Genomic DNA, 144179 nt, shown 5'->3' with positions numbered 1-144179 from the left:
GGGGTCGCGGCACTCACGGGGCCTCAGGTGCAGCCAACACCGGCGGTACGACTTAGTGGGGACGCCAGGGAGCCGCCTGCCGCCCGGCATGTCCCACTCACGACAATGGCTACAACCATTGTACGGCGGGACTTGTCTGCTGTCTGATCTTGTTCATATTTGCTTATTCTGCCCTATTGCTCTTCTTTAGAAATGTTTATTCCCGCTATACTTGACCTATGTGTCTTATGCTTTGTAGCTGTGTATATATATGTATGTATTTATTCATGTATTCTGATTTAAACAAAGTACTTGAGGGCTGCGAGGGGATGGAGCATCTGACGGGCTGTCTGATGAGGATTGGGGAGTACCTTATCTGACAGACCCGCTGATGTCCTCCCTTCCTTCCAGTCGCTCGCCGACGTCGCACGGTCGCACGTGGCTGCCGCCAGTGCTGGCGAAATTCTTCGCCTCAAACTGATGTCCAGGCTGCCAGAGATGTTGAAGACTATAATAACAACACCAATGTGAAAGATATAGTCAATAAATAGTGAAATTTAAAAAGATGTGTGATTACGTATAATTTAAATAATATGCAAACATAACCCTGTTCATAGAATACGCAACGAAACCTTAGTCTAACTTAGAAAATGAAGAATGTGAACCCTCTTGCATTCCCCTTCAACTTGACATTGAAGTGACTATGATTTCGTAAACTTTAAAACTTGCCTTTAGCAATTTAAAATTTTCTCCCCATCTAGTCATCTCCGTAGCATAGGCTTAGCCTCTGTAACTTCGGGCCATAAGCGTACATAGGGCTTTTAAAATTTCCAAGTCAGCTTCAAAGCAGTGCAAGCGTTCGCTTCCTAACGTTTTGATTTACGGCGGACAGTATATAATCTTTACTATTTCCACTAAGGCCATGTAGAATAGGCAACTTTTGCCTCTGTCAAAAGTATATTTATTGAAATGTAACTTAGACTGTAGAGCGGGTAAGACAGTGATTGCTGTTTGTTTTTGTAAAAGTGAGACTGTGCCAGGGACAGGCTTTAATCTTGTGAATTTTGGAGAGTAGTCTCGTTTTTAATTGTGTTAGGTAAAGACGCTATTTGATTGTCGTAAACTTTGGAGGAGTAATTGAATGAAGCAGTAGTGTTCTTGTGCAATTTGTAACACGGGAGCTTCAAGCTCATTCTGTTAAATCGTTGCTGTCTGACTATTCCTAGCATTACTAAGATTGTTTCTCTAGCTCACGAGCTAATCTATACTATCCCATTTCTTATTGCTTAACATGGTGTATAGTCTGAAAAGAAAAAAAAAGACATTGAAAGAAATAAAATTGTGAATTTTAGAGTTTTAAGTTAATAAATCTCTTCTCTATCGGCCAAATTATTCTGCACCTTCTTATACCTCAGATAATCCCAGGAACAAGTGGTAGCAGAGCGTGGTTGAATGGGATGGATAAAGTGCCTTTTGACGGCTGTTCGTAGAATTTGAAATCGAACTCAAAATTCCTGTTTCTGGAATTTTCAAAATTGTGTCACTTTTCCTTCACTATGTCTGGTCCTAGAGATGTACTTGCACTGTGGTATCTACGGAAGAAGGGAGTAATTTACGAACTTTTAATTTAAAATGTCCACTCTGGTGGTACGGTTGCCATTGACGCATCTAAACTTAAGAGTCGTTGGAATTCCCCATCTGTATTCCGGTGTATGGGGATAAGGAATTTGATGAGGCTCTGACCACCATCACAGCCAATATGACTGAGCTGGCCTCTGTTTTGACTTTCTTTGAAATCTTCTGGAAATCAGCTAAAGCGCTTTCAAACTAAATTGTTCCATTTTTATAATACGGTTAGGGACCTATTGTCTCTGAAACTGAAGGACGATTATGCTAGTATAGCTAATACTCTATTTGAACACATTTCTGAGTTTTCATATAAGGTTAACCAATAAATTGTTGTCTGCGGCTGCTAGTGCAAAGGGTGATTATCTTCCTCCAGTGATTGTACAAACTGACGAGGACCCTGCTAAGTCTTCTGAGAGTAAGGAATCTGTTGACCAAGAACAAATGTCTTCCCCATCTGAACAAGTAATTGTCCACAACAACTTCCAGTCTTCATCATCAGTAATGCAGCTTTTGAATCCCCTCAACCTCCAATGCCGTCTCCGATTACTTGACCGGGTTTCGGTAGCTTACCTCACCCTTTAGCCATGTCGTTTAAGGGCATTTCTAAATTTTCTGTAAATTCAACTAACGATGTGATCATCTTCCTGAGGATTCTGGTAGAATTTCAGAATCATGCTTTAGTGTTTTCTCTGTCTCATTCTCAAATTCTCTAAATCACTTACGCATAATCTGTTGGCGCTCTCTCTGTCAAAATTGTAAAGCTCTATAGAAGATTTTCATTCTCATTTTTTAGCTAATTTCATTCCTGCAAGAGCTATGTCCTCGTTGATACAAAAGTACTATTTTCGAGTCCAAAGGCTGGTTGAAAATTTAGCCGACGTCATTCAAGATATAAAGTTTTATACAAGGGTGTTCGCTCTGCATTATTCAGAAGATCAGAATGTACAGACTATTGTCGAAGGGATTTCCCCATCATACAAGTCTTATTTATGTTTCGCTTCTCGACCTCAGACAATTTCTGAACTGGGGACTATGTCAGTGTCAGTGGAAGGAGTTAGCTATGCACACAACATACGGATCGCTAGGGAGCCTCTTCCGTCATCCAGTAGCTCTCGGGCTACCCCTCGTCGAACCTTCTCCCCACGCAAGTGTTATGCGTGCGGATCAGCGGACCACCTGCGAAAAAGTGTCACTTGGTGAAATCTAGTGGAACTAGGAATGGAGCAGGGTCATCTCAGGGATGTTTTACGTGTGGAGCACTTTCACATCTTGTCAAAAACTGTACTTCACCTAACAGCACACCTGCCTGTTTCACTCCTGGTGCTGCCTTCACTAAATTAGGCGATAGGAAGTGACTAGCGCGCCCGGGTTAGTCACCAAATTCTTGAGGCTCAGCCCAGATTAAGTCGGGCACTAAAATCTCTGAGCAAGAAAATCTCTCTAATTTATCCTTTGAAGGCACAAGGGAATGTCTTAACATTGCCTTTGAGACCCCAGGATATGTGCACTTTCTCAAAATTGAGAAAACAAATGGACCAGTCGCGGAGCTGTTAATCTCAGGAAGTTTTAGCTCTATTATTTATGAGGGGTAGTATTCTAAAGTGAAAGCTTGCTGTAAATTTCCTGATTATCGTTTTACTTCTGTCAAATGTGTTTCGGTGAATTCTTCACCCTTAGAAAATTTCGGACATATACATGCTAAAATTCGCATTTCTAAGTTTACTTGCAAATTCAAGTTGTTCGTTGCCAAACAGTTGTCCTGCTCTGTGATATTAGGTGCAGATCTCATGTCGCATTCTGGTCTCGTGCTCGATCTTCAGAGCAAGTTTTGCACATTCAAGTTTGAAAGTAATTTACATCTTCCTCTTTTAAAATGTAATTGTGCTTCATCGTCGTCAATTTCGCCTACCCAGAGTGAGATGTCGTTAGACCTTAGACATCTACCTGAGGACCAGGCTGATAGTATTCGGAAATAATATCAGTCTTTTTCCTATGTATTTTCGGAAACCCTTGGTGTTACTGACCTAATAGAATATAAGATTGAGGTACTGACTCCATCCCAGTAAGGTTTCCTCCATATAGGCTGTCTCCACGTAAAATGAAGGCTCTTAAGGTGATTATTGATGGAATGTTGAAGGATGGCATTATTCGACCTTCAAAGTCGGCGTATTCATCGCCTATTTCCCTTGTACCAAAACCTGAAGGTAGTTTCAGGCCCGTCATTGATTCATCTTCTTCTTTTTCTACCCCTTTTACCACAACTGTGGGGTCGCGGATGTGAACTGTGTCACACATGTATGTATGTATGTATGTATGTATGTATGTATGTATGTATGTATGTATGTATGTATGTATATGTATGTATGTATCTATATATATATAGATATATATATATATATATATATATATATATGGATTTGGCCATGTTTTACGGCCGGATGCCCTTCCTGACGCAACCTTATATGGAGGGATGTAATCACTATTGCGTGTTTCTGTGATGGTTGGTAGTGTAGTGTGTTGTGTGAATATGAAAGGCCCGTCATTGATTAGAGGGCGTTAAACCGTAAGGTGGTATTGCAATCAATGTCCCTTCCTGATTTTCATTCATGTTTCTCTTGGTTTTGTAAAGCTAAGTTCTTCACCATATTAGATCTTAACCAAGCGTATAAGAGGCCTCTGGTGGAAGAATCGAAACATCTGACTGCTTTTGCCGCATTTTGGAACTTGTGCCAATATAACCGCGTGCCTTTCGTGATCCATACAGGCGCGGCTGTTCTTACTGGACTGATAGGGTCTTCTCCAACATCAAATTCGAATATCTTTTCCATTACCTTGACTGTGGTGGTTTTCCCTGAAACCTTCGAAGAACACATAGACCATCTTTAGGAAGTCCTTAATCGCCTACGTAAGGCAGGATTAACAGCAAAGTTATCTAAGGTAGCTTTTGCCAAGTCTTGTATGTCCTTCTTAGGGCACATTGTGTCACCCGATGCAGTTTCAATCGACCATTCTAGGACTCAAGCAATTTGTGACTTTAAGCCTCCTAAAGATGTTTAAGAAATTGCTAGATTCATCGGCATGGTCAATTTATTCCGGAAATTCATTCCCCACCTTGCTAAAAAGGCGGCGTCCCTAAATCTACTCCGCAGGAAAGATGTCAATTTCGGATAGGGGTCATCGCAGCAAGCTGCGTTCGAAGACCTGAAGTTAGCTCTCTGTAATGCCCCAGTCTCAGCTATGCCAAATTTCTATAAGAAGTTCATTGTACAAACAGATCTTCTGCAGTTGCTGCTATCCTTTAATAAACCGAATTCGGAAGGCAGCCTTTTGCCTACGCGTCTAAGGCCTTATCGGCTCAAGAAGCCAAGTACTCCATCCATGAAGTAGAAGGACTTGCTGTCGTTCTTGCCTTGGAGAAGTTCCGCTTGTATCTCGAACATGTTAAGTTCGAATGGGAAACCGAAAATCAGGCTCCAAGTTGTGCTTTAGCTAGGCCCCGTCGTACAGGATGTATCGTCCGTTGGGTTATTCTAATCTCGGCATTTCAATTTGACGTGCGACTCATTCGGGAATCAGAGAATGTGGTCGCCAATGGGTTAAGCCGAAGGTTTTGTAGAGATGTTGATTCCAATGAGTCGGAAGAAAGTTCTTCTCCTACTTCCATACCTTCTGGTGTTGGTGCTATTTTGACCGATGCTCTATGTTATGCCGTGACATTGAAAAGTATCAACGGGATGTACCAGTGACTGCTCCTGTTATGGAATCCCTTTCTTCTGGGGAACATGTTGTCCCTCATGTTCTGAGGAATGGGGTTCTGTGTTGCCCTTCGAGGCATTATCAAAAGATGAAAGTTGTAGTTCCAGCTGTTCTTGTGTACATGATATTTAAGTATTAGGGGGGTATTTATGCATCTTCAGAACTAGAAAATTAGAGAAATGTTCCTATACAAGATTATGGACGGTGAAATTAGGGAAACGGTTAAAGCTTGTAAATTTTGCATGCTTAGTAAGCCCACTTTGTCCACTAAAGTAGGGTTGTTATCATCTCATCAGACATCTCGCCCTATGGAGCGATTATACCGGGTGGTACAGCTGCCCCTATTCACGCAGTTTTATGCAACCCGCAGATTATAGTCGAACCTAAAAATATTGACCTTGACTACTCACTACAATGTCTGTTCTTACAACGCTTTCCATAATTCGTTTATTCGTGTCAAGCAAATCAGCATTAATGATACCGATTGATGGTAAAGAATCGTGAAAATTATGTGTCGCAGAAACGTCCTGTACAGAGAATATTATTGGTGAATGACTAGAAGTAGCAGCAACACAACAGCGCTAAACAACAACTCGTGATAGCCGAGCTTGCTAAACGTTAGAGGAGAGTACCGGTGTTTGTTAGTAGGCGGTTCGAGTCCTGTGTACGACGAATATTTTTATTGCGTTGTTGATGTTCGTGAGAGTCGTGTTGTTGACGACAAATCTAAATCATGATCAGTTCTCATATTGCAGGTACTCAGCTATGTTTGTTTTTTAAGGAGCTCTTAAAAGAGCTATTTGCAATAAAGTGAGATTGTACCGACAGCGGTGCGATGGGCTTATGCATGGCCATTCGATTAATGAAGCAATTGTTCAAAATGACCACCTGCTTCGTTAATGCACATCTGAGCACGGTGGAGGAGAGACATTCTTGCTTGCTGCAACATATGTGGTGAAATCTGCCTGCAGGCATCCGTGATGAGCCGCCGTAAATGATTCGGGCTCTCAGTCTCCTGCTCATAGACTCTTTCCTTTAAATAACCCCAGAGGAAAAAGGCGAGTGGAGTAAGGTCAGGTGATCTAGCCGGCCATGTGACCGGACCCCCTCGTCCAATCCATCGTCCAGGATATGTCCTATGCAAGTGGTTCCGTACTGCCAACGACCAGTGTGGGGAAGCTCCATCCTGCTGGAACCACATCCGTAACCGTGTCATAAGGGGCACATCCTCCGATAAGAGTGAGAGGTACTCACGAAGAAACTCTAGATAGCGTCGTCCCGTGAGGTTTCCTTCGAAGAAATATGGTCCAATTATCTTGTCACCTAGTATCCCGCACCACACGTTGACGCCCCATTGTACCTGAAATCGAGCTCCCCTGATCCAGTGAGGATTTTCAACGCTCCAGTAATGGACGTTGTGACGATTAACAGTTCCGTTGTTGTGAAATCTGGATTCATCACTAAAGAGAATGTCCATTAAGAAATTCGCATCAGCTTCAACTCTTTGTAATATCCATTGCGAAAATTCTATCCGTTTTGGAAAGTCATCTCCGTGAAGTTCCTGGTGCAGCTATTGACGGAAAGGGTGGAATTTATGGCGGTGCAATATTTGCAGTACAGGTACATGACTGATGTTCAGTCATTTCCTATGGCCCGTGAGCTTGTGTGTGGGTTGTATGCAATTGCATTTTGAACAGCTTCGTCGTTATTTCCAGACGTCACTGGAGCATCCCGAACGGGGGGTAATGTACGAAATGACCCCGTTGCACGCAACCGTCTTTCAACACGTCGAAATGTATCTGCAGTTGGCAGCCTTCGTCCAGGAAATCGTTCTTGATAGAAGCGTCTGGCTTCCCGTGCATTTTGCCTTGCTTCTCCATAACGTAGTACCATATTCACATAATCATCCCGTGAATACATAATGTTTGCTTTCGTGCTAACCGTACAGTACGTGCTCACACGTTGCTGCTAGGATTACGATATGCTGTTTCATGTGCCCTGCGTATGAAGTGTAGACCGCTGTTAGTTGGTCTTCGAGTCGAACGTGCGCAGTTGTTTGGTTGAATGGGTGGGTCAGAATGTTGACAACACGTGCACTGCGCTTCATTCCCCGTAGTCGTTTGGCATATGTAAGTCGCATGTTATTATTCCTTTCGTATGTATGCTTTCTTTGTAAAGGTGGCAAATTAATTTTTGAGACTTAAGAACGTTAAATATTTATTACGAATGGCCTTACAAGTATAATATAAAAATAAAATTGAAAAGCTCGTAACTAGATTCGAACTCTAAATGCCTGCTAACATATCGTATGCTCGCTGCGATTGGTGCCATGTAGCCACTGCAGGCGACAAAGAATTGGTCTCGTAGCTCTGTACTAATGGAATTACCTAGGCTATCGCTTCGATACTGATCGTTGATGTTAAAAGTTCTGAACTCGAATGTGCAAACACCACAGTGAACTAAAGAATCGCGTCTCTCTTACGCCCAGATAGTTGCAACCATTTTCTACGCGTTACTTGGTTGAATGAGTCCAGCGTTATGTTTCAGGTGGTATTCACAATCGGTGCGTATGTGGCTATATTTATGATACCTGTTTATTATAACTTCCGTTGAAGAATATCGGAGACTTCAGAAAGGTCTTCGTAAACGATGCCTAGGCGAATACGAAATGACATTAAAAAATGCATGACTCAAGAATGGTTGGAACCCTTCCTGCTTCAAGTAACCTATCGCGGTACGTCTTCCATAAGTAATTCCGCGCAGCTATTTGCAACGTACAAGCGCCATCCTTGCAACTCTGTATTCACGAGGAGAGCGGAAGTTCCCGCTTTGACAAGTTACTGATGAGTTAAAGCCTTATGGTCCCGTTTTATGCCTTTTTTGATCGCTCTAACGGAAGTAATTACATGGCGTAAGCTATCACATCTGCTGTACAGCATTTGCGTGCCACAGATTATAAACTACAGTGCAAATCACGTTTCTATCAATTTCGATGTGATGAGCCTGTACAAAATGGTGGTGCATTGACATGTCTGTAATTGGTCTTACCCTATCACGTTTTCTATGATACCACGACCGCCCTTTCTATCAAAAGAAAATGGCCTCTTGGACCAATCAGGTGCGCAATTCTCTACCGACAGCTATAGGCGTGTTTATGGTTTGTACAGTATAGTAACATTTCGTAAAAATTAGTAGAGTATTGGACACCGCTCTACATAAAATGGTACAGTGTTTTTGAGATGGACCTCACTTACTGCCTCTTGTACCATTTTTCCATTGTGCGGAGAAGTCTACATCGGGTTAACTGCACATAACATTCCTGTAAGGTGTTGCGCAAGATGGGACTAAGAGGCATTTACGTCCTAGCTGGTTGCATATATTCGGAAAAAAATAGGGGCAGCTGTACCACCCGGTATATTGATTATGTCGAACCCTTGCCTCAATCTAGTGGGAAGTGGAACAAATTTATTCTTGTATGTGTAGATGGTTTCACACGGTTTTCATGGCTATTTCCGACCAATCTGGCCACCGCTCTTGCCTTGATACTCTTTTTGCTTCTTTTGGTCCATGCCTATATATATTCTCTGATAATGCCTCTAATTTATTCCACAAATTTTGTTTTGACCCATCCATCTCAAATGTAACAACATCTGGCTATTACCCCCAGCCATCTCTTGCTGAGCGGGTTAACCGTAATCTTCGATCTGCCTTGACCGTGTTTCATTATGAACACCATTCTAGGTGGGATAGTTCACTGCATTGGTTATCTTTTGAATTCAACTCGGGTGTTCACGAGTCACACAAGTTTACACTTGCATCTCTCAAGTTAGTTCCTAAAACGCCGTTGTCTATTCTATGGTAAATCAATGAGATTTTGTCAAAGACAATAGATCCCGATAATGTCAGGGATCTGTGGAGAAAGGTTAAAAGTAACCTTAAGGCTTCTCATGAGAAAGTTAAAGAAAGATATGATGGTGGACGGAGACCCACTAATTTAAAGGTCGGAGACCAAGTGATGGTAAAAATTTTTGTTCCTGCAGGCAAACTTGCCCTCAAATTTCATGGACCGTGCATTATTCTGGATTTCTTAACGCCGGTCATCCTCTTGGTGAGCAATCCAGATTCCGAAAGGATTTTCAGGGTTCATCTGTACCAAGTAAAGCCTGTATGACATCTCTGTTTTTCTGTATAGGTCACCAAGTAATGGCGTTGCAAATATAATTTTGTTTCTCTCCTTAGCAATTAGAATATTAAGGTTAAAAGTGTAGGCCTTCTGCCACTGTTAACTGTGAAACGTTTTAAATGAAATTCTGTTTTTTTTTGTGTTTCTTTTTTCTTAAACCTTCCCTTCAGTAAAATTTACTTTTCTTGTCTCCACCTGTCTGCCATTACCTTGCCCCTGCCTCCAAACCTGAGCCCGGATTCCACTCTCTCATCCTCTATGCCTCCCGCCTTAACTACACCACTGACTAAAAAACAAGCTCTTTCCATATCGAAAAAAACAGTCACTGTTGCCCAGGAAATTATTGTTACAGTGCCCTAATACCATCTGAGGCCGTTTGACAACAAAGCGAGAGGTGCCGGCGCGGTTACATCACTCTGGTCCAGTCTACTTCAATACGGCAAACTTGAGTACCATCACTAGTGGCAAGGACTGAGATGCGGTTCCAAAACGCACACTTCATCATTGGGCAGAACTTCATTATTAGTTCCGTGGCGACCGTCACCATGGCTACCCTTCTCAAGGTAGCGGGAGAGTTGTATCTGAGGGTACTTTGGAGGTTCGGGGTACCCCACTGCATCTGAACTTCGACACCATTACAAATTACATCGAGAATTATTTGCTTCAAAGTAACTTGTCAACGAACTCTCCATGAAGAAATTTTGACTTCGATCTCCAATTTTCCAAATTTCGATAATGCTATATTTCAAACCTGTGTCAACCGTGGAAGGACTTTAGGGGTTGAGGTTTGTACCGGAGGTACACTAACTCCGTATATTCAAACTAAGCGACTTTTAGAAAGCTATCTATAATACGAACGGTGAACTTTCTTATGGAAGAAGTTTGAACGTTTTTCGTCAGACATCTCAACTATCGACTTATGTCTCCCCTCTTGTTGGAGGATAGACAATTAATTTTCAAGAGAATTTTTGTATTCATTGGTTTCCAAAACTGGATTGTTTGTAGATTGTTCGTGGTGTTCTAAGGTTACTAGCGCTTTTATCTCTTCCCGCCTGCTCAAAATTTAGCAAATCAGGAATTCTTGATATAGACCCAACCAATAGAATCTCTGTGTGTGTGAAGGGGTTCGGCCCAGAAAATTCTGGAACCTTCCTCTCCGCTATAAATTCTGAAACCTTTTCGGCCATGTTGTCTTTCGATCGCTCCAGTCAAGAGGTTTAGGGTGTGTTCATAGAGGAGGCAGGGGATTTGCCTCGTCCATCTCCGGAAGGGCCACCAGCTCAAGGTAATGGCAAACATCGTTTAATCATGTAATTGTCTCACAAGGCTAACTCGAGGGGAAATTTTCTAAATACTTTCTTTAAAGTAATCTTTCAATTTAACTTTTCAGTCAGGTCTAAGGACCTTAGTCTAAGTTAGGGAATGAAGAGTGTGAACCCTCTTGTATTCACCTTCAATTTGGTATTGAAGTGACTAGGATTTCTTAAACTTTAAAACTTGCCTTTTGTAATTTAAAACTTCCTCCCCATCTAGCCAACTCCGTAGCAAAGACTTAGACTCTGTAACTTTGGGCCCTACGCGTACATAGGGTTTTTCGAATTTTCAAGTGAACTTCAAAGGAGTGCAAGTGTTTGCCTCCTAACATTTTGGTTTACGGCCGACAATATATAATCTTTTCGCTTTCCACTAAGGCCTCCGTCAAAGGTTTATCTATTTAAATGTAACTTAGACTGCTGAACAGATAAGACAGAAACTGCTGGTTTCTTTTTTTTTTTTTTTTTGTAAAAGTTAGACTGTGCCTGGTAGAGGCTTGAATCTTATGAAATTTGGAGAATGGTCTCCTGTTGAATTTTGTAGGGCATAGATGCTCTTTGAATGCAGTAAATTTTGGAGGATTAATTGAATGGAGCAGTGGTGTTCTTGTAAAATTTGTAACTAGGGAGCTTTTGTATTAATATTTGATCTCTTCTATATCCAACTATTCATGCACGCACCTTCTTACACCTCTACATTCCACAGAACACTCACAAATCTGCCCTCTTTCATACAAGATTAAAACCAAGAGCAACTATCAGCTCACTCACTGAAGAGCTTCTGTGATATTCCGCACAGTTTCTTAATATTAGTGGCTCACACAACAACACGAACTATGTATCGATTACTTAAATCATTTACGAAGAATACCCTACTACCAAGCAGCTTAGGCCAGGCATCGTCAATCAAGATCGAAATGCCATCGGAGCCAGTTTGCTCCCCGCTCTCCAGGAACGAGAGCAGCTTAGCGAGCAAGTAGGGGAAGAAGTAGGGGAAGTGCATGACTTAGTATGTACTGAAGGCCAGTGGTGCAAACATAGTACGGCCTCGGTATGCAACCCGCCTGTCCGCTGCTCTCTTGTCACGTGACAAACACCCGTCCCGAGCGGAGCAAGTAACACCGGCTCCCTAGAGCAACTACATGATGACGTCTGGCTTAGGCAATATTCAACACAATGTTCATCCATAAAATAATTTAATACCATCTGTGGAACGATACAATGATCTCGGAAACCGAGCTGCCATGATTGACTCCCGGCATCGACACACATGACGAGCAAGTGGCTACGTCGTTTAGACCACGTAGCTACCAACCTGCGCTCGGGAGATAGTGGGTTCTTACCCCAAAATCGGCAGCCCTGGAGGTGTTATTCCGTGGTTTCCCATTTTACACCAGGAATGTAGCTTAATTAAGGCAACGTACACTTTCTTCTCAAACTTAAACCTTACTTCCCAGTATATAAATAAAAAAATATGTCATAGTACGCACCCCGTCTATCTGAAATAAAAAGGAAAATTTCGAGAAAATGAAAAAGTTTATTATTTTTTAACGCTCTATTTAAATCAATTTGTTTGTTGTTGATACCTATATTAGTTGTCATGGTTTGCGCTTTTGAAAATGATGATGTAAGATATATCTTGTCAGTAGAACGGAAAGCAAGTAACAACATGTAAAAAAAAAAAAAAGCTCCATTACATAGAAATGTACACAAAATTTGCAGGATATAGTAAACTTTTCCCGAGAGCATCATATATTTTTCGGACAGTACAGCCTAAATGAATGGAGGGATGCGGAATTGAGAGTTGTGGAACACGTAACTGAAATACTTCAGAAATTATCACAAAAAAGAGTAATAATAATTATACATGAAAATGTATAATGTGTATAGAGCAAGAAGCTGAAAATTTATACAGCGTCAGATGTTTTACCTGCCAGTGTGTAGTTTCCCTTTTCCACTCCAAGCGAGATACCAGTGTCGACACCTTGGCTATTTCCACACGCTCCTTCTTCGTGCACATAACAGATGGCAGAGCTATGAATACACTGATTTATAGCATGAGATTTCGATTTCAAGTATAGAATGATAAGTGTAATAAAATGGCTGTCAAGGAATGGCACGGCTAAGAAAAATGCATTTCCAGAGCACTGACTTTTTGTATATTCAGAATAGAATTCATTACGCCCTCTCTCTAACTTTTTAGACTTGTGAGATAGTTGGACGTGATAGCTGACTGACTTTCTCACTAGTTTCTCACCTATGTAATCGTGATTTTAATCTCGATCAATGCTGGTGAATTTGTTGAAAGCTGAGCGCACGAAGTCGTACTTCAGATTACATAATACAACCGAGTAAGCGATTCGTGTCGCGTAGCTGCGAACTTGTACTTGGGAGGTGGGTTCAAATCCCTCCGTCGGCAGTTCTGAAGGTGGTTTCCCATTTTCACAGCATCCAAATACTGGGAGAGTAATTCAATTAAGACCACGGCTACTACCTTCCGCATTCCCCTTTCCAGTCATTGTGTCATCGAAAACCACGATGTGTTAGTGACACATTTAACCTCAGAAAAAGATGAAATATTAGTTCTTATAACTTCCAAATTAATAGGATGTAAACTAAGGTTAGAGATCCAAAAGTGAATAAAAGTGTAATTTTAAAATCTATTTAAATCAATATTGATTTCTTTTTGATACCTCTATTAGATGTCATTAGTTGTCGGTCTTTTAAAAATGATGCTCTAAGATGAACTGGGATTTTAAAAACCTACCTGAAAAGTAACACGTTTATCCTTATCTCTGATCTTCCAACATTTAAATGCTACAGGGCCATTTTCCCTGGAGGTATGAGTTTCTTTAACACGTACATTTCAACAGGAGTTCTTTCATAGCTGTACATAAACCTGAACTGAAATTAGTAGTGGGATAAAAATTTATCACACACAAAATACTAAATTACACAATCAAATTGCATTATTTTCAAAATACACTTTTTAGAAATCATCTTCTTAGATTTGAAGATTCCATTATTTAACAATTTTTTCTCGATTTCAGCCGTTTTGTTGTCTAATGCACTTATGTACGGGCTGACAAAATTTCGGATATCTTGTAGTATTTCAGTCAAGTTGACTAAGGTACCCCTACTCTGTCCGAGATAATCGGTCTCCCCAGGAAGCTAAAATCAACTACGGAGATATTTTTTTCGACGGGTTGGCAGCGAAGCCAGCAATACCACGTAGTTGTCAACGCAACTACACCACATCCGGTATCCTGTTATTTCTAAGAAGAAAGAGCAGGCAGGATTGGAAATAAGTGCTGCCTAGGAAGTATCGACCTGTCCCCACGTTCAGCATGCTACCAGGCAGCTAAGGTGATGAGTATAATGGTGTTGGATGTAGGATATAAGTGTCTGGTAAAACCCTAAGTAAAACTTGGCATTTCGTACACAGCACATGCAAGGATGTGGGCTAGATATTCCGTAGGTAAAATTAGTAACAATTAGGAACAATGTATCATGCACAAATCATTTCAGTACCACGATATGATGTTTGTTTCAGTAGATCAGTCCATCTCGGTACTGATGTGGTTAATGCAGGTCTTTCTGGCTGCCAAAACTTACCGCAAGAGCACTCCCAACTTGCGACACGGCCTGATTTCCATCGGCTTCCTAGTAACGAGTCTCTAATACCGGAGGATGAGACCACACCCACCAACGCCGGTCCTAAATGTGGTAGTGGGCAGATGGCGGCGAGGTTCCTTCATCTCTTCCCGTGTAATGGCCCGGTAGACAGGGCAACTGCGAGGAGAAGTCATGTGGCTTTCACAAAGATGGTGCACACCGGCACCTTTGGAAGTGCCGAGCAACGTATGTGGTAGTAGTCACCAGAATAGCGGGTGCATTCGTCCTCGATCCCACAGAAAACATGAAGATAACCCCGTCTCACACAGGGAAAACACTGCTAGAGCTGCTAAGGGGAATGGGGTTCTTTCTCAGTTGATTCCTGCTACTGATTCTTGCTGGGGTTCTCTTGTAGTTGACTCCTCGTTTTCTGTGTGCAGTTGTAAGGCGTTGCTAAGGGGGTCCTCTCCTGGCGGACTAACTCTTTCGCCTTCCTGGTGCGGAGGTGCCGTCTTCCTTCTGTTCGACGGGGTTGACACCTCGTCCTGGAAGTTGTCAACGGCACGTCACAGAGCCTCGAGGGTACGGGCTGCTCCACCGTAGCTCCGTCTTCCACTTCTTTCTGGCTGGTTGTGGTTATAGGCGCCGAAGACCAGGTGTGGCCCCGATCCTCTTGAGCACAGTCAGGCGTCATGGAGGTGGTGCTGGCAGGCACCCTCCTGTATCGTGGACTAGTGGTAGGCCCCTACTGCTTGGCCCGTACAGGAGGATGACGTTCATGCAGGCGGCTTTGAGCGTCTACGACCACTTCACGAAGCAGAGTGCATGACCCGTTTGGCACCACCGCCACGCTAGGATGCATTGTCATCATCTTCGGTGCTTTCGCCGAGGCTAAGGAACATGAGTCAGTTGAGATTCAGCCTGCAGTACAGTAAACCCGCAGCGTGGGCAACACTAGGTCAGTGCAGCCCTTGATAAACTAGAAGACTTCAGGTGGCTCTCACCCGACCCTGAAGAATACTTAGTTGTTGAACACATCCTTCATCGCTGTAGCCCCCTTTGAATAAAACTCTGAAAGAGAATGGGATAAATACTACTAAAAATGTCCCTTATTTTACCTAAAATTACAATGACGAATTTGTTCCTGGTGAAGCATCTGTCTCCTTCAATGTCTGGTTTGCCACCTTACGAAGGTGACCACAGCTCTTTCTCCCGGCGGTCAACTAACGAACCCTCAAGATACTGCACGGGAATGTCCCAGCTGACCATCAAGTGAGAGGTGCAGTATGTTTTAAATTCTTCAAGATTCACACTCGGGGCTTGCAGTGACTGGAGAGAGGACAGGCTCTATATGGTGTGGCATAGTGACCAACTTGATTTAGCTTCCTGTAGAGACTGATTACCTCGGATAATGTAGGGGGTATATTACACACCTTGGCAGAGATAACTACAATGCATTCGAAATTTCGGCCACCTGTATAAAAGGTACATAGAACAATAACACCCGGGTAAATAAATTTGGACAAATCATTCTAGATCACGATATTGCTCCCTAAACTTACGGATACACAAATAATAATTAAGGTTGTTTCATAGTTAATGAATAGTACGTAATGAATTTAACACCTCAAGAACCATAGTTAACCCTTACATCCTTAATTTTTATTTTAAATTGAAGTAACTACCATGTTTAACATTTAGTGTCTGTGAAGCAAAAGGAAAAAGAAAAGTTAAAAGTTAAAAATATAATGCATGGTTTATTTTTAAGCAGCTCATAAGCTACATCATACAGTTACCACTTATGGCCTAACAGAATTTTGTAAACGGGCATATTGACTCATGCAAACGCTTTCTCATTACGCACATATCAAGAAAGTTTTGCATCAACCATGCGTGTCATTCATGTGTGTTGGTATTTTGCCTGTCCTATACAGAACGGATATATGACCCTTACTGAAGTTTATAAGAATAATCACAATCGCACGTACCCTAACCCACAGACAGAACGCCACCCTCAAATGGGAGGCAGTATTTCAGATAAAGTTGTAGTGAGCTTCTTGGATGACACAACATGCAATGTCGACATCTGAACATGTACCCAAAATCACATTATATCAAGAGGACGGTCAACAAGGGCAGTATGTTGACTTGTGAACCGTATTAAAAGTGATGGGTTCGAACATGGAAGCGACATAGGGAGGCACTATGTACCACCCCCTGCCAACTCTCACAATTTTCTCAGCCTCAGTCTGGGAGGGAGAACTTACTGCCCGTCAGGACAGTCGTGCAGCCTGCGGAAACTACCACCTCCCCATCTCCGACAACAATAATGACCCGGAAGAGTATGTTAACGGCCTCCCCGCCAACAGAGGAAATGTCGACGTAAAATACCCCCAACCCCCAACCTGTTCAGGTCACTAACATGTATCAAATCTACAATACCCTCCCTGAGGGAGTCATGACCGGGCAAATTACCGCCCCTGCGCCACGCCCTCCCCCTACCAGCTCAGACGCCTCCTCTGGCACCAGATATAGAACCCCCTCACCCACTCAGGGTCCTGATGAGAACCAGTGCTCCCGTCGTATTAATGTCCCACCAGCGTACGTCCGGGAAATCAAGGACATTAACGTTCTAACCAAGCGCTTCAAAGAACGTACTCTGCACTACACTATCAAGACAAACTCGCTCAGTCGAGCATTACGAGTCTCTGAAGGACATAGTAAGGACTCACAATGGCCAATATCAATCTAGGCCATTAACCTGAAATAAACCCACGAAGATCGTCATCCACGGGCTGCATGCTACCCAGGATCCAGATGAAATAAAGCAGGAGCTCATCAAGTTTAGCTTCAACGTCAGCTCCGCGGCCCAGATGACGTCACAGAGGGCTAGGAAGAAAATCCCTCTTTTTCTCGTGACGTATAAAAAGGTAACGGGAAAAACATCTTTGACGTCAACTTCCTCGTACGTACGGCGGTCAAGAATGAGAGACACCACTCTCCTGAAGGCCCAGTCCAGTGTTTTATGTGCCAAAGGTTCGACCACACATCTGGAGGGTATTTTTACCTTTCTAGGCGTGTGCTGTGCGGCATCCTACACTCTATTCAAGACTCCCCCATTAAGGGGATCAATAACAATAGGCCTAAATGTGTGAACTGTAATGAAGCCCATACGGCCAATTACAGGAAGTGCAATGCCTATCGTAAGCTGATAGAAAAATAATCATCTCGGCTCCCTTCTGTTAAGAAGGGGGCTGTGGGTCCCCCCACCTCCAGACTGAGGACTAACGTCACGTTCACCTCTGCAGCCAGCCCCAGTGATCCCGAACAGACCAAAGACTTTTCGGTACCCCCTGCCCCCTTTCTCTGATGATGCTTTAACCCCGCTGCTATTGACAGCGAACCCATGTCCCCAGCTGCAGTAGACCCTGCTTTTCTCCACCCCGCCCACTCTTGACAACCCCCCCCCCACCACCACCACCTTCGCCTCTCTCAAAACTGAGTTCTTCAAGTTTTTTTAGATCCTGCCCTACGTGGGACTCTCACTTTAATCAAGTCCACCCCCCTCCAGCTTTTAATTGCCCCCACCAAGGAGCAGGAAATGGAAATAATTCCTAACGCTCTATCTCCTGGCTGCAGAATGGTGATTAGGAACTCTATATGCCATAATAACTTGAGAGTTCTCTACTAGAACGCAGAAAGCATGAGACAGGATCATGTTGAGTTTGGGGAGATCCTCTTCGATGAGAGTATCGATATTGCGCTCATCAGTGAGACCTTCTTAAAGCCCAAACTCACGTTCTCCTTACCTAACTTCGTTGTCTACCGTTACGACCGCCCGCATCGTCATGGAGGCGGCACGGCCGTCTTCATAAGGAACACCTTACCTCACACCCGTGTTCCTACCCCTGCCGACCTTACGGGTATTGAAGCAACGACCGTACAAGTCACCACGTGTAAAGGACCTCCAAACCTCACGGCATGGTACTTCCTCCCAGGCGCCTATTTCGATTCAGCAGACTTAGACCGTCTTCTGCTGAATGCTGTCCCCACGATCATGGCAGGCAACTACAATGATAAGTACCAGCGTTGGAATAGTCACCACACCAACCCGCGAAGAAAGCAACTAGAAAGGTACCTGGATCAGTGCAAGCTTACCTGACACGCTCCAGATCGCCAAACCTACTACACACATAACCCCGTTGTCTTCAATATTACTCTTAATATAGAGAGCGATAAGATATTGTGGATCATGAAGTTCAGTCGCAATCTTGTATCCCGGAATTTTACCCCTATTAGACAGCTGAAAATCATATTCTGCGATGGTTTATTTCAGTGCCAATACATCTACTGATTGTTCCTCGAGTATCTTGGATAGATATTCCCACTGCAAGGCTTCGTGGCTTTAATCTACCTCGGACAGTCTGGTCAAGATTAAACAGGATTCGATGTGGTGCTGGTCGAACTGGTGCAGCCCTATATTAATGGAGTTGGATAAATTCTCCCCAGTGTGATTGCGGTTTTGAATTGGAAACCATCAAGCATGTTGTGCAGCATATCCAGAAGGAATTAGATGGATTGCAAGCCTTTCTATCCATCTATATATATATATATATATATATATATGTGTTTTTTTTTGCAAGTTGCTTTACGTCGCACCGACATAGATAGGTCTTATGGCAACGATGGGATGGGAAAGGTCTAGTAATGGGAAGGAAGCGGCCGTGGCCTTATTTAAGGTACGGTCCCAGTATTTGTCTAGTGTGAAAATTGGAAACCACGGAAAACCATCTTCAGGGCTGCCGACAGTGGGATTCGAACCCACTATCTCCCGGATGCAAGCTCACAGCCGTGTGCCCCTGACCGCATGGCCAACTCGCCCGGTATATCCATATTTTAAAAGTGGTCCTAGTGCTGTAAATTGCATATATGTAACAATATAATTTAATAAAATTCTTATTGTCTTGTAAGCATCATACGCTAAATAATAATAATAATAACCACATGTGAGACATGACTTGCTGGATATTGCCGTCTCCCGCAATGTCAACCTGCTTCTAAAAGTAGCTACCCTCGACGCCCTCGATTCTGACCACCGCCCTGCACTATTGCAGGTCGGTTCCTCTCCCGACTACACTCCCATCCGTATACCCATCCACCACCGCAGTATAGATTGGAAATACTTCCAGGAATCCATTTCCAGCTCCATAAACAGCAATACCAGCGTTAGATCCAAAGAGGATAATGACCCCCTGCCGGCAAAATTCTCGGCAGCCATAGTCAATGCCGCTAAATCTTCAACCGTGGGACCTAAATTTCTGACTAGAAAGAGGGCCATCCTCTCCAGGGAAATCCTCCTTCAAATCAAGATCAAAAAATGATTCGTAGGTTGTGGCACGAAAACATTGACCCTTACCTAAAGGCTCAACTGAAGCGACAAATAAGGAACTTAGGCATCCTTATCAGGAACCACAATGCCGAGGCCTGGCGGTCTAGGCTTGCTGAATTAAAAACCTCCGACGGCTCACTCCACAAGACTGCACGGAAATTTCTTAAGACTAGCACTGGCATACCCTCCTTACATGGGCGGCATGGAATGGCCCATACTGAAAAGGAGAATGCTAACGCTATGGCTGACACGTTGGAGAATACGTGCCAAGCCTCATGACAATCCCTCCGATGAGGACTTTGTTGAGTATGTGGAGAGGAAACTTGACCGGCTAGACAACCCCGGTCCCTCTCCCGATCTTCAGCTCTTTAAGCCCTCCGAACTGCTCGCCGATATTAAGAAACTTAAGAACAGGTAGAAAGAACCCTGGCTTGGACGGCGTGTCAGCGACCTTCCTTAAGAACCTCCCCAGAAAGGCGCTGACATGTCTCACTAAATTGTTTAATGTGATCGCGAAACAGGGGGATTTTCCCTTTTCCTGGAAAAATGCCAAGGTCATTATGATCCTTAAACCTCTAGCTATCCAGCTTTTCCGCAGAATTATAGCCTATTTCACTTTTATCAATAATCTGTAAATTATTCGAGGCCCTTCTCCACTCCAGACATTATCAATTTATAAATGAAAAGAATCTTACCATCGACGAGCAGTTTGGTTTCAGGGAGGGCCATTTCATTGCTCTCTGATTCCCGCCCCCTCGCGGCCGGAGTGTCCCAGGGCGATGTACTGTCCCATACCCTATTCAATCTCTTCATGACAGGTATGCCTAAACCGGCGCGCGCGAAAGTCTACCTTTATGCGGACGATACGGCTACCCCTCTGTCTCATGGCAGCCCGCTCGAGTGTAGGCCAACCTTCAAGACTCGCTCTCCACCCTTGAACCTTGGTTCGAGATGTGGAGAGTTAAAATGAATGTTAAGGAAAGTTCAGCCACTCTCTTCTCCTAGAGAACCGCAAGCGACCCTGACCCCATGAACTTCTTCTGGGAGGTTATCAGGTGGTCAGACGCTACCAAGTACCTAGGGGTTACATTAGACAGGGAACTTATCTATCGTCAACATGTCAATATCACTGCAGCAACAGCAGGCCGCCGACTTTCTAAATGATTTCCACACATGAGAACCGAAAATGGGCTCACACGAGAAAACAGCCTCCTGTTGTACAAGACTACAATACGTCCGACGCTAGAGTATGGCAGTCCTATCTGGGGCTGCGCAGCTAAGACGCACCTGGCATGGGTGCAGCGCATTCGGAATAGGGCGCTGCGCTTCATCTCAGGGGCGCCTCGGTTCACTCGAAACTCAGATCTACATAGAGACAATAACGTACCGCCCATTACCAAGCACAGTATGAAGCAAGGCAGGAAGCTCTATGCCAGACTCGGTAACATGCAGAACCCCCTCATTAGGAATCTTGGGAACTATGAAACCGAAGATCTCCTTCACAAGAGGCCTAAGGTCTTAGCCTCATAAACGCCCACCCTGACATAAGCCTCCCCCCGCCTGCCATTAGACACCAGGTCACATTCTGACCATTCAATGATTTCTTATTTTTTATTATTTTTATGCTAGTTGCTTTACGTCGCACCGACACAGATAGGTCTTATGGCGAAGAAGGGACAGGAAAGGTCTAGGAATGGGAAGGAACCGGCCATGGCCTTAATTAAGGTACAGCCCCAGCATTTGCCTCCTGGTGTGAAATTGGGAGACCACGGTAAACCATCATCAGGACTGCCGACAGTGGTGTTCGAACCCAGTATCTCCCGGATGCGAGCTCACAGCTGTGCGCTCCTAACCGCACGGCCAACTCTCCCGGTCAATGATTTCTTACAAAACCGGCCACACAACCTCAAAGTAATCCATTCACTAGCAAATTCTTCAGGCAATAGCACTCAAGGCCTCATTAGGCCCTGCCTGCACCAACGAGACTGTCCCTGCTGCTGTGCTGTCTTTTCCATCGCTCCAGGCACGAGGTGTAGAATGCATAGGTAGTGGAGGCAGGGAGTAAGCCTTTCCCGTCATTGGAAGGCCCACCAACTCAAGGTAATGGCAGACATCTTTTAATTATGTGAGAGTTTCAGAAAGCTGACTTGAGAGGAAGGTTTAAAAAATTCCTTCTTAATGTAAAATCCTTAAACATATTTTAATGTAAATTCTCAAGCAAGTCTTAGGACTTAATCCAAGTCCCTGGGGGGGGGGGGAAGGGGGTGATCAAAATGAGTGTCCACCCTCAATTCCCATTCAACTTGGTATTGGGGTGACTACGATTTGGTAAAACATTAAAATCTCTCGATTATTATGGAACTTAATATTTTTTTTACATCTAGTCACCCTCCGTGGTATAGGCTTAGCCTCTGTAACTTAGGGCCATAAGCCCAGATAGGTTTTTAAGTGTTTCAAGTGTATTTTCAAAGGAGTGTAAGTTTTCGCCTCCTAGCATTTTGTTTACGGCCGATTTCTTGAACCTTTCCTTTGTGATTTCTAAGGCCATGTAGAATGGGCACTCATTGCCTCTGTTAAGTGTTAACTATCCATATTCAAGTGTAAATCAAACTGTCGGGTGGGTAAGACAGTAAATCTGTTGTGTAATGATCTAGTGTAAAATTTAGATTGTGCCTTAGAGAGGCCTGACTGTATTAAGTTTTGGAGAGTAGTCTTCTAGAGTATTCATTGAATGGAGCAATGGGGCTCTCTTGAATATGTAACGTATGAGCTACAAGCTCATTTCTACTACTTGCTGCGTACCTGAACTTTGTTCTTTCTTGTTATTTGAGCCAACAGGCTCCTGATTTTGTTGTCTGCCAAAGTCTGAAAGGAAGAAAAAAGGAAAGAAATAACATTTCAAATTATTTTTACTAGTGGCCTTACGTCGCACCGACACAGATAGGCCTTACGGCGACAATGGGATAGGAAAGGCCTAGGAGTTTGAAGGAAGCGGCCGTGGCCTTAATTAAGGTACACCCCCAGCATTAGCCTGGTGTGAAAATGGGAAACTACGGAAAACCATCTTCAGGGCTGCCGACAGTGGGACTCGAACTCACTATCTCCCGGATGCAGCCTCACAGCCGCGCGCCTCTAACCGCACGGACAAGTCGCCCGGTATTTCAAATTTTAGAGTTTTAAATTATACTGTGATCGTTTATCTGTCCACCCATTCACGCCCGCAGCTTATTGCACCTCTGTGCTCCAGGGAATCCCCTAACACAAGTAATAACGTTTTCAGATGATCAAGCCATTCTAGCTGGATGCCCATCTACACTACTACTCGGAAATTTATGAACACCTCTAACTCTCAGGATTTATTACAATTGTTATCAAAGTTTGTACTGATTTATAAAGAATACGAATAAGAATACGTTCTAGATTTTAATCTCTTCAAAGCGACATCCCGTTGTTTCTGTCGCCGCTTTATTCAATCTTTATATCAAATGTACCAATGTTTCTTTGAATAATTCCCTCCATTCTATCTGCAATTAGCTCTGATGTACAGTACATATACATCTCCACGGTGCATTTACATCAGTTAAAGGTCCTGTTTTGACCTCTCTATGCGAACGATCCATGAAAGTCTCAATCGGGCTTCAGTCGGAGCTTCCTGGGGACAATGCCATGCTTCTTCATTCCTTCCTCGCTTCTAATACTGTTCAACATATGGTACTTACTGCATAGCAAAGACGAATATTTAGTATCATTATTTTGTTGTTGTATGAAACTCCTGCAATGAAACGTATCCCAGACGGTTTTTTATGGCGTTGTACAATGTTATTATAATATTCCTTATACATATCTTTCTCAATATTGGCAATATCACCTGTCATACTGTAGCCAAAGTAACTCCATATCATCACTGAACCACTGAGGTGTTATGTGTTCCCCTTCTATACAATGAACACACAGCTTTTCTTGCCATAAGCTTGAATTTCTATTCAAGCTAAATAACACATTTTGAAAAACGGAATAACTGGATGCAATTTCCATTTATTCACAGCCCTCAGTGGGCCTTTATTTGTCACAGGAAATTATTTAAGATTTTTCCGACTCGTTGGTTGAACGGTCAGAGTACTGGCCTTCGGTTCGAGTGTCCCGGGTTCGATTCCCGGCCGGGTCGGGGATTTTAACCTTAATTGGTTAATTCTAATGGCACGGGGGCTGGGTGTATGTGTTGTCTTCATCATTATTTAATTCTCATCAAGACGCGCAGGTCGCCTACGGGAGTGAAATAGAAAGACCTGCACCTGGCGAGCCGAACCCGTCCTGGGATATCCCGGCACTAAAAGCCATATGACATTTCATTTCATTTAAGATTTGCATCCAAATGTCGTCTATTCAAAGAAGAAACACTTAAAGATTACTGATTAAATTCACCTGTCAGAAACGATGCTGTTTTGAAGTGATCATTTTTAATAGTCACTCCCAGGAAATTACGTTGATTTTTTGACTTCATATTAGGCCTTCCCTTGCGGTGACAATCGTCATTACTATGAGCGGACACATATCTCCTGACAGTAGAATGCACAGTTCCCAGGAGCACATGTTATTGCTTGGTTATTTCTTCCATAGTGTGATCTGATGTGTGTCAAGTAACTACTTCAGCACGCTTCTCTGTTGAAAGTTCACTTCTTTTGCCCATTTTGATAACTACATTTTGCACAAAACAATGTCTACCTTACGCTTACCCGTGAAGCACTAACCTGCATTAGCTGTCAATACCTAAGTTATTTAATCTTATGAGAGCATCGCCTGGTGACTTACAAACATATTCTGTACTCTAAAACAACATTAAGGTAAATCTTTATTTAAGGGCCATCAACGTCTCACATTAAAATGGAAATACAAATAAGAAATGGACAGATTGCAAATTGAGGCGGTCAGTGTAACTGTCGTCTAAGCCAAAATTTTAAGGAGTATAGAAACAGCAAGTTGAAGTTACTGACTTTATTGTCTGATATTCCTTTTTATTCCCCTCCCACACTTCATTCCATCCTATTAACGTTCCTTGTCCGTGATTTACACTTATAGTCCTTCCACTATCACTATCACTCGTAATGTACAAATTATTTTAACACTCGTAGTATTAGTAGCACCATGAACGTTAGCCTTCCTTGTTGTTACCTATATAAATAAAATCGTAACGACGGTGTGTCTGAACATTGACTATTTTGACGATATTTTCGTACAGCTATCCGCTTAAAGGGTAATAATGATCATCTACATATTTCTTAGCTTTAGTTTCCTGCAATTCCTAATTTTTACCCCCTTCCCACAAAATCAAGATTCCGGCACAATCTGCGAGACGAGCTAGAAAATTGAAATTTGGCAAAATTATACGTTTTAGCCTGTAACCGACGGAAAACTTCCAAGATATTTAAATTTTCACTTTTTATCCTCGAAGAATATCTAAATATCGAGGCAATTCTAATGATGGTGCAGACCTTCGTTTCGAGGTATTTCGTGGCTAAATGGTAAGTCCTATCACAAAACGGGTGGCACAATCTTGGTTCAAACTGGAGAGATCTACAACTTTGGACCATGACCTTTCGTCTCTATCACTTATATGTTAGATTTGCCCCTATTCCTCATTTGTAAGTCAATTTTGCACTTTTTACGCCTAAAATTTATACTTTTAGGAAAGATATAATTATCAAATTCTACACGGTCATTGGCCCACACAGTAGCCATATGTGAGCCAAATGCTATGTCATTAGCTGTCACGTGATTATGCGAAAAGTAATGCACTGCGAGACAATTTTACTCAAATTTCACACTGTTCAACGTTTCTACATCCGACACATGAATAGATGAGATAGGAGAAAATGTCACAGGACCAGCCATTTATACCGCTAAATACGACGCATTATGGTACAATATGTTTGTCGATATGACGTAACGTTTAGCAGTAGGCAATCTGTAAATGAAGGTCAGTGATATTTTAAACATGCATATACATTCGTATGTCGATATATATATATATTGATGTTGATTTGTAGCTATACGAAGGGAGGGGGGTTGTCTGCTATTGTAATAAGTACTCCCCACATCGAATTTGACTGGCAGTAGGCATGGAGTCCTTTTCCAGCTCCTGGGTGTCATTAGTAAGAAGGGCTCACCATTGTAAAGAATAATTCCTTTCTCGACTTCACTTGCAGGAGGCAAAGGAGCATGCAATTTTGTTCAAAACTCTTCTACCCGATTTTTTTTGGCTGTGGACCAGGGTGCCCGCCATTATGAATAAATGTACCCATCTAAAATGTGACTGGCATTAGGCATAGTGGCCTGCTATTTTAATGGAAACTTACCAACTCGGTGTGACTGGCGAGTAAGCTGGCTGGCATTAGAAAAACGGGCTTGGCATTATACATTAATGATAAAAGCACAACTCAATTTTGACTGGGAGCAAGGAAGTTGCCAGCCATTATAATAAAATCTCCTCAACTGTAATTTGTCTGGAAGGAGGAAAGGGATTGTAACGAAAACTTTCCAAAACAATTGCGACCCCGCATTAGGCATTGGGGCCTGCCATTATTACGTAAACTTTCCAACTCGATTGTGAATGGCTGTAGGCAAGTGAGCCTGCCGTTATCACCACAACTCCGAAATTCACACTGTACATTGGAAACAACGTATGGGGACCTCCCCATGCTGTTTCACGGATAACGCTAAGAGACATGCAATTTAAAAAATATCTTATTCACTGCCTGTACAGTAATTTACTTCGATATCCATATACAATGTAGAATACCGTAGCGAAGCACGGTTACATTTGCTAGTTGTTCATATGTTTGACGCGACGTAAATTCAGGCTTCTCGTTGGTTGTTAGGGTGTTAAACCAATGTTGTATAGCAAAGGGGAAAATGTTATGTTAGGGGAATAAATCATTGACTTCAGAATGTTAATGGGCTCAATCCACTATGTAGTAAAATAGTGCTCGTCGAAGTGAACACTTAGCATCAGTATCTACGTTATCCGCCTCCGTAGCGTAACCGTTAGTGTTATTAGCTGTCGGCCTCGGGGGCCCGGTGCGATTCCCAGTACTGCCAGAAATTTAGGAATGGCCCGAGGGATTGTATGTGGCTGAAATGGTAAATACCGCTCACCTCCATTGGGGTTGTACCTGAAAAAGCTGCACCACCTCAGGATGAGGACACGAGTTTGCATTTGCAGTATCCCCATTGGCGTACTGGAGAAGGTTAGAATTTGTTTTTTGCAGTGACCCCTTCAATTTAACTGACGTACTGTATCTGTTGCCTATATAGTAGCAATTCGCCACGGAAATAGGAATCATTTCATTGCAGATCAAACTTTGAAAGTCATGTCTAGTCGACGGAAAATGTAGGCTACACCATTTTACAAGCTGCCTCTGTGGATCCGTGGTAGAGTGTCGGCCTCCGGATCCCAAGATAGCGGGTTCAAACCCGGCCAAGGTAGTCGGATTTTTGAAGGGCGGAAAAAAGTCCAATCGACACTCCATGTCGTACGATGTCGGCATGTAAAAGATCTCTGGTGATACATTTGGTGTTTACCCGACAAAAGTAATCAAATCTCAGCCATAGACGCCCAAGATAGATCCGGTTTACTCTAGGTCCGCTAGATGGCACGTCGGAACGTCGAAATTGACGAGCAGACAGCCAGATGGCGTCAAATCGAAATGTCTGCAAAGGGTAGCTGAGGCCATACGATTATTATTATTACCATTTCACAGGAAAGTACGTAGTAATTACTAGTACAGGGTGACTCCAACACGAATTTCAACTACAAGTAGTTAAAAAGCAATGGAGGATTCGCGTACGTTCTTCGAGAAGCTGGTGAAAACAGATCAACATATGGACCTAATGCCGTGACTACTTGTTCAGTAACTGTCACGTTTCAAGAGTCACTTTGCCGAGGTTTAGGTTTACCAACTTGTGCTCATGTGCGCAGTCTGTTGGTGTGACTACTACTGATGAAAGAACTGCCCAGCTAGTGGCTCCGTGATTTGTGTCACGTACTTGTCAGTTTGCATTCGAGAGATAGTGGGTTCGAGCCCAACTGTCGGCAGCCCTGAAGATGGTTTACCGTGGTTTCCCATTTTCACACCTGGCAAATGCCGGGGCTGTACCTTATTTAAGGCCACGGCTGCTTCCTTCCACTTCCTACGCCTCTCCTATCCCATCGTCGCCATAAGACCTAAAGCAAAGAGCAATGGACCTATCTGTGTCAGCACGACGTAAAGAAAAAAGAAACAATCATATACTTAAGTTGCTATTAGACCCGTTTCATGTTTTCTGGATAATAAAACACGGAATATCACATTTTTTGATTCACCGTCTTAAATAGAATGAAGTAAGGTCTCTGAACAGAGTCTCTCATGAAACACTTACCAATATATATTTATTAAAAGAATCAACGACTTCCCGCAATTACGGTTTGTCACAATGGAAAAAGTAAAGCGTATCAGGTTATAGAATGTTTTGTCGTATAGAAATATAGCGGTAATATGGATTTGTTAACTTATGGAGATACGAACAAACGATATCTTAGGATGTAGACAGATCCACGTATGGTGGCGGTAACTATTGTTCCAATGCTCGAACTTCTTCCAGAATTCTATGAACAAGGCAGGTATTGTGCCACGAGCACCAGCTATTAGGTCGATAATCTCTACTTCATTCAGTTAGTATTTATTTTTGTAGAACGGTATGGTGGGCGCGTAAATGTTCTGCCTTTCAAGGTGGACTTCAGTAGGCTGGCCGACATGGTGGTCGAATCGGATGGTCGGATCGATAATGAAGCCTTCCTTGTCGTTATCTTAAAGGCAGTTATGTCAGTTAGTCTGTACTCCATGTCTGAGACAAACCGTGGACTTTTCATGTACACGGAATTTTTTTACTGCAGAGTTCTTCTTCAGTCAGTGATCTTATATTGTATTGACGTGAATTTCTCAGCATTTCTCCGTAGGGGCATGAACCCAGAACTAAATTACAGTACTAATCCTTTCAATGAAGACTGGTAGACTTTGCTGCACTGGTTGGTACTTAACTGCAGAGTGATGTCGCTTCTATTTCTTCTTTGTTGATAAACATGAATATGTAATTGTACAACTATAGGTTTTCTAGTCAAAACGGTGCCAACACTTATAGAAATGAATAATTTGTTACACACAAGTATTTCCATTAAAAATGTTCGTCTGTGCGATGAACTCATGCCACGTGTATGAAACTAATTTCTGCTTTGCTATCTCACTTTAACTAGACACACATTTCGCTCTCATCCACGACCTCAAGCTCAAAGCCAATTCATCAAAGGAAATTTACTTACTTCGTTAACTACTTGACTAAGTCTTTATACGGGCAAAACTCATTTAACGTTAGAACTCCTTAATATAAATTATCCACTTTCGTTTGCTAAGCGTAGCTATTTGTGTTAATATTAAACTCTGTTCCCTATGATTTCCTTCAGCGTCCGTATAATTTCAACTTCAATAATTTGAAATTTTCAAATTTCTGTAGACAAAAATTGTGTTCAGATGCAACGTCTTCTGTAAAATTCATGACTGATTTTATAAATTACAAGCAGGTACAAGGTTGTTGTTGTTTGAGTCATCAGTCCATAGACTGGTTTGATGCAGCTCTCCATGCCACCCTATCCTGCGCTAACCTTTTCATTTCTACGTAACTATTGCATCCTACATCTGCTCTAATCGTCTTGTCATATTCATTCCTTGGTCTACCCCTACCGTTCTTATCACCTACACTTCCTTAAAAAACCAACTGAAATAGTCCTGGGTGCCTTAAGATGTGTCCTGTCATTCTATCACTTCTTCTCGTCATTTTTAGCCAATTCGATTCAGTATCCCTTCATTCGGGATTCGATCTATCCATCTCACCTTCTGCATTCTTCTGTAACACCACATTTCAAAAGCTTCTATTCTCTTTCTTTCTGAGCTATTTATCGTCCATGTTTCACTTCCATACAATGCCACGCTCCACACGAAAGTCTTCAAAAACATCCTTCTAATTCCGATATCAATGTTTGAAGTGAGCAAATTTCTTTTCTTAAGAAAGCTCTTCCTTGCTTTGCTAGTCTGCATTTTATGTCCTCCTTACTTCTGCCATCACTAGTTATTTTACTACCCAAGTAAAAATATTCATCTACTTCCTTTAAGAATTCATTTCCTAATCTAGTATTTCCTACACCACCTGCCTTCGTTCGACTGCACTCCATTACTTTTGTTTTTGACTTATTTATTTTCATCTTGTACTCCTTATCCAAGACTTCGTCCATACCATTCAGCAACTTTTCGAGATCTTCTGAAGTCTCAGATAAAATAACAATATCATCAGCTAATCTCAAGGTTTTGATTTCCTCTCCTTGGACTGTGATTCCCTTTCCAAATTTCTCTTTGATTTCCTTTACTGCCTGGGACGAACTGCAGACTTGCCTCACTCCTTTCTGGATTGCTGCTTCTGTTTTAAAGCCCTCGATTCTTATCACTGCAGACTGATTTTTATACAGATTGTAGATAATTCTTCGTTCTCGGTATCTGATCCCTATCATCTTCAGAATCTTAAATAGCTAGGTCCAATCAACATTATCGAATTCCTTTTCTAGATCTATGAATGCCATGTACGTGGGATTGTCCTTCTTGATTCGATCCTCTAAGATCGGACGTAAAGTCAGGATTGCTTCACGTATTCCTACATTTCTTCTGAAGCCAAATTGATCTTCTCCCAACTCAGCTTCAACTTGTTTCTCCATTCTTCTGTAGGTAATACGTGTTAAAATTTTGCAGGGATGAGATTCTAAACTAATGGTGCGGTAGTTTTCACACCTGTTAGCACCGTCTTTCTTGGGAATAGGTATAACAACATTCTGCCGAAAATCGGGTGGGACTTCTCCTGTCTCATACATCTTGCACACTAAGTGAAATAACCTTGCCATGCTGGTTTCTCCTAAGGCAGTCAGTAATTCAGAGGGAATGCCATCAATTTCAGGTGCCTTGTTCCTATTTGGGTCACTCACAGCTCTGTCAAACTCTGACCTCAAAATTGGGTCTCCCATTTCATCAGCATCAACAGCCTCTTCATGTTCCAGAACCAAATTCTCTACATCTTCACCTTGATATAACCATTGGATATGCTCCTGCCATCCTTCTGCTTTGTCTTCTTTCCCTAGAAGTGGCTTTCCATCTGAGCTCTTAATATTCATAGACCTAAGATTTCCTTTCTCCAAAGGTTTCCTTGATTTTCCTGTATGCAGCATCTACCTTTCCCAGGGCCATACAACCTTCGACATCCTTGCACTTCTCCTTCAGCCATTCTTCCTTAGCTACCATGCACTTTCTATCCACTTCATTCTTTAATCGCCTATATTCTTTTCTGCCCTCTTCATTTCTAGCATTGTTGTATTTTCATCGTTCATGAATCAGGTCTAGTATCTCCTGAGTTATCCACTGATTCTTAATTGATCTTCTCTTCCTTCCTAACATTTCTTCAGCAGCCCTAATGACTTCATTTTTCATGAATATCCACTCTTCCTCTATAGTGTTTCCTTCAGCCTTTTCATTTAGTCCTTCTGCAACATGTTCCTTAAAACAATCCCTCACACTCTTTACTTTCAACTTGTCTAGATCCCACCTTTTTGCATTCTTTCCTTTCTTCAATTTCTTCAACTTCAGATGGCATTTCATGACCAACAAGTTGTGGTCAGAGTCCACGTCTCCTCGTGGGAAAGTTTTGCAATTCATCACCTCGTTTCTGAATCTCTGCCTAATCATAATGAAGTCTATTTGATACCTTCCAGTGTCTCCAGGTCTCGTCCACGTATACAGCCGTCATGTGTCGTGTTTGAACCAAGTATTGGCAAGGACTAAATCATGATCATTTCAGAATTCAAACATACGACTTCCTCTTTCGTTCCTTTGTGCCAATCCGAATTCTCCTACTGTACTACCTTCTCTTCCTTGGCCTACCACTGCATTCCAGTCTCCCATCACAATTAGATTCTCGTCACCTTTTACATATTGTATTAAATCTTCCATCGCTTCGTATATTCTTTCCACTTCCTTATCATCCGCTCAGCTTGTAGGCATATAGACCTGCACTATTGTGGTGGGCATTGGTTTGGTGTCTATCTTCACTAGAATAATTCTTTCACTATTCTAGTCGTAGTAGCTTACCCGCTGCCCTATTTTCTTGTTCATTATTAAACCAACCCCTGCATTTCCCCTGTTTGATTTTGCGTTGATAATTCGGTAGTCGCTTGACCAAAAACCCTGTTCTTCCTGCCAACGTACTTCACTTGTACCAACTACATCTAAATTTAGTCTATCCATCTCCCTTTTCAGATTCTCTAACCTACCACAACGATTCAAACTTCTAACATTCCACGCTCCAACTCGCAGAATGTCAGTATCCATCTTTCTGATGATCGCCCCCTCTCGTGTAGTCCCCACCAGGAGATCCGAATGGGGGACTAGTTTACCTCCGGAATATTTTACCCGAGAGGAAGCCATCATCAGTACATCATTCATACAGAGAGAGCTGCATGTCCTCGGGAGGTGGTTACGGCTGTAGTTTCCCGTTGCTTTCAGCCGTGTAGCAGTATCAACACAGCTAAGCCATGTTGAGTATTATTGCAAGGCCGTATCGGTCAATCATCTAGACTGCCGCCCTTGCAACTACCGAAAGGCTGCTATCCCCCTTTCGATGAACCATTCGTTAGTCTGGTCTCTCAACAGATACCCATCCGATATGGTTGCACCTGCGGCTCGGCTATCTGCTTCATTAGGACACGCAAGCCTCCCCACCGCGGCAAGGTCACATGGTTCGCAGAGGTACAAGGTAAGCTGGTAAATATAAGTCGAGACAAAGGACTTTATTCCAGTTTGCGCACGGCTCCTTTATTCTCGACAAAATCACAAACGTTAAGTGCAGGATTAGTCTCACTTTCCTACATTTTGCATGTCGGCAAACAAGAGCGTAGTCGCTATCACATTGTTCTCTTACGCTCGTCGAAAACCCACAAACTTCGAACAATGGATAAACTGATGGTATGAAATAAGACTTAAAAACAGTAAAATTAACTCTTTACAGTGTAACTGTTTATTTGATTTTTATTTAGACTGGGGTACAATTACACGAGTTGTGAGAAGGTTACTAGTATAGTCCTAAATGTAATATTTCATTAATAAAGTGGAGAATCAACCAACCATCTCCGTGGTATGTTTAGTAATTGCCATGAAATATTCCCAGAATTCGCAGATTGTGACTGTATCCTAAATATGCTGTGCATTGAGATGATACCGTGGATGATGCAAGTACAAATTGAGTTTAAGCAGGAAAATTGGCTCTACTGAGAATAGATAAAGATCCTTCTTATACAATGATATATTTGTATATTAACCATTCATGATACCAGACAATAATAGCAAAAATATTTTAGAATGTCTTCATTGAATATTATGTACAGAAGACTTACAATAATTGAAAAGAGTAAGAGGAACTTTTACAAAGTATATCAAATGGGTTCTTTGTAAGTCATATTTAAAATGAAGATTATATAAAAATAGAGTAAACGCTAACAACAACACTATAAGGACGAATTTTTCCAAGACCATTAACAAGTTTTCGAATAGTACTATTTCGAAATGTATGAGAAGATACATTTTTACAACAAAACAACATGCCTGTTGACTTTGTCAATCAATTTCCATATTTGTACGATTATATTACAATGGAGAAGAGATATCACTAACTGAACAAAATATTAGAAGTGACCAAAGCAATAAACAGACAAAATTAAAAAGTACCTACACATTGCATAATCAAGTCCAGTGATGAAAACGATAAAAACAGCCAGTTATAAAACACAAACTGTTCAGCACTCGCAAATTAGACAGAATATTGTCCATGGTTGCTTCAAGTTCCCTTTACATCATCATGTGGAGAAAAATGTGGATGAAAGCCCCAAATTCAAAGATCAAACCCAAACTGGGAGAATTAATGGTAGGTGCCACACTCCAGCCTGAAACTATGATGATCGTGGACTGTTTTCACAAGTCCAAACAAGGGTTATTTTACTCCCATTCATGCAAGCGGTAAGAGGAGAGTACACAGTCTGAAATATACTAAAATGCTGTGACGTACGTCGATAATGACGTAACGGACTGAGCGTTCCGACGGCACTGGAAACATTCTGAGTGGAGTAGCTTGAAGATAGTCGTATGACAAGCTGACGGAGGTCCATGGAGCTGATATACCGAAAGTTGATGGGGTAGGATGAACTTGTTACAACAGTAAGTGCTGAAAATACTCTCCCTCAGACTGTAGACTAACGCTGAAGCGTTTGATTAAATTCCTGTTCACTCTCAACAATTCAGCCTCATGAATCTTCAAAATTGATTTCTTTAGTCCTTCTATAGTACGGGAGCTACTTCTATACACTCTGCCTTTCAAACTACTCCATAAAAAGACGTCACAAGCCCTTACACAGGGAGATCGTGCTGGACACAAACGTTTTTTGCTTTTGCTAGTTGCTTTACGTCGCACCGACACAAATTGGTCTTACGGCAACGACGGGATAAGAAACGCCTAGGAGTAGGAAGGAAGCGACCGTGGCGTTAATTAAGGTACATCCCCGGTATTTGCCTGGTCTGAAAATGGGAAACCACGGAAAACCATCTTCAGGAGTGCCGACAGTGGGGTTCGAACCCACTACCTCCCGGACGCAAACTTACAGCCGCGCGCCCCTAACGGCATGGCCAACTCTTCCGGTAGGACATAAACCCGCACTAATGAATCACTGCATTCATTGAATAACTAATGGTATGTACTGCAGCCGCGAATCGCTGTAAAATCTCAGTGACATTTGAGTGTCATTTGAGGAAAAACTCATCCAGTATCGATTCTATTCATCAGTCAGAATGTCCGGCTCCATGGCTAAATGGTTAGCGTGCTGGTCTTTAGTCACGGGGATCACGAGTTCGATTCCCGGCAGGGTCGGGAATTTTAACCATAATTGGATAATTATCCTGGCACGGGGACTGGGTGTACTTGTCATCTTCGTCATCATTTCATCCTCATCACGACGCGCAGGTGGCCTGCAGGCTTTGCCCAGCCAGTTCTCTTTAACATTTTAGGTGAGTTTGCTCAAGTCTTTTACAAATATCCACCGGACGAGTTGGCCGTGCGCGTAGAGGCGCGCGGCTGTGAGCTTGCATCCGGGAGATAGTAGGTTCGAATCCCACTATAGGCAGCCCTGAAAATGGTTTTCCGTGGTTTCCCATTTTCACACCAGGCAAATGCTGGGGCTGTACCTTAATTAAGGCCACGGCCGCTTCCTTCCAACTCCTAGGCCTTTCCTATCCCATCGTCGCCATAAGACCTATCTGTGTCGGTGCGACGTAAAGCCCCTAGTAAAAAAAAATTACAAATATCCATAATTTTTTCGTCTGTTAAGACAGCTGGTTCTCTTATTTAGCACTGAATCACCCGGTTTGGAATTGATTCACAATTTTCTTAATTCCACGTTGCACTGTCACTCTCGTTCCAGGTCTCGCAGAATTCTCTTCTCAAACTCCCAGCAGAGTCGTAGTTTTAAAATCTACAACGCAACAAAATCCCTATTCAACTCTTAATTCAGAAGCCATGAAATGCACTAAACCGAGCAATTACTTCTATATAAGGGACAATCATGCAGTACGCTGTACGGAGTTTTATCGCACACTAGTTGAGACTATGACATCTCTGGGAGAGTTATATAATTCAGGCGACCCTTGCATCATCCTCTCGCCCAGACAAAGCACAGGGATTTTTTTTTTTTTTTTGCTGGTGGCTTTACGTCGCACCGACACAGATAGGTCATATGGCGACGATGGGATAGGAAATGCCTAGGAGTTTGAAGGAAGCAGCCATGGCCTTAATTAAGGTAAGGGAAACCACGGAAAACCATCTTCAGGGCTGCTGACAGTGGGATTCGAACTCACTATCTCCTGGATGTAAGCTCACAGTCACGCGGCCCTAACCGCATGGCCAGCTCGCCCGATGCACAGAGAATAACCGGCAACTCGACTGAGACTCGCACTGTATTCTTTGAAGAGTAAGATACATTATTTTCATTCCTTGACAACAGAAAGTTGTGTCCTTCTTGTCAATTTCTTCTTTTACAGTTGGTTTTAAGCCGCACCAACACAAATAAGTCTTATGGCGACGATGGGATAGGAAAGACCTAGGAGGGGGAAGTAAAATGCCGTGGCCTTAATTAAGGTACAACACCAGAATTTTCCTTGTGTGAAAATGGGGAAACTACGGAAAACCATCTTCAGGGCTGCCGACAGTAGGGCTCGATCACACTGTCTCCCGGATGCAAGCTCACAGAAGTGCGCCCCTAACCGCACGGCAAACACACCCGGTTTTGTCTAAATCATTAACGTATTCAGCTCAGCATCGCTGTTCCACCACATCAGTTATGAAACGTATTACCGATCCATCTGATGTTTTTCCTTAGTAGCCATTCGACCCTCTTTAAATCTACGGTATCAGTTCCACGCTTGTAGGGCAGCCATCACTTGCTCACGCTATGAACTCATTGTTTCTACGCTCCGTGATTGTGCTATGCTACGAATAGAATCGTTCGTGATATACTGTTTGAACGGTTAATCCTCACGAAACTCAAAATTGCGTCAGAATCCCAGCAGTTAGAAGGTGGTGGTGATTCCGGTGTACGACTGTAATGGCGTTGTCTTTGCACATATCACAGGCGTCAGAGAGCAGTATTACTGTTACCTTTGAAACATAACCTGCGACCAACGCTGTACATAAAGCGACGACACTTCTTGCAAATGCCACCCATCGTTTTTCATATGGCTGATTTATACGCTTGATGAGCCTGAGGAAAACTCTATCATCCGACATTCATCCTGGACATAAGCACCTCTGATTTTGATTGGATATTATCTAATATGTAAGAACCGCTGCTCTCGAAGTTATGCATGAGATAGACCGTTCCTTTTGTACCCTCCAGGGAACAGGTGCTGTTACCGGGTAGCTGCGAGTTCCACATCGCTGGCAACTGTCTCTACACAATGCTGGGAACTACACTCAAGGAGTGTAGACGTTTAATTAATGTACAGTATCTCTTTCGTATAGGTTGTATTTAGTAGTTGTCAGTAATAAAGGAACAGCCATCTTATATTGGCAGGCAAGTTCTTATCGTATAGGTTCCAGATAATACCCCGACAAACTCACTCGTTTCATGATTCCCAGATGAATGTGAGGTTTCTCAAGTAAAAACAGAAATGTTATTCATTTGTATCACGTATTTTAATTTGTTCATAGACTTGTCATATGTGTATTTCTCAAATTTTTAGAAATGCTGATTCAGTTTAATTACTTTTAAAATTTAATCATAAATGCTAGTATATAGCAACGTGAAGAATAAATACACAACTGGTAGGATTCACTATAGGATTTCTTAAGTAGCACTAATTGTTTACACAACTATACAGGCACACAATCACGCTAGTTCATGCTCTCTCTCTCTCTCTCTCTCTCTCTCTCTCTCTCTCTCTCTGTTCTGTTTAGTCACACTAATTATTCTCTCTGACACTTACAAGATAAAACAATTTCACTACACACACTTCTGCAACTGGCACTCGAACCGTAGGGAAGTTCATGATTAAACTCACTGTGCAACCACAGCGGCAGGACTATTCACTACGTGCGCATGCGCAACACAGTCTTACAAGTCAGTACGTGGTACACAGTCGGTAACATCATGGCGATCTCCGTGCATTGTCCTCCGTCGCTTAATTGAACTCTTGTCTCTCATCACCGCTAGGACGTACACACGAAGGGCATTGAGTCGACGCTGCCTACTGGCTGATCTAGTATTCCACATCAGCACTTCCAGTGCTCCACAGCAGTGCACTCAGATCATTTTCTCTCTGACGGAATCACTAGCAGAACTAAGCCAAATCTGAACCGTCTCGAGTTCATCCGGCCTGCCTTATATAGGAAGGCCGGCCCGTCCATACACTTAGAGAGAAAACAAGTCCTTGGAAACCTCTGGAATCAGGAAGCTTTTGGTTCCACTCACGCCGCTAGGGATGTTTGCCATGAGATCACCGAGCGACGACAATAATTATGGCGCGCTTGGCTCTGACTAGTTGCTGGAGTGGCGAGAGGGTGGAGACCTAACCCGATGATGTCTCTCGCAGCTGAAGATAGGCTAGCTTGCTCCTCCTCCCAAGGTCTTACATTAAGATGGCAGACACCATCAAAAGGTTGTTTTTGTTATTTTAACTATTAGTACTATTATTATTATTCCATTTATTAATATTGTTCCTATTTCTGGTAATTTCTACAAACATATTATATCATTGTTGTATTTATGAAGGAGTATATAATTTCATTTTTTGTACCTTATGTGGTACATTGCACATTTTATGTATAGGCTAATTAGTTCAGTGCAGTAGTGCAGGAATTAGGTTCAGATTTTAAGTCAGTAGCGTATTAACAGTACCGTTTAATTGAAAGACAGGGACAAGTTTCCCTAAATCTGCCAGGTAAAATAAATTGTCATCTATCTGTATACTATATTCGTCTACCTATCTATCCGCCGGCGGTGTCTGAGCTGGTGCCTCCGATTATTCCATAACGACTATAGTTTCCGCAAAATGAACGATAACCCGTTTGTGCCACATTTTATTCCCATTTTAGCTTTATTTACTCTTTACCTCAGTCCAAGCTATCACATCGTTGAAGATAGTGAAACAAAGAATAGAGATATGTAGCACTCCTTAGTGGATTGGTAGAAGCTCTGTGTGCTTCGGTTAAATTTGACTCTGATAACAGTACCATCACAATATGGACAGATAATATTTACGATTTTTGGTATGCTAATTGTAAGCAATGTTTCCTGCGAAATCTATCAAAGGTGCTTTTGAAATCGACGAATACCGCGACATTTTTGCTACCGCTATGGGGGCCACGTAATATGACAATGTAAATTTCGAATGAATATTCTCGAAGACAAAGCATTAGGAAAGAAAGGTAAAGGTAGACCTCTAAAGGAGAAAATTGATGTGACATAGTCTACAATTTGCCAGAATTACCAGCAAATGAAGAGGCAAGCACAAAGGAAAGAAGATTGGTTGTAATGACAAGGCAGTGCCTTTATAGGGTGATAATGATGTTATTTACAGAACTCCACGCATTCAGCTTCTCTGGTGAATTCCATTGCTTGTTTCTTTGCATGAACACTGAGTTTTAATTCGTTTTTATGATTACTTCTTTCAAACAGAAGCAACCTTAATTATTTTACCATTTTTTTGGCGTCGCAGAGACTTAGACAGGCTTTATTGTGACGATAGGATAGTAAAGGGTTAGGAGAGGGAAAGAAGCTAGTGTGGCCTGTATTAAGGTACATACATATCGCCTTATATATTCATATTGCAACTCCATGTATTAACTCGTATGATTTTTCCTGGTTTGAAAATGAAAAACAACAACAGAAAATCATCTTCATGGTCGCCGAGGATGGTTTTCGAACCCACTATCTCACGAATGCATGTTGACCGGCTGCGTGACCAAAAATGCGTAGCTAACTCATTATGTGGATTTAAGCAGGACGCCTTTTGTACACATGATGGTGGATACAGTGAACACTGAAGGATATGCTTGGGGCCTCATCGTCTCCGCATTTACATATCGGTTTCGATACAGCTCCACCTTGCCAAACTGATCTTATTCCTGACTTCAGCCCGTACAGAAATTGCCATAGTAGTTCTCACAATGCCTAGTTGGGTGAGTTTTCGACTTCTCTCTTCCATGCACTAACGTGCAGAATCTCTGCTTTCCATAGATGTAACCTAGCCTTTGGCTGGGACTGTGAGTTCTGTAGTTGATAACCCTAATGGAATAACTTGCTAAGAGTTTCAGCTCATGTATTCAATTACTGCGTAACAGAGCGTAATACAAAATGTAACTATTACTACTACACCACCTACCTACCTACCTACTTACTCTGGATCGGTCGAAACTGGCTAGAAACTGCCAGGAGCTGAATTAGGGCCTCCTAGACTAGAGAAACAAAGTGTAAAAGGCATGTACCCAAAGCAGAGAGACAATAACGTAGATCAGAGGTCAATTAAAACGAACAAGGTATATTAACATAAGCTTAGCAACATGATATTAATATATTGGCATAGAACTAGCAAAATGGGGAAACACAGGGAGTCGAATACTCACATACATAGTTTGTGAAGATTTATCAATCGAAATCGAGTCGTTCGACTCATCAAATTGGATTTCATGAAATTTTACACTGTTGCAACAGAGGTATCATGAAAAGTGATACATTTATATTCAATTATTACCAGACAGTGGTAATTAAAACGTGATCCAAAGTATTTCTTTCCTAGGGACCAGATGTCATAAAGGGGTGAAAGTTGTAGCTTTCACACAAGAAAAATATTATCACGGCTCCCCAGATAAAGTCAAGGCTTTCATAAATAGAAACATGCCTCCCAACATCTCCATAGATTCTGTATCCCCAGAAATCGAAAACGCTAGTGGAGCAATGCTGTCAGAAGAGAAAATTAATATGGAGCACAAGGAGTTTGAAAAGGTGCTGCCATAGTTACGGAAAGAAATAAACATGAGTCAAATGAACAAGTAAACTGAGAGCAAAATCCCGAATTAAGCATGTAAATTGGCTGAGCAAGCCGAAAACAATAGCGAGATAAAATAAGAATGATAAAAGCAAACATCCATAAGAAACTGAAAAATAACACAGGTCCGATAACCATACTACACCCCCCCCCCCACACACACATACACACACGCAAAGACCAAATATGCGAAGCAGAATGAACAGATAATATCATATCAAGACACGTTACGATAAGAATCGTAACAGCATGAGAAGAATCAGTCGATGGCTCCTGAGCTTGATCTGAGAGCACAGCACAGACATCTGAGTTGCCGCAAATAGGCTTGGCTCACCAAAATAACCAAAATAACTTACACGCCGCGTTACACGCATTCATATCGCACATCAAGGCGAACATGAATCGTACAGCAACAGCATTAAACCATATTAAAGAGCATAAACTCAAGCCAGACATCGAAGCCGAAGATGAATAAAAGGTCTCCAGTCAAAACCCACAAACAGACTTATACACACACGAAACAATAGGATCAGTCATACCTTTAGGTCAACGTAGGAACGGTAACATAAAGAGTAGACACGAAGAAAAAGCAAGGACACTGAAATAAGTGTGCAGCAAATAAATAAAATAATAATCCACGTAACAGGGATGTCGCAGTAAACAAAAACAGCATAACTATTGCAAGCGAAGGAAGGATAAATAGGATAAATACCTGGAGAATGAAGAACTAAATTTCATTGATTCTAAGTAAGCACGCTCATTGACTCTGAACTGAGAGAGCCATACAAAGTAAGAATCTTTGTGAGATACCTATTATATGAGATGAAAATCATCTCGAAGACTTACATCTCCATATTTTTTATCCAAACCATTATTATCCCCAGATCAGAGATCACACGAATCAAAGATAAGCTACAAAGAAATGCTTTGGTAATCCTCCGTTACATGAGGTGCCGTATGTCTAATCGGTATGAACTACATGTCAAGTTAGGCGTAGAGAATACTAACGAGTCAAAACTGACTGATATATGACATCATAAGAAATGCGATATCAGTAAAGTAAGATATGAAGATATAAGATATAATTTAAGGCGTTACTCTTTTCAAGTGGTAAGATCTCAGCATTTATAGTAGGTTAACTGAATACATTTTTTACCTTAGTACTTCTAGTATTGGACTGACTTGTTTTGCTATTTAGCCCATAAACATTCTAATATTTAAACTTCGTAGGTTCAAAATGTCTCCCACCTAACAATAGTGCTAAATCGGCAACTAGCTCTGTATGTACAATACATATTGAAATGACTTTCTAATCACCATTAGTTTTATGTTTAACAGAGTTCACCAACTGAAAGCTCGACAAGCAGCATTAATTTATTCTCCCGCAGTCGACAATTACATTTTAAAAATTCACGGAGTACACAAGTTTTAACTGGTACTAAACTATTCTGTATTCGGAGGTGATCTATACATATATTCCGTAAGTTAACAAGCACGACGCGTGTTGTAGTGATGAAGGTACCACGAGTTTGCTCTCTAGAATCTTGGCCTATTTCTGTTTCAGAATCGTGTGCCATCAACTAACGGTCAACGGTCATTGGATCACACAATATAGTAAACTCTGGGCACTTGATCGTAGTCGTTTAGTGTCGAGTGGTGTCCTGAGTGAGCGTCATCATCAGCTGATTCTCTCTCATTCCGAAACCAGTAACAGCTCTCAGTACGGCTTAAACACCGTTCACAAAATACTTGCTATTTTATTTGTTGTATATCAGTAAATTTTCACCAAGTTTGAAGCAAACATTTCAGGTAAGTTCGGCATTTCAATCTTTTGTTTCAACTTCACAAAACACGCACAATAATTTGCCACTCAGAACAACACAATAAAATGGCTAAACGAGATAATTAGTTACAATAATCAGGCTCTCATCAACGTCAGAGCCACACAGACGAAATGTTACGAATTCATTCCTACTACAACATTCAGTTGGCATAGGATTGGAAGTGTTACGGAATTTCTATAACTGGGAGTATAGGTGATGGAAGCATGTGAAACTATATTTTGCATTAGTCCCATGGGGACCTCTATAGGTGGAGGTATAAACAATATATTGAAATTAAATCCTTCCTATAATCAGAAGCGTCCAAATGGTTTGACCGCCTGAAGGCTTTTAACTTGGGGAATTTAGTACTGTGACCAAAGGGTTATGCTTGAGTCTGACATTGCAGTATTCGCTGCCAGCCTCTACACTCTCTTCTTCGTTTTACGACTTCCGTTAATAATTTCTTGTTCTCTTCCGACCTCGATGATGTTAGTTTTGTGAGTCCTATGGAGTACACAATTGAGGACATGGGTGTACTAACGACTTAAGCCGGCTTAAGTCGTTAGTCCACCCGTTATGAATTCAGAATCCCCGATGTCTGTTTTAATATCCATTAAAATAGTTTGTCTCATACGATCCTAGATGGAACTACTTCAATATGGTGTTTAAGTTGTTAATCTAGAGGACGTGGCATTTGGTATCAAAGCTCTTTGTCATGGCCAACCATGATGTTCCCTTGCAGGCGACATTCGGTTGTTAATCATGTGAACCTTACAGTGGACCTAGCTCGATAGTTGTAGTCGCTTAAGTTCGGCCAGTATCCAGTATTCGGGAGATAGTAGATTCGAAACCCACTGTCGGCAGCCCTGAATGGTTTACCGTGGTTTCCCATTTTCACACCAGGCAAACGCTGGGGCTGTACCTTCCACGGATGCTTCCTTTCCACTCCTAGCCCTTTCCTGTCCCATCGTCGCCATAAGACGTATCTGTGTCGGTGCGACGTAAAGCAACTAGCAAACGTACAGTGGCTTATTATCACGACCGTTTAATGTTTTCTCAAAGAAAAGAACTCTTATTGAACGTAAAGAGGATTTAAAGAAATTGTTGCCTCCTGGACTGAAATTAGTAAAAAGGAATGACATTTTGTCCCTGCTCAAGTTTATGACTCCAGAAAATTTAGAGTGATTGAGGAAAGTTGTAGATGGTGTGCCTTCCGATGATTTTATTGATTTAGAAGAATATGTAAGTGACAGTGGAGGAAATGTATCAAATTTGTATTGAACACTACATATGTATGATCTATTATTTACCAACACATGTCTCTATACTGTTTAAAAATCAATTTTAGTGATTCGGTTTTTTCATGCACTGAACAATTAAGTAAATATTGATTTTTCGTGAATGTCCTACTGCAGAAATGTATTTTGTTATGATTTAAACATTTTTTAGATAAAATATGCAGTTACCATTTCGAGCAAATACTCATTCACTCAGAAACTTTGATATTTTTCTTCTCAGAACTTCATTTTCTGACTTAATTCGTTAGTCCACTCATGTTCTCAATTATCACGCCCTTCGTAAAACTTTCCTTCTTCTGTTAATATCTTCATTATTCAAATTATTTGAACTCATTCATTGTCTGATTAGTATTACCAAGTTATCTTGTTCTACTACTCTTTTAAACAATATACACCACGACCCTAGGGTACTCACGGGACAGCACTGAAATGAACTCCGCCTCCCTGTTGATTATCAAATATTTTGTTTCATTTTCATATTTTTCATTCAATACTGCGTGCTGATGACCTGATCATTGCTCTACATATGTATAAAAGCAGCTATCGCGCGACGGAGTTTTCTTGTCATAGGGGAGTCTGTTTTTTTCCGTAACTACGCCAAACCATTGTATGCAATAGTCTACCTACCTAAGCATGTCTATCATTGATTACGTGGAATCTCTCACAGGATATGGTATTTCAGGACGGTCCGTTTTTATTACACACTCTTTGTACAAGTTACTTGGAATAAAACGATCAATATTCAGAAGAATTAAACTTAGAATATATAGCGCCTGGAACAACATCCTTTTTTGAAGCATCTCCATTACCATTTCCCCACGACTCTTACATGAAATACCGACAAAATCTACAGCACAACATATTATTTTCTTTAAGAGTATAGTTTGAGACTAGACTGTAAAAACCGACCACGATTTGGCCACCCAATCCACGGTAGTCATAAATTTAATTTCGCTCCATACCATGACCTCTTTGAGCTCTTGTCACGTTTCCACTGTCCATATAACCAAAGATAACTTTCAAGATATCAGCTGTCTGCTGCAATAGAAACGTAGCACTTCACTCTCTGTGTGGCCCTTTCTCCATTCATGTGTACCTTACCATCGCTGCAGACATCTCGCCTTACATATTCATATTGCAATTCCACGTATTGCCTTGTATGCTTTTTACTGCAAAGAAAGAACTCGTCGTAAAATTCACTATACACCAGGTAGCCGATCAGCGCCGTGCATTCTACTTGTAAATACCCCGCTTACAATAGTGATGAATGGGATGCCTAACATCTGATTTTCACTGGGGTATTACTGCCTGCAGGAACATACGTCAGAATACGAAGAGAATATACCGGACGACCGCTCGTTGCATGTTCTTCAGCACTACTCGTCTAATGCGCCCGCTAGTGTTAATAATCCTCGTTTTCGAACGCATGGTAGTAAGCTGGTATTTGTTATAGCAGCATTACGTATAATGTTAACATATCAACCATGGATGGTGTGTTCAGCAACGATCAATACACATACATCATCTTAATTTATGGAGAATCTGGTCGGAATGCAGTCGAAACGCGCAGAAGAAGTGCGCAAGGGTTTCTAAATAGTCGCCTGCCTCGTATACAGGTATTTAGTCAAAACAGAGTTGGAGTTAAAAGCTAATGGATTGTACAAGGTGCATACCACATACATTAATTAGTAATTTAACTTTATTTTCTGCATCTTTGGCGTATGTACAAATGCACCCTGTAACAGAACGTGTATAGTAAAATCACTGCTATTTTGCAGGTTATAGCGCTCCTTTTTAAACCAGCTATTATGCATCCCATTCATCGTTAATACATACGGAACACTTATAAGTTGAAAGTACGAGGCATGAGGCTTTCCTCGTATATTGTCTTTTCCTCTCTGAAAGTAACTCTTTAGATGGGATTCTAAAATACCTTTCCCCATAATTCATTTTTTAATTCAACCTATAGTAGTGAAATCTCCGAAAAACTTGCACGTTCATTTATTTATTTATTTATTTATTTACAAAGCACAAGACACAGCTACATTGAACACTCCATGTGTACTTTCAACAATGAATTAGCGAACATAAAATTCCACAATAAAGTGTAACAATCAAAAAAGTCGAGTAAAACGATCATCTAACCCAGGCGTCGTCAATCGAGAGCGAAATGCCTTCGGAGCCAGTTTGCTCCCCGTTCTCGAGGAACGAGAGCAGCTTAGCGAGCAAGTAGGGGAAGAAATAGGAGAAGCGCATGATGCAGTACGGACTGCAGGTTAGTGGCGCAAAGGTATAGCACATCTTCCTAGACAGGCTATATTGCGACACGATATGCGAGAACTCATGAGATGTAATATTGTGTTTCCGTCTTTATCCTCACACGACACGACGTTCAACTCTAGTCGGTTAATGTTGCATTTACAATGGAAGAAATTTCAATACAGCGTAGGTCATCGATGCCGACAAGTTTCAAACCTTCTTGGGAAGAAGAGTATTTAATACAAATACAAAGTTACCTCCGTACAGGCTATGAAGGCCCTTGGAGGAGTGGAAGGTAGAGGCTTCCACCATTGCTAACCGCGGCACGTGATGGGGTAGAGCGGTTAGCTCTACGTCCGGCCGCCTTTGCCCCCAGGAATTAACCTGGTACAATTTTTGGTGTAGGCTGAGTGAACCTCAGGGCCATATGCACCTCCGGAAATGGAAATCTCGTTTCTTTAAGTTTATGACTTCCTGACGGGGGGATCGAACCCACGTCCTTCCGGGCGAACCTCGGCCAGGCAGCCCCTGAAGAGTATTTAATAGTTCAAGAAAATAACACAGCAAAATCTGTAATATGTAATAAAATAAGGAATCATATTAAAAAGGCATTAGAAGAATATAGAGAGGTTTTAATGTCAGTATGAGAGTAGGTTTCACGATATTCAAGCATTAGAAAAGGATCTGCAGGTGTTTGGTATTCCCTTCTGAGTGGGTGTGCACACTGTTAGACCAGAACTGACCGGGCGAGTTGGCCGTGCGCGTAGAGGCGTGCGGCTGTGACCTTGCATCCGGGAGATAGTAGGTTCGAATCCCACTATCGGCAGCGCTGAAGATGGTTTTCCGTGGTTTCCCATTTTCACACCAGGCAAATGCTGGGGCTGTACCTTAATTAAGGCCACGGCCGCTTCCTTCCAACTCCTAGGCCTTTCCTATCCCATCGTCGCCGTAAGACCTATCTGTGTCGGTGCGACGTAAATCCCCTAGCAAAAAAAAAAAAAGACCAGAACTGCAGCTAGAACTGATTGACTTACAGTGCGATACAAATGAAAGATAGATTTGCAAACACAAACAGTTTGAACTGAATTTTATGTTCGTTTTCCATGGGAGAGATTTCATAGAGTGTACACATTTAATTCTCATATTGCAAGTATATTCGGATCAACTTATATATGTGAACATGTGTTTTCATTAATGAAGATTTGTAAATCTAGACACAGAAGTAGGCTCACCGATGAAAACTCGAAATGTGTTTTGCGACTTGCCAATACGTAAACGATAGTACGAAACATTAACACACTACTATCTAAACGAGCTCAAAGGTCCCGTGAAGGAGTACACCACTGATATGCTTCAGTTCGTGTCTTTAATATGTTGTCATAATCATAAATGGCATACAAATATTGAAATGTGTGTTAATGAAAGTGCAAGGAATATGTACAAATCACATAAATTGTATTTTCTTTCGGTAAATGTACGTGACCCAAAGATTCAGTTAATCGTGAAAGTGTGTTTATTCAGAAAATATTGCACACTGCTGTATACTTCCTTTGTCAATTAATAATTTTCTTGTCCTGTTATACACAATAATCTGTGTCCTGTTCGTCTTATATGATTAATGCTGCACATTATTATTATTATTATTATTATTATTATTATTATTATTATTATTATTATTATTATTATTATTATTATTATTATTATAAAAGCTGTTGTTCATAGGGTAACATTTCCGTGGTTTCCCATTTTCACACCAGGCAAATGCTGGGGCTTTACCTTAATTAAGGCCACGGTCGCTTCCTTCCAACCCCTAGGCCTTTCCTCTCCCATCGTCGCCATGAGACCTATCTGTGCGACGTAAAGCCCCTAGCCAAAAAAAACTTTAATCAGTTTGTGGTATTCATGCCTTGATCTATTCTTGACGCTGTTACCGCCTAGACTTCATTCAAATCCCGGATGTGAAAAATTGTCATATCTCTTCTTCTGGTCAGATTAAGCCAAATCGTTCTCAACAATTCGATTCAGGATCATTCATGATTCGATCTACCAATATCAACTTCAGCATTCTTCTGTAACACCATATTTCGAAATCTTTTCTTCTTAGCTAGTTACTGGCCATGTTTCTTTTCTCTAAATCTGACGAAACACTTCAATGTTTGAAGTGATCAAATTTATTCTGTAAAGGAGAGCTTTCATTGCTCGTTCTAGTCTGGAATTTATGGCTTCCTTACTTCTGCCATCGTTAGTTATTTTATTACGTAAGTAATAATTTTCATCCACTTCATTCAAGAGTTAATTTCCTAATCTAATATTTCCTGCATCACCGGACTACGTTTGACTTCTGTTCATTACTATTGTGTAGAATTGATTAATTTTTTATCTTGCACTCTCTCTACAAGAAGCTATCCTTACCATTCAGCAATGTCTTTAGATCTTCTCCAGACTCAGATAAAATAACAGTATCATCGGCAAATCATAGAGTTCTTATTTTCTTACCATGTAATGTGATCCATTTTCCAAACTCCTCTCTAAATTACTCTACCGTCTTTTCTATATAAACATTAAAAACTATTAGGAATGAAATTCAGCCTTGAGTCACTCTTTTCTGGATTACTGCTTCTTTTTCATAGCCCTCGATTCCTAGCAGTCCAGACTGCCTTTCGTACAGGTTCTAGACTGATCATTCTTTCTCAGTGTTTGATCTCTATCACCTTCAGGAATTCAGAAAATTTGGTCCAATTAACGTTATCGAATGCCATTTCTAAATCTACGAATACCATACACGTGGATTTATCCTTCTTAAATTCGATTCTAAAAGATTCTAAAGTCTTCTTCACGTGCTTCTGTATTTCTTTTGAAACCAAACTGGTCTTCTGCCAACGCAGTTTGAAATAGTCTTTTCATTCTTCTGTAGGTAATACGTGTTAAACGTTTTGTACCTCTAATATACTGATCTCATTCTCACCATCTGCTTTTCTGGGAATAGCCATAACATCTTTCGTTTTAAATCAGATGGCACCTCTCCTGTATTATAAATCTTTTATACTAAATGGAATAACATCGCTATACTTATTTCTGCTAAGGCACTCAGTAATTCTCAGGATATGGCATTAATTCCACGTGCCTTGTTCCTATTTAAGTCTCTTAATGCTCTGTCGAATTCAGATCTCAAAATTGTGTCTCACACTCCTCAAAGATAATATGATTTGAGAAACATGAAAATGGACTGGATGAAATATGGTGTTGTGTGCTGAATAATTATTCTATTTCAGATTCGGCATTCTAAAATGTATTCCGCCGAATGGAAAGTTTTCACATTCTGAATATATTGTTCTAGAACACAAAATATAAATCACAAAAGGTTTTTAGCTTTCTGTGTATTACTTTTGACAGACTAGAAGACAAAAATATTATTATATAAAAAACTAAGCTGATATACCTACCTTTGGTAGAAGTAAGTGCTGACAAAACTAATATGATTTGGAAATAATTGAAGTGCAAATAATCTTTATCAATTTTTATCAAACTATATCGCGTAATATGGAATTTTCCGGCAAATAAAGAATATTGAAGTGCTATCATCAGTAATTTGGAAAGACTGGTAGTAATGGAATATTCTTTACTTACCAGCAACATTGCTCCTCGCTCATATAACAAATTCATTGCTTATGATAATGGTACTACACGATGATCTTAAGAGTACTGAATGTGTTAGCGCAAAAGAGAACCAAGCTAAATTAACTTGCCTTCTAGGAAAACTGAGGAATGTTTGGCAGATTTCAACAACCTGTTTTCTTCTGTATAAATCCGTTGTATGTTTGTGGTTGTAGAGGAAGCATATGCATACCTTATAAGCACAACTTAACTAGTGGAGGACTTTTCTAATAATTTCTATTTATTACTATTTTATTAATAACCTTGAATTTCAGTAGTTCAATAGCATAATTTTTACGTAATACGATAAAATAGATAATCCAACACTTTTGAATAAATAATGTACATTAATATGCCAATATTTGACGTTATTGTAAGAGTTCCACACTGATTTCGTAGTTCTATAAATCCAAATGATAATACAAATGATTACTGATCAAAGAAAACAGGAACGGAATAATTCTTATCATTACTGAAATATGTTTTGTAATGTTATTGAACAGGTTAAAGTAAACTTTCCTCCATCGCTGTAGATTAATCTACGTGAGAGTGGTTGTAATCTTCTGTCTGTAATTGACTTCCTTCTGTTGGAGTACGTATACCGCATCGTTCGCTTTTTAAATTTTTATGTTTTACTATTTGTTTAGGTCGCACCAACACGGAGAGATCTTACGACGACGATGGGATATAAAAGGGCTAAGAGGGAGAAAGAGGTGGCCATGGTCTTAATTAAGGTATAGCCCCAGCCTGGTGTGAAGATGAGAAACAACGGAAAACTATCTTCAGGGCTGCCGACACTGGGGTTCGAATCAACTGTCTCCCGAATGCAAGCTCACAGCTGTGCGACCCAGCCCGCACGGCTACTTGCTCGGTACCATCGTCTCCATGGCAGAAGAAAGCTTTAAGCTTTCCTTCGGTGTCATTAACTCCTGTGTATAAAAAAATGACAATTGATGCAATTTGACATAAAACCATCCATTTTCAAGCATTAAGATTATAGTAATTGAAATTGATTTACATTCTAGTACAATAGTGGGGTGAATCATTATGTGATACACATACACACAGAGTGTATTTTAGTGCAGAATACAGCGCAAAAAGCAGTGCAGACAAAGGCTCATTAATGTTACTAGACATGTTTTACACGCACTAAATACGTTGGATTATCGATCTATCTGTCTTGAATCTTCACGAAAACAACACTACATTAATAACTACAACGACATTGAAAAGTATCTTCCGAACTTGTATTTAAGTAATTTTAAACCCCAATTTTTAAAATAGAATTCCTAAATTGAATATTTTGAAAGATATGTCTTCCACTAATAGAAATTACACAGATGCTAAAATGAACACGTCAGGCTCTCCAAATTCAGCCATTCCTTGCACAGCTGGGTACCGAAATAGAGTGTCGGATTATTAACCTGTCTTAGGAAATGTAGTTCAATACCGTACGTTCTTTATTAAATCCAATATTATAGGCCTAATCTAGCACTCATACATTTAATAGAAATCAAGCATAAAAGATTATTCCTTGGGTTTTCTACGCGAAGTATCACATTCTATGAAATATTATGATGCCGAAATGAAGATGCCCGGTCATGTAATCCCTCTACAAGCATTACGTCAGTACTGCAACTATTTTGTTTCTGTACTAAAATGCCGTATACTCCAGGAAGATATTTTCAGCTTCAGTCTACTAATGGGAGAAAACAAATGCTCACTATTTCTGCTATGTTCTCTAATTCATTACTTTAATTTTTACTTTCCTGCGCACTATTGATTATTTATTCGGGGGTTAAAATATAGTCTACTCCGCAATTTTTCTGGCTTAGCGTCTTAGTAACTTCATTTAATCAGTTTTCTCTCCTCTTGGAACCTTGCGGAACATGTCAATTTACTGACAAGTGAATATCAATATGGTGACTCCGAATGATTCCGAATTACACTAAATGGGTCAACATACAAACAGTAAAAAGCCAAATATCTGTAATGTTCAAATGGAATAATTTATGGTGGTAAGGAATTTAGCCAAAAGCAAGACATAGTAAACGCATTTGCACATTATTTCAGATCAGTTTATGTCAACGATAACTATGATTATATGTTACCTAACAACAGCAATGTCAGGTTGAACATTCCGAGTTACCTGTAGATTCAAAGATTTACGTCTAGCGAAATAAGAACGGCTATTAAGAGCTTAAAACCTAAAAGATATGCAGGCCCAGATGGTATTCCTCCATATATATTTAAAAGCTGTGGAGATATCTTCAAGACTCCACTGTTAACATTATTCAATCTTACTATTACGAACTCCAAATTTTCGAGTAAGTGGAGGAATAGTAACTTCAATATTTAAATCCGGTAAGTCCAATTTGATTAGTAACTACAGACCCGTGACGGCAATATTAGCACAAGCAAAGTCACTTGAAAGCAACTTATGTAGTGAGATATTTAACCTCGTAAAACCAGTTACAGTATATCTATAAATACACATGCTTTTAAGCCAAAAAGATTTACAGTAACTAATCTCCGTGAATTTGTTCAATTTGTTTCCAATGAACTTGACAATCTTTCACAAGTAGATGTTATTTACACTGACTTTCAAACGGCCTTCGATAAAGTTGATCATGATTGTTTGATTCGGACACTAGCAAATTACTGTTTATCTGCACCCGCTTTATCTTTATTAGTTTCCTATTTGGAACATATAACCTAGTTTTTGAGCTTCAAAAATAGAGTTTCTTACAGTTTCATTGTTAATTCTGGCGTACCTAAAGGTTCGAATCTGGGGCCTCTATTGTTTCTACTACTTATTAAGGACTTTCTTACTGTAATTAGGTATTCTAAAAGATTACTATTTGCTGATTATATAAAAGTTTAGAGATCGATTAATTGTATCTCTGATTGTATAAATATTCAAGATGATTTTAATTCTTTGGTGAAATGGGGTGAGAAGTGTAAACTACCTTTAAATATAGGCAAATGTAAGAAAGTCACTTTTTGAGAAGAAAAAATGTCATATCTTTTCCATATTCAATTAAATAAAATGAATTGGTAGAAGTATATGCAATTACTGATTTGGGGGTATTGATATCCAATGATTTGAGTTTTGTATCTCATATAGATAAAATTATCAGCAACGCATACAGAAATCCTGAATTTGTAATATGAAATTCACGGAAATTCAGTAAAAAGTCAATATTCTTGTTATATTATACATTTGTAAGATCTACTTTGGAATATGCATCAATCATTTGGAGTCATGCCACAAATAAACACATAAGCATAATTGAAAGAGTCTAGAAGAAGTTTCTAAAATATATGTATTTCAGACAAACTGGGGAATACCCTCAATATTTATTTTATTATAAATTTATTGAATTATTCAACTGTGAAATGTTAGATTGTAGAAGAGATTGTCGTATATTAGTATTCTTTATAAACTTATTAATAACAAAATAAATGATATTGAATTATGCAGAAAACTATTATATTATACTCATAGAATCCTGCAATAAAATTCAGAAACTTATTTTTATTACCGCGAGAAAATACAGTCACAAAAACCCTCCTCTTTATAGATCATGCGCATTATATAATAAATAATTACATCCTCTTGGAATTGATAAATTTCATGATACACTAGAAATGAATTTAATGCACCTTGCAGTATACTAAGAAAAGTTCTGAATTATTTTTAGGCGTATAGCTTTCATGTTGATAATTTACTACCTTTAAATATAGGCAAATGTAAGAAAGTCACTTTTTGAGAAGAAAAAATGTCATATCTTTTCCATATTCAATTAAATAAAATGAATTGGTAGAAGTATATGCAATTACTGATTTGGGGGTATTGATATCCAATGATTTGAGTTTTGTATCTCATATAGATAAAATTATCAAGACGCATACAGAAATCCTGAATTTGTAATAAGAAATTCACGGAAATTCAGTAAAAAGTCAATATTCTTGTTATATTATACATTTGTAAGATCTACTTTGGAATATGCATCAATCATTTGGAGTCATGCCACAAATAAACACATAAGCATAATTGAAAGAGTCTAGAAGAAGTTTCTAAAATCTAAAGTTTTTGTTGCTTAGTTGTTTTCATTTTCTCATTTCTTTTAAGTTCCATTCCATTACTTTAATATCATAATGTATAATATACCTTTCTTCTTTCCTATCTAATAATTGTATGGTTAATATTCCATAATTAATTATTTACTAAACAAGGTTACAAAATTACCATATTTCTCTTAATATTAAAACTGGATACATGTGTTTTGTTTTCTGCATTATAGTGGCTAAATAAATAAATAAATAAATAAATAAATAAATAAATAAATAAATAAATAAATAAATAAATAAATAAATAAATAAATAAATAAATAAATAAATAAGTAAATAGTCCATTTGACTCCAACTTGTCTAAAATTTACACTTTTTCTTCAGGTCTAAGGTAACGTGTTTTCTTTACGAAATATGATATTATACTGTGGCTTAAAATTCGTCGAGACTTTGTTTCTGTCCATTTAATAGCTGTAGCACAGTGTTGATAGAAATTCGTATAAGAACTGAAACTCATGTGCACAATAGGCCGGATTACAGAGAGGCCAGGCTATTGAGAGCCAGATTAGCAAGAGTTTAGTGTATTAGCAATCAAATTAATTTCAATCAAGTGGTGTGAGGTTATGAAACCACAGTTAGCCCTAAGATATAAGGAATCTGCCAAGTGATGAGGCTTGTCGCGAGATTGTTTGGCGACAATAAGTGAATGATTATGGACTGTCCGTGGAATGGAAGCTCCATCTTGTGGATCAGTGGTACAATGTCAGTCTCTGGATCCCATGATCGTGGATTCAAACCCACTGGAGGTAAATTAATTACAAAGAGTGGAAGAAAATCAATTCAGCACCTCATATCGTATAATGTCGGAATGTGTAAGTTCTGTGGTGAAATATTTGGTGTCAATTACATCTCAGTCATAGATCTCCATCTAGCAAAGTAAAACGGAATGTCGAAATTGACACGTAGGCGGCAATCTTCTTCCTCTTCTTTCACCACTTCTCTTCCAGCCTGGTGGGGTGTTGTGTGTGTAAAGAGGCGTTCATTAAGATAATGGAAACACCCTGTCCTCAAGACAGAGAAATTACCCAAATGCTAAAAATCCCCAACCTGGTCGGGAAACTAACCCGGACCCTATACGCCAAAGAATGAAAATTCAACCATTCAGTCGAGGAGCTGGACACAAACTTTCCAGCTAATCGACATCAAATAAAATCACCTACACCTGGTAACCGAGACCATGCGACTATTATTATTATTATTATTATTATTATTATTATTATTATTATTATTATTATTATTATACCGATTTTCCCACATCTGTGGAATCGCTGGTGCGCACTGTGTCGCACATGTGGATTTGGGCCCGTCTTTACGGCTGGATGCCCTTCCTGACGCCATCCTTGAGGGATGTAATCACGATTGTGTGTTCCTGTGGTGGTTGGTGGTGTAATGTGTTGACTGAATATGAAGAGGAAAGTGAGGCGATTAAAATCCCCGACCCGGCCAGGAATCGAACCCGGGACCCTCTGAATCGAAGGCCTCAACGCGGACCATTCAGTCAATGAGTCGGACTACTATTATTATTATTATTTTTTATTAATATTATTATTATTATCATTATTATTATTGTTGTTGGAATTAAATTGTTAGGAGGAGGCGGAAAAATATGTTTTCAATTATTTGATTAATTAAATCGCCAAGATTTATCGGACTCCTTGGCTGAATTGTCAACGTTGAGGCTTCAGTTCGGAGGGTCTCGGGTTCCATTCCCGACTGGGCCGGGGATTTAATCGCATGTAATTAATTCTTCTGGCTCTAGGACTGGTTGCTTGTATTTGTCCCAACACTACCCTCGTGATATTCAGACAATACACCATACTATTAATCACCACAGAAACACGCAATAGTGATTGCGTACCTTCATACAGGGTTGGCGGTTGGAAGGGCATCTGGCCGTAAAGCAGGGCTAAATACTCACGTGAGCACCTACGACTCCACAAGATGCGGGAAAAGTGGCAGAAGAAGAGGACCAAATCACCAAGATTTGAACCTAGGGGGCAATTGTGAAAGGCACCGTCTAATCGCAAATGACTTGCAGGGGTCATTGAAACGGGACATATTTCGACGATGATTGGTTTGATTATTTTCTTCGGGAGAATCAACAAAGATATTTAGATAATAACAAATACGCATTCCATCAATGTTAACAGCTTAGAAAATGTAGTATTACACTTCTCAGTTCACAATATTCTACACGAGTGCTCTACAGACACTGGTGGCATGTGAATGAATCTGGTCGCAATTTCAAGCTGCCTACACTGAAGTCAGACTTGCGTTATGTAACATGTGGTATGAGAATATGAAAGCTTTCTGGAAAATAAAGTAACAGCAACTTCCAGTTTCGCTCAGAAAAGAATGTAGATGTAATGGGAATGTGTCACGTACGCTAGGACAGAGATGGAGAATGGAAAGGTGCGGAGAAAGAAGCTGCGACATTCACTGATCTACAATAAACAAATTCGTTTCAGTGCACTGGGATATGATTGAAAATAAAAATGTAATACTTAGAATGAAATAAAAATTATAATGTTATTTGAGGAGATTGTTTAAAAGCGTATTTAGTTCACCGAACAAGATGTTACAGGAGGAACAAAAGGCTGTTTATAGCCAATCACGGCAAGTAACAACGAAGGTGCGCAGGTGTAGTTGTTATGAACGTTTGAAAAATTTTTCGATGCGATCCTGCAATGTGGTAATAGAAAATTTTAGAATTATATTACTTGCTTAAACTATGGAAGATTATTATAACTGTAGAAAACTAATGCCTTTTACCAAAAATATGTATGTTGTAGACAAAAAATTGTGTAATCCACTGTTAAAGGCACTGTCTAACCTCACCTCACTGAGCCCCAATTTCAGGAAGCTGTATTTGTATTTTGGCGACGGTCAGTTGACACTCAGTAACGAAGTCTACTGTACTGACTGCACTGTAGGGCAACGCAGCGGAATGTTATGCATACCGTTTATCAGTTGAGTATTTCCTCTCTTCCATTAGCATGAAGGAAGTCTTAGTAGGCACTTCACTTCTTTGCATATTGCCCTGTTTGTACAGAAATGGATCTACTTCACAAATCTAAAATCTAGATACAAAAATATTAAAATTACATATAGAGGGTATTCCTAGTCGTAAAAACATATCAAAGTTACATAAATAAATACTTGTTTATTAAATGCAGTTTTCTCCTTGAGCGTTCAGTCTACAAGGGTCTGTGAATTAAATAAACACCTCTAAAATTCTTTATTTATAGTAGTTCGTGATCTCGTTTAGTCTAGAACTCTTTATTTTCAAGTCACCAGAACTGAGTAATCAACGTCGTATTTGTATTCCTCTGGTTCTCTTCCCTCTACATGCCAATTTCCTAGGTAACCTATTCCTTCCATTCATCACAAAATCCTCTTTCCCGAAGCTAGTTCATACGTACAGCCTCATCAGACAAGTCCATTGCTAACCTACCCCTTATTTCCTCGATGTTAGTACAACCTTGCATCGTTTCCGCCTTCTTTTCCTGCCAATAATTTTCGCAATTTGTATGTGTGTTACATCCAGTTTATGCACATCAAGCTATGAATATAAAATGGAAACCACTTACGTAGAATACAGTTCTTTGATTAGATTTATTTTTATGATTGCTGCAACATTTTATAGTGGAACAGGAGCTACTACATTATAGACAAGAAACCTCTCTTCAATCTCTGCAAATCATTTACGAAATCAAACACATTTAATAAAATAAATCTTGTCTTGGGTGTAGCCGACAGTAATGAAATGTCTTTTTAAGTCCATGCCGTATTCTTCTAGCCATTCAAGAAAATGTTATATGAAGCCAAACATGGTAAAATATGTAAATTAATGTCCTCTATCGAAGAGATACAGCTCTTTTTAGATACACCTATAACTGGAGTGAGCCGCGTGTACAGTTTTAAGCACTTAACAGCACTCCTATCCATCGTAAGTTTCTGGCAGTACCGGGAATCGAACAAGATCCTTACCGATTTCATCACTAAGGTCAGCCCATCAAAAGGAATGAGTTTTCCATTCAGGTACTATCATACATTTTCTGTAGACAGCATTACGTCCTTCTTAATGGGTAAAAAATGGTCTAATTATTATTGGTACCGTATGATTAATATTGATGTGTTGTCAATGGTTTAGTATGAGTGGACAGTATACCGTGTGAATACAATAAAATAAACGATTGATTTGCGTTAAAGAAAAACAAATATATTGCTTCAGCTACCGTGTACAGGCATTTTGATTTTACACCACCTGGGCATCCTTTGTGTCAAATTTGATGTTCCATTTTACTCTACCAGACGGCAGAGAAGCGGATTTCCATTGGGTTGAGATCTATTTGCCGTCTTCATACAACTTTCGAATATCGAATGGATTTTTTCCATCCTTCAAAAATCTGGCCATCTCTGCAGGATTTGAGGCAAGTAAATGCAGTTTCTTACCACATTTACAACGTTTAAAATGCAGTTTAATGCTTGTTTTTCTATCTCGATGATGGATTTTGTTAAATGTCTCTTGGCACAGTCCTGAGAGAAATGAAGCTTCTCGTGAAGTTGCAGTGTCCTTTCAGTCCGTAGACTAGTGTTTATTAAAATATCATGGCCAGAAATATTCATTTCAGGCAAAGAAATAAGTACATCCCTCAGAACCACTCAGCACCAGCTTACAATCACTCTCTTATTGGTCAGAGCCATGCTGAAGCATAACACAAGGACACACTTGAAGTGCGAGGGGAAATGGAGGGAGTGAGTGATGGGAAATCTATCACGAACCAAACACGCACAGAGGGGAAGGTATTTGTTTCCTCGCCTGTACACATGCCCCACTGGCTCGACTTTGAATATGCGGTAGAGAGGGGAATGAAGAGAGGAATAACATGGGCTCCTCCGTCAATTCACTGAGGTCTAAAAACTCCAATTCCTTTGACCTTATTGTCAAACGGCATAAGGCTGGCCGACCAATGTAAGAAAGAATCACCCTTATTTACGCAACTATAGGCCCTATTAAATTACTGTACATTTAATAACTCTTCAAACATTGTGATAAATTTAATACATTTTTCACTCAAATATGCACGGATAACAAATTTGGACGCAAGAAATTAAGAACTTATTAGAGTGATTCCTGTTTCATTTAAAGAAATACTTTTACTGAAATATCATATTATACTTCTTCTTAATACAATTACGGGAAATGGGAGAGAAATCAAATGGGATAAAATTACGCATAAAAATAAAAAACAGAGACAAAGCTCACATTTGAAATACATGTAAATGAAGAATATTCTTCGCAGTCCAAAGAAAAATGATTTATGATTGGTGAGCTGTCTATATAAATAAAATCATAACGACGGTGTGTCTGTATATTGACTATTTTGGAGAAGTTTTAATTCAGTTATTTGTTTCGGGTGTAATAATGACAATATTCATATTTATTTTAGCTTTGGTGTCTGTCTATTTGTTTTTCTCTTTGTCTGAGTCCTTATAACTTGAAATTTACTGGATATATATCTACCAAACTTCATATTTAGAATCTACCTGTACTTGGGTAGGTTTTAGTTCCAATATTGTTCCTGGATTCCTGAAATGACCAGGATTTATACGAAACCAAGACCGTGATCTTGCACTCCTACAAAATATACACAACAAAACATAACGGAAATCCACCTTCCTTAATGGAAATCAATTTCTAAACTTTCTTCTCATGTGCGTCGTTTCGATACGAGGATTAATGAGGGAGTTATCATTAACGGACGGTTTTTCAGTACAAGTCCCACCGTATTCAATTCAAAAGTGGCTGGGTGTAAGGCGTATTTCTCTTAACTTGATAACTACTACAGATATGTCAAACAAACTTCATATTTAGCATCCACCAGACCAAAGGTAGGTTTTTAGGTGCATACAATGTCAAATTCCCGGAATTGGCAGTGCGCGTAGAGGCACGCGGCTGTGAGCTTGTATCCAGGAGATAGTAGGTTCGAATCCCACTATCGGCAGCCCTGTAAATGGTTTTCCGTGGTTTCACATTTTCACACCAGGCAAATGCTGGGGCTGTACCTTAATTAAGGCCACGGCCGCTTCCTTCCAACTCCTAAACCTTTCCTATCCCATCGCCGCCATAAGACCTATCTGTGTCGGTGCGACGTAAAGCCCCTAGAAAAAGAAACAAGAGGTGAGTCAGAGAGTTCCTAGTCTGCCTGAGGCGATGGCAACACACAATGTGCTCTATTTGGGAGCTTGGTTTGAGTGATGTCATGGACTGTTTTAACCATGACGTGGGTGTAATACCATGTGACAATTATTGTCTACTAGCGAATGTACCCGTGCTTCGCTACGGTATTCTACATCGTATTCGGTTATCGAAGTAAATAGTGTACATGCAGTAAATAAGATTGTTTTAAAATTGCATGTCTCTTAGCGTTATCCGAGAAAGAGCATGGGGAGGTCCCCGTACGTTGTTTCCAATGTAAAGTGTTTGTTACGGATTTGTGATATAACGGTAGGCTCACTTGCCTACTGGCATTCACAATCGAGTTGGGATGTTTACATTATAATTGCAGGCCCAATTGCCTACTACGCGGACAGAATCGATTTGGGGAGTTTTCGATAAAATGGCAGCCCCCTTTCCTACTTCCAGACAGATTACAGTTGAGGAGTTTCTATCATAATGGGAGGAAATTACCCTACTATTACTCGAAATTGAGTTGTGCAGTTATCATTATAATGCCAGGCCCATTTTCCTACTGCCAGCCAGCTTACTGCCAGTCACACCAAGTTGGTGAGTTTCCATCAAAATAGCAGGCCACTATGCCTAATGCCAGTCACATTTTAGATGAGGACATTTCTTTATAATGATAGGCACCCTTGCCTACTGCCAAACACAATCGGGTAGGGGAGTTATAAACAAAACTGCATGCTCACTTGTCTTCTGCAAGTCAAATCGAGAAGGGAACTATTCATTATAATTGTAGGCTTTCCTTACTAATGACAGTTACACAGGAGTTGGAGAAGGAACCCTTTCCTACTGCCAGTCAAAGTCGGTGTGGGGAGTACTTATTACAATAGCAGACCCACCCTTTCTCGATCGCTAAAAATCGACATCAGTGAATATATATAGATCGACATACGAAAGTATATGCGTATTTACAATATTGAAGAACTTCATTTACAGATTAACTGCTACTAAACGTACGTCATATCGACAAAGGATTATACCATAAGACACGCCGGATGTAGTGGCCTAAATGGCTGGTCCTATGATATGTCATCTATTCTTGGGTCAGATTGAATTAGAAACGTGGAACAGGGTAAAGGTTTTGTAAGATTATCTCACATTACATTACTTTTCGAATACATACATAGCATTTGGCTCACATATGGCTACTGGGTGGGCCAATTTTCGTGAAGAGTACGATGATTCTGTATTTCATATAAGTAATTGAAAGTATGAATTATGCATGTGAAAATTCCAAATTGACTTAACATCGATTAATAGAGAAAAATCAAACGTAAAAGGGATACAGATACGGCAAAAAGTCATAAGACCAAAGTTGTAGATCATACCAAATTGAACGGAGATTGTGCAATCCGTTATGTGATAGGAATTTCCGAAGGTCTGCACCATCATTAAAATTGTCTGCATATTTCGATATTCTTCGGGGATAAAAAGAGAAAAATTTAATGATCTAGGATGTTTTCCATTCGTTACAGGCTAAAACGTATAATTTTGTCAAATTTCAATTATCTTCTTTTTTTCTGGCAGATTATGCCGCAATCTGGATTTTGGGCGAGGCGGGTAAAAATTAGGACTTTCAGGAAACTAAACCAAAAATTATGGAGATGGTCATTATTACCCCTTAAACGGAAAGCTGTACGAAAATTTCGCCAAAATAATCAGTGTACAGGCACACAGTCGTTACGATTTGATTTATATAGATAAGGAATCTGCTCCATGTAAAACACCTTTTGGGCTATGTCCGCTTGACTTAACCTGCAAAACTGACCATTCATGATATCTCCCTTATTAATCCTCCTGACGAAAGAATGCACATGAAAAAAAAAGGTTTAGAGGTGGAATTCCATCACGTTTGTTCGATTTCCAGTCAGGTTGGCCTTGTTCTGTATATATTGTGGAAGAGTAAAATCACCATTTCGGTTCCCTATAAACCGCCGGTCCATTCCGGAACATGAAATGTTATTTACGTTTAAAACCTACCTTTGGACAGGTGGATGCTAAATATAAATTTTGGTTCGAATGTCTTCAGCAGTTTTCAAATTGTAAGGAGTACGCTTTACACGCACCCGCTCGTGAGTCAAGTCCGATGGGACTTGTACAGAAAAACGGTCCGTTAATGATATCTCCCTTATTAATCCTCGTATCGAAATGATGCACATGAGAAAAAAGGTTTAGAAATTAATTTCTACCAAGGTAGGTAGATTTCCATTAAGTTTGGTTGTGTATATTTTGTGGAAGTGCAAAATCACTGTTTCGGTTTCGTATAAACCCCCAGTCAATTCAGGGATTTAGAAACAATATTTGCCCTAAAACCTATCAAGGACAGGTGTATTCTAAATATGAGTCTTGGTGGAAATACATCCAGTAGTTTGTAGCACTCGCGTACATACGGCGTAATTAAGGAAGAAATAATACAGCTAAGAATGTTGAAAGTAATAGAAAATGGATTATAACTGAGGACAGCCGTATAACGACAAATATGTAAATGCCAAGTGAATGTATTGGAAAATCAAATGCCCTTCAATAAATTATGCTAGTGTGAGTAATGGATATAATAAAGCGGTAACAGAGGAGAAATTTAGGTCAGTGATTCTTAGGTAAACAAATAATAAGAAGATGACTAATGGTGTTATTACTTAATCTACTCGAGGACGGTTATAACATCCAACGATATTCCGCCAATATCCCGCAGATAGGCCGATTGACGCCTCTCTTCCCTTCTACCCAAGGAACAACCACGAATCTAAAAGCATGATGAGGAAAATGGCAATACGTTACTTCCCTGCTGGCATGCAGTCAGAGACGTTGCCATGGTAACCTGTAGGTTCGTTGTCGGTCTGTCGGTCACTCAATGCAGAGCATGATACCAGCGGAAAATTGTAAATTTCTCCGTCATGTGAAGAGTAAGGTAAATTATGAACATAACGAAAGTTGTTTATAATGAAGAGACGTTTCACGTACGGTGAACGAAGTTTACAGAAAATCAATAGTATAAGAGAAAATGGAGGAAAACCATTCTGGTTTTCCTATAAACCCCCGTCTATTCAAAGATTTTAAAATAATATGCATATCGAAACTTTCCCCGGGATGAGTATACTCTAAATATGAAGTTTGGTTGAGATCTATCCAGCCGTTTCGAAGTGAAGGTGGAAAAACCATTCAGGTTTTCCTATAAACCCCCGTCTATTCAAAGATTTTAAAATGATATGCATATTGAAACCTTCCGTAGGATGAGTGTACTCTAAATATGAAGTTTGGTTGTGATCTATCCAGCCGTTTCGACGTGATGGTGGAAAAACCATTCTGTTTTTCCTATAAACCCCCCGTGTATTCAAAGATTTTAAAATGATATGCATATCGAAACCTTCCCCGGGATGAGTATACTCTAAATATGAAGTTTGGTTGAGATCTATCCAGCCGTTTCGACGTGATGGTGGAAAAACCATTCTGGTTTTCCTATAAACCCCCCGTGTATTCAAGGATTTTAAAACGATATGCATATCGAAACCTTCCCCGGGATGAGTATACTCTAAATATGAAGTTTGGTTGAGATCTATCCAGCCATTTCGACGTGATGGTGGAACAGACAAACAGACAGACAAACAGACAAACAGACACGAAACGTAAAAACCACCGATTCGGTCTTGAGTTGACCTAAAACGGATAAATATCTGAAAAATTGGCAAATGAAAAGAAATTACAGACAGCGGACCCCCTACAATTTTATTTATATAGATAACAGGAGCTTGTATCCTATAGCGAAGTCATTCAGATGGATAGCCTCGATCGATGAAGCATTGTACTGAGATGGAGAAGAAGCAGTTACATGGATGCGTAGTCTTCAGTGATCAGATGGATTATATGTTCGGAGTGTGTTTCCGTATATGTTTTCGGTCGAGTTCTTGTGTCGGCTCGATGACAGCCGAAGACTGAGTCGTCGTAATGCAGGCTAACAACTCAGTGAATTACTTGTAAAGTAGATTGTGCAGTGTGGTTATATTATCAAGCCATGTTATCTCTCGGTTGTGAAACTACAGTAAAAGAATACGTCACGAAATCAGGTTTCAGATACCTACAGCCGATGCCACTTCCAAGGAATACGTCATAATAACACGTAAAGTGTTCAGGTACTGTTAAGTGGAGTAGTGCCGGATAAATTTCTTGTACAGAGTTCTAATGTCCGGTCAAGAGTATTTTAAACCTAATGCCTAGAGCTTCATTCTATTTTTATTTCAAAGTTTTATATTGTAATATTATTATCGCGGCAAATCTCACAATTCAATTCAAAATTTAAAGAATATACTTTGTTTAGTATCAAGTACAGTTAATTGTTTTATTTCATAGTAGATAGGTAACCCCAAATTTTAGTTGGGAAACCAAGCGTCAATAATATTTCCCTAGAACCTCTATGTTATGCTGTCAATGAAGATTATTACCCCACACCCTAGAGATACTAAAGATTCTCTTTCTACTACTGTAACATTTATTTGTGGTTGGTACCCATCATCACTCAAAGTGTTAGTAGTTCTAATCACTCTATGTGGAAACCCGAAGGTTGTACAAAGTTTGACCACATAGTAAGACGATCGAGTATTTTATTTTATGCATATTGAATGCGAGTAGAGTAGTTACAAACACAGTTATTCACAAGGGAAAACGTGCTAAGTTTTCACTTCTTTTTCACTAACTGTCATGTTGTATAATGTACTCCTTCTTATTATGTCCACTTTTTTCCACCAAAGTAAAAATAAACTGGCATTAAATAATTATCATAATTAGATACGCAAGTGTGTTAAAAAACTCTTATGGAGTTATTGTCAGCGCTGATCAAACACTTAAATGCCATAGATATTGAGGTGGGATTAAATCGTGCACATTTATTCACAACTAGCGAATGTACCCGTCGTACCCGTGCTTCGCTACGGTATTCTTCTACATTGTATTCGAATATCGAAGTAAATAGTGTACATGCAGTAAATAAGATTGTTTTAAAATTGCATGTCTCTTAGCGTTATCCGAGAAAGAGCATGGGGAGGTCACCGTATGTTGTTTCCAATGTAAAGTGTTTGTTATGGATTTGTGATATAACGGCAGGCTCACTTGCCTACTGCCATTCACAATCGAGTTGGGAAGTTTATATTATAATTGCAGGCCCCATTGCCTACTACACGGACAGAGTCGATTTGGGGAATTTTCGTTAAAATGGCAGCCCCCTTTCCTACTTCCAGACAGATTACAGTTGAGGAGTTTCTATTATAATGGTAGGCAATTACCTTACTATCACTCGAAATAGAGTTGTGCAGTTATCATTATAATGCCAGGCCCATTTTCCTACTGCCAGCCAGCTTACTGCCAGTCACACCAAGTTGGCGAGTCTCCATCAAAATAGCAGGCCACTATGCCTAATGCCAGTCACATTTTAGATGAGGACATTCCTTTATAATGGCGGGCACCCTTGCCTACTGCCAAACACAATCGGGTAGGGGAGTTTTAAACAAAACTGCATGCTCACTTGCCTTCTGCAAGTCAAATCGAGAAGGGAACTATTCATTACAATTGTAGGCCTTCCTTACTAATGACAGTTACACAGGAGTTGGAGAAGGAACCCTTTCCTACTGCCAGTCAAAGTCGGTGTGGGGAGTACTGATTACAATAGCAGACCCACCCTTTCTCCATCGCTAAAAATCGACATCAGTGAATATATATAGATCGACATACGAAAGTATATGCGAGTTTACAATATTGAAGACCTTCATTTACAGATTAACTGCTACTAAACGTACGTCATATCGACAATGGACAGTACCATAAGACACGCCGGATTTAGTGGCCTAAATGGCTGGTCCTATGATATGTCATCTATTCTTGGGTCAGATTGAGTTAGAAACGTGGAACAGGGTAAAGGTTTTGTAAGATTATCTTACATTACATTACTTTTCGGATAATTATGTGACAGCTACATACATATCATTTGGCTCACATATGGCTACTGGGTGGGCCAATTTTCGTGAAGAGTACGATGATTCTGTATTTCATATAAGTAATTGAAAGTATGAATTATGCATGTGAAAATTTCAAATTTACTTAACATCGATTAATAGAGAAAAATCAAACGTAAAAGGGATACAGATACGACAAAAAGTCATAAGACCAAGGTTGTAGATCATTCCAAATTGAACGGAGATTGTGCAATCCGTTAAGTGATAGGAATTTCCGAAGGTCTGCACCATCATTAAAATTGCCTGCATATTTCGATATTCTTCGGGGATAAAAAGTGAAAAATGTAATGATCTAGGATGTTTACCGTTCGTTACAGACTAAAACGTATAATTTTGTCCAATTTCAATTATCTTCATTTTCTTCTGGCAGATTATGCCGCAATCTGGATTTCGGGCGCGGCGGGTAAACATTTGGACTTTCAGGAAACTAAACCAAAAATTATGGAGATGGTCATTATTACTCCTTAAACGGAAAGCTGTATGGTACGAAAATTTCGCAAAAATAGTCATTGTAGACGCGCACAGTCCTTACGATTTGATTTATATAGATAAGGAATCTGCTCAAATGAAAACACCTTTTGGGCTATGTCCGCTGGACTTAACCTGCAAAACTGACCATTCATGATATCTCCCTTTTTAATACTCCTGACGAAAAAGTGCACATCAAAAAAAAGTTTAGAGGTGGAATTCCATCACGTTTGGTCGATTTCCAGTCAGGTTTATCTTGTTCTGTATATATTGTGGAAGAGTAAAATCACCATTTGTGTTCCCTATAAACCGCCAGTCCATTCCGGAACATGAAATATCATTTACGTTTTAAACCTACCTTTGGACAGGTGGATGCTAAATATAAATTTTGATTCGATTGTCTTCAGTAGTTTTCAAGTTGTAAGGAATACGCTCTACACGCACCCGCTCGTGAGTCAAGTCCGATGGGACTTGTACCGGAAAACGGTCCGTTAATGATATCTCCCTTATTAATCCTCGTATCGAAATGATGCACATGAGAAAAAAGGTTTAGAAATTAATTTCTACCAAGGTAGGTAGATTTCCATTAAGTTTGGTTGTGTATATTTTGTGGAAGTGCAAAATCACTGTTTCGGTTTCGTATAAACCCCCAGTCAGTTCAGGGATTTACAAACAATATTTGCCCTAAAACCTATCAAGGACAGGTGTATTCTAAATATGAGTCTTGGTGGAAATACATCCAGTAGTTTGTAGCACTCGCGTACGTACGGCGTAATTAAGGAAGAAAATAATACAGTTAAGAAAGTTGAAAGTAATAGGAAATGGATTATAACTGAGGACAGCCGGATAACGACAAATATTTAAATGCCAAGTGAATGTATTGGAAAATCAAATGCCCCTCAATAAATTATGCTAGTGTGAGTTATGGATATAACAAAGCGGTAACAGAGGAGAAATTTAGCTCCAGTGATTCTTAGGTAAACTAATAATAAGTAGATGACTAATGGTGTTATTACTTAATCTACTCGAGGACGGTTATAACATCCAACGATATTCCGCCAATATCCCGCAGATAGGCTGATTGACGCCTCTCTTGCCTTCTACCCAAGGAACAACCACGAATTTAAAAGCATGATGAGGAAAATGGCAATACGTTACTTCCCTGCTGGCATGCAGTCAGAGACGTTGCCATGGTAACCTGTAGGTTTGTTGTCGGTCTGTCGGTCACTCAATGCAGAGCATGATACCAGCGGAAAATTGTAAATTTCTCCGTCATGTGAAGAGTAAGGTAAATTATGAACATAACGAAAGTTGTTTATAATGAAGAGACGTTTCACATACGGTAAACGAAGTTTACAGCAAATCAATAGTATAAGAGAAAATGGAGGAAAACCATTCTGGTTTCCTATAAACCCCCCGTCTATTCAAAGATTTTAAAATGATATGCATATCGAAACCTTGCCCGGGATGAGTATACTCTAAATATGAAGTTTGGTTGAGGTCTATCAGCCGTTTCGAAGTGATTGTGGAAAAACCATTCAGGTTTTCCTATAAACCCCCGTCTGTTCAAAGATTTTAAAATAATATGCACATCGAAACCTTTCCCGGGATGAGTATACTCTAAATATGAAGTTTGGTTGTGACCTATCCAGCCGTTTCGACGTGATGGTGGAAAAACCATTCTGGTTTTCCTATAAACCCCCCGAGTATTCAAAGATTTTAAAATTATATGCATATCGAAACCTTCCCCGGGATAAATATGCTCTAAATATGAAGTTTGGTTGAGATCTATCCAGCCATTTCGACGTGATGGTGGAACAGACAATCAGACAGACAAACAGACAAACAGACAAACAAACAGGCACGAAACGTAAAAACCACCGATTCGGTCTTGAGTTGACCTAAAACGGATAAATATCTGAAAAATTGGCAAAACCAAAGAAATTACAGACAGCGGACCCCCTACAATTTTATTTATATAAGAAGACTGAATTACTGTTAATTAACTGTTTAGGAGAAGCCAGTATAGCCAGAATTTTTAACCATAGAAACATGTTATACATTTCCCAAGAAAATGGAGTTCGGGGTGACCTCTGAGTGAATAACGTTACAAGCCACACCTCCTGAAAGACAAACACATGTGACACTACCTCGTTTGTTTTCCTCCATCCTCAGAGTTAGCCAAAATATACACCGAAACGTTACCTGTTCTGATTTCCATCCAAATTCTTTTGATTACGAGTGTACGAATGGGGCCGAGTATTGGCGTTCAGAGCACAACTTGTACGCCTAGATGTTATGAAAGGTGTTACTAACAGGGATAGTCATCTTACAGTAGCACTTGCTAGTTACGTATGGAAAGTAGCCGAAAAATACATCACTCCCCATTTTCAATAGTACAACATAGTGATTAAGAAATTTGTTCTTAGTGCTATTAAAAATCTCATGTCTAATAATATGGCTGGGCATTCAGTGCTTTATTGCTTTATTGTTTCTGTTAGTTGTTTCTATTTTTTTTACTAGGGGCTTCACGTCGCACCGACACAGATGGGTCTTACGGCGACGATGGGATAGGCAAGGCCTAGAAGTTGGAAGGAAGCGGCCGTGGCCTTAATTAAGGTACAGCCCCAGCATTTGCCTGTTGTGAAAATGGAAAACCACGGAAAACCATCTTCAGGGCTGCCGGTAGTGGGATTCGAACCTACTATCTCCCGGATGCAAGCTCACAGCCACGCGCCTCTACGCGCACGGCCAACTCGCCCGGTCGTAATTATTTAAAATTATCGCAGGTGTGAGTAACATTGCAAGTTATATTTAAGAGTATTTTGTGGATAGAAAGAGATGAAAAAATACATAGGCCTAACTACATAAGCACGAGTGTGAGACCCCAAATATATACGGCATCGCGTACTTCATTTCATGATTAAACCACAAGTTTAACAAACCCATGGGTTTGCGCTGCATTTTAATACTCATCGGGTTGTATAACGTTTAACATTTGAGTGTTAATCTGCGAATTCCTGTGAACGAACTTGTAAATCTTCTGTCAATTGTTCGTACTGTAGTTTTCCCTGTTTTCATATTCATTTTCTTGAAAGTACCGGAGATATAATCTAGAGATAGATTTATAAGTTATCTCCTCTTCCTCATATTCTCCTACATAATTTACTCCTCATTATTCACCTCACTTTTTCCGACTACCGAAAACCATTCAGACGCAGTTTATACTAACGTTGCTACTTCTAACCTTTCACTCTGTAAGTTTTAATTTCTTCAGAAATCTTCGCCGTTCTTCCCTAATTAGTTGCAAGAATTTCCTGTCCTTTATTTGCGTGTAAATTGAACTCTGTGCTACCTGTCACATGTTTACTCCGCAAAAATTCCCACTCTGGATATTGTAATATGTCTGTAAACAATTCTCATTTTAACTTCCAAGAGTGTGATGTATATCATGTATCTTGTTGGCACGACCTAATTAATACTCAAAAGCTAACGTCAAGTTTTACACGTAAGTCATGCAATTTTATGCAGTCGAATGTATCTGACGAAGTTGTACTGTATTGCTATTAACCTTTTTCGCCATAACTGAGAAAATAGTACTATTTTCAATTATCTATCTGAATAGAATGACTTACCTCAACAGCGAGAGATAATCTTAAAGATATAGATTGAAGGTAGGTAAGGGTTATTTTGCCCGAAGGCAGGTCCGAACCTCCGCAGAGGTGCTCCTGAGCCGCAGTTTACGTGCGATAGGGTGGCCAGTTCCTTTCCGCTCCTCCATTCCCTTACCCCCACCAACAGCGCGTGGCAACCCATCCAACTCCTGACCACGCCCAATGTTGCTTAACTTCGGAGATCTCACGGGATCCGGTGTTTCAACACGGGAGAATATGAGGAAGAGGAGATAACTTATAAATCTATTTCTAGACTGAAGGAGGTTGGTAATAAACTACGTCTGTACGTAACTGTTGAAAGCACTTTGCAAAAGAGGTAATATTACTAGTAACATGTCTATGATTCCTTCATAATGAAGGCTATAGCCCAATACCACAGAATGTGTGATGAAATTTTAGCCAGGAGCTTAACTGGAGTTTGAAAAACATGTTCAATAAAGAATCCTTGCCAACACACTTCATTCATTTTTCAACATACTTTTCCTCCGGTCTGCTCAACTTGCTTTACTTCGCACGGACACGGATAGGTTTTATGGCGACAATGGGATAGGAAGGGAATAGCAGTGGGAGGGAAGTGGTCGTGTCTAAATTTAAGGTAAAGCATTTGCCTGGTGTGAAAATGGGAAACCATGGAAAACCATCTTCAGGGCTGCCGACAGTGGAGTTCGAACCCACTATCTCCCGCACGCAAGCTGACAGCTACCACTTTGTAAGTATGAAACTATCCTTGAGGTAAAAAAACCGTGCCAGTAGCCCTCATTCGCAGACGCATTGTTTTCTGTATATCCTCCGTCACATCGTAGGTTATGTTCCTTCACAAAACTGTAAAGACGGTAATTAGATGTAGGCAGGTTTTGGTATCCGACCCCATACTCCCAATTTTTTTATCAGTGAACTGAGCAATGCAGGTAAACTTATCACGTTGATTGGGCGTTTATCATGCAGTGAACGACGCAGCTAGTGATGTGTTTGGAAGCAATGGACAGCATGTACTGTTTCTCAGATTCGAGAAATTTGACTAGAGTACACCGCTCTGCGTTCTAGAAGACGATGACCAACAAGTTTCCTAGCAGAGTGTAAGCTACTGTCTTAGGTTTAACTTTTTTCGGCGGATTCTAGTGAAGCCAATCCAGGTTCTGCTCTTTTGTTTCCAATATTTATAAAAATTGTACCAGATTTCATCGCCTGCCACAATACCTAATAAGAGACCGTTTACTTAGATTCATAATATTCGACCAGAATGTACCGCTCTGCACTCTAGCAATCGGTGCCTCATAATTAGAGACGAGAATTATAGGCACTAAAACAGTTAAAATAGGCAGGCGTATAGGATCTTAAATCATCCAAAATAGGCATTTAAATAGGCACTAACGTGTAAAATACGCAACAAAACAGGCATAAATAAATTACTTATAATTTAATAACACACTCAATTACTATAAAATGAATTTACAAGCGAGTAGCTGCCCTTAGCAGTATTCTTACTTATACTGAAGAATGAAAACGGAGGCACTATAACTCTCAGATTTGTGAACATTTTATTTGTTGCTATTCGCCGGATTTGGTCAGCCAGGTTACCTGCCATGAAGACTGTTTTCTGTTGCCTGCAATAGGTCCTGCATCATGTGTGCCCACAAGGCCGCTACCCTCGTTGAAAATTAAATAATGTTATTTGCTTTACGTTCCACTAACTACTTTTACGGTGTTTGGAGACGCAGAGGTGCCGGAATTTAGTCCCGTAGGAGGTTATTACGTGCCAGTAAATCTACCGACACGAGGCTGACGTATTTGATCACCTTCAAATACCACCGGACTGAGCCAGGATCGAACCTGCCAAGTTGAGATCAGAAGGCCAGTGCCTCAACCATCTGAGCCACTCAGCCCGGCTGAAAATTAAAAACAGCGTAATTTGATACTGTCGTGGCATGCGCTCATAACCTTATTTTTTATCACAATTTAGCAAGACACTAGAGGGGATGCTAGAGGCTTGTTGGAGACTTCGCGGTGCTAACGTGGGAGCTTACGCCCCTAAAACTCTCTTTGCTTCCCCCCCCCCCCTTCCCCATGCACAACGGTTAGTAACCGGACTTCACCAATCCAGACCAACGGTCTTTTCGCTGTCCTGGTCTTGTAAAGATAGTCTTGGCAACCTTGTAAAACATGCTGTGGCATCGTCCTAGCCGGGCTACATTGGATCTGCAACCTATGTTTCGCGAAGTCTTAGAGGAAGTGTAATTGAATTCCCGATTTTTTAAAGGGGGTTTAAAAAATTGACAGTTGTAAATCTCTATTTTCACAGGAAATGAATCACACTTCAAAATGCCGGGCTGAGCGGCTCAGACGGCTCAGGTTCGATCCTGGCTCAGTCCGGTGATATTTGAAGGTGCTCAAATACGTCAGCCTCGTGTCGGTAGATTTACTGACACGTAAAAGAACTCCTGTGGGACAAAATTCCGGCACCTCGGCGTCTCCGAAAACCAAAAATTGTAGTTAGTGGGACGTAAAGCAAATAACATTATTATTATTATTATTATTATTATTATTATTATTATTATTATTATTATTATTATTACAGTTCAAAGTACCGATTTAATTTTCATCTATTCTGTGACAAGAGACCACCGGCGTTCTAACTCCTCGTTCAGTAATTTAATAATAATTTGCCTTTTAGCAATATAAATTATTGAAAGTTCACGACTAATACAGCATTGCAAGAAAACAACTTGCCACAATACATACATTGATAGGTCTATAAATGAAATGCGATCGTAGTTCTCAGTCACAAAAAGGATGAAAGGAACAGACGAACTTAACCTCCTTACAGCAAGCTTGAGAGACGACCCGTCCATCCGTAGTGAAATTGGGATCCCCTGTGATCCACGGCTTCAGCCAGTAGGACTTCGACGATTTCTCTTTCGGCATTGCCGCAAACACACTTCTTTTTCATCTCTTCACAATAAATCACACGTTCTGAACATAAAGCGTACGCGTACAACAGTTCGCAACAAAAGGGAGGTACAGGGCATGTGGGTTGTGCAACATACAGTAATTGGACGTTCACTGGTTCTCGCATTGTCTTAGGAAGTTGGACTGGTTGAAGTCTTCGTGGTCAAATTGTTCCTTGTTACTCCTGATGGAAATTTCCCTAAACTGTTTGTGGTGACTTCTGAGAATTCCCACTTTTGTTCGTGGGGCTAACAGGTATTGAGTAAAGAGAAGATAATTCTGTCGAGCACACAAGCTACAATATAATGCACTGGAAGAAAATCATTTTTAAAAGTACAGTCAAAAGGCATCAAATAGGCAATTGTACTCCAAATAGGCACAAAGCCCTGAAATAGACATTTTTAGGCACAATAAAACCAACTAAATATAGCTAAAAAACCCTAAAACGGATTTATATCTCAAAAGCCTACGTTTCTGAACACAGGAATAAAATAGGCAAATAGGCAAATTCCCGTCTCTACTCACAATACTTCCAGCAAACTAAACTGTCTTCGCTTTCTTCTTCGTCGGATTCCGATTGTGCCATTACATGCCCCACCCTTTGGTTATCAATTCACATTGATGGAACCAACTTCCATCAACTGTCACAATACTCAATCAAATATCCTCTCCTTCAGTACGATACTGTATCTGAGGAGAAACTCTTAGGCGGTGGTTTTCTCTGACTTTTGTGGTCTTCAACAAATAAACTTGCGATCCAATAGTTAGAAACTTTTGGATAATCTATACTTGCAATATTCTAGCCTGCATTGCACTGCTCTGTATCTTGCTTCCACTCCTTCAGCGACCGAAACAAGATTGGACTTGGGAGCTCGTGGACTACATATCCAAGCTAAAGTATGTGAATTTCAACTGCACAAATGTTCTCCTTAATAAGGAATTTAGTGACAGTGCGTTGCCAAAACGAAACGTTCATTTGTAACAATTGCCAGTGGTTATGCAATCGAAGCTAATGATGTCACAGTGCCTCAAGGCCTTTCTTTTTAGTCAACTGTTGCACATTAGTTTCAGTATGACCTTTACATATTACCACTTAGTTCACGGGATCCCTCTGTAGAAACGTTGCAGTGAGTTAGTCTTCGGATCCCAAGAATCTGGGTTCAAACACTACGGGAGGTGGGGGGGAGGTAGTCGGCATTCCTAAGGGCTGAACAGAATTCATTTGACACTCCATGTTGTACGATATAGGCATGTAAATGATACATTTGGTGTTTACCCGATAAAATTAACTAAAACTGAGGTATAAATCGCACAAGAGGTATCCGGTTAACTCCCCCATTTGGTAGAGTAAACCAGAACGTCAAAACTGACTCGCAGGCAGCCTATACGACGTCAATTTGAAATACCTCTAAATTATAGGTGAGGCCATGCCATTATTATTATTATTGTACCGGGCGGTACACCTCCATGCCGCTTATTTAAAATTTGCGCCAGTTGAAACTCCTCTGCTGGAGGAAGTCTGAACTTTATCTACGGTATTAATTTTCTATTTTCTCAGAAGATGTCACTACCTGGAAATTTTGGAGTTTTTGAACTGTGTCATTTTCGACGTATTTTTGTTTTGCTTGTAATAAGAAGTGTGAACTTTCTCTTCTAGAGGACACTACTGAAGATCAACAATAGTGCACCCTAGTGCGGAGTGAAAGAACTGTTTTTTGGAGAAAATTTAATTTCAAAAGTTTGTTCTTTGCTAAATTTCCTTCAGTCATTGTTTAAGTTGGCAATATTAACCCTTTCTTTCCCCTTGTTTTGAATTTAGCCAATCCCGAATTTCTTGAATTAATTTTCCACCAATTATGTGTTTCTTCTTCATATTGTGTAGGGGTTTTCTTGGTTAGCCAATAAAGTTTTTGTGGGAGGGTGTTCTCATTCCCCAAACGCCTCGAACTTTCCGCGAGAGTATATAAACTGCTGATTTTAGGGTCTCCGGGCCACTTCTGTTCCATCTTTTCGTGTGTAAAGTACATAGCAGGGGGCGGGAAGCGCCTCTTTCTTCGGCGGCAGTCAACAACCAGGTAATGGCCGATTAATTACTTCTTTTCTTGCTTGCTCAGCAGTTTAACTCTCGGGGCGGGTCCGAAGTTTTTCCATTATGTAACCTTCCTTAAAATGTAAAGAAACTTGTATCTATTCTATCTTTTAAACTACATATTGGGATAGAGAGTGCTTAACCCTCTCGAGCTCCCACTCATATTGTTTTGAGGTGAACTTATTTTCTCAACCTATTCTTCCTTAACATTATGTAAATTTGTTTCTTTTCTAAAGTCACCTCCGTAGTATGGGATTAGCCCTTGCATCAGTGGCCTAGAGCCAAATTAGGTTTTGAAACAAATACATTAGGAGTGCAGATCGCCTCCTCTCAAATTGTTATTTTAGAGGTCATGTAATTACCCTTTTTCATTTAATAGACCTCAGTAGGTTGGGTATGTTACCCCTGTGTCTATGTCCTGAGAGGACAACTTGAAGGTGGAGTTTGGTGTGGCCTTTGAGAGGCTTAAAGTTTGAGAGCGTGTGGCTCTTTCTTGAAAATTAAGTGTTGTATGCCTCGAGGAGGCTTTTCTGTGTAATTTGGAGCAAGTGCTCTTGAACATGAATGGGGTTTTCTGCCCCTCTGGTAAAACTTATTTTGGAGTAAAGTTGGGCTAATTGCCCTAGAAGTGTGAATTCGGGGCTCGAAGCCCAAATACTGTAAATACTGTAATTGCACCTTTTGTTGCCTTGCTACTCTGTACCTGCCGTACTTGTTATTTCTTAATTTTGAAAAGAAAATATAACCTTGTTAAATTTTAAATTAATTTTACTTTCGTAGCTTGAGAGCTGTTCACCAGCCCGCACCTTCTTTCACGCATAACTACCACAAAAACACGGTAACAATTATTATTATTATTATTATTATTATTATTATTAATTTTATTATCGTCCCACTCATTGGCTGAATGGTCAGCGTTGAGACCTTCAGTTCAGGGGGTTCCGGGTTCGATTCCCGTCCAGGTCGGGGATTTTAATCGCGTCTGATTAATTCTTCTGGCCCGGGAACTAGGTGTTTGTGTTTGTCCCAACACTTTCCTCTTCATATTCAGACAACACACTACACTGTCAACCACCACAGAAACACGCACTGCTGATCACATCCCTCCACATAGAGTTGGCATCAGGAAGGGCATCCAGCCGTAAAACATGGCCAAATCCACATGTGCGATACAGTTTGCACCTGCGATCTGACAGATGTGGAAAAGAGCGGTAGAAGATTATTATTATTATTCTTTATTATTATTATTATTATTATTATTATTATTATTATTATTATTATTATTATTATTATTATTATTATTTGCTGGCCAGGCGTCCTTTGGGTGTCAGCCTCTCACCAGGAGGCCTCAGATTCGATTCTCGACCCGGTCAGGGATTTTTAACTGGATCCAAGATTGATTCGACGTACTCTTAGCTTACTTGATTAAGACTGGGGAGCTACAGTATATGACGGTGAGATGGCGGTTTCGGTCTAGAAAACCAAGGACAATGACTAAGAGGATTCGTCGCACTGACCATGCATCACCTCGTAATCTGCAGGCCTTCGGGATGGGCAGCGGTTGCTTGGTGGGAAGAGGCCATCAGGACAGTAACGCCATGGGATTTGATTTTGATTGTAATGTTATTTATTTATTTGCCTTTATTTCCTGTGTAATTTTCTCAGGAATTCCAATTTATAAAATTGTTCGAAATGAATGTAGCATACCTTTGATAGTGTTTAAAGCATAAACCTCCAGCAGTTCCGGAAGTAATTTACAATAGAATACAAACACTAGCTTGTTGAACGTTTCTCCCTTTACGGGTAATGTTTCCCACTTTAGCTTCAGATTACTGAGTGACAGCTTGGTTTGCTATGGTTTCCAAGTGTTCCTATTAGAGGCAGGCAGTGGGTAATAGTGGTTAAAATGGATATCGATCAGATGTCAGCAATTGAAATCCGACAGAGAAAGGACGTAGCTTTCAGTAGAAAACATTTCTCTTCTGGTAACTTCACTTGGTTGTCAGTGGAGTGGTCTGGTAATGGAAATGCTCCCCGATGCACTCCCAGAAATCACCGTAGAGATCGAATGAAAGAGCATATCATTGTTCATTGAAAAATAAACAAAATCATGCCCGTGAAGGTAAAGCTCGCGTATTTCATTAGGAAATTATACCGCGACCCTGTTTAAGCCCATCCATTTATCAACCCTTCATTCTCTAATTGGATGTAAAAAGCTTTCGCATATGATTTAAAGCTTAGAAATGAGGTTGCGCTTAATAATAATAATAATAATAATAATAATAATAATAATAATAATAATAATAATAATAATAATAATAATAATAACCGAGCGAGTTGGCCGTGCGGTTAGGGGTGCGCATCTGAGTTGCATTCGGGAGATAGTGGGTTCGAACCCCATTGCCGGCAGCCCTGCCTTTTCCTTACCACTCCTAGCCCATTCCTATCGCGCCGTCGCCATAAGACCTATCTTTGTCGGTGCGACGTAAAGCAAGTTGTAATAATAAAAGGAATAACAATATTTTGCCTCAAAAAAGGCTTTCACGGCCGCAGATTATGCATTATGCACACGGCCTAACCACCCAAAAGCTGGTTCTATTGCTGTGATTATAATATTTTGCCTCTTCCCAATTTGATTGGGGACGTTTACATTGTTTGCGGTCATATGTGTTTCTGAATCAAGCCCTAAGTGGAAGGGTATATTCACTACTGTGTGTTTCTATGGTGGTTGGTCGCATCGTGTGCTGAATGTAGATGACTATAAATCTGTTAATACGAACACAAGAACAAGTCCCCGAGCCAGACGAATTAACCGTATGACGGAGTCATACCCAGAACCCTCTGATACGGATGTCAGTATGGTGACTAGTCAACCAATGAGTCGGATTTATTTCTTTACACTGTTTATGCCCACATAGGAGCACTAATATCAACCTTATACAATAGAATCTTCAAAAAATAAGTTCATTTTTTAAAACTTGATAATATACTCTCCTCCCAAAACTTCTTCGTTCTAGACGATATTGCAGCCCGTTCTTTTGCTGATATAGTATACTGCTTACGTTTTGATGTTTTAAGAGATAGCTTTGTATATTTGTTGTTTAGAATTTTCTTCTCTTCTCTATTTTAAATTTGCTCTGTAGTAATTTTCAATTCATCCAAATTCAAGTGTTTTTGTTTTATTATTCCAAAAGAAACCATACGGCTGTTTTAGGAGTCTAAAATTGGCAAACGGTTTATGTGTCCAAAAAAATTGCAATCCTTCGTTTCCTCATCGTGTCCTCACCGTGTCAAAAATTGATTCATTTTCCTTGTAAATTACTGAATTGGGTAAAAGTCTCCACTGGCCATCAACTTGATGTTTGTTATTAATAATTGTCCGGAGAATTCTTCCATTCACTTTCTGTAGTTTGTCTGTTGTTGCTTGGGTATTTAGTTTGAATAATGTTTCACTTGCATACGTTGCTTCGGGTTTGATGACGAAGTTACAATGGCGACATTTAGCATTAATTGAAATAGACTGTTTTATTTTTGTAACTCGGCCATGCAATTTGTTGTACTCGTCTCAATTTTAGAGTTCTATTATCTATGGATACTTTTTCATTAGCATTCCAAGTTATAATTTCAACAAGATATTTACATTTATTTACAAATTCAATTTAATATAATATGCGGAGTGTTAACTTTAAAGAATGGCATCATTTTTGTTTTCTCAAAATATATTTTCAACCCAATCTTCGCTGCTAATTTCCCTATTTCCTCTACTTGAAATTTTGCTTCTTCTATACTATTTGCTAATAGGACCAGATCATCAGCAAATGAAAGACAATTTAGTCGAATATTTCTTCCAATCTTAACAGTCGGAGGACATACCTTACTCTATTCACGCATAAGTGTTTTCCAGCACACAATTAAACATCAATGGTGTTAATCCATCTCCCTGTCGAAGACCAGTATGAATTGCAAATGGTTCAGGGATTTCATTTCTATACCTAACCTTAGACTTTGTGTTTCTCATAGTGATCGCAATAAGGTTAATAATTTTCCGATGTAGACCAAATTCAGTAAGAATATGTAGTATTGATTCACGATGGATAAGCCTTTTGAAAATCAACAAACGTGATCACCAAATTTTCGCTCCTAATGCGTTGATGTTTTATGATCCATTTGAAACTGACAATTTGATATGGACAACTTCGTCCCGCAAGAGTCAGATAATAATAATAATAATAATAATAATAATAATAATAATAATAATAATAATAATAATAATAATAATAATAATAATAATAATAATAATAATAATATGCTGCTCGGTTGTTCTTTAATACTCGACATTCTGGATTAAGTACGACCTGAGTCATAATGGACGTAAAATGAATCCATTTATTATTATTGTTGTTATTGTTGTTGTTGTTGCTAATATCATCAGCATTATTTGATTGCTTGGCCGAAAAGTCAGCGTAGCTGCCTTCGGCGTAGAGGGACTAACGTTTGATCCATCATCGGCCTGGTTATTTTTACCCATTTCTGATTAATTTCTCTTGCTGGCGGCTACTCTTAAATACTCGACATTCTGCGGTAAGTACGACGGCAGTCATATTATTATTATTATTATTATTATTATTATTATTATTATTATTATTAAAATTATTATTATCTGCCTGCTGTCATTTCTTGATGGATACAGTACTCTTGCATTCATCTCTTGACACAGGCTAGAGTAAAGTATAGCTTCCACCGAAGTCCCAGTCAACATTTATGGCTGTGACAATATGGAATTCGCTGGGGTATGGGTAGTGCTGAGTAATGACATTCAGAGCATGACTAGTGCATCTGAGTGTTATGAAAGGTGCTGCTCATAGGGTCAGTCGTGCTGCAATAGTATTTTCTGACCCAGTGAGGAAAGCAATGGCAAATTACCCCACTCCTCATCTTGCCTAGTACGCCTCATTTTGGTGCTGCCATTGGTTTTTTGGGTTTCCTTATAACCGCATTACCTTTGGTGGTGCTATTTGAGGATCCAACCAGCCTCTGGGCTTTAACTGCCACCTAGTGCTCCTGCATTCACCTCCGGTGTTCTTCTTTTCTCTCTTGGGTCCACGCCTTGCCTGTCTTCAGCTTCGGTTTTTCCTGGAAACTTTTGTGTGTACGTAGTGTTTCCTTAAGCAGAACACGCTCCTGGATATCGTTAGGAGAAATTTCCATTTCTCTTAGATCTTTCTCAACTTCTGTGAACCATTTCTCTTTGGTTTTCTTATCTTGAAAGTACGTTAATATCCGTTTAGATATCCTGCCTGGGCTCATTCTTGTCACGTGGCTATAAAAGGCAATCCTTCTTTTTCGAATTGTGTCACTTACCTTCTCCACGTTCTTGTATAATTCGTGGTTGTGACGCCTTCTGTACTCGCTGTTTTCTTTAATGGGACCCAGGATTTTTCTCAAAATCTTTCTTTCTTTATCCTCTAGTTTTTCCATTAGGTCTTTCTTGTTCATTGTAAGTCTTTGCTGCTAACAGAGCCTCCGGTCGAATAAGAGTGCAGTAACATCTAATTTTGACGTTTAAGGATATCGATCTCTTATTGTAGATGTCTTAAGTTGGTTGGTAGGCCATCTCCATCTTGTTATTGCGTGACACGAAGGCTTCTTTCTCTGATAGGTTAGGCTGTATCCATTCACCGAGGTATTTAAACTTTTCTGCCTGCTTAAATTTTTTAGTCCAACCTCCAGTTCCCTTGGCGCTGATTTTATGTTTGTCATGAAGTGCGTCTTCTCAAAGGAGATTTGAAGCCCAGCATTCAATGCTTGAGTCTTCAGTTGGTTAAACTGTTGTTCTGCTGTTTCAATGGAGTTTGGAAAGATCACTAGATCGTCTGCGAAGTCTAGACAGTCGATTGTAAGATTCGTATATTGTAGCCTAGCCTTACCCCGTTTTCTACTCGTGAATTTTCATTTCTTTCCGCCATTCTCGGATGACCTTTTCTAAAACACAGTTGAAGAGAAGAGGTGATAGCCCGTCTCCTTTTCTCATTCCTGTCCTGATTTCAAAGGCATCAAACATCGCTCCTCTTAACTTCACTTTGGAGGTGGTGTTAGTCAGGGTTTGCTGGATAATTGCTTTTGTCTTGCTATCTGAGCCAAACTCTTCAAGAATTTGCAATAGGGTGGTTGGATCGATTGAGTCATGCGCTCTACTAAAATCAACAAAAGTCACCACAAATTCCCTGTTCCTGAGTTTCAGATATGAAAGGATGGACTTCAGATTAATAATCTGCTCAGCGCATGATCGTCCTTTTCTGAAACCTCCTTGGTATTCCCCCAGTTGTGGATCGATTTGTTGTTCCGCCATATTCTTTAGAGCTTTTGAGAGGATCTTGTAAGTTATTGACAGAAGAGAGATGGCACGGTAGTTGTTCACATCTGCTATCTCCCATTTCTTATGTAGGGGATGAATTATGGCAGAAGTTCTTCCACTTAGGAGATCTCTTCGATAATTGCAACAACCTTGTCGATTGCCTCATCCCCTGCTTGCTTCCACAGTTCAGCAATTATCAAATCTTCAACCGGTGCCTTGTTGTCCTTCAGCTCTTGGATGATCTTTCTGATTTCTGCTTTCGTAGTTGGGGACGAATCTGGCTGGATGTTTGGATTTTTTTCATAAACGAGTGTGGTTTCTGGAGCCTCACATTTAAGGAGGCTTTCAAAATAACTTGCTAGAATCTAAAATTATCTTAATCATTGTGAGTTAGTTTCCCGTTGGAATCTTTAAACTGTAGACTTGGGGGGTTGTACCTGTTCAGATTGTGCTTGAAGGTTTTATAGAAGTTACGTGTGTTATTTTTCTGGAAGTCTTGCTCAATCTGTACCAACTGTTTCTTATTAAACATACGTTTCACACCACGGATGGTTTTTGATGCAGATTTTCTCTCTTTTAGGAAGTTGATCCTATTCGCTTCATTGTTGTGACAATTCTGTTTCTGCCATGCAACCTGTCTTAGCTGTACTGCTGCATCGCATTCATTATCCCACCAAGCATGCATTCTTGTTTTCGTGAGTGGGACAGTCTCCTTAACTGTTCCGACTATAGCCTCCTTTAATTGTTCCCAGTTCTCTGGATTTAAACTTTCCAACTTGTGGGTGAATTCTTGGTTGCTCCTTAGCTCGTCTCTGTCAAACTTATCAGTTTTTCTTGTAGTAATCTTCTTGGCATTTCTTGGAATTAGTCTAACTTTGATCTTCGAAAGGTAGTGATCCGAGTCTAAGTTGTTATTTCTCAGAATCTTTACGTTCTGTATCTCTCGTTGCACTTTATGTGCAATGGCGACGTGATCAATTTGGAATTCACCAAGGTTGGAGTTTGGAGAAACCCAGGTCTTCTGTTTCCTGGGCAGGTGTTTGAACGCAGGTGACTTAAGGACCAGACTGAATTCTCTGCATAACCCCACAAGCCTCTCTCCATTACTATTGGTTCTCCTGTGAGCTGGGTAGTTTCCAATAATCTTCTGACATTTTCATTCCTTGCCAAGCTGGGCATTGAAATCTCCATGCAGAATAATGGTATGTTTGTCAGGTACCTCTGAGAGGATATCTTCTAGCTCCTCCTAGAATGCGCCTGCCCCTTCCGGGTCCTTCTTATTCGCCTTATTGACCGGCGTATGAACGTTCACAATTGTGTAAACTCTATTTGTACACCGAAAAGAAAAAATAGAGACTCGGCTGTTGGGCGAGTTGAAGTCCACAATCGAACCCAAAATCTTGCTGTTGACAATAAAACCTGTGCCTAAATGTGGGATGGTTTTTACTACACGTTTATTATTATTATTATTATTATTGTAACGTGACAGGTCGAGAGCGTGATAAATAATAACACAACTGATAGCGTTTAACTTCAACGCTGCGATATCATTTACTACTTTTACTCACAGACTGATACAGTCACCCCAGTTTCACAGCTAACACATTACACAGATTCACAATTATGCACGACTTGTACTGTCCGTCATAACGAGCCACTGGCACGTGTTCTTTGGTCTCACACTCTTACAGTCTTCGTTCGCTGCGACTTCTCGGTCTTCATCAGACTTCCGCGCACCACACCAAGGACATGACATAACACTCAGGGCACTCACAGTCCGACTCGAGTTCACTACAGACAAACTCAAGAGACACAACTCAACAGACAGCTCGCTGACTGCCTGTCCGGTTTATATAGACGAGCTTAGCGGCTCGAGATTACTCCAGAAGGTGGAGACATTATTTCCAACATTCTCGGTTTAGCCATATACTAAAGTATTGGGTTCAGCCCTATAGAGACTTCTAAGGTGACAAAAAGAAAGTAGACCGAAAGTCTCACTTTTGACTCGTCCTTCCCGAGGAGGACAGTGCGAACGGCAGGGCCGACAAAACTCACCATACAGCTTCAAAAACAAAAGGCGGACATTCGGCAATCTTATTATTAGGCCCCAATTATTATTATTATTATTATTATTATTATTATTATTATTATTATTATTATTATTATTATTATTATTATTATTACAAAGGCCTACATCTTCATTACCGAATGCTATCCTTTCAACGTTCAGATTCTGTAAAACAGCTAACTGTCTCTACAATCCTACATTTCTAACTAGCTGTGTGGCCTCTTTTAGTGTCACACCTCTTATCGATAACCACACACTGTACCCTTTGCCTGCCGTAAGAGGCGACTAAAAGGGGCCTTACGGGCTCTTAAATTGGGAGCGGGGTTTGGTGACCACGGGGCCCTTAGCTGAGTTCTGGCATTGCTTATACTTTCTTGTGCCAGGCTCCTCACTTTCACCCATCCTATTAGACCGCCCTTGTTCAACTCTTGTTCCTTTCCGACGGGACAGTATTACAGCATTCGAGGCCCACGGAGCCTTTCGATTTCACGCCTTTCGTGACTCTTGTCCTTCCTTGGCCGACACCTTCACTTTTCGAAGAGTTGGATCCCCTCCATTACTTTTCTCTGATTAGTGTTAAGAGAAGATGGTTGCCCAGTTGTACTTCCTATTAAAAGTAATCAGTGAAAGTGCCTGCGTGATTTGGTGCGACGCATAGTAAAATAATACGCTACTGCCACCACTCTTATCATTAAATCATACAAAATATTAGTCTAGGCATCATGTCCCTCTACTTCTCTTACCCTCCATGACCGAGTGAAATATTCTACCGGATAGCCCACCTCCTCCATTCCCCTCACATGATCGTTCTACAGAAGCCGATTTATTCGTGTATCGAGTTTATTCGTAACTCAGCCTTCATCCTCATTTCGAGTTGTTTCCGCCTGTTTGTACCAGCAATTAATCTCGGTACTTTGACGTCTTTTACTTTTGACTTATGAGTTCATTCAGCTTTCACCACCGAACAGCATAGTCCTTACAGACCTTGGTCCGAGAGCTCACTGAATGCTGCTCGTCCAATGGAAGCGACTGCAAGCGATTACGAGGTGAGGAGACTACAGGCGACATTGATTCATGCAATTACACGTGGCTGAGGTCGTCCACTGCAGGCGACTTCGCGCGGCATCTGTACTCCGTACAGGTCTCTGTGTGTTTCCGTAGTGGACGTTGTCAAGTTATTAAACGTTTTAAATATTCTGTGAGAGGATGATGAGGATTTAGTTTACATTCTGGAGAGTAACCACCTGACACCTCCGAAGCCTCAGCGTGCGACTGCTTGCTTGGCTTGGCGGCAACGCTAGTTCATACAGCGGCTCCTAGAGAGTGCGATCTACACCAGCACGCTTGATTCAACTCAGGCTGAGCTACGAATAAATCGGATTCTGTAGAACGATCATGTGAGGGGAATGGAGGAGGTAGGCTATCCGGTAGAATATTTCATTCGGTCATGGAGCCTCAGAGTGCTGAGTAAAGCCAATACTAACTAAAAGGAAGCCAATGGGAGAATTCCATCATCTGCACAATAATCCGAACAAAGACCCCTAGAAGTTGTTTGATTATTATCGGATGCGTCCAGAAACATTTCACTGTATTTTGAATGCAATAGAGCCCAAAATAGCCAAAACGTCAAACTTCAGGTAGACAATAACACCTCTGGAACGTTTAACTGTGACTCTAAGATAAGTGATATGAATACTTAATAGAAAGTGTTGATATTTATTTTTACTTTATTTTTATTTTTTATATTTATTTATATTTATTAAAGAATCAAAGATCGAATTAAGTATGCAATTAAATTTTTCAGCGTAACATAAAACGAGAGAAAAGCACACAATCCGTAAGAAAAAATTAAAAAGGGTTAAACAGAAATATAAAACCTTTAAATCTAATTTAAAAAGTCTCTAAATGTTGCTTTCAATCATACTCTCTTAGGTACTGTTTCCACTTAAATTTGCTTTTATCATTTCCTTTTCATTTTATATTACAACAGGAACTGCACATGTTCCCGTATTGAAATCATAAAAACAATATATTATAAATGATAATAAAGTTGTAAGAGCCTCCGTGGTTCAGGCGGAAGCGCGCCGGCCTCTCGCCGCTGGTTTCCGTGGTTCAAATCCCGGTCACTCCATGTGGGATTTGTGCTGGACAAAGCGGAGGCGGGAAAGGTTTTTCTCCGGGTACTCCGGTTTTCTCTGTCATATTTCATTCCAGCAACACTCTCCAATATCAATTCATTTCATCTGTTATTCATTAATCATTGCCCCAGAGGAGTGCGACAGGCTTCGGCAGCCGGCACAACATCTATCCTCGCCGCTAGAGGGGGGCTTCATTCATTCCATTCCTGACCGGTCGAATGACTGGAAACAGGCTGTGGATTTTCAATAAAAAAGTTATTTTTTAATGTACCGCTAACTACATTTTTATGTTTTTTCTAGACGCCGAGGTACGGGAATTTTGTCCTGCACGAGTTCTTTTACGTGCCAGTAAATCTACCAGCAAGAGACTGACGTATTTGAGCACCTTGAAATACCACAGGACTGAAACAGGATCGAACCTGTCAACTTGAGCTCGGAAGGCCAGCGCTCTACCGTCTGAGCTACTCAATCCGTTATATTAAATAAATAAATAAATAAATAAATAAATAAATAAATAAATAAATAAATAAATAAATAAGAGTACTTAACATAATCAACACCCACTTCCTCTGCAAACTTCGACCATATTTTGCGTTGTATATCTCGAGAATGATAGCGTTTATCTTTCATATTCTATAGTGGTGTTCTTTCACAAACCGCACTTATCAACTTTTTACTATGTACATCCATGACAAATGTAGTGATGATAAAAATAATGTTGCATATGACGGCGACAGACAACCGGATGCTTACACGAACCGTGGAGTACAGGCGATTATACGCGGCAAATCCCATTCTAGTGGGATTCATCGCTTCTCGCCTGTTATCGCCTATAATCGCGTGAGTCGGCCGCTCGAGATCGCTTGTAGTGGACGCGGTTCCTTACAATCTTCGCTTTGGGATCAGTCGCGCTAGTACGCACGTAGTCCCTGATCTCGTAACCGCGCGTAGTCGCTTCCAGTGGACGAGCAGCCGAATTATTTTTACAGAACACCGTTCGTCGCAACTGCAAGCACATTGCATCAGCTTACCTGCTCACTGATTCAGGTTTAGTATGCTACCATCCTAGATATTATTATTATTATTATTATTATTATTATTATTATTATTATTATTATTATTATTATTATTATTATTATTATTATTGTTGTTGTTGTTTTGTATAGGCGGACTAAGGGCCACAATATTCAACTACTGCAATTGGGGTGGGTTTTGATGCTTGCCCAGCAATTGTGCATCTTTTGGTTGTGTTGTTCTTCCACAACAATTGGAAGTATATAGGAATGAATTTGTCTGTTAATAGAGGAATCGAATTTTCTACATAATAAGGGTAAAAATAAATGTAACCACAGTTACAATCATCCTTTTATACTTTATTACTGGAGAGATTGACAATGCAAGAAGAATTGTTGTGTGATCTGGAGAAAACCTAGGGAAAATTCTAAAGGAATTGTCCACAGTCGTCCTTCTGTTGATATATCAGTCAATATTATTTTCCTTGGTTCGTCATTATTCAGAAATTGGAAGTATATAGGAATGAATTTGTCTGTTAATAGAGGAATCGAATTTTCTACATAATAAGGGTAAAAATAAATGTAACCACTAGCATAATCGCTAACATTTACAGAAATTCAGTTCCTAAAACTAGTCTGAATACATTTGTAGACTATAGTTCATGGTTCAAACACCAAAGAACTTAAAATACGGGAGCCATCAGGACTCGAACCTGAATCTCAAACTCTTTGGATGGGTGCATTATTATTTATTTGGCTTGGAGACACACTCGGCTCTTTCATTTTGAAACGGCTATTTTTGGAGTTATCTGTTGGGCAACGGAGCACCATGGGAATTCTTGATGATATCTAGAATGCTTTCTGTCGGCCATTTTCAGACTCTAACCACATTTCTGAAATTTCGGTATTAGAGGAAACTTCCCTCGAAGCAGTCGTGATGATAATTTTTTTATTAGTGTGTAGTTTGTATTTTTTTTTCCTTTTTTATTTTTAGTGTGGCTGATATTCTGACCGATTTTCTGATTAAAATATCAGTATCACTATTAGGCCTACAAACAGTCCCTTGTTTCACACCATTAGCCTCGTCATACCCACCGTTCATATGCACACTGGGTTCAAAGTTTGTTTACCGAGCAGTGGGGCTCTGAAGCCGAGCTCTGGATTCAGAAGGCGGTGGATGAACTCCAACATCGGCAGTTCTGAGAATGGTTTCCAATAGTTTTCCATTCTCACTTTCATGCAAATGCTGGGACATATCGATTTCATATACTACAACGAATCCTTTCTCACTCTTCACCTCACCTCTGTCCGACTCGTTGGCTGAATGGTCAGCGTACTGGCCTTCGGTTGAGAAGGTCCCGGGTTCGATTCCCGGCCGGGTCGGGGATTTTAACCTTCATTGGTTAATTCCAATGGCCCGGGGGTTGGGTGTTTGTGCTGTCCCCAACATCCCTGCAACTCACTCACCACACATAACACTATCCTCCACCACAATAACACGCAGTTACCTACACATGGCAGATGCCGTCCACCCTCATCGGATGGTCTGCCTTACAAGGGCTGCACTCGGCTAGAAATAACCACACGAAATTAATTATTATTACCTCACCTCTTCGCCACCACGCATCTGCTGGCCAAAGGGACGGCATCATCCTTTGAGTGGCCTGCCTGACGTTATTATATACAAAATCGTATAGCTGATAACGATCGACTGTAACATACGGAACTAAAACACGTTGAAGAAACCATGCCTGGCTACCAGTTAGTTCGCTCCTCGTGATAAGAGTAGAAATGTTGTTAACTTTTATATTTTTATAGGAAAACGATGTGCCTTGAGTGACTGCTAATGGAAAATGTTTTGGGAACTTGTGTGCAAAGTTTGAATATCAGATGTCATTATATAGTACGAAAACTCAATCTATTTACAAACATTTTGTTTGATCTTCCAAGGTTTTTAGAATAACTATTTTGTAATATCTGTAGAACTTACGAAATAAAGCTCTATAGACTTGTTTATTTAAAGCACACAGAAATTATGTCCTAAATGCGCTAAAATCACTCAAATTATCGTCTTCTGTGGATACTCTTTCAGCGATGAGAAACATTCATGGCGTAACAATTACTGCATTGGCAGAGATGTTCTCTTTTCTCGCTATTTACCCCCATTAGAACAACTGTGATTTCTTCCTAGGACGCTAGGCATTAATACTAAATATCATTAATAACAATTGTCCGATTCTGTGGCTGAATGGTTAGCATACTGCCCTTCTTTTCAGAGGGTTCCAATTTCGATTTCCGGACAGGTTAGGGATTTTAATCGCTTCTGATTAATTCCTCTGGCTCGGGGATTGGGTGTTTGTTTCTGTTCCAACAGTCTTCTCTTCATGCTCAGGCAATACGACACACCACACTACCAACCAGCACAGAAACACGCAATAGTAATTACATCCCTCCATATGTGGTTGGTACCAGGAAAGGCATCCGGCAGTAAAAGAGGGCCAAATTCAGATGTGCGTCGCAGTTCGCACCCGCGACCCCATAGGTGTGTGAAAAGTGTAAGAAGAAGGAGAACATTATCAACAATTATTTAATTATATAATGATACTGATATTAGAGACGTGTACTAACCGATTTAGAATGCTCAAATTGGGAATCACTATGGAATGTCGTGTAAAGTTGGCAGCAAGCACAACGTTTGTCATACAGGCTACATACTATGGTAGTCCAACGAGAAATCGCAGCCTATGTCAAGTCTCAAAGCCTAAAAATAAAAATTCTGTCTGAGGTGACTCTTGAGAATTGATGTGCTGTCGTGAAGTTTCAAGGTAGTAGTGTAATTGTGCCTTAGTTACACATTTACTCTATGTGCAGCAAAATGAGCACTTTGAAAATGAGTATTCATTGATTCAAAGAGCTCGCATTGACTGTCACAGCTGATGCTTGTAGCTAAGAATGTAGTATATGTCACTCGTGCTGTATATAGAAGTTGGCGCGCCTTTTCATCAGACGCAGATAGTATTTCACCGGTTAACTAATGATCGAGGCGATTAGAACAAGGCAGTGGGAGGGGAACCAGACGAAATTATTTTGAAAACACATGGCAGTTTCAAAAAATAAGGTAAGAAGAGATAGAACGGAGAAACTTCATCTTGCAGGCAGATATAGCTCTTTAATTTTTATTTTTACTGATATTTTTCTAATTCTTTCCTTGTTTTAATTTCATTTTATGCTTAAAGACGACACACATCCCAGTCCCCGAGCCAGCGGAAATAACCAATTATGGTTAGAATCTCTGACCCAGCCGGGAATCGAACCCGGGGCTCTTTGAACCAAAGGCCAGCACGCTAAACATTCAGCCATGGAGCCGGACAATATAGTTAGGAACTGATACGAATTACTATTCAACACAGTCACAACCCTAGTTCAACAGTACATCAAAGATTCGATGCCGGAAACGAAGAAATCTGCGTCCAGTCCCTAACGACATACTGAGAAGCCATGTCGTCGTTAAGTCGCTTAACACCCAGGTGGTTCTAATCGGTCTGAGGAGATGAAAATTACTGGGTGCCAAATTGGAGCCGTACGGATGATGGCCCAGTACTTCCCGCCAGGGATGCTATAACATTTCACGCGTAGTGTTGGCTGCGTGTGGCCTGACGTTGTCGTGCATCAAAAGTCCAAGTTGTTTTCTACGAATTACTACTCGTAAATGCTCCACATAAACTTGCAGCGTTCTCTGTCGCTCCCCTGGTGAGAAAATTAACCATTTAGACGACCATCCCTACAGCTCCGAACTGGCACTGAGTAATTTTCTCTTCTGCTCCTTGAAGAATCACTTCGGATGTAAGCGATTCAACGACGAAATTGCTGTTCAGTATGCCATCATGAAGAGACATTCGAGACTGTACAGAGATGTCTTTCATTTCTTCACGTACCGTCGGAACAATTATTGCTTGGACAAGATCCCGACAGTGTTAGGATTTTGAGGCCTAAGGAGTTTTTTCTTATCACAACGTTCGTAACTCTTCCCTTTCTTCTACAGGTAGGTACCCTAATTTTTCCAATAATGTGTATCCTTACATCTGTCTCTCCCTTTCGAGCTCCTCTAATCTTATTTTTGAAGTGCCTTTGTATATAATAACCTACTTTGAAGCTCCTCCTAGTGTCACCCAGTTTTATTCACTTTTCCACCTATACGAACCACCTGCCAGTATAAGGAGGATAAAACCGGATGACTCCCAGGGCTTTCAAGGCTCTCAACTTGTTTCCACTAACTCATGCTAGGCTCCTCATTTTCATTTCGTTGTTCAACTTGTGTTCTCCTCCGATCCCGAAGTCTATGAAGTTTTTATCACACCGTTCGTAATCCTTCCCCTTCTTCTGTACCTACCCTCATTTTTCGAAAGCTTGTTCCATTATTCTTTTTATTGTTAAAACAGGAAGTCTAACCGGTCATACTTCCTCTTCAAACAATTATCATTATCACCAGGAGCACCACCACCACATAACCGCGTGGAAAACATATTTTAAAATATTTTAAACTGTGATTTGATAGAATCTGTTGATGTTCCTTCAACAACGAAATGTGTTATTCTGTTGTTCATTAATGCTATTGTTTTTTCAGGTATAATCCCTTAATAATTGTTTTCCTTTTTCAGATTTTCAAAATTAGTTTTATATGGAATTAGTTACGATATACTGAAGAAACACAGCAAATTTTGTAATATCAGTAACAAGCTCCTTCCAGTTATTTATATTCGTCATTATCCAATTTATAAATGTATTTTTTCTGAAACAGTAATATTTGTGAGGTTAATTTGCTAGCCACCTGGAAGACTCTGCTCGATTGGCATTCGTGTCTTTTAGACCATCCATTGGTGACAAAAAACTCCTTCCTTATCCCATAAGAACAAAATGGAGACATGGATAGGAAGCAGACCGGTTCAGTTCGTCCAGCACAATGAATTTACAATCGTCTACAGCTACAAATAACAATTACAAATTGAAAGGACGTAAGGCTGTGATACTAGCTGTAGTTGGATCACTTTGCTCTGCCTTAGTGCACCTCCAGAAGTAAAAATTCAAATTTATACAAATTTTATATGGAACGAGCATTAATGGTCCGCCTCTGTCGTGTAGTGGTTAGCGTGATTAGCTGTCACCCCCGAAGGCCCGGGTTCGATTCCCGGCTCTGCCACGAAATTTGAAAAAAGTGGTACGAGGGCTGGAACGGGGTCCACTCAGCCTCGGGAGGTCAACTAAGTAGGGGTGGATTCGATTCCTACCTCAGCCATCCTGGAAGTGGTTTTCCGTGGTTCCCACATTTATTTCAGGCAAATGCCGAGATGGTACCTAACTTAAGGCCACGGCCGCTTCCTTCCCTCTTCCTTGCCTGTCCCATCCAATCTTCCCATCCCTCCACACGGCCCCTGTTAAGCATTGCAGATGAGGTCACCTGGGCCAGGTCCTGGTCATTCTCCCCAATTGTATCCCCCAACCCAAAATCTGAAGCTCCAGGACACTGCCCTTGAGGCGGTAGAGGTGGGACCCCTCGCTGAGTCCGAGGGAAAAACCAACCCTGGAGGGCAAACAGATTAAGAAGAAGAAGAAGACGAGCATTAATGGACAGATATCCACAAATTGATGACAAAATATAATATACGTAAGGTAGACATTACTGTTTTATTAAATTACACAATCTACTTGACTTGGTTTGATGTCAGAACTTCCCCGTTTATTTTAACACTTGCAGACCCAAAATAAGCAAATTAATATTTTACTTTAGAAAACTTAGGGAACTATTAAGAGACGATCTAAGTAAACAACTGAAACACTATTTACGTGCAGTAGAACTGGGTTATAGTTCTTATTATCACTTTTCACAGGACCTGCACTTGTGAAGAAGCACTTAAATAAAATGAGGATTTTAAAGAACAACCTACAATGCTGATCAGGCAGTAGGAGTTAGAAACAAGCAATCATATAAACTGTTCATACAAGACTATAGCCTGCATGAGATACAAAATATCTGGGAATAGAAACTTCGAACCCAAATATAATCAAATACAGACTCATTACTGGGAATGCACACTCTAAGTACACATGAATTATGGACTGGTGCTAATTCCAAACAGGGTAGTAACATACGTCTATATATTGCAGTACATCCGGAGCAGTGCTGACGGGCGATTTTTAAATAATTAAAAAACACATGCATTACTTAAATATTTGCATTTTACCGGGCGAGTTGGCCGTGTGGTTGGGGGCGCGCAGCTGTGAGCTCGCATCCGGGAGATAGTGGGTTCAAACCCCACTGTCGGCAGCCCTGAAGATGGTTTTCCCTGGTTTCCGATTTTCACACCAGGCAAATGCATGAGCTGTACCTTAATTAAGGCCACGGCCGCTTCCTTTCCATTTCTAGGCTATTATCGCCATGAGACCTATCTGTGTCGGTGCGACGTAAAGCAAATGGAATTTTTTCTTATGTCTTTGCATTTTATTCCGTGTAATAAGATGGAGTTAAGGTACCATTATTCATACAGAATAATATCAAAACTAACTTTCATCAGTGTTTTACTCTCGATTGACGAATTGTAAGAATGTTTCACAGATTAACAGTGTCAGACTTGTAATTATTTATCTTCCCCAACCGCTCACTTTGTCGTCTTTTTCTCTCTTCCCATACGAACTGTATTAGCCTACATTCACAAAGCCTAGAAAGCGCTTTATTGCCTTTTCACTCGTATTGTCGGTACCATATGATGAACCCCTTTTCTTCACTTCTGATTAATGATTAAGTGGGCGGTTATCTAGTTGTACTCTGCCGTAAAACAATCATCACTGCCCTCACATTCTCTTAAAAATACGGCTGCAGAAGGAGTGGAAGTGTATGTCTGGCGTCTTTGTCGGCATTTTTAGTAACACTCACACGATCATGTCTAGCCATAACACCATCACAGTAGTGAATATCTAATATGCCGAGCTCAGTGTCTCAGACGGTTGAGGCGCTTGCATTCAGACCCCAACTTGGCAGGTTCGATCGTGGCTCAGTCCGGTGATATGTGGATGTGCCCAAATACAACAGCCACGTATCGGTAGATTTACTGGCACGTTAAAGAACTTATGTGGGACTAAATTCCACTACCACGGCGTCTCCGGAAACCGTAAATGCAGTTACTGGGACGAAAAGCCAATAACATTATTATTAGTATTATTATTATTATTATTATTAATATCATATAAATAAAATTTCAATAACCTTCAAAAATATCAGAATAGTCACGAGACACACCTTTGTTACAGAAAATAATTCCTATCTTCACTTTTCGCATGTCATTATCAAGTTTCAAATGCTGTTTCAATGGTGGAAACAAGGCGTGAATTGTTTATTTAACTTTTTTAATGCTTCCAAATCCTTTACTTCCTAATACTCGATGTTAAAGTTGTTCTTGGAGGCATTGATATTATATTGAAGGATTATCTCGGTAAAATAGACTCCTTCTCCATTTTCTAAGCGCACTGCGAGATGAGTAACTGTCGGATGTCTCTCGTGTTATGGTAGTCCACGCCACCTTGTTGCTGCTCACACAAAGTCATGGTATAAATGACTACACCTCGCCTCTTCTATTCTGTCATCCGTTTTCCTGATGTACATTAAAACTGCCTTAACTCTCCCTTTGTTTATATGTCTGCAAATACGCTCGATTGCCCGTAATGGGTTACAAGCCTCCACATTTATGTGTGCGTCGAAATATTTTTATGATTTTGGATAATATAGCACAACTCAGCTGTTATCTGCGATACAATAGTTGTTTAACTCCGTCTTCGAATGATCTTCGCCTGTTCTATGGGTAGCTTTGACGTTACGTTATCTATAAGCAGTATTCCCGGGTACAGCTTAGTGCACTTTCCTTGTTTAATGCATGGTTTTAAGGAGTTGCAGAGGCCACAGGAACCGTGAATTATATTTTTCTTAATTGTGCTATGCAAATGTTTATCAGTGTTTGAGTGAGGTATCACTGCCCATATAATATCATCAGTAAAGGGCGTTTTTTTTTTTTTGCATATTTGCATATTTTGTTTGTTTCAAGATATGTCCATTAGAAATAAAGGCAATTTATACCATTTAAAATCGAATGGATAAGTTTTATAGTGCATGCATACGGAATACGCTCATATTCTTAACATACGTGCATATAAATGCATAATTGAAGTTGTTATTTCTATTTTGTATAAAACAGCGTATAATATTTGCAATTGGTATACAAATTAGTACAACAATGCAAAAATGAATATGTCAAATTTCCGTTCACCGTCGAAAGCCCTCACAATGCAATGTAGTTGACGGTGGACAGTATTAACAAGAGTCTAGTGGCTTCATTTTTTGGTGGCATTTTGGTATTCAGTTCGGATGTTGGAATCATAGAAAAATGATATTTTACGATAACTGAAGTAGCAGAGAGGAGATATCCTTCCTCGATGATTGGTAGGAACAAAACTACCCGCCCAAAAATTCTTATGTTTATACAGAATAATTAAAACAGAAACAGCCCGAAACTAAATTATGTCACCAGTTTCTTTGTTCCTATGCAGCACCTAACTAGTAGGTACAAACCAATGCTTTGTAGCTCTAAGCTATCTTTACCGTTCATCTTTCGTATTATTCAGTATCTGTGGAGTCCGGCTCCATGGCTAAATGGTTAGCATGCTGGCCTTAAGTCCATAGGGTCCCGGGTTCGATTCCCGGCAGCGTCGTAGTTTTTAACCCTAAATTGTTAATTCCCTTAGCTCGGGGACCGAGTGCTTGTGCTGTCCCCAACATCCCGGCAACTCACACACTACATACAACAGTATCCTCTACCAGAAGCGTACGGCAAATGCCACCCACCCGCATCGGAGGGTCTGCCTTACAAGGGCTGCACCCGGCTAGAAATAGCGACATGAAATTATAAATTAGTATCTGTGGATAAAGCGCCGACATTGCCAAGCCTGTTCATTGCATTGCCAGCTCGCCGGAGCCGCAGCTATGTTGGATTTATAATCTCTACTTTGATTTCTTCGTTGTATGAAAACCAGTAAACACTAGAAATCATGCCAAAAGGAAAGCAAGCTAAAGGTGTTCTGCTTCAGAACTTGATATTTGAAGAACCTACCTTAAGCACAGATGAAACAGAGAGTATGCAGAGTATGGAACAGTGCATATATGAGTGTATATTTTGCCGTTTTAGTGCATTCGGATCCGCCCTCTAATCATCAGTATGATTTGGGTACCAGGATTCCTTTGGCCAAAAGAATGTCCGCATTGTTGCCGCTCAATTGAATACATGAAGCATTGCATTTCACTTTCTTAAGGAGAGCCACGCGCGCTATAGGATAACGTATGTTGGTTGTTCTTCGACCAGGCATTCGCTTGTCGATTATTTCATTCCACACTGGGACGCCCAGCCACGGGCGCTATAGGATAACGTATGTTGGTTGTTCTTCGACCAGGCATTCGCTTGTCGATTATTTCATTCCACACTGGGACGCCCAGCCACGCGCGCTATAGGATAACATATGTTGGTTGTTCTTCGACCAGGCATTCGCTTGTCGATTATTTCATTCCACACTGGGACACCCAGCCACGCGCGCTATAAGATAACGTATGTTGGTTGTTCTTCGACCAGGCATTCGCTTGTCGATTATTTCATTCCACACTGGGACGCCCAGCCACGCGCGCTATAGGATAACATATGTTGGTTGTTCTTCGACCAGGCATTCGCTTGTCGATTATTTCATTCCACACTGGGACGCCCAGCCACGCGCGCTATAGGATAACATACGTTGGTTGTTCTTCGACCAGGCATTCGCTTGTCGATTATTTCATTCCACACTGGGACGCCCAGCCACGCGCGCTATAGGATAATGTATGTTGGTTGTTCTTCGACCAGGCATTCGCTTGTCGATTATTTCATTCCACACTGGGACGCCCAGCTACGCGCGCTATAGGATAAGGTATGCTGGTTGTTTTTCGATCAGGCATTCGCTTGTCGATTATTTCATTCCATACTGGGACGCCCAGCCACGCGCGCTATAGGATAAGGTATGTTGGTTGTTCTTCGACCAGTCATTCGTTTGTCGATTATTTCATTCCACACTGGGACGCCCAGCCACGCGCGCTATAGGATAAGGTATGTTGGTTGTTTTTCGATCAGGCATTCGCTTGTCGATTATTTCATTCCACACTGGGACGCCCAGCCACGCGCGCTATAGGATAAGGTATGTTGGTTGTTTTTCGATCAGGCATTCGCTTGTCGATTATTTCATTCCACACTGGGACGCCCAGCCACGCGCGCTATGTTGGTTGTTCTTCGACCAGGCATTCGCTTGTCGATTGTTTCATTCCACACTCGGACCCCTAGCCACGCGCGCTATAAGATAACGTACGTTGGTTGTTCTTCGACCAGGCATTCGCTTGTCGATTATTTCATTCCACACTGGGACGCACGTGAACTCTGTGAAGAGGTCTGGCTTCCGCAACTGCCAACGTAAGTAAACGTCAAGGCGTCGAGGGCTGTTAACAAATGGTGGTGGTGGTGGTGATTGTTGTTTTAAGAGGAAGTACAACTGTGCAAAAGAAAAGGCGTGTGGCTTTTAATGCCGGGATTGTCGGAGGACAAGTTCGTCATATTAGGCCCAGGACTTTTGAATTGACACCCGTAGGTTACCTGCGCGTCGTGATGAGGATGAAATGATGATAAAGACGACACCTACACCAATTATGGTTGAAATACCCGGCCATGCCAGGATTCAAATCCGGGGCCCCCGGACGAAAGGCCAGCTCGCTAACCATTTAACTATGAAGCCGGACACAACTGTGCACCATCCTCTCTTAACACTAATCTGAGGACAAGTGGAATAGGTCTGAAACCTCAAAGAAAGAAGGTATCGGCAAAATAAAGAGAAAGCACACGGAAGGCGTGAACATGAAAGACGTCCAAACCTGACACCGTCTCGACGGGACGTGACAAGAGTTGACAAACGGAGGTTAGACAGGTGAAATAAATTGGAGGAGACTGGCATAAGTAAGTGGAAGCTATGCCAGACTCAGCTATGGACCTCACAAACGCCATTTCACGCTCCCTATTCGGAAGTCATTGTGGTTCACAGGCAGGGATTACTAAGGATGTATTCTACAGCAAGCACGCACGTGGGATGGGGTGGGGTGGGGTGGGATGGGGTGGGGTGGGGTGGGGTGGGTGCCCATTACTTCGGCAAGTGTTTCATTGACAGTCGGAGCATTATTTCGTATTTCATGTTCTCCTTGTGGTGTGGAATGAGTATGGATGAGCAATTTGTAACTTTGTAAGTTTTGGTGCTGCGTAACTTCCAGGTTTTTTTCGGCAAAAGTTTTTTTGTTCCTGGATTGATTTGTGGGGTGGAGTCTGTTTACAAATGACAAGGAAGGAATAATCAATTATTCCAAATTAGGTACATGCATGATAGCATCGTACCTGATTTCGTCTCGTAAGTATAGTATACATCATTTTCTGTTTAAAGTTATGATTTAATGATAAGAATCTCGGATATTCTCTCTGTATATGTGGGCACACGTCTTACAAGAGATGGTGAAAACTTTGTCTGGAACATAGAAGCAAATTAAAATTCTCTTGTACACTAACAAGCGTTGTTTTGTTCCTGGATTGATTTGTGGAATTTAAAAAGTGGAACCCTTCCTGTCTCTTGAAATATATTGATGGATATTCCCAGGAGTCGTGGAAACTATGTGTTTCGGGAACTTTCGTGAGTGTGTCACTGCGCGCATGCAGAGCACTATCTTAAGTAGAGTACCTACTGGTTGCTCATTACTCCGGCAGGTGTTTCATTGACAGTCGGAGCATTATATCGTATTTCATGTTCCCCATGTGGCGTATAATCGGCTTATGTGGTTAATTTGTAACTTTGTAAGTTTTGGTGTTGCGTAAGTTCCAGGGCCATTTTGAAAGTATGAACTAAAAGGATTATTCTCATGGCTGTAATTTTCTTAACCTGTAATTTTAACTGCCACCTGCTAGAACCCTTGAATGGTTTGAGTTCGTATCTTGGCTTTTGTCTCCTCCACTATCATAAAGCAGAACTGCAAGAATTCTAGCTGCTGACATTTTTCAGGAAGAAGTGACCCGATCCTCTGATACACATGACCTTAATATTGTAAATATGGGTAAAATGTTTGATAATGCAATAATGTTGTCTGTTGCAAGAAACTCCACATGGAAACAGGAACTGTATTTTTTATCCTATTAGGCAAAGGCTGAGGTTCCTGTATTTGATTGAAGAATATTGTTTTTAAAATGGTTCGACCAGCTGCAGGGTATGACGACCTTGCCTCCAGGGCAACACATTTCTTCCTTTCTTCAATGAATTGCTTTGCAAAAATGACACTCTTCATTCATTCAACCCATTACTTTAAGTGTAGGTTTGCCATAGCTATGCCAATATCACACAAAAAGCAGCTTTTTCTGAAATGCGTTCCACGTGCTTCGAGTAAAAGCTTGTTGCTGCGCCTCCCACTCGTCATTAGATATCCTGTGATTCTCATTCTGTTCTGCTGCGTTTGTCACTCTAGGCACAGCTTGATGCTGATTGCCTGAGATTGTTGACGTGTATCAGCAGCTTGTTGAGACGTCATGCACCGTGTGTGTTGCTGGAGTCACTACTATAATAAATAAATAAATAAATAAATAAATAAATACATAAATAAATAAATAAATAAATAAATAAATAAATAAATAAATCATATATAAAAATTAATGTTTGTTCGTATTCTATAGACTCAAAAACTACTGCACCGATTTCGCTAAAAATTTCATACTTTGTTCTTATTGCTCCTGAGAGGGTTATGGATGTGGTTTGACATGTTAAGTCCTCACCATTCCCTAGATTTAGGCCCTTTGGCACATAACAATATGGCTAATATGGGCGAAATATAGAATCTGTCATACAAGGACGAGACAGAGCTCATTTGAAGCCTCGCGTTGCGAGGACCAAACCTTGGTATGTCCCTACGGGACTCGGAAACTACATTTTAAGGCCCTAAATCCAACCGTTTTCTAGATATTGGCACCTCGGTACCCCGGCTTTATGAATCGGCTGAAGAAGTGACCCACCGTAACTATGGCAACGTTAAATCAAGGATTCTAGATTTTCGAAAAGACCAATATTAGTGTCGATCTATAGTTTTCAGGGTCGCTGAGATGAACTGCGGCAAAATTATTGATGTAATAATAATCTAAACTTATATATGTAAAACAACATGTCCTGACTGACTGACTGACTGACTGACTGACTGACTGACTGACTGACTCACCATCGCCGAGCCAAAACTACTGGACAGAACGGAATGGAATTTTGGGGATATTTATACTGCAATGTAGGTTCTCACTAAGGGTGGATATTCCGTCGCTAAGGGGATGAAAAGGGGGGGAAGTGAATTCTTTCAATGAGCATACAGTATCTATATCCCAAAAACTTAAAAGTTTACAGAAGAAAAAATTGGTATTTAGAATCTTCTTTAAGAATAAAGAAACACGTATTTCTTGTTTTAGGAATATTCAAGTAATCAGGGTTGAACAGGAGTGATAAAAGGGGGTGAAATTAAAAAAAAGATTGTATCCACAGTATAATTATCTTAGAAATTGTTACAGACGTGAAAACTGGTATTTGGAATTTCCTGTAAAAGTAAAAGAACCATAGATAATTTATTTTCGGGAAGTTCACTTACGGCGAACTGAAAAAGGGGATGATTTTTTATAATGAGAATATCTGCAGAACATCCCATAAATTTAACATGTTACAGACGTGAAAATTGGTATTTTTATCTCTTTTGAAAATAAAGAAATATGTATTTTAAAAAAACACTTTGGTGGGGGGGGGGGTGTAAAAAGGACTGAAAATGGGATTGAATTCTTTTCATTAGGATAGAGATATCTCATAAACTTTTACATTTGAAATTGGTATTTGGAATCTCCTTTAAAAAAAGACACACTTATTTCTTTTTTTCAGAAAATCCACTTAATCGGGTGGGGGGGGGGGCGGGGTGAAGGAATTGAGAAATCAGTTGAATTCCTTGTATGAGGATACTTGTATCTCAAAAACTGAAGATGTCACTGACATGAAAATTTTTATTTGGAATCTCCTTTAAAAATAAAGAAACACGAATTCTTTCGTTTTTGGAAAATACACTTAAAGGGGTTAAAGAATTGAAAAATTAGTTGAATTATTTGTATGAGTATACTCACATCTAAAAAAACTAAATATATTGCAGACGTGAAAACTGGTATTTCAAATCGCCTTTAAAAATAAAGAAACACGTATTTCTTTGTTTTCAAAAAATTGACTTAAGAGAGGAAATAAGTAAAGGAATTGAATTCTGTTTATGAAGATATTTCAAAAACAAAAGATGTTACAGACGTGAAAGTTGGTATTTTGAATCTCCTTTATAAATAAAAAACGCGTATTAATTGTTTTCGGAAAGTTCACTAAGTGGTACAGAGATAGACAGAAGTGAAGAAGAAGTTGAATTCCTTTTATGAGGATACTTATATCTCAAGAATGAAAATGTTACAGACGTGAAAACTGCTTTTTGGCATCTCCTTAAAAAAATGAAGAAACAAGTACATGGTTGTTTTCGGAAAATCCACTTATGGGGTGAAAAGAATTGAATAAGCTGGTGTATTTTTAAAACGAGTACCGGTATATCTAAAGTATATGTCAAAAACGTAACATGTTACAGACGTGAAAATCGGCATTTGGAATCTTCTTTAAAAATAACGCAACATGTATTTTTGTTTTGTTATGTTTTCGGAAATCCACTTCGGTGAGATGAGTATGGGAGAATGGCTTGAATTATACATACATACATACATACATACATACATACATACATACGTACATACATACATACATTATCATTATGGACTGTTATGCCTTTCAGCGTTCAGTCTGCAAGCCTCTGAGAATTTACTAAACGTCGCCACAATCCTCGATTTGCAACTAGTGTTGTGGCCTCATTTAGTTCTATACCTCTTATCATTAAATCGTTAGAAACCGGGTTTAACCATCGTCGTCTTGGTCTCTCTCTACTTCTCTTACCCTCCATAACAGAGTCCATTATTCTCCTACGTAACCTATCCTCCTCCATTCGCCTCACACGACCCCACCACCGAAGCCGGTTTATGCGTACAGCTTCATCCATCGAGTTCATTCCTAAATTAGCCTTTATCTCCTCATTCCGAGTACCCTCCTGCCATTGTTCCCACCTGTTTGTACCAGCAATCATTCTCGCTCCTTTCATGTCTGTTACTTCTAACTTACGAATAAGATATCCTGAGTCCACCCAGCTTTCGTTCTCGTAAAGCAAAGTTGGTCCAGAAACAGACCGATGTAAAGATAGTTTCGTCTGGGAGCTGACTTCCTTCTTACAGAATGCTGCTGATCGCAACTGCGAGCTCACTGCATTAGCTTTACTACACCTAGATTCAATCTCACTTACTATATTACCATCCTGGGAGAACACACAACCTAAATACTTGAAATTATCGACCTGTTCTAGCTTTGTATCACCAATCTGACTTGCGATTCTGTTGACTTTCTTACCTACTGACATCAATTTAGTCTTCGAGAAGCTAATTTTCATACCATACTCACTGCACCTATTTTCAAGTTCCAAGATATTAGACTGCAGGCTTTCGGCACAGTCTGCCATTAAGACCAAGTCGTCAGCATAGGCCAAACTGCTTACTACATTTCCACCTAACTGAATCCCTCCCTGCCATTTTATACCTTTCAGCAGATGATCCATATAAACTACGAACAGCAAAGGTGAAAGATTACAGCCTTCTCTAACTCCTGTAAGTATCCTGAACCAAGAACTCATTCTACCATCAATTCTCACCGAAGCCCAATTGTCAACATAAATGCCTTTGATTGATTTTAATAATCTACCTTTAATTCCATAGTCCCCCAGTATGGCAAACATCTTTTCCCTCGGTTCCCTGTCATATGCTTTCTCTAGATCTACGAAACATAAACACAACTGCCTATTCAACTCGTAGCATTTTTCAATTACCTGGCGCATACTGAAAATCTGATCCTGACAGCCTCTCTGTGGTCTGAAACCACACTGGTTTTCATCCAACATCCTCTCAACGACTGGTCGCACCCTCCCTTCCACGATGCCAGTGAATACTTTGCCTGGTATACTAATCAATGAGATACCTCGATAGTTGTTGCAATCCTTCCTGTTCCCTTGCTTATAGATAGGTGCAATTACTGCTTTTGTCCAATCTGAAGGTACCTTACCAACACTCCACGCTAATTTTACTACTCTATGAAGCCATTTCAACCCTGCCTTCCCACTGTACTTCACCATTTCAGGTCAAATTTCATCTATTCCTGCTGCTTTAGGACAATGGAGTTTATTTACCATCCTTTCCACTTCCTCAAGCGTAATTTCACCAACATCATTGTCCTCTTCCCCATGAGCTTGGGTGTTCGAAACACCACCAGTATGATTTCCTTTGACATCGAGAAAATGTTCAAAATATTCCCTCCTCCGCTCCTGTGATTCCCTGGGATCTATTATGAGTTCCCCTGAATTACTCAAAACACTGTTCATTTCCTTTTTCCCTCCCTTCCTAAGATTCTTTATTACTGTCCAGAAAGGTTTCCCTGCTGCTTGACCTAGCCTTTCCAGGTTATTATCAAAATCTTCCCATGACTTCTTTTTGGATTCAACAACTATTTGTTTCACTCTGTTTCTTTCATCTACATACCAATCCCCGTCTGCCTTGGCCCTTGTTTGGAGCCATTTCTGATAAGCCTTTTTTTTACGTTTACAGGCTGCTCTCACTTCATCATTCCCCCAAGATGTTTGCCTTTTCCCATCTTTACACACAGTTGTTCCTAGGCATTCCCTTGCTGTTTCTATTACAGCATTCCTGTATGCCGCCCATTCACTTTCTATATCCTGAACCTGCTTACTGTCTACTGTTCGAAACTTCTCACTAATCATATCCATGTACTTCTGTCTAATTTTCTCGTCCTGGAGACTTTCTACCCTCATTCTTTCGCAGGCAGATTTCACTTTCTCTACCCGAGGCCTAGAGATGCTTAGTTCACTACAGATCAGATAGTGGTCTGTATCATCGAAGAATCCGCGAAAAACTCGTACATTCCTAACAGATTTCCTGAATTCAAAGTCTGTTAAGATATAGTCTATTATGGATCTGCTACCCCTAGCCTCCCATGTGTAGCGGTGAATAGCCTTATGCTTGAAGAATGTATTCGTAACAGCTAAACCCATACTAGCACAGAAGTCCAGCAAACGCTGACCATTCCCATTAGCTTCCATATCTTCCCCACATTTACCAATCACCCTTTCGTATCCTTCAGTTCTATTCCCAACTCTCGCATTGAAATCGCCCATTAGCACTATTCTATCCTTGCTGTTCACCCTGACCACGATGTCACTCAATGCTTCATAAAACTTGTCAACTTCATCCTCATCTGCACCCTTACATGGTGAATACACGGACACAATTCCTGTCCTAATTCCTCCCACTGACAAGTCTACCCACATCATTCGCTCATTTACGTGCCTAACAGAAACTATGTTGCGTGCAATGGTATTCCTGACAAAGAGCCCTACCCCAGACTCTGCCCTTCCCTTTCTTACACCCGTCAAGTACACTTTATAATCTCCTATCTCTTCCTCATCATCTACCCTTACCCGAATATCACTTACTCCTAGCACATCCAGATGCATCCTCTTTGCTGACTCAGCCAGTTCTTATATCTCAAAAACTGAAGATGTTACAGACGTGGAAATAGGTATTTCGAATCTCTATTAAAAAGAAAGAAACATACATTTTTTGTTTGTTTTTGAGAGAAAACTGTTTCTCACATGTGCAGTTCTATGGCGCATGGTCATCTTAGCCCCAAAAGGCAATATCACAAACGTGATTTACAAAGAGTTTCTGGGGTAAATCCAAGTTTTCGATGAGTGTTTATTCATTAGGGATTTTCAGATACCGGTAATGTATTAGTACAATTCCGAGAAACGATTACGTTTAACAAATTACGAAATGCACGCGAGCGAAGCCGCGGGTAATTGCTATTCAATCAATCAATCAATCAATCAATCAATCAATCAATCAATCAATCAATCAATCAATCAATCAATCAATCAATCAATCAATCAATCAATCAATCAATCAATCAATCAATCAATCAATCAATCAATCAATCAATCAATCAATCAATCAATCAATCAATCAATCAATCAATCAATCAATCAATCAATCAATCAATCAATCAATCAGTCAGTCAATCAATCAATCAATCAATCAATCAATCAATCAATCAATCAATCAATCAATCAATCAATCAATCAATCAATCAATCAATCAATCAATCAATCAATCAATCATATGTATTTAGGGCTGTCGCCTACGTGGCAGATTCTCTATCAATTGTTTACCAAGTGCTTTGTTAAATGTTTTCAAAGAACTTGAAAATTTATCGAACGTTTCCCTTGATAAATTATTCCAATCCGTTACTCCTCGTCCTATAAATGAATATTTTCCCCAATTTGATCTGTTAAATTTCAACTTTATTTTCATATTTTGAACTTCCCTCACTTCTAAAATCTCCACTCTGGCATATTCCTTAACTAATGTTATTTCACGCAATCTCTCCACTGACAGCTCGGAACCTACCAGCCCAAAGTTTGCAATATTTTCGTAACACTACTCTTTTGTTGGAAATCGCCAAGAACAAATCGTGCTGTATTGCTTCGCATCTTCTCCAGTTCTCATATCAAGTAATCATGGTGTGGGTCCCACACTGTAATTGGGGTCTTGCTAGAGAATTATACGCCGGGCCCTTATTATATCCGTACTACAACCCCTAAATACCCCCGCAACCATGTGAAGGGATCTGTAACCTTTCTTTACAACCTCGTTAATGAGGTTTCCCCAATGAAAATCATTCCTTATATCAACACCTAGAAGAATAGAAGAACGAACTGTGAGGACTCAGCCGTTATAGCAAGGTAGTTTGTGGCGCCGCCACTGTAAGCACTGCAAGCGATTATATCCAACACGTGCTCCAGTAGTTACGGCAAGCCGGTTTTAGGAAAGTGCGGGGGACGTTACTGTGCGAGATATTTCGGTCAATAAGTTTAATTTTCTTTGCTTTCAGTTCCTAAACTCAGTTCATTTTGTGTTGTGTACTTAAAGCATGTATCTTATGTGGCTTTATTAAATTAATAGTTCAACATGCCGTACTGTTTTTGCCTGGCTATAAGTCAGGCTCTGGTAGAGTAGTTATTGATATGCGATTCTTTTCACCACCGAAGGATAGAAATAAATTTGAAAAATGGGCCAGAGCTATTCCGCTAAAGGATACTGAGATAACGCGTAATAGTAGAATTTGTTAAGTTCATTTCTCTGATGATTTGATAGTAAAATCAGATAATTTTATCGTGAATGGTGAAAATGTGGCTATCTCTCGCGCGAGATTGAAATTACGTCCAGGAGCAGTGCCTCACATTTTCCCTAATTTACCGAAATACCTTTCAAGTGAGATTTCCTTCACTTGCATCTACTTCAATGTGTCTACGTCCCTACAAAGCAGGCTTTAAACGTAGGAGGAAATTACGAACCTAAACTGGAGATGATCTTGACCTCGTATGTTAATCAGATGCGTATGTTAGTCCGGAATGTAGAAATGCAAAACAAGACAGTGAAACAATCAGTGGAAACTTCCATTAAGCAAAAAGTTGTGGTTCAAGATGCAGTAAATATCGAAGACAGGGAAAACGCTGTACCTGAATTTGATATCGCAGTTCTAAACTGTCCTCCTGTGTGATGTAGTGGTTAGTGTGGTTAGATGGCACCCCCGGAGGCCCGGGTTCGATTCCCGGCTCTGCCACGAACTTTGAAAAGTGCTACGAGGGCTGGAACGGGGTCCACTCACCCTCGGGAGGTGAACTGAGTAGAGGTGGGTTCGATTCCCACCTCAGCCATCCTAGAAGTGGTTTTCCGTGGTTTCCCACTTCTCCTCCAGGCGAATGCCGGGATGGTACCTAAATTAAGGCTACGGCCGCTTCCTTCCCTCTTTCTTGTCTACCTCTTCTAATCTTCCCACCCCCCACCAAGGCCCCTGTTCAGCATAGCAGGTGAGGCCTCCTGGGCAAGGTACTGGTCATCCTCCCCAAATGTATCGCCGACCCCAAGTCTCACACTCAAGTGGGATTCACTCTACTTGAGGCGGTAGAGGTGGGATCCCTCGCTGAGTCCAAGGGAATAAGCAGATTAAGAAGAAGTTCGAAACTCTTCGATTGAGAATTGTGCCATTTGGCTGGGTACGTTGTTAATCACTCTTCTTAATTGTATTTAGTGTTCGTCCTGTGCCAATAATCAAAGTCAGTACATTTTCAGTTCTCACCGAAATAAAAGACTACGTTTCAAGCAATAATGAAGTGTTTTTAACACGCCCTTTGAAAGGTATACGTGGCAGTCTTCTCCAGGCCGAGAAAGTAATTGGTGGAAAACTGAACTCAAAATCGATGTGCAGCGATTTTTTTTAATTGATTCGATTCCATAGAGAAAATTTCGGTTGATCCTTAAGGAGCTGGCTGTTGTCTTTAACATATTGTAGGTATAATCCCCAGGCTTGTTTATCATTATCTGAAGTGCCGATTTTTCTCTTGAATGAAAGAAATACGGCGAGATTTACAATCTCGAACATCCGTCAAATCTTCACGCAATATTTGGAATGTCCAGTAACCGACAAACTGAGTTGGTAAGCAGAGTATTGCCTTTAAATAGTTCATGGGTGATTTCTTTGCTAGTGGCTTTACGTCGCACCGACACAGATAGGTTTCATGGCGACGATGGTATAGGAAAGGCCTAGGAGTTAAAAGGAAGCGGACGTAGCCTTAATTGGGGCACAGCCCCAGCATTTGCCTGGTTTGAAAATGGGAAACCACGGAAAACCACCTTCGGGGCTGCCGACAGTGGGATTCGAACCTACTATCTCCCGGATGCAAGCTCTAAGCTGCGCGCCCCTAACCGAACGGCCAACTCGCCAGGTGGTGTGTTTTATTGTGCTGAGAGTTTTGTGTTATTTATCTGTATATGTATACTCGAGTAACCTGTGCTTTTCGCAACATGTGATGAAGGTCGTAGCTCTTATTTCTAGGTATTATTTTTCCATTGTACACTGCCGTGGTATTGCAATTGTACTCTCTCATTGTTTTCAAAAGACAGTGTATATACTGATCAGTTACGGAGTAATATGTTTCCTCTGGCATCATTCCTAAGACCAGCTGATCGGTACTGTGGACATAGCCCACTCTAGCGCTGCCTGGCGGGGCGCGCTTGAACCCCATGAGTCCTCACACTTTTTCTTCTATTCGCCATGCTTATATTGATTCCTGCTCGGTACTATCACGCCATCAACTTGCAACCTGACTTCTAATCCGGTTAACCATCATATCATTGTCGGCTATCCATCTCACAGTGTTGTCTAGGTTATTCTCCAGTCGCTCACAAGACTCTAACTAATTTACTACTCTATACAGTATGAAAGCGCATGCAGAGTTGATTATTGGTTGCCCGCTACTCCGGCATCTGTTTCATTGACTGATGGACCATTATATCGTATTTCATCTTCCCTTGTTTTGTACAACTCGCCTGAAGGAGTACTTTGTATTTGTGTGGGTTTTGGTGCAGTGTAAGTTCCAGTTTGTTTCCAAAAGTGCGAACTAAAAGAATACGCTCTTGCAAAACACCCAGTATTTTTAATGGTCTCCTGCTCAAATTCTTGAATGGTCTGAGTTCGTCTCTGAAAGCTGCCTTCGCGACACATTCAGTTTTCTAGCTTTTGTAAATACCTACGAAGGATTTTATTTGCGTTTACTGGGAATATTTGACTAAAAATCCAGAAAAGTACCATAAAAATTATTGCTAACTAAACTAATCTAACCTACAGTACATTACTTCAATAATGAAACCAGACATATACCAGAAAAATGTTGCAATACTGTAAAATTAAACTAGATGAAAAACTACACCAAAAGTATCGAGAGCAGGCCTAAATGGCAATGGCGGTATTTCGCTCGCCTTCTGAGCTTAAGTTGGCGGGTTCAATCGCTATTGTATTCGAGGGTGCTCGTGTCTGTAGATTTACCAGCACGTATATGCACTCCTTGGGACAAAATTCGGACACCTCGGTGTCTCTAAAATCTGCAATTGGAACGTAAAACATGCATTATTATTAAAGAAGCGAGACGCGAACGAAATAACTGTATAAAGGAAAGACAAATTAGGAAATAAACAGCGGAAAAGAAGGCAACGCCAATCAAAGTCAGCTCAAGAAAGAAGGCATGTTCAATGACTGAAGACTGAATGAAACAATTTGAAAAAGAATGTATGGTAACGTTAATTGTAGCACCCATTCAAAGTGCTAACAGTATTTCTAATAAGAAGTATACGAAGTTATGTAGAAAGAACATCAGAACTACACACAGTCAAATTGTCTCTAGGGAGCCTTATAAAAACACGGCAGAAACTAGTGGTGCAGAGAACTTTCTAAACATTTAATGACACAAGGTAAAACAGCTTGCGCCAACTATTGACAATTTCAGGAGTTCATTTGGAGCATAAGTAACTTCCTTCCCAGGGAATTGCTGTTAAATAGTACACTTGAATTCAGTCGTAAATAGGCGCTACATATCTGAGTTCATACTTCCGACTGCTGTAAGTGACTGCAAGCACGTCTTCCTAAAAAACAGTTTAGAGTTACGAACAAAATGGAAATTAATAGTGTCAAAGGTAATTTAATTCTCAACCCTGTGATTGTTTTCCTTTTCTGATATTAGAACCAATTTGCCCATTATATTATTATTTATCGGGTAAAACATATGTCGCAACATATAAAAGCATAGTTTCATGGGAAAATATTAAATTTTGTTATAAAACGCATGTGAGCCTTTTCTTTCGTAGGAAGATGAATTCATGTACATTTTGTAGGTGGATAAAAGGATTCATTTTTAAGGGTCTCAGGAGTTCATTTTGCTATGACATGCTTCACATATTCTTTCTCCCCTTAAGACATCTAGGTATGGGCCCTTAATAATAATAATAATAATAATAATGTTAATAATAATAATACTTTCATTACTGATATGATGCTAGAAAGGTGATATTTATATCATTTGCTGCTATTTGAGTTCCCTTATTTCAGGTCACCTCTGCTAATATTTTTTATCACATCCTTAGCAGAATAGCACTGGTTTCTGTTCAACTTGTCTGTCCTTAATCAGTCTACATGCCCAAAATATTTTATCGTTTTAATTTATTTCACGATGACCCGCTACATACACACACATATTTACACTCATACACAATTATATTCAACTACGAATGATAACACGCACTAATTACTGCCCATTTACATGTAAGTAATTCGTCTTTATTCGTGGCGAAGTTAGGGCTCAAGACCCTCTCTTACACTTACCCACAATATTTAAAATAATTAACATACATACCGTATAATATTTAAATACAACAAATCTTTTTAAAATAACAGTAGGCCTACTAATAGAAAATATGGAGATTGTAATTTAAAAACGATTATAGAATGTACAACACGACAATCTAAATGTACATGATAATAAATATAAAACTAACACTAGTGATAATAAGAGACGGAAACACAGTAAAAACCTATAACTAGCGATTATATTTCTAATTTTTATGAAAAGATGCTCATTCACGCACTCATTCACACTACACACATCGAAAAGTCAGCTAGAAGTATTCAGGAAGTGATTTCGGCAATCCATCTTAAATCTCCTACGAGAACGCAAATCCCTAATGGTAGTAGGGAGGGCATTCCACAGCCTCGCGGCAGTGACTACAAAGGAGCGGTTGTAGGTCCTGGAGTGACGAAGAGATATTGTTAAACAGGAGCCAGATCGTGTATCGTGGTTATGATAGGAGGAGAGGTAATTAAAATTTGAAGAGATATAATTCGGTACACCTGTGTTTAGAACTCCATGCAGAAGGGACAACATGCGGAGACTGCGACGCTCATGAACAACTCCCTGTAATAAGGTGAAATGTGAGAACCATATCGCAGCTTAAATATGAATCGAATACAGGTGTTTAGACTCCGTTCAAGCATCTTGTTACTGTCATGAGATATGTCCGTACGTACAGTGTCGCAGTAGTCTAGAATTGGTAATATTAGGGATTTTACCAGTTGTATTTTAAGACGTTTTGGAAATATAGTAGAGTAGCGTTTGAGAGGAAAAAGGGATTTCTGCATTTTACGGCATGTATTTGTCACTTGTTCAATCCAATTTAGTGTCTCAGTCATTATAACGCCTAAGCTTCTCACTGACGTACAATAGGGCACGACAATATTATTTAAAATAATTGGGGGTACATGTCTACTTTTTAACAAGTTGAGGTTTATTTTGGTACCAAATATAATAGCCTGAGTTTTGTTAGGATTTATTAACAAGCTGTTATTCTTCGCATAGTCATTCAGTCGTCGTAAGTCAAAATTTACTCTGTCAATGGCTACATCTATGTCTTGTGGATATGAGTGATAATAAATCTGGAGATCATCTGCATAGATATGATACTTGCTATATTTCAATGCACCCCTATGTCGTTCACACAACAAATAAAAGTGGGCCCAAAACCGACCCCTGCGGGACACCTATTGAGTTGTTGTGTCATCCTGAGTACATTGTTCCCACTGATACTCGTTGCCGACGGTCAGTGAGGCAGGAGCTAAAAAATTTAAGATATGTCATATTAAAGTTGAGACTACGGAGTTTCAGCAGTAGTAACCCATGGCTAACTGTGTCAAAGGCGCTGCTTAGGTCTAGTAGTGTTTCTACAGTCACATATCGTTGGTCTATCGCTTGTCTGATGTCGTCCGTAACTCGCAGTATGCTCTCACGGTATTATGTCCTGTTTTAAAGCCGGATTGAAAACGGTCAAGGAGGGAATTTTGGGTCAGGTGTACAGTGATTTGTGCATGAATCAGACGTTCGAGTGCTTTTGCGAGGGGTGGCAGGATGGACACAGTGCGGTAATCTGATGGAGAATCCAAGTTATTAATTTTCGGGATAGACCTTATTAGTGCGTCTTTCCGAACGCTAGGGAATACTCCGTTGGTCAGGCAGTAGTTGAATATGTGAGTCAGTATTGGTAGTACAGCCCCGATGATGTTTTTAATTAATTTTATCGAGATACCGTCATTACCTGTCGCATCAGAAGTGATAGAGTACAGCACACGTTTAACATCATTTGCGCTATCGGTGTGGAAAGAGAACTGGTCGCGCTCGGAACGGCATGCTAAGTTTGTGGGATTATCCGGTAATGGAACTGGTCCGACTTTAGGCTGAGAAAAGTAATAATTTAAGGTATCTAGAGACATGGTGGGAATGTGCTCTTCTACGGCTTTGCCTATGCCCAAAGATCGTAACTTCTTCCAGGTTTGGTTTAAATTATTATTTCCCGCTAACTGTTGAAAGTAGTGGCATTTACTGTTTCTAATTAGCTGTTTAACTTCGTTTCTAAGTATCCTGTATTGCTAAAAGTCATCTTTGTCACGTGTTTGTTTGAATTGTCTGTACCAACGGTCACGGCTGGCCATAACAGATCTTATCTCGGTCGTCAGCCAGGGAGAAGGGGGCGGGTAAATCTTACCTGCCTCTCCGGAGCATGTTTGTCATACAAGTTCGGTACACAGTACTGCCCAACACGGCACTCGACACTCTCAACTCCTCAATCAGGCACGATCGGTCACTGGCGAAGGCCAATACTGCTGTCGCCGCAGTCCAACTACCGAACTTGAACACTGCCCCCAACGAAGACTGACTGTTCGCGGTAGCTTTCTTCTTACAGCTCGGGTGAAGCGTCCCGGAATATTTGCGATGTGGCTAGAGACGGAACATTGTCGTTTCACCTCCCAGAAAACACCCCGGGATACACGAAGAGAACAACATTCGGAGGGACCGACCTTGCCTTCAAGTTGGGGGCTCCCAGGTGACTCAATAGTTCCCTGCAAGAAATATCCAAGGGGTACGACAGGGCTGACATGTAACAATATATTAACTTGCACTGCTCAAGATCAAGAACGCAGCAGCAGTGTGTTAAGTGTTAACAGAATGAAAATATTTATTAAATATAACAATTTTTATAGTCTAGATATTATATTTGCATTTACTTACTCTTCCATAGTAAGACAATATAAAAAATAAATTAATTGCTTCCTACTCCAAATTAAAATTTTCCCTTCTATTGGCTCTTATTGTAAAGCTCATAGTTTCACTTCACTTCGATGTTTCTATTCATACCATCTACATCATCATTATCATCTTCGATAACATCAGTACCATCATCATTTATACGTGTAGTGATAATCTTTCTTAATCCGTTTACCGCTTGAGTTTGCTTTTCCCTCGGACTCAGCGAGGGATCCCACCTCTACCGCCTCAAGGGCAGTGTTATAGAGCGTGAGACTTTGGGTCTGGGATACAAATGGAGAGGAGGAGGAATACGTCGCCCAGGCTGCCTCACCTGCTATGCTGAACAGGGGCCTTGTGGGGGAATGGGAAGATTGGAAGTCATAGAAAAGGAAGAGGGAAGGAAGTGGCCGTGGTCTTAAGTTAGGTACCATCCCGGCATTTGCCTGGAGGAGAAGTGGGAAACCACGGAAAACCACTTCAAGAATGGCTGAGATGGGAACCAAAACCCTCTACTCACCTGACCCCCCGAGGTTGAGTGGACCCCATTCTACACCTCGTACCACGTTTCAAGTTTCGTGGCAGAGCTGGGAATCGAACCCAGGCATCCCGGTGTGGTGGCTACAATCTAGCCACTACACCACGGACATACACGTCGTAATTAGGAAAAAACAGAGTTATATGATATGGTAGGAATAATTTGACAAGATATATTACTTGAATCTTACCTTTTGTGTCAATGTACTGAACCCATGACCTTTGTGCCCTAAGAACATTATGCAAACATCGACAATCATTTAAAAGTTGGATTCTTGATAGCATGGATTTGACACGTGACGAGGGGGTGATTACCTTCGGTCCCACGCTCTGGGGTACGTGACGTCAGCCACACGTGTCAACGGCGGAAGAATCTCAAGTCATTTTTGTGAACTATTTCAAAGCGCGTGTACATGGCGTGACCAAGCCAAGTCAAAAAAATATAGTGCCTATCAAAGGGGGTCAATCATCTCACAAATCGAACCCGTAAAAATTTTAAATGTCCATGAACACTATCGCCAGAAATGTAGCAAGCATGTAGTCACTTTCAAAACTCTTGAAATTACAGTTTAGGCAAGTCAGAAAATTTATAGAAATTTTCTTGGCGGCAAAGGGAGAGATCCGAAGAGAGGGGGTAACTGCTATAAATATGAAGGGACGCCATGACGAAGTCTCCTTCTCCGACATTTGTGATACAAAGCGGACGAAAAATTGTTGAGCTGCTCTGCGAAATCAAACAACGAAAGTAGACTGAGTTCAACTGCAGATTTTAGCCATTGCGGCTAAGTCTTGACTCCGTGAGGAGATAGTTCTCTTGAGTGAAATAATTGTACCAGATAGGACGGTCAAAGTACTGAATAAATTCTAGTGTGATCAAGTAATTCGTGTGCCGAAATAATTATAGTCCATCGTGTGCGCCCAGCAAACAAGTGAAGGGTATTTTTTTATGCTTTATTTCAGGAAACCTGAAGAAAATAAATAATGAACTGTGAAGCCATGAATGTAAAAGTGGCTAAATAAAATGCCAGGGTCGCAGGTGAGCCCTATGACTACATGAGGTAGGTGACTTTCCATCTTACTACCTCTTATATCTTGTCTCGTGATTTCTAAAAGTGTATTTGAATGGGGATATACGACGCAGTGGTCATCCCTACTAAGGTTTGTAAATGTGAGAATACGACTAAAAGAGTCATTTGTTTTATTTTCCACTTGGATAAATTTTGAAGTCTTGCGAGTGCCATATAATGTTGTAAAAAGTTATTGAATAGGGTTCCGAAGTGATATCACGTCCAATGTAGATCGTCATCCGTGTGAAGTGTACTGCCTATATTTTGTGATGCCAAATTAAGATGTTCATTCGACGTAAAATTTTTCTGTCTGCAATTTGATGTTAATAATAATAATCCATGGTTAATTATTTTCAATCGAGTGGAAGCGCGCTGTCGGGTGAGAACCTAGGGTGATGAATTTGGTCACGGAGAGAAACGTTTTTCTATGCCCATTTATAACTGTGTCTGACTGACAATAAAAAGATCTAGTAGAATGTTTCAGTCATTTTGTTCATAAAAATCAAGTTATTAAATACGATCTCATTTATGCGAAGTTATTCATGAGTAATGCATTGTGCGATATTAGACGTCGGGATTTCTAGTGAGGATTTTATTCCAGTTCTTTGTCGATGTTAATTGTGGAGCTGGGAAACAGAGGTTAGTTTTGTTGATATGAGATTTGTGAATCAGGTTGGACCTGTCATTGAAGCCGGGACAAGGAAGCCCGAGGAATGTTTTATATGAGTTGAGATGAGATGTGCGAATCAGGTTAGAGTCCTGTCATTGAAGCCGGGACATGATAGCCCGAGGAATATTTTATAATGTTGAGAATGGAATGAAATTCATAGAAATCCATAGCGGTATCAATTGGCGACGCGTATAATTAGTGTGGGCATCTTGAAGCATAATCTGTGCATTTTGTTGGTCAGGATATCGTATTTGTTTAATTATGTCGGCAGAGTTTAAAGGGAGCATTTTTGAGAAGCCAGTCAACTGTGAATAAACCAGGTGTTTCATGTAACTGCCAAGCGAGCTTGGGGGATGAGAGACCTCAGCTATGATAACGGGACAAGCGTGGAGTTGAGATTGTACTGTATTCTCGGCCAGGGAAACGTTAAAATGATGGATTTAGTTGAAATTCATAGCCGGTAATGATCTGAGTATTGTGAAATACTGTAGAATTTGTTTAATTGGGGACGTAATGAACATTTGAAACCACGAACTTGGAGTATAAGGAACAGAGTAACCAAATTCAGGGTTGTCCAAAATATAGAGCGATGGTCGTGATGATCGCTTTGCCTGTGAGGGGTGTGCAAAATTTCATAAATGGTAATGACGAGATATGACATCGTAATTATATGGCGAGTTGTTTGGTTTGTACGTAGATTATTAGGATATCCAAGTGTTAATAAAGGTTAGGACTAGATTAGATTTTTAAAAAGTGTGAGATCACAAGACAAGATATATAACTGGACATGAATTATGTAACAATTATTTTCCAGCCAGATAAACATCGCAATATTGAATTCACATCACAGCTGCGTAGGAATTTGTGAAGAAACCAGAGTCCGCGGAGATAAAATTTACTGATCTTTAACATTTCGTTAAATCATTTAAATTTAATTATTAAATTCAGTGAAACCGCATTTTGAAATAACTTTAATCAAGCGAATAACTTGGAGATGCATTCTGGAAATTTTAGTTTGTTTTCTGGGGAATATTAAAAAATAAAGTAATGATTAAAGGGACATATCCGAAGGAAATGGATTTTACTGCCACAAAGTTTGTGAGCATTGCTATTGTTGTAAGTATTGAACGTTGATTGATTGAGCAGTGAATGTGCTGGGGATAGTAAAGTGGAACTTTGGTCATCAACCGATGTAACTTAATTGTGTTTAGCCTTCAGCCTAGAAACTTGGATGGTCAGGGGTCATCAACCTCAGTGACTTAGATTAGGGCCATATGCCATTGTAGCATCCTTTCCTTGCGGTCATCATCCACAATGACTTTAGAGTAACTTAGAAGATTAGATGTCGGTCCATGACATAGACGCAGGTCACATCGATTCAATTAAGGGTCCATGCCGTAGAACCACTGTGTGGCACACACCGATTGGACGGCCTTAATTATACCCAGAGTCCAGAGTTCGTGTTACGAGGGCTGGACCATAACGAATCACTATGATGGTACATGTGGTCTCACATGGAAGCCGAATTTAAGGATTTCCAGACTTTCCTTTCTTAAATGATTAATAATTGAGACAATGGTTTCTAGTATGAATGCCCGTCAGGCAGTTACGTTAAAGTCTCACACCAGTGTTCTGACGTTTATGTAAAAATGATTGTGGTGTCCAGTGGACACAATTGACTTCGATGATACCGTTGATAGAATGCTTCAGAATTTTCCTGAATAAATAGGAATCTTTTAAACAGACCTTTCATTCCAGTAGATAGATTAGAATTACTGAACCCTACCTTTACCTCAGCAAGTGACGAAGAACCCGATACGACCCAAGAGACAGATCTCATGAGCTTTGCTGATAGGTAAGACAGGTAGGTATCCCTCTATATGGACCTAAAGGGTTCAGTACTATTTAAAACATTTTTCTACAATAATTTGTGTGTTTCATCACATATTTAATTAATTTTAAAATGCGGTGATATTTGTAGATTTCCGTCCTTATTCTTTTCATGGCTGAAACTTCCCCATTTTAGCCTAAGAAGAGTCTAATACTGGACTCTAGTAACACAATTTCAAATGAAATAGCGCTAAACGAACGAAAACATCCGGAAAAATGTATACCACTGCGCTAAATTTCACTGTATGTCCAGTAATCTTATTGCCAATGCAACAAAAATGTTACAACTTCCGCATTAGAATACTGTAATTATTATTATTCGTTTCTGCTAGTTGCTTTACGTCGCACCGACACATATAGGTCTTATGGCGAGGAATACCGTAATTAAGACCCGTTGGTAGTACGCAAGAAAGTATTTAACTTCTAGTTTGCAAAACTGCAGCCTACGTATCTGGCTCTCTACCTGACTGTCGTAGTACAAGCCCTTTGTAATTAATTCTTTATCCAGCAGTTGTCTTCAAAAACAGCTGGCTCATTTTCAAACAGATGTGTCTTTTCTTTATTTTGACTGCCCTCGGTGAATCAATTAACGCACATGTGTGTAGAACATGTTATTCATGTTCCAATTCGAAGGGTGATCAAAATTTCAGAATCTGGTTCTCAGATTTTAATACTACTGAATAATAATAAATTAAAAAAATAATAATAATAATAATAATAATAATAATAATAATAATAATAATAACAATAACCCCAACCCCATTCCAATACAGCCTTGAAGGCTCTTGGTCTACCAAACGACCGCTGCTAAGCCCGAAGACCTGCAGATTACGAGGTGTCGTGTGGTCAGCACGACGAATCCTTTCGGGCGTTCTTCTTGACTTTCTAGACCGGAGCCGCTACCTCACCGTCAGATAGCTCCTTAATTCTAAACATGTAGGCTGAGTGGACCTCGAACCAGCCCTCAGACCAGGTAAGAGGGAGGCCCCTACACCAAGGAATACATAAAATAACCTTATTCTGAGCTTTGTTTCATTATATTACACATAATTATAGAATGTTGGAGTACAAATTGTGTTTTTGAAGGCAGAATGCGAAGAATATTCAGTTGTTCTTGTTTCTCCTTTGGGACTTACCTTATTATTTCGTTTATATCATAAGGAGCGGGGCCGATGACCCAGAAATTAGGTCTCTTAACAAAGAACGTCATCATCATTATCATCATCATCATCATCATTATAAGTAGCATTTGACTGTCTGAAAATAGTTATCATTCAAACCGCTAGCAAGTTTATACCGGGAGGTATGGTTACTAACCAACCATATTGTAAGGCGAAGTTAACGAATTATTATCAGTCCCTTTCAACACTGAGTAATTTGGCTGCACTGTTTAGTTTGAATTCGGGAGATGGGTGACATAGGACATTCCATGGTTTTCCATTTTCACACCACTCAAATGCTGCAGCTGTAGCTTAACATCATGACTGCTGCATTCCCAGTCTTGCCGTTTCTCATCGCACTGTCTCCGAGAAACATAAGTGTTAATTTTAGTGTGACGTTAAAACATTAGCAGAAAAAATGAACAATCACAGGAGGAAAAAAAGAACGAGTGTTAAAATTTGGGCTAAAGGAAAGGGAAGACGATAAAATGTGAAAAAATGAAAATGGTAAAGGATTACATGTCCCATTTTGTCGAGGTTGAAAGACAACTAAAACCATATAGGAAGAACGAAAGGGAGAACTCAACACAAGCATGCGAAAGCAACGCCGGACTCAGTTGGGTTCCTATAATTGCCACTCTACCATGCAATGCTGTAGATCCCTGGAAGATGTGTAGGAATGACAAAAATAATGCAGTACTCTAATATTCTCTACAGTCCAAACCCTCGTGAACTTTTTCCAGGTAACATTACTATGCGGGTTACTGTGTCAACAGAGAACGAATGAAACAGTGGAGTGTATAGAATAAATATTTCCGAGCTTCATTAATATTTGATTAGATCCGAGGTTTTATTTGTAGTAAATCAGTTTAATGCTTCTTCAAAGTAGTTGGGTTTCTCTTGTACAAACAGGTCAGTCTGAAAGACATGGACGGTTGGCAATATATACAAGTTAAGTAGGAACTCCATCTGGCAGAGGAGAAAGAACTTAGTCTTGAGATATATCACGGAGGCTTGTTTATAGATTCACCTAACAAAGCGAAAGAAATCTAGAGAATTCCTTCGATGTTAACTTCTCGCTGAGAATACTCAGAATTTCATAAGCCAGAATAATCATCAAAATAATTCTTCAGATTTGTTTGATTGTCATAATAAATGGATTAATTAAAATTTTTATACACAATTTTGATTGCTTAGATTTCTTTTGTTATTATTGTCTTCATCATAAACTTTAGCCTCCGTGGCTCAGGTGGCAGCGAGCTGGCCTCTCACTGCTGGATACCGTGGTTCAGATCCCGGTTACTCCATGTCAGATTTGTGCTGAACAAAGCGGAGGCAGGGCAGGTTTTTCTCCGGGTACTCCGGTTTTCCCCGTCATATTCCATTCCAGCAGCGCTCTCCATTATCATTTCATTTCATCTGTCAGTCATTTAGCATTGCCCCAGAGGAGTGCGACAGGCTTCGGCAGCCGGCACGTTTCCTATTCCCGCCGCTGGATAAGGGCTTCATTCGTTCCATTCCTTACCCGGTCGCATGACTGGAAACAGGCTGTGCATTAAAAAAACTTTCCAATTTACTAAATAATATCGTTAAAGTATACTTACAGCACTTGTACCCCATTCCCTCTTGTCCTATGTGTCGTTACCACAAATGAACGACAAGCCAGTCATCATCTGGGACGTCCGCGGCCGGCTATGAAACATCTTGCATATAGGCAGATTTGCACGACACGTAATGACATCGGATGCATAAACACCTTCTGAAGTCATGTATACAACGAGTCCTGTAGCTGTATTGAATCTGATTGCCACTTTTATGAAGAAGAGCGGAACGATCCATCAATTTTAACATTTCCTTCTCCAGGAAAAGTCGCGTCAGTTCGAAGTTCATACATTTCCTATCTGGAATGGCCGTAGAAGGAAAATAAGAAGGAAAAGAAATACCAAAAAATCGCAGCTGGAAATTACGGAAGATGTGTAACTGCATTTAAACAAACCTTTTTACAATGAATTATTCTGTTCTAGAGTTGTAATATGAGGCTCTTCCATCAGTTGCATCTTGAAATATTTGCAGCATTCCTCCTAGTGTCTGCCTTGTCTTTGAGCTCATTATGTTATAGAGGCGACTTCCATATATTTGTTAACTTAGAAATTAGTGACATACTGTAGTCACCTAAGACGATATTACCATATCCCTTGTTTTCTGTGTGAAACACTGTTTATTCTTTCCTAAAGAGACATTTACCACTAATTAGTTGAAATCTTATAAAGGATATCGTTAATACCTTAATTATTCTTCTTCTCAGACTAAACTCAGGAGTTTTTCTATTCTTCGCTCTCTGGTTATTCCTGTGTTATCTAGATGCGAGTGAGACTTCACGTCTTCCAGTTTGCGCCGACACTGATGGTAAAAACTCGATGTACTCGCCGGCTAGAAGAGTGCAGGAGTTAATTTGCTCATTGAGGCTGGGCCTGCTTCTTTCTCAGTTAGCCTCGTAACATTTATAACTATCACAATTACAAAACTCCAGTTTTTCTATGATATATCAGACATTCTGCCCTGAATGTTTCTTATTAGCATAGAATACGTTTTGACATAAATATGGTTGGAGGTCATCTAAAATTTTGTGTCACGGAATGAGTGACACGATGTTACCTAGCAACCGTGCTGGCTGTGATGTGAAGTATTAATGGATGCCGTGACTGAGAGACATACAGAAGGCTATGAGGCCTCGTCTCATCGTGCTCTACGTCCGACTCGTTGGCTGAACGGTCAGCGTACTGGCCTTCGGTTCAGAGGGTCCCGGGTTCGATTCCCGGCCGAGTCGTGGATTTTAACCTTCATTGGTTAATTCCAATATCTCGGGGGCTGGGTGTTTGTGCTGTCCAAACCACACATAACACTACCCTCCACCACAATAACACGCGGTTACCTACACATGTCAGATGCCACCCAATCTTATCGGAGGGTCTGTCTTAAAAGGGCTGCACCTGGCTAGGAATAGCCACGAGAAAAAGAAAAGAAAAAAGAAAAAATGTGTTCTACAAAACTGATTATTTCATTTTTGGTACTTTCATAGGGCTTGATTCAGCCCTCCCCCCCCCCCCCCCCCCCCGCTTTCGATGCACTGAATCATACGATCGTCGGCTCCAAATTCCATACAGATGTCTCTGGAAAACAATTCGTTAGATGCAAATAAATTATTCGTTGAAAATTTCAGTTTCATTTATTGAAAGACATTTATGATCATGTGATTTTCCCGAAGGGGAATTTAACACCATTTTTTTCTTTTGTAGGACCTACTTGGTGAAAAGTATCACACGGACAACATTATCAAAAGCTGTAATGTATACGTATACGCTGATGTAGTCATAGTTGAGCATAAATTCAGAGCGAGAAATATAAGGTTATTTACTTGTTTATTTATTTTTCCCATGGCTCAACAGCCCCGAAGGGCCGAGGCTTACCAAACGACCGCTGCTCAGCCCGAAGGCCTGAAAATTACGAGGTGTCGTGTGGTCAGAACAACGAATCCTCTCGGCCGTTATTCTTGGCTTCCAATACCGGGGCCGCTATCTCAACGTCAGTTAGCTCCTCAGTTGTAATCACTTAAGTAGGATTGAGTAAATTTTTATAACAAAACATCATAAATAAAAAGGTATTTACATGCCAGTGTCATTTGATTATTGTAAAAAAACGTATTTAAGCTATGATGATTGCATTGAAACTGTCTAAATTTTTAGAGAAATAATTAAACCTCTGCGCTAATCTTTCAATTGGCTTTACATCGCACCGAAGCACATAGGTCTTATGGCGACGTTGGGACAGGAAATGGCTAGGAGTGGGAAGGAAGCGGCCGTGGCCTTAATTAAGGTACAGCCCCAGAATTTGCCTGGTATGAAAATGGGAAACCCTGGAAAATCATCTTCAGAGCTGCCGACAGTGGGTTTCAAACCCACTATCTTTCGGATACAAGCTCACATCTGCGCGCCCCTAGCCGCACGGCCAACTCATCCGATAATATATCTTTCGTACCAGGGAGTAAGTGTATGTCAGGTTCTATGGTGTCCTCAAAGTATAAGTCGCTGATTTAATTTGCAACAGTTTGCAGAAGGAAACGATTGTTGGAATGTGAAAATACAATTTTGTGAAATTTGTTATATAGGTCTATTCATTTAAAAAACATTCAAACTTCTGTCCTGATATACAGCTACGACTTACACTCTTACTCTCTGGCACGAACGCTATAGAAGGTGGAATATTTCACCAATATTAACCTAGGATCGATGTCTGAATATGGAGACTCTAATACTCTAAGATACTGTGTTCATGAGCATAATCGTGGTCGCTCTACTAGCATTCATAAATCTTCATGCATGGGTGACGTTTCAGTATAGATTGTCATTATATCCGTGTTCGTTGTGATAACATAATTAATCATGGCGATGTTATAACTTCAGCGTATATTCCGTTAAAAGTATAAGAGAGAGTTTGATACTAATAATACTCCTGGCATTTGATGGAAGGTTAATGATGCAAGTTTATGCCTAGGACTGAGAATATATACAGCATGTCAAGCTGCAATTAAGTAGAAATTGTACGGTATTCGCTTTCAATATGCGGTAGCAATCCAGACTTCATCCTTTCTCCAACATGATAAATAATAATAATAATAATAATAATAATAATAATAATAATAATAATAATAATAATGATAATAATAATAATAATAATAGTGCACCGTCACTGCGTTGTCCTACGTAAGAGGATTGCAGCGGTGTCTTAACAGCGCACTAGCCGCCAATGTCTTGGAAAGGTGTAGCAATCCAACTGATGAGCCCACTGCTACACTGGGGCGAAACGCTGGTAATTTAACGGTTGTCAAAACATTTGCAATCGATAAAATTTAATTATGGTTTCATTCTAGGAACCTTATTTTTAATAATACTTCTGATGAATTGCATTTAAAAAATTCTAACCATGCTTCTAAATTGTCGTAACAATAATTAATTGCAATAATCATCAAGAATTAAGAATAATAACCTATTAGCCGCCAAATTTCCTTCCTGCAATATAAACCGTTCCCCAAGTTTCTTAAAGCACACAATTTGAATAACATCATGAACACTATATGTAGATCAGTCTTAAATTACCTCACAACAGTAACAAGAAATCAGCTGTGAAAGCAAAACGCTATTAAATGTAATCTATAGGTCTTATATAACAAAATAATATCTTTTAGTTACAGGCTGTCTATACGGTATTAATGAATTACAATTTTTTTAAACACAGAGTTAAAGATCCTACAAGTAACACTCCACAACAAATGTGAGCTTGCATTCGTGAGCTGATGGATTCCAATCCCATGGGCGGCAGCTCTGAAGTTGGTTTGGTTTCCTTTTTTTACATCAGGAAAGTCCTGGGGCTGTACCTTAATTAAGGCCACGGCTGCTATGTTGTCAGTCCTTTCTTATCCTTGCGTATCCGAAAACCTTCGTTGTGTTAGTGCTACGTTAAACCACTGCCATTCTGCAACGTCGTCCGGCTCCGTGGCTAAGTGGTTTGCGTGCTGGACTTTGGTCACAGGGATCCCAGGTTCGATTCCCGGCAGGGTTGGGAAATTTAATCATAATTTGGTTAATTTCGCTGGCACGAGGCTAGGTATGTGTCGTCTTCATCATCATTTCATCCTCATCACGACGCACAGGTCGCCTACGGGTGTCAAATCAAAAGACCTACATCTGGCGAGCCGAACATGTCCTCGGACACTCCCGGCACTAAAAGCCATACGCCATTCCATTTCTTCAACGTCATCATACGTTGTCCTGCCTTTCGGCCGTTCCAGGTGTGGATGTGACCTCCATATCTTTCTGTCCTGTTCCTTTTCTTTACCTTTGCATATCCTTCCTTTCCTTTTCTAATGTTGTCCAATGTCTGATGTCTTCTCCCTCCCCTTCCTCGTTTTCTTTCTACCATCCCTTCCATCGCCACTCGTAATAAGGAATCATTTTTCTTGACAGAATCTGAAAATTATCTTAGAGACTCTCCCCAGATCATTTTATACGGTCATAGTTTCTCTTAAAACAAGGCACAATTCTTACTTCATAACAATTTTGCACATACTGAGCCGTAAAAACATATAAAATCATTATTTGGAAAACAGTATTAAACAATTCAGCAATTACTTCATGCAAACAAGTTCTAGACGACAACGGAAATTAAAGATCAGCATTGTCAATCTAAGGCTTGCTTCCAAATTCATGCAACAATAGAATTCTCAAATGCGGATTATATATGTTACTGTATGTAATGGGTTAAGCAGATAAATTTCAGTCAGTCCGGATATTAGGTGTGCTACTGGTATGGTCCAAGTCCAAGGGAAATTTAGAAAGAAACATCCAAAATTACTATAACAGTTTAGCCAAATGGTGCAGTAAACTAAGTTATTCTAGGTCCCAATAATCGACCTGTACGTAAATGCTGTATATAAAACTTATATGTGAAGAGACAGTAATAAAATGTTACTAATAATACTCAGATAAAATTCCTTTTAAACAAAATTACGCTCTAAAAATTAGTTATTTTGTTTCGCTTTTGCTTTCTTATCTTGATACGTGTAGGGATCATGTCCAAAAAAAATCCTGTAAAGCCTCTCTTAAGATTCAACAAGTCTACTGCGTTTTTGTAGCATTAGTCTCCTCCTCTATCTGACCATTATCCTTGTAACCAGCAATCTTTACATACTGCTGACTGAATACTTCTGCCTTTTGAAGATCCTCACATACACACTCCCCTTGTTCAATACTTATTTCTGGAATCTCCTTCTTGGAACCTGTTTCTGCCTTAAAGTACCTATACATACCCTTCCATTTTTCACTAAAATTTGTATGACTGTCAATTATGCTTCCCATCATGTTATCCTTAGCTGACTTCTTTGCTAGATTTAGTTTCCTAGTAAGTTCCTTCAATTTCTCCTTACTTCCACAGCCAATTCTAGCTCTATTTCATTCCGATCTACACCTCCTTCTTAGTCTCTTTATTTTTCTATTATAATAAGGTGGGTCTTCAACATTTTCTATCACCTTTAAGGGTACAAACCTGTTTTCACATTCCTGAACAACTGCATTAAACCCATCCCAGAGTCTGTTTACATTTTTATTTACCGTTTTCCACCGATCATTTTTACTTTTAAAACACCCTCATGCCTGCTTTATCAGCCATATGGTACTGCCTAATAGTCCTACTTTTAAGACCTTCCTTTCTATCATATTTATTTCTAACCACGACAAAAACAGCTTCATGATCACTAATACCATCTATTACTTCTACCGGCACCACGTTCAGCATATTCTTCCTTCTTGCTGGTTCCATCACTTTCTGAATCAACTGTCCTTCCCATATTAAGTTATTTGCCATTTATTGGTCATGCTTTCTGTCGTTCGCATTACCTTACCAGTTGATATTTGGTAAATTCAGATCTCCCACTACATTCTTTTCCATATCGTTTCCGGCAGAGCTGATTATCTTATCAAATACAATTCTAAATCAGCGTCAGCGTTACCCTTTCTCGGTCTGTACGCTCCAAATACATCAAATTGCCCAAATTGCCTATTGTCTTTAGAAATAAGCCTTACACCTAGAATTTCATGTTTCCCATCTTTAAATATTTCTTAGCTAACAAATTCTTTCACCAGAATTAATACTCTCCCTATTACCATTCCTAACCTATCTCTACGATACACAATCCAGTTCCGTGAGAAAATTTCTGCATCCATTATATCATTTCTCAGCCATGATTTAACTCCTATTACAATATCTTGTAAGTATATATCTATTAAATTACTGAATTATATTCCTTTATTTACAATACTTCTACAGTTCAACACTAACATTTTTATGCCATCTCTACTTGACTTACAGATCCCTGTACCGTTATCGCCGCTCCCTAGGCCACCCCGTTTCCCTGAATGTACCTCCCTATTACCCTTCCAAACAAATTTCCTAACTTATACGTACAGCTGCGGTTTAATTGTATGCCATCTGAACACAGATCCCTATCTCCTAATCACGCATTAGGATCTAAAAATCTCACTCCCAGTTTCCCACATACCCACTCTATACTCATTTAAATCCCCAATCTTCCTACAGCCAGTATCCCTCCTACACAGTATTCCATTGATAACAATCTCCGCTTTCTTAAACTTCACTCGTGCCGCATTTACCAGATCCCACACATCCCCAGCTATGTTGGTACCTATACCAGCTTGCTTTTCGTTGTTGGTACCAACGTGAAACACTACCACCTTCTCCTTCTCCTCTTCCGTCTCTTCTACTTTCTTCAACATCTGCCTCAACCTAATTCCTGGATAACACTCTACCCTGGTTCCCTTTCCTCCACAAACTTTCTCCACATGTCTTAAAATGGAATCCTCGATTACCAGAGCCTCAACCCTATCCACCTCAACTGACCCTCTCCACTCCTGGTCGGTCCTATCTTTACTGACAGCTGCAGAAGCTGCTCCCTGCTCCCTTCTCCCTTTTCTCCCTCCCATGACTCTGTCCTACCTGACTTTTCCTATCCTCTATTCTACATTTCCCTTTCCTACCATTTCCCTTCCTCCTACTTCCACACTCATCAACAACAGTTTGCTGTTCCTCATCTTCTCTCTGTTGTTCTACCTGCAATGACTCGTACTGGTTTCTTACAGACACATGTCCTGAGTTCTGATTCTGAATAGAGCCCTTAGCCGGCAGTGTCCTTCCCCTTAGAATATTAGACAACCTGTCTTCTATAATTCCCGCCCTTTCCTTCCCATCCCTCTTTTACACCTACTGTATCCTGTACATTGTTTGAGGGAGGCCTACCTTTCTTTCTGTCTTCTGAGAGAATCCCAATTTTCTCCCTCGAAATCTCCAACTCTTCCCTCATACTCAATGCCTGGCCACACCCACAGTTCCTACACTTGCACTCCTTAGCCATTCTTTACGGAGAAATGAAATTAAAAGTTAAAAAAATAATTACTATGTGCAAAAGAATGAATGGAAGAAATATTGTCCAGGATAGTACACAAAGATTACACGACAATAATGTAATTCATATACTAGTACACTACAATACTACTTAGTTGTACTTTCTTTTTTATTCTACAACACGTTAACTGGACATAAACTGCCGTTAATAACTGAATATAGAAAGGAATACACAAGAATTACACAATTCTAAACTGCAGCTGAGCCTATCATAATTACAACAACAGAGTTCTAGTAAGAGAGTTTCTACGAATATCTCTACTATAGGCCTACTACACAAATATTTTACAATAATAGAATAAGCACGCTGATATCTTACCACCTACCACCCTTAGGGGGTTGGTTGTAGGGGATTCTCACCCCCATAGTACTTTTCTAGATATAATAAATCATAAATGTTCCAAGTCTGGTTGAAATTGCTCCATTGCTGTAGGAGGAGATGTCGAACACACATACTTGCATTTTTATATAGATAAAGACTAGGTGGAAAATCACTCTCTGATTTATAATACCCGTAGGTTTTTTGTAATATTGGTTTGAAAATAATATTGGGAAAATCGTCCGATAGCATGACCGAGGGAGAAAATGGTGGATAATAATCTGTCCTTGCGCATTCGCAGCCAGATAACTTCACGTTTTCAAGTTTGGAAATCTGGGGTCCTCGTGCAGGGATGGCGGCGAGGTGCTGACGAACGTCAACACACAGTGGGTAATTTCTATCATCCAGCCGGCCAAAAATAATATTTTGAACCCTTGTCTTTGGTGCGCATTTTCTGTGAATCGTGTTCATTATACTCTTGGGTACAGTAATTAAGTATCGAAAAGTCGCGCTGTCTGATTACCTAATCTCACCGATGGCCTAAAGTGGCTCTCCTCCTTTAGGGCATCATATTCTGGCAAGGCGAGCGCTCAGTTATTATTATGTGAGGGCTCAGTAAAGACGTCAGAACTAAATATTTGTTTAGCTTGCAATGTGATTATATTAAATGAAGGTATGTATTTTATATAGTATGTAGCATTTTCCGAAAATTAGTATATTGTTGTCAGCAATATGCACTTAAAATTCAGGTATACGGTGTCCAAGCGCTATCTAATTATACAAATTTGAGCTGACTTTCAAAACGGATTGCCTTTGATTTCCGCAATGAAAGTCTTTTGGATGAGTTATTTATATTTTAATGATTAGAAAACTGTGACTTTTTGCTGCGACCAGGCGCGACCATGAGAGTAATTAATTTTTTTCAGAAGCCATGTACTCTCTAACCCGGAGGTCGGTTTTTGAGCTGTTGAGGAACATCAGGGAATATAAGCGGAACTATGATATTGTGAATGTTGTAATTGAACATTTAGGCTTTGAGGATTGTTCTGAGGATATATACAAGTCAATAAGGAAATCTGTCAGTAATTTGTGTGCTAACATTCGATCACGCTTGACAAAATATAGTATAAAAAGGGACAAATTGCTGAAGTACAATAAAAGTTGGTTCGAGCAGAGAATGAGCCTTGCAAAAGGACGTGCATCACAACAATGTCAGGATGAGTCTGCCAGTACTATAGCTCATTCCATGTTAAGAAAACAGTATTGTTCTTATGACAACAGGGTTGCCATATCGAACGGATACGCTCAACGCCATCACGGGAAAACGGCGGCACATAAATTTGTGAAATTCAGTATGTAAGTTCAAGACAAAAGGCTGAAGAAACTAAGGTACAAATTACTTTTATGAACTAAAGAGGATGTGGGGTTTACAGGGGCCACTTTTGGTTTGTACAGAATCAGAGGTAAACTACGGCACATAAGAAACCTCAGCACTGAAATATAAGGCAAATTGCGAGAGAAAATAGACAAATAATTTTATGGGCTTGAGGGGCGGGGGATGTATTTAATTGCATTTAATAAATTTATCCAGGCAATAAAAGCTAGAAAACAGACGCAGTAAATAAATACTGCAGATGACTACAAAGATCACAGTATTTATGTCAAAGAAATAAATCACACACGTAGGCTTATCGCATAATTCTCTCTCAACACAATACATTCACGCACTGCTTTAAAGTCTAAAATACACACGCCATAAATAAATACTGTAGATGACTTCACTACAGAAGTTCAGGGAGGAAACGCGTCTATTGGTTGATATCCGAAGCAAAGTGCTGGCAATACCAATGATGGAAACGGCTAGAAGATTCTTCAGAGAGGCTTCCACTTCTGCGGATATTACTGGAGTAGATATAAATTGAATAAACCATCTACGTGCCATCGTAGGAACTCTTTAATGTGGGTATGCCATTGATAAAGTGACAGTTGGCATGTACGCAAAGGAAACTATACAATTGTACTTACAAAAATACAAATCGTACTACATGCCTGTAACTTTGCACACACTCCTAGTTCATAGAGAGGAGGTCATTAGGCACAGTATTATACCTATTGAACAACTCTACGAGGAAGCCCAGGAGACCAGGAATAAAGGTAATAGGAAACCTTCCAGAAAGACACAAATACTGAGCTTTTCCATAGGCTGCTTATATCATCATCATCATCATCATCATCATCTGTTTACCCTCCAGGTTCGGTTTTTCCCTCGGACATAGCGAGGGATCCCACCTCTACCGCCGCAAGGGCAGTGTCCTGGAGCTTCAGACTCTTGGTCGGGGGATACAACTGGGGAGTATGACCAGTACCTCGCCCAGGCGGCCTCACCTGCTATGCTGAACAGGGGCCTTGTGGAGGGATGGGAAGAATGGAAGGGATAGGCAAGGAAGAGGGAAGGAAGCGGCCGTGGCCTTAAGTTAGGTACCATCCCGGCATTCGCCTGGAGGAGAAGTGGGAAACCACGGAAAACCACTTCCAGGATGGCTGAGGTGGGAATCGAACCCACCTCTACTCAGTTGACCTCCCGAGGCTGAGTGGACCCCGTTTCAGCCCTCGTACCACTTTTCAAATTTCGTGGCAGAGCCGGGAATCGAACCCGGACCTCCGGGGGTGGCAGCTAATCACGCTAACCACTACACCACAGAGGGCTTATATCATCGGACCCTTATATTACCAGCTTAGGGAAATCAAGGAGGAGGAGGAAGTTGATTGCGCTTTCATGAGAAGTGCTCAACTTACTGTCTGAGCCTCCTGTATCTGGTTCTGCCGAAGGAGATAATGACAGTGACGATAGCGATTCTGATGTAACTGCATCTAATGAATACATTGTTTGGCAATTACATGTATTCCTGTATCTCTTTTTAAACATTCTAAACAGCATGTCCCACTATTAACATCTATTTAATTTCTTAAAGATATAACGAAATATGATTAAAATTACAAAGATTACTAATGCTTCCTTCCCTCTTCCTTGCCTATCCCTTCCAATCTTCCAATCCCCCGCAAGGCCCCTGTTGAGCATAGCAGGTGAGGACGCCTGGGCGAGGTACTGGTCATTCTCCCCAGTTGTATCCCCGACGCGGAGTCTGAAGCTACCTTGAGGCGGTAGAGGTGGGATCCCTCGCTGATTTCGAGGAAAAAACCAACCCTGGAGGGTAAACAGATTAAGAAAGAAAGAAAGAAAAGTTACTAATTCTATTTCTGGCGTAGTAATTTGTTCTTTGTACTTGATTGACCACACACTTAATTATCTCCAATAATAGCAGTTATGTACTGTTTTATGTAAATCGGTCCATTAGTTTCTGAGATACGATTTTTGGCCGGCTAGATTCCTGAAATTACGCATTGTGCAACAGTGCGGTTCTCCGTTAATGTTGCAGTATTGAGGGCACTGTACGCGTGCAGTCCAGGTAAATTTTCGTGTCAGGCCTCTCGTGAGAATGGGCTCTCCAGACACACACTGCAGACAGTGTTGAAGAAGGAGCTGGACATTCGGACTTGGTAAACTCATCACGTACGAGTTATCCGAGGACTACGATAGGCGCATGGAATATGAAGAAATTATGCTTTTGCGGCACGACAACTGGCCGGATCTGCTTCGTAACATTGAGGCAGATTTCCACTTTGGTGTTTATGTGAAACGACATATTTGGTAGAACACTATCTACTGTGGAGCCTCCGTGGCTCAGACGGCAGCGCGTCGGCCTCTCACCACTGTATACCGTGATTCAAATCCCGGTCACGCCATGTGAGATTTGTGCTGGACAAAGCGGGGGCGGGACACCTTTTTCTCCGGGTGCTCCGGTTTTCCCTGTCATCTTTCATTCCAGCAATACTCTCCATTCCATTTCATAGCATCTATCAGTCATTAATAAAATCACTTTGGGAGTGGCGACCCCATCGTACTAATAGCCTATAACTGCGTAATTCATTCCATCCCTGACCAGGTCAGTGACTGGAAAACAGGATTTAGGTTTTCATTCATTCATATTCACTATCTGCTGTAGATAAAATAGACGAGAACACGGAAAATCCACCACTGTTGTCATTTGCTTTTACGTCCCACTAACTAAATATTTATGGTTTTCGGAAACGCCGAGGTCGCCGTAATTTTGTCCTTCAGGAGTTCTTTCACGTGCCAGTAAATCTATCTCCAAGAAGCTGACGTATTCGAACCCCTTCAAATACCACTGGACTGAGTCAGGATCTAACCTGCCAAGTTGGGCTCAGAAGGCCAGCGCTCTACAATCTGTTCTACTCAGCCTGACAAAATCGACCAAAGGGACTTACTACATGGTGTGGAATGACCTCGGACCGTGTTATTGGTTCTATCCTCTTACGAGACACCATTAAATCTGAGTGTTATCTGTATATGTTGCGTCAGGATGTGTAGCCACTGGTCTCCCATTGGAACAATGTTGCAATTGTTAACTTTTTGCAGGACGGGGCCCCATTTCATTTCGCACATATCGAGCGTGACTGACTGGACGAACACTTTCAGGGCCTTGGTTGGGATGACAGGGCTACATGAATGGCCTCCCAGAAGTCCAGATCTAACGCGATGCAATTTTTTGCTTTTGGGGCGGGCCAAGGGAGAAGTATACCGAATAAAATCACGCGAACTGAAAGAATTATAGGAACATATCAAAGTAGTGTCAGGAAATGTTCCCCGGGATTTCCTTTGAAAGACAGCTAATGACATGGTGCGACCTTTACAACGCATAATTGCAGGTACCTAGTGGAGTATTAGAAAGTTACAAAGATTCTCATGGGCTTGGGAGCAAAACAATTTTTGTTTGAATCTATTCATTTGAAATAAAGTTATTACCGTTGGAAATTGGACAGTGACATCCCACCCACCTGGTATATACATCATAGTACGAAGCAGAGGATGCCACTCAGAGGTGACAAGGGCGTGCTTATTTCATCAGGAAGGACGTAGGTTCGATTCCTTGTCAAGGAGACAAAGTATTCTGAAACGAGTTCTCAATCTGAAGAGAGCGACCCGAGGTTTACTCATCTCACACTAAAACTGAGTACCAGGTTAGCTCCTGGGGACAAGGAGGGTCTGGCATAATACTAGCTATAGACTTTAAATTGCGTCGCACTGCACTGACCAAGAGAGGTCTTACGGCAACGATGAGATAGAATACGGCTAGGACCATAGGTACAGCCATCTGTGGAAATGGGAACCCAGGGAAAATCATTTTAGGACTGCCAACAGTGGAGTTAGAATCCACAATTTTCCGACTGCAAGCCCACAGCTAGCAAAGAGCTAACCACCCTATTCCACCTATTGCCGAGATTCGGTTGTTAAAAACCTTCATCTTCAATCGATTCAAGGACTTTCATGCACTGTAGAGTACTTTGCTTGTCATTGCTAGTACACAACTCGCTTATCCCTGAATTTAAATGCGGAGTTTGAAGAAATCCTACTGAGCATTTGCCAGTGAAGCAACAAGAAACAAACAAAGGAACAGTCAGACAAAAATTGTACTGAATTTAATTTCGGCTTTTGTATACACAATGTGCAGCCTCCATGGTTCAGGCGGCAGCACACCGGCCTCTCACCGCTGGGTTCCGTGGGTCAAAATCCGGTCATTCCATCTGAGATTTGTGCTGGACAAAGTGGAAGACGGACAGGCTTTTTCTCCGAGTACTCCGGTTTCCCCTGTCAACTTTCATTCAAGCAACACTCTCCAGTATTATTTCATTTCATCTGTCAGTCATTAATCATTGCCGCAAAGAAGTGCGACAGGCTTCAGCTGCCGGCGCAATTCCTATCCTCGCCGCTACATGGGGGCTTCATTCATTCCATTCCTGACCCGGTCGAATGACTGGAAACAGGCTGTGGATTTTCATTTCCATAGCTAATCCATTGTAAGAATGATGTACGAGAAAATCCTTGAACTGTACTTACGAAATTATTTGTACCGGTATAGACTATATAAATCGTAGCCCAGCTCATTTACTGCATTTATTTATTTATTTATTTATTTATTTATTTATTTATTTATTTATTTATTTATTTATTTATTTATTTATTACGGCTTCTTTCATGTGGCGAAGTTAGGGCACACGGCCCTCTCTTACACTTAACCACAATACAACAAATAATATTAAGGTTGCCTATTACTAATTATACTAATTATACTACTTATGCTATTTCCTAAATTAAGCTTAAGTTACACACCCACACAATATGCAGCTTATTAGCTCGTTACTTCAGTCCTCTTTTCTATCTCACACAGACACTTGCACACACACTTACAGTGTACACGCTTATCAACTACTCTTACGTTTACATTATATAAAACTAACAGTTTTTAATTTTACAATTACCAATCACACGCACACAATACACACCAATACACACTTCAATCGGTTACTCTCAACAGGAAGTCTCGGCAAGATATTTTAAATTTGAGGAAAGGGTCAATGCCCCTGACACTTACTGGCAGGAAATTCCAAAGCCTGGAACCGTTTACAATAAAAGATTTATTATACACAGAAGAAAGGTGAGGAGGAATAGCTAGAGTGGAGCCCGAGCGAGTGTTACGGTTATGGAAGGAAGAGAGGAAGTGAAGTTTAGATGAAATATACTGGGGGGGAGTTAGCATGCAGGAGTTTGTGTATTAAGACAATTATATGATATTCACGTCTCTTATCAAGTTTTAACCAGTGCAGTGCTTTATAGTAAGGAGTAATATGCACATCATACCGTAGGTTAAATATGAATCTAGGGCAACAATTCATAATACGCTGCAGTTCCCTAGTATGTTCTTTAGTAGCGTCTACCAAGATAACATCACAGTAGTCAAGGATAGGAAGAATTAGGGTCTGTGTTAATCTTTGCCGCATATTTAGTGGTATAATATCTTGATTTAATTTCAGTGGATGTAGAGTTGCAAACACCTTCTGACTTACGTTTTTCATATGTTCTGTCCAATTTAGAGTTTCAGTCATAGTCACCCCAAGATTTCTCACTGTTTTACTGTACGGGATTGTGCTATTATTTATTTGTAGAGGAGGAATGATCGAATCGTTGATCTTGTGTAGGAGCTTCTGGAAACCGACAATGATAGATTGCGATTTTGATGGATTTATGAGAGGTCTGCATGGTCGAGCCTTCAGTTTATATGGATGCAGGTTCGATTCCCGACAAGTTTGGGATTTTAATCGCGACTGGTTAAACCCTCTTTCTCGAGGACTAGATGTTTGTGTATTTCCAGTACACCACTTTTCATACACACACAACACACTACCATTCACCACAGAAACACGCCATAGTGAATACATCTCTCCGCAGAGGGGTGGTTTGAGGATGGACCTCGAGTCGTAAAGCAGAACGAAATCAATATGTGCGACACAGTTCACAATCATGACCTCACCAGAGTGTGCGAAAAGTGTCAGAGAAATAAGCCGATGATATAATTCGTAATCATATGCTAAGACGGAAGGGCCTCCGTGGCTCAGGCGGCAGCGTGCCGGCCTCTCACCACTGGGTTCCGTGGTTCAAATCTCGATCACTCCATGTGAGATTTGTGCTGGACAAAGAGGAGGCGGGGCAGGTTTTTCCACGGGTACTCCGGTTTTCCCTGTCATCATTCATTGCAGCAAGACTCTCCAATATCATTAATTTCATCTGCCATTCATTAATCATTGCCCCAGAGGAGTGCGACAGGCTTCAGCTGCCGGCACAATTCCTATCCTCGCTGCTAGGTGGGGGCTTCATTCATTCCATTCCTGATCAGGTCGAATGACTGGAAACAGGCTGTGGACGTTCATTTTTCATGCTAAGAGGGAATAAATTAGGTTATACAGAGTGTAATAATAAGATACGACCGAACTACCAGGACACATGATTTTTTTTTGTTATTTGTTTTACGTCGCACCGACACAGTTAGGTCTTATGGCGACGATGGGACAGGAAGGGGCTAGGAGTAGGAAGGAAGCGGCCGTGGCCTTAATTAACGTACAGCCCCAGTATTTGCCTGGTGTGAAAAAAGGAAACCACGGAAAACCATCTTCAGGGCTGCCGACAGTGGGGTTCGAACCCACGATCTCCCGAATACTGGATAATGGCCGCAATTAAGCGACTGCAGCTATCGAGCTCGGTGGACACATGATTAGTGTACTATGTAGTGTCATAGAAAACGAGTTCTAACATGGACATAAAGCGTCTCCTGACCCACGTCCGTATAACAAATTTTCTTCTACTTGTTAGGAATGTGTTCTGGAAATGTGCTCGAGCTTTATTGTTACATCCTGTATGTTTAGATTATCAGGTTGTTACCATCAGACGTAGAGAATGTATGCCGGCCCCATGGTGTAGGGGTACCGTGCCTTCCTCTCACCCGGAGGCCCCGGGTTCGATACCCGGCCAGGACAGGGATTTTTCCCTCGACCTGAGGGCTGGTTCGAGGTCCACTCAGCCTACGTGATTAGAATTGAGGAGCTACCTGACGGTGAGATGGTGGCCCCGTTCTCGAAAGCCCAGAATGACGGCCAAGAGGATGCGTCGTGCTGACCACACGACCCCTCGTAATCTGCAGTCCTTCGGGCTGAGCAGCTGTCGCTGGGCAGGCCAAGGACCTTTTAAGGGCTTTAAGTGCCATGGGGTTTGGGTATTTTGGTAGTGAATGTATGTAAAATGCTATGAAATAATTAATCGTATCGTCAAGCATATGAACGGGCTTACTTGTGTACAGAATACTCTGAACAAACGGTGTAATTAATTAGGATCTATTCTGCCCAACGGGTGATTATTCATTGTTTAAATTCACCGGCCACCTATGTATTAATTAACTGAAAAGGCCAAAGTTATTGTGATATTTGGTAGCGCTGGTGTTATACCACTTTTTAACTTTCATCTTTACTGCCTCTGTACTTGTCCGTTCATTATTTCTTCCATCACCCCCCTACATAAGAAGTCATCAACTATATCTTCGTCTCTTCGTTTATCATCCTGGCTTAGTCTGGTGTCATTTGAGAATGCTCAAATGCGGCCATTAGGTGCTGTTCATTATTTAGAGACTTTATGGTAGGTGTGGTAAAATTAATAGCGATTGAATGAGTTTAAATGAATAACTTTATTTTAGCATGTTGCTGCCTTTCTTCGCTGTTGGGCCGTGAATTCGGAGGCTGGGTGGATCATCAAATAGCACTATCAAACTGTACACTGTTATAGAGAAACTGATATTTCGAATGTTGGCGCCAAAATGCGACGTATATCGCATGATGAGAAGTGAGATAGTCTGACATTGCTTTCTTCACTGTGACAGAAAGTGCTGTATGCAACATGATAGGCCCTGTGAAGAGCATTTTTCGTAGAATTTGGACGCACTTGTCGTGCCCTCAGTGTCACTACTCAGCACTACCAAAATCTCAGAAGCTTCCTAACTGTCACAGCCATAAATGACTGAGATTTCGGTGGAAACTACATTTTGCTCTGGTCCGTGCTCGAAGAATGATGAAAAGTTAATGTATTCCTCAATAATAATAATAATAATAATAATAATAATAATAATAATAATAATAATAATAATAATAATAATAATAATAATAATAATTGTACCGGTTGGTACACCTCTACGCCGCACATTTGAATTTTCCATCTTAAAATACCTCCCTACAGGAGAAACCCTGAACTTTCACAACTGAACTAACTCTACTGGTTATCAGAAGATGTCACTGTGTGTTTTTGATTTGCTATTGTTGATCAAGAAGTGTGGACATTCTCTAACAGGTGTATCTACTAAAAAACTATGATAATGCACTCTGGTGCGAAGGAATGAACTTTCTTGGAGAAATTTTGTATTCATAAGTTTTGTCTTTACTAAATTTTGTTCTTTTATTTGAGGGTTGGCAATATTAAGCTTCCTTTCCGCTTGTTTTGAATTTAACCAATCCTAAATTTCTGTAATTAATTTCCCACCAATAAGTTTCTTCATCGCTTTGTGTATAACTTTTGCTGTTAGCCAATAAAACTTTGTGGGTGGGTCGTAATCATTCATGAAAGGTCTCGAATTTTCCGCGAGGGTATAAAAACTGCTGATTTTCTTGTCTCCGCGCCACTCTTATAACATCTTGCTCAGTGTGTGAATATGTAGCAGGGGGCGGGAAGCGCCTCTTTCTTCAGGCAGCAGTTCTTCAACAAGGTAATTGCCTTTAAACATCTGTATTTCTTGCTAGCTCAGCAGTTTAACTCTCGGGGAAGGTTCGAAACCTTTAATATGTAACCCATCTCTTTAAAATGTAAATCCCTTTTCACTTTATGTAAAAACTACAATTTCTTGAACTGTAATTCGGCGATAGAGAGTGCTTTACCCTCTCGAATTCCCCTTCATTTTGAAATTGAGGTGACTACGTTTTCATAACCGTTTCTACTCTTCCTTAATGTGTTACAATTTTTCATACGAGTCACCTCCCTAGCTTGGGATTAGCCCCTGTGTAATCGGCCTAGCGCCACTTAGGTTTTAAAAGGTGTCTTTAGGAGTGCTTGTAAACGCCTCCAGTCCTCACTGTATTCTGGGCCAGTAACTTAACCTGTTGTTTTCTTAATGTGAAGGCCCTGTAGGTTGGGTACAAGATACCCCTGTTTCTTTTTAAGTGTGCCTTGAGAGCAGTTAGATGTAAAGTTTGTTGTGGACTCTTAATAGGCTTGAAAGATGGAGAGCGGGTTAGCTCTTTCTGGTATTTTGGAAAAGTGCCTCGGGGAAGCATGACATTTTGATTGCTGGGAGCTGGTGCTCCATGTAATTAGGGGCGTTCTGCCCTTTGGTATTTGGTAGTTGTGAGCTGAGAGCTCAAGGATTGACGAATTGGGGCTCGTCGCCCAGAATTTGTAAAGACCCCTTAATTTGTGCTTTCTTTTGTAAAGTTGCATTGTACCTGATCTCCCTTGTTATTTCACCTAGTGAAAATTGTTAACCGTTGTTATCTGTTGAAAATATAACCTTTATTTAAATTTGAAATTCATCTTTAAGACTTGTAGTTAGACCCATTCCAGCCCGCACCTTCTTTCACCTCTGCCTTCCACGGATAACTCCGTAACAATAATAATAATAATAATAATAATAATAATAATAATAATAATAATAATAATAATAATAATAATAATAATAATAATAATAATAATAATAATAATAATAATAATCATGATATAATTTTCTTTGCGTACTACTAACTACCTTTTACGGTTTCCGGAGACACCAAGATGCCAGAATTCAGTCCCGCAGGAGTTCTTTCATGTGCCAGTAAATCTACTGACACGAAGCTGACGTATTTGAGCACCTTCAAATACCACCGGACTGAGCCAGGATCGAACCAGCCACGTTAGGAGTCAGAAGGGTTGCGTCTCAACCATGTGAGCCTCTCAGACCGGTTGTATGCGCCAAGAAATAGCAACAGCACATCAAACAAGTCCTTACATGAATTGTTTAAAATGCCCTCCATTTGCATTAATACATGCATCGACCCGCCATCTCATTGAATACCGGTACAAGGTGGAGAGAGTCTTCGTACCCGATTCAGTATTGTTATAGTGCAACTCGCAGCAATAAAGTGAAAGTATGATGCTTATAAATTGACCATGTAATTCGCATTTATATTTTATGCTTAGTAAACAGTGTAAACAGTGAATATGACGACTGTGTTTAGAGTGTGTTATTTCAGAAGCATTCAGTTGTGAACCACGGTGTGGTATTTTTTTTCTGGCATGGATATATCGGGAACGCCTAGGAGTTGGAGGAGATGTCCTATAAATCGGCCTTCGAAGAGACGGTCAGCAGGTTTGGCAGTTTATTATAAAGTAAGAGAGAGTGTTGCTCCTCCTAATATTCCACAAAGTAGTATTTCTGATATTGATAGGCCTTTTCCTTGTCCTGAAAAGAAACATAATGGTGGAGAAGGTTGTGTTCCAAGCTCTTCTGGTAATACTGAATGTTATTCCTGTGTTTGTGATATAATGGGTGAAAGTGAATTTAGGCCTACAGACACAGAAGGAAGCTGGCAATATTCTGTAACTTCAGGCATGAAAACATTGTTGTAGAGGACAGGGGAAATGATAATGTTACTCTTGTGAATACTTCTGAACTTCATGAACATGTGAAAAGATTGTTACGAGTATATACTTAGTGTTTGACTTCATCAGTGCCTGTTGGAAATCTGGTAAAATCATGACTTCTGATCTAAATTGATAACTAAGTGCACACAGTGCGACAATATTTCGTCTCGGGTGTATACCCATAGTTTTCCTACAGTACAGTTCTCACAAACACATAGACCCCTATTTGAGGTGAATATGCGCATTGTCCAGGCATTCATTTCCATTGGGAAAGGGCACAGTGCAGTTGAACAGTTTTAATGTCTTTGGGAACGAATGCTATGACTGTACAATCCTTCTCAGAATCTCTTCTCACTCTGACTGAAGAAAGACAAAAGGTCAGAACAAATGTGGAGTGTTTGTTCGCTGCTATTTCCACTTTTAAAACACAGTATTTCGTCCATATGCATTACAGTTGCTGAATATTATTGACTACCATGAACAAACCAGACCAGACAGATTTAATTCCTTAAACGTTGTACCATACCCGATCATGGATACGTTCCTTGTATTTTCCCCACAACTTTCTTAAGGTGGGACAGACACTCTTCAAATGTACTCAATATGGCTGCAGAGGCAGTAAGTAGTGTATGAGTTGAGATGGACAGTTCTTTGGAGAACAAGGAAATAATTGACAATGTGGTCTCATTTGACGATACCTCGCGTAGTTCCAATTACTATGTGCGTTTTGTAATCGAGACTGTTACTGGTTTAGTGCTGGACTATAATATGGTACTATCTAAATTCTGTTTAGAATGTACCTCTGGAAATATATGTTTTTGCTACTGGCTTTACGTTGCACCAACTCAGATAGGTCTAATGGCGACGATGGGGTAGGAAAGGTCTAGGAGTGGTAAGCAAGCGGCCGTGGCCTTAATTAAGGTACAGCCCCAGCATTTGTCTGGTGTGGAAATGGGAAACCTCGGAAAATCATCTTCAGGGCTGCAGACAGTGGGATTCGAACCTACTGTCTCCCGGCTACAGTTCATGCGGAGGTAAACTTAGTGAAAAGTCGGCGACAATGTCTTTAATGCACGGAGTTTTAAAAGAAAGATATACACATAGTCTTGGAGGAGTGTACGATGAAAAGGTATAACTGAAAGGTATAAAAGAGAATGATTGTATAGGAAATACCATATTATAAAACGTTACCTTAAAAGGAATCTGATGAATACATAATATATAAAATACCCAGCAAGTTGGCCGTGCGCGTAGAGGCGCGTGGCTGTGAGCTTGCATCCGGGAGATAGTAAGTTCGAATCCCACTATCGGCAGCCCTGAAGTTGGTTTTCCGTGGTTTCCCATTTTCACACCAGGCAAATGCTGGGGCTGTACCTTAATTAAGGCCACGGCCGCTTCCTTCCAACTCCTAGGCCTTTCCTATCCCATCGTCGCCATAAGACCTATCTGTGTCGGTGAGACGTAAAGCCCCTAGCAAAAAAAATATTTAAAATATAGACTAGTCAAAACCATGCCATATTATAAAACGTTGCCTTAAAAGGAATCTGATGAATACAAAATATATAAAATATAGACTAGTCAAAACAAGGAACCATTTCCTGAGGATGCGGTATATGTATGGACGTGGGTTCAAGAAAGACGTTAATGTGGAGGTGTATATGGAACCTTGAACTATACGGAAGTGAAACAGTCAATAACTTTATTAGAAAAAAGAATTAAATCCTTTGAATTGTGGGCAGCGTATATCTTATCACAAACTGGGATGCATCGAATCAACTTGGTGAAAGGAGAAGCATTCGGTGAAATGTTACCAATATAAGTGACTGCTTGATTGATAGGGAACATTTATGACGTCCATGATTTGATATTAGAGAGAAATATTTTGTTGGGGAGGGGGCGGGTGGCTGGAAAGTGGGATTAAAAACGATAACGGAAAACGAAGGTATTAATGTGACAAGTAGATTACAGTAAATGGGTAAATGTACTGAGAGAGTTAGCTGTACTAAATGATTTGTGGAAATATCATGTAATATTCAATAGGTAGTGAGTTCGGACTCTCCATCAGTAGGCTTAAATATTGTTTTCCAATTTCACTCGAGCGAAATGTAGAGTCTGCACCAGAATTTTAGCCATCGTTCCTACTTCCCCTTTCCTTGCCCTGTCCTACCCAAACGTCTCTGTAAACCTACTTGTCTTACAGCGATGTAAAACATATAACAAGGAAGTAACGTAGGCTAAAATTGTTACCAAAACGAACAAACTCCATAGCACAACACTCCTGAAGGCCCATGGCCTACCAAGCTACCGCTGCTCCGCCCGAAGACCTGCAGATCACGAGGTTTCGTATGGTTGGCACTATGAAGCCTCTCGGACGTTATTCTTGGCTTACTGCTCTGGGATGGCTATTTTACTGTGAGATAGCTCCTCAATTATAAGCACGTAGGCTGAATGGACTTCTAACCAGCCCTCATATCCAGGTAAAAATCCCTGAACTAGCCCGGAATAGAGCCCGGGGCCTCTGGGTAAGATGCAGGCACGCTACCTCTACACCGCGGGTACAATTGTTACATACCTGGCGAGTTGGCCGTGCGGTTAGGAGCGCGCAGCTGTCAACTTTCATCCGGGAGATAGTGGGTTCGAATCCCACTGTCGGCAGCCTTGAAGATGGTTTTCCGCGGTTTCCCATTTTAATACCAGGCAAATGCTGAGGATGTACCTTAATTAAGACCAAAGCCGCTTCCTTCCCACTCCTAGCCCTTTCCTCTCCCATCGTCGTCATAAGACCTATCTGTGTCGGTGCGACGTAAAGCCACTAGCAACAACAACAATTGTTACATAAAGATGAAATAATAGCATCCTTATAATGTATAAACTAATTGCGGAAACAAACAAACTTTTAAATAAAAAAAGATCACAAATCTCTCTCAAAGTATGAATGTTTTGTAACTCACGGACATTTTATTTCTATTGGTGCTTTCGAAACCTGCTACTTTTAACTTTCCGGAACCATACATTCTTTATCGATAGACTACAGTTTCACTGGAAGATAAAATGTTCATCATGCTTATTACTGCTCAAAATTATTACTTAAGCCATTCAATGGGTTTGGGACTACCTCCCAATTTTCCTTGCATTATAAAAGTTTCTTTCTCTCTTTGATATATTACAGCTAAAATAATATGATAAGGCTACTGATAATAGATAGTGATCGGAGCTAGAAATAGAAGAGGAGTAGTGTGAATTATGTGTGGGCTACGTGGAAAGATGGCGCAGGCGCATAAAAACTGTCCTGCGCCCTAAAACCTGGCGGCGAGTGAGGGAGTGAGGGCAGCACGCTTGAGGCCAGGGGGAGGAGGGGCAGCCGGCAACCCGCAACGCAAAGTTTGGTCTCTGCTCACAGGTCCGCTGTAGTCAGTCACTTCGCAGTAGCGCCCCACGGCGCGCGTGTTTTAGTGCGGAAACTCACTCGGTGAATGCTCTCCCTCAGTGTCCCCTGCTTCCCCCTCCCAAGTGTTTTCGTGGTGTGCGATTTGACAACTCATTGCTGAATTTTCTTTCAATTTATTCGGTGTTCCGCGAACAGGTATTTTTATTTTTCTTGTTATAAGAAACCGAAAAACCCGAAAAAGTGGAAAATTGTGTATTGTGTAGTTTTTTGAATGGCATGTGATATTAAATGGCACTAGTGTGACGGATAAGATGTTTAACTAACAGCCTTATTCAAGAAGGGCAGTGAGTTGTTGTGACACAGTGAAAAACTGTGGGATATCATGCTCGGCCCATTTGAACGTTGGCAAGAGGGCGGAAGACGGGGTTCAATGCTATGGATCATTCTTCTTTTGGCAGTTTTCATCCAGACAACACAAGGAAGGATTCTGGTCCCGGAACAACAAGGTATGGAATTAGCATGGGATGGGTGATTTTAGTGAAAATTCACCACGTGGTCATTTAATTTTGCCACATTCACACAATGATTGTGTGACCTGGTGTCGTATTGTTTACGGAATATTCCATGTCTCGTAATTTTATCGTCTTAATGTCGTAGAACACATTTTTGTTTCTGTTTATAAAAACAGATGTGTTACAAGACGACTAAGAAAGAGTAATCTCCGAATTACTGCGATTTATTTGTCTTTTATATAAATATATTCGAAAAGTACGTACAGTGTCGGATACTAATAAAACACTTTGGCTTGTAATTCATCAGTGTTGTAATTATTGTTATTCACTTCAGACTCATAATACAGGACTTACAGGTGCTAACGAGCGAATAAAATATCGACTCTTATCTTCTATGATATTGCGTTCACACAGATACATCTCTAAAATATTTTATA

The sequence above is a fragment of the Anabrus simplex genome, chromosome 1, assembly GCF_040414725.1.
Source record: "Anabrus simplex isolate iqAnaSimp1 chromosome 1, ASM4041472v1, whole genome shotgun sequence".
Lineage (NCBI taxonomy): Eukaryota > Metazoa > Arthropoda > Insecta > Orthoptera > Tettigoniidae > Anabrus > Anabrus simplex.
The sequence above is the reverse complement of the archived record's forward strand: the minus strand, read 5'-3'. Positions refer to the sequence as shown.